A 144179-nucleotide genomic window follows, 5' to 3' on the forward strand; every position below is an offset into this window, starting at 1 on the left:
TCCGAGGCAGTGAGCAACAGTCCGGTGCCGCTGAAGGCCAGCCTTCCCATCATGGAATTCAGCGCTTGCAAAAGGCTGGTGACCGAGATGATCCCAGGGAAGCTGTGCGTCGGGGACGACATTGGGAGCAGCCCTTGCTTTGGGGACAGCGGTGGTCCCGTCATCCTGCGCACCATGATGGCGCCGTACGAGGGGGAGGAGACGAACGAAGTCGAGGAGCCCATCTACACCGGGTACACGAGGAGCGTGCTCCTCGGCGTCGTGTCCTCCGGTCCCGGGTTCTGCAACGTCATTCAGCCCACCCTGACCACGAACGTCCTCGACTACCTCCTCTGGATCATGCAGAACATCGATCCGTGAATCGTACGTGGCAGCGATTATCGGAGCTGCGTTACCGAGGAACGGTTCCGTTCACTTTTGCGATCGAGTGAGATCGAGAGTCCAGTGTTGCCAAAATCGCGGAGAACTCGGCCACGGACAGGGGTAGAGAGGTGAGAAATTTGGCGACCATGTTGAATGACCGTGGAACGATTGACTCTTTTCAAGTGGAGTGTATTGATTTCCTGTCGTGTTACTGCGGTGTACCCTATTGGATTTTAGATGCGAAAAATGAAATAGGAATTGAACAGCTGGTTTTTAAGCTTAACGTTATGGAACGAGGAGTTCTAAATAATTTTGGCGCCATCGATCAGTCTTTCTCAATTTCTCCACCTCTCATTGCTGACTTCTCTTCCAGAGGAATAGTTGGGAAAATGATAGAAAATAGGTTGATAGCCGTAGCAACACCTTGTCAACAGATTTTCGTCGAGTGACATTAATTCGTTTTTTCTTATATATACTGCGTAGTATATAAATTTGTATAAAAATTAAAAATCAACATTGTTGTTGAACTTTCATCTCGAAAACAGAGTCTGAAAATCTTTATGTTTCGTGCATTACGTTACGTAATCTGTGGAACAGGATGTGATTTTCTTTAAACATGTACCTTAAAGCCATAGCCTAGACGAAACTGTTAGCCTGTCATTTACAGCTCAAGTAGATGTTGTTTCAGTATGAGCCAATTGACTGAAAGTCATTCAACTTGAGGCTTCTCTGAAAAATTTCTAATAGTTAATTTTTTCCTCGCGAAACTGACAAAACGTTTTTCTTTGTTCCAAATGCCAATATCTAATCCATGCGAAGAGTAGGAAACGTTACGGTACCTATGTGTCTATTAGCGCAAAATACTACTTTAAAAGAGTTCCAAAGCGGTATGAACTTTGAAATAAGTTTTCAATCGTGGTACTAAAGTATGACTAATGAGCCATATATGTATTATTCCAGTGTTGGGACAGAGTTGTTAAACAATTCTACTTGAAGTCAGTGCGCTAGTTTCGGTTGTACTCTTTTCGAATGCGTGAATTTCGTCATTGATATGTTAGTTATTAGTGTTTCTACTCAATAGAATATAGTCTTTAAGTTACCTGGCATGTTTAATAGTGCCATGCATCCAAGATAATCATATCAGTTGATTCCAGAGGGCAAGGTATTAACAGATGCTTTCGCCGATTGTTTTTTCAGTGTATGTGTAACTGTTTGACTTGCACTATTTTCCAATTAATAATTTGGTAGAAAGTGTATTAAACTAAGAATATGATAAATCGTGAGATTGCCTTCCCTAGTTTACCTAGTCCCTGTGTGCATGATGAAGTATTTTTGATGTAGCATGAGCACCACAGCTAATTTGCGTGAGAGTGACAGTGTGATGCGTAATTTATTACTTGTAACTGTTAAATAAATTAATTTTCAGGGAACTAATCTCGAGCGATGATTTGCTGTTTTTATTTTCTCCGCTTAGCAACTTATCAACAACTAAATATCAACAGCAACCGTAACCGTAGTTAATATTACAAATGTTAGGTTTGCCAATGATTGCGTTCAGCAGACAGGTACTCACCTAGACCAAGAGATCACTCACTTGTGAGTGACCGGTTGTAGCGATCTTCTGAACGGTAGCTGACGTTGCTGAGCAGTGGTCAGTCACGTGACCAAATAGCAGGCACTTTAAATTGGGCGGTAATGTAATGCCTGTTTGAGCTCTGGTGATTGTAATCGTGGAAGACGATGAAATATGAATAATTTTTTAGGTTTATTTCAACGAGAGGCGGGATTTTTAAGAAGAAAGCCGAAATAAACATTTCTATCTTATTATCATGATATGAAGTGACTATAGTAAGAAGACTTCTCTCACAATCACAAGTAAGAGGTTAACTCACATCCCCCCCCCCCCCCCGCCTGCTTTTATTAATAGAGTCAAGAGAAATTTCTATGATTAAGAAAACCGAGGGAAACAGAGGGAAAGATTCTCAGAGTCGAAAACATTTCAAATACATTTCGTGACCTCGGCTGCATCTTATTGGATAGTATATTTTAAATGATCTACCTAATTTTCCAATTATTTTAATTAGCTGATGTCGAATTTGAAGCCAGTTTTACAAGTATAACAGCGTGTTCAAGTGTTCAAGCGTGTACAGGTATAATTGCGTGTTCATGATGCATGTCTTCAAAATCTTGTATTTCAAACGTCATTCCTTCATAAACATATCTGTTCGCGACCATAGCAGAAGACGTAATGGACGCAACCATATTGCTTTTACACTTGTTCTGGGGCGCAATCTGATATTTTCTCCGGTGGAAAAAATGGCGTCTGATTGGTAACGGCTGTGAGTTACCATAGGGCGCTCAGCAGAAAAGGTCTCACCGCAACTGTCGAGCCTGCTGAACGCGACCAATGTCAATAGAACTGGCCCACAAATATTAAGATTCTCTCGTTTTTGGCTCAGTCTGGGGTGAGCTCTATTCGATACTTGATATTGAAGTGGTCACCGTAATAGCAGTTCGTATTATCCTCTACTCCTGAGATAAATTTACGTATTATCCTCCGTCCCCGAGATGTGATCATGGAACTCCCGCATGGCGGGACAACGCGAGCGTTCCCTAAAGGTCGTTTTACACGGTACACGGAATTGCGCAATCTGACGTACGTGCGAAGGCGCAATCAAAATTGTGTCGTGTAAAGCGGTGAATTGCTAGAACACATGCGAGAATGCGTGGATGCGAGACGGTAAAATAGCCCCTGTTCTAATTTCGTTCATGCATTCGCGCAATTCCACGCCATTTTAGAAATTAATGCAGCTCTAACCTGCGCAATTCCGTGCCCGGTGTAAAACGGCCTTAAGGTCGACTTGAGACCGCCGAATGTGACCATTCGAAAGGGATCCAGCGAGGAGGGTCGAGGACCTATACGAGGAAAGACTGCGCGGCGCGGGAGAGATGCTCGCTGATTGGACAACGCGACCTGGATTTGCATATCTCGTCCTGCCCTCCGGCTGCCGTAGTTTCCCTCGCACAGAAACTCCATCAAATGAAATTTCGAAGTATGAAGAAAAATCCGAAGTTTTCATAGGGTATGATGGTGATAAATTGACGTTTTGCAGCCGAGTCAGGCTCTCCATTGGTGCCGACGTTTTGATGGACGACGGCCATCGAAATGTCGGCATTAATCTATCGTCGGAATCAGCTATTGGTACCCATTAGGGATCACGCCATCTAGTATATTGCCATTTCAATAATGTTTAGATGCGCTGAAGACGAAAATCGCTATTGTTCATATTTATTCTGAAGGTTTTCTTGCTGAAAGTGATGGAAATATGGGACTAAAAATCCTATGTTTATTCATATCATTATTTAGTTGATTATTTAGATGCATTTTGGTCGTTATCGCAGCAATAAGGTTAATATTAGACATGACAATGTTTTTCTTTGTTATTTATTGAAACGACTTTCGTCACAAATAACTTCATCTACATCATAATCGTCAATCAGAAATTCTTTCGTTTGACACTGCTCCCCACTCAATTCTGCTATCAGCTAATGCCTCTATGCACATTTTCTGCATGATCCAACGGAAAAAAACTGTTAAGGGAAAAATAGATAAAAAATAAATAAATAAGATGAAAAATAGAAAAATAGATTCAATGCTTGGTACTGAAAGCGGATGTGGGAAATAAATTTAACGGATAAAGTGGAAAACAAGTGGTAATAATGCATACGGATAAAGAAATTGTGCGGGATGCAAGATGGAGGAAAAAATTGTAGCCCGTGTCCGAAGTCCCCCGAGGTTGACCAAGAGAAAAAAACTCAAATCAAGAAGCGAACGAGGAACCAGAGACACAGGTAAGTAAGTAAATAAGTTGGCATGGGTTTGGAAAAAAATGAGAATAGCAGTCTAAAAATCTTCGCCATACAATGTATCCGTCGGATGATCACCAAATTCGTGCTCCTATTTCTTTCCGGAGTAGAGGGAAGTGGGCCATGAAATACTCACTTACCTCTACGCCGAACTGGTATAAACTGGAATAAAAAGATATAGTTGTTCAACAAAATAATGAAATAAATAAAACTTAAAATTGGGGAAAAATAAAGAGGCAAATAATTAGAATTTATGTAAAAAAAAGTCTGTTCTATATTACATAATTTAAACGCATCAGAAAAAGGCTGCTAAATTCCACATTATCCTAACTTATTCGGTCCTGGGGACTACTCACTTTTCTCACAGCTGAACTACTTCCCAAAGGGTCCACTGTTTTATTCTGGTGCAGCCTCACCTCTTCTTAGAAAAAGGAGTTCCCCCCCCTACCCTGACTGCGTGGAATTCACACGTCAATTGTTTGCACAGCGTGAGCTCGGGTAAAGGGTGAGAATTTTTAATTTTTGAAGCAATTGTAGCATTGGGATAAATAAAGTTATGTAAAGAAACATGTAATAAACCTACCCTAATCGGTAGAATACTTTAATAATAATTTGGTCAGTAGATTGATAATATTTATAAAGGATTGAATTTTGGATAACCTATTGAAAAGATTACGCTTGGATAAAAGTGTAAGCATTGCCTAAATTAATTTTGAATTTCATTGCTACTGAATTTTTTGCTAATCATGTCGTTTTCAATCATATATTGTAAACTTCAGGGGAAGAAACATCGTATCGCCTTCGACGATATTTTTCAATCACTCGCCCTTCAGTGAACTTTCCAATATTCTACGGGATGACTCCGTTTCCTTGTATGTCTGCCACGATAATTAATTTCTATAGTCGTGGACAATGTGGAGCCTCTTACCTGGCGATGTTTTCAGGTTTCATGAAGAGAAAGCCGGTGTTGGCGTTGACCTATTCTCAATAAGAGGTCTCTGAGAATGGTCCGCAGATTCGTTATGCCCGCCGAAAAGCAATGATTTGTTAACATGCATGTGCTGAAGCGCTCTTCTCATGATATCCATTTTGTGTTCCGTTGACGAATCTTCGATATAGCTGATACTACTGATTTTTGGTTTAAAGGGTCAGAATGAATGGTACCGAACGATGCAAATGGATGTACATGAATTTGATAAAAAATTTAAGGCAGTAAGGCATTGCTTCAGCCGCAGTCTAAAATTATTCTAACGCAGTTCTAATATTTTTATTTTTGATACTAAACCTAAAACGAAACTATTAAAATGTACATGTTTTTGATATAATACAATTAAACATATTGTTTAAAAGCGCTGAGAATATAATTTTTTTTCAAAAAAATATCAAATTTTAAGGCGATTGCGCAGTCTAAAGATATTGTTCCTAATTGATATAAAGGATATTTAAAGCCTGATATTTTATGCCGTTTATTGTACTGCTTGTACACAACTTTTAACACTATAAAAAATAATAGCACGAAGGTACAGTAGTTAATTGCAATACGGTTATAGAAATCCCAGTTTAGACGAATGGCAATGGTCAATTTTAACCTCATTTGAAAAAGGCCAGATTGGCGCCCATGCGATGCCACTCCACGAGACGTAACAGGGACCTAGTTTCTATACGAGTAGATAGGAGTTTTACATCGTCTGAGATTACCAATGCATGCATGAGGCACAGAGCTCCGGGAAACATCTCTTAATAATCACCTATTAAAACTGCCTAATGTCGGAAAGTTTCCTTCGCTTGATGGGGTAATAATAATCCTTATTTATGCCAAGCGCTACCTGCTAGCAGCCTGCGTCGTATCAGCGCTCAAAGCCTCGCCCCAAGGACACCTCACACGGCGACAGCTGGAACCAGAAATACGTCGCACAGACTTTTCCCAGCATTCCTACTTAGCCGTCGCGTTTTCGCGCGCTTGAAAATTTTCACTTTTCGTTTAATCGTGAAAAATAGATTTCGTCATTCAAAAATCTAAGAGCGTGAAATGCGTACTCCAGGAGTAATTATCTTTCGATTTAAACAATAAAAAATAATAGGAAACCATCTATTGCTAATTTGAATATTAATTTAACTTTGTTCGTAACTTCATCCGTCCATGCATAAATTGTCGATGGTAAGAATTTTTTCAGAAAAAGAGTTAATTACAAATCTGAGTTAGGTGCATTCCAAGCAGCTTAGCGAGTGTTTCGCGCATATGCGATAAGCATTACGACGGGTGTGACTTAATTTTTAATGTTTCTCATATTCTTAATTTCAACCTCTTGAAATATGCTACAGGGAGCAGAATAAAAATGATCAAAAATCATACATCGAGTTTTTAATATTTAGACGTGGCTCAATTTCACTAAAAATTAATGCCCTCAAATTGACCGAGTGTCACCAAACTTCTGATGAATTCAAAGTGAAATTGTATAAAAAAATAAAGAAAAATGTTTATGAATAGCCATACTCTTTTATAGTTTTCTATTCAAAATTTGCCGGCCTCGGTGGCGGCGGGGTAACGTTCTCGCCTGCCGAACAAGAGGTCGCGGGTTCGAGTCCCGCCTGGGTAGGTTTCCCCGGTCCAGGGCATGGTCGTTTGTGTACGTTTACTTGTTACATTTGTTGAACACCCCGGTGTAAAATGGCCAATAAGAGCTGTATCCGGTGGTTTGATAATAAAAAAAAAAAATAAAATAACATCATCATCATCACTGGTCAACAATCCTAGGATTGGTCTGACGCAGCTCTCGACTCAATTCTCCTATCAGCTAATCTTTTCACACCTACGTATTTCTTCTCTTTCACATCCTCCTTTACTTGTTCCATATATTTTGTTCGAGGCCTTCCCCTTTCCGTTCTTACCTTCCACTTGTCCCTCGACGATTGTCTTCATCAGGCCATCATGTCTCAAGATGTTTCCTATAAGGTTTTTCCGTCTTCTTGTTGAGGTTTTCATGAGGCTTCTCTTCTCTCCTACTTTTCTTAGGATTTCCTCGTTACTAACTCGGTCGATCCATTTGATCTTCACCATTCTTCTGTAGCACCACATTTCGAAGTCCTCTATCCTTGCTTTCTCCGCTACGGTCATTGTCCATGCCACACTTCCATATAGGAGCATACTCTTTGGAGAATGCTCTCTTTGCCTGGGCTTTTCTAGTATTAGCACAAAGAAAAGGGTAGCAAAGTCCCGGGAGCAGTGACATTTGAGTGGAAACGTGGGCTACTAGCGATCTACTACTTAAGTTTCCCGCTGTAAGCAGGTCTTTCTTTTGATGGAATGCTCTCTTCGCCTAGGCTATTCTGCTGATAATTTCTATCTTGCTTCTCCCGCCACTAGTCATCTCAAAATAACATAATTTGGAGAATTTATTCCGAATGAAAATTCATAAAAGCGCTTCACTTTATTACGTCTTCATCATTACTCAACAATCCTGAGATTGGTTTCACGCTGCTCTCCATTCTTCTCTCTTACGCCACGCCAGCCCCCTAATATAATGTACAGGAGTGTTAGAATCCCTGCGTAAGCTCTTACAGTTCACATGAAAGAGTGGTTATTGAATTTAAAATAATAAGATTTGACCTTATTTCTTTGGAATCCAACATATTCTCCTCAGATTTTTCCTTAATTTACACGGGTTTCAATGCCATAACCATAACGACGTCTGCCAGGGTTAAGTTCAGGTGCTGCCTCTTAGTTCCGACTTTCACCGCGGCCATTTGCAACTCATTCGTGGCCGTTTCTTCCCCTTTTTCCCTTACAACTGTCCTTCTACGATTGTTTTCACCAGGTTGTCATGTCTCATAACTAATTTATCCCGTCTTTTTTTTTGCGAATAATTCACTTGCTGCCATTTCTGGGTCCGAGAAATGACTTCCTTGGCTTTTTCTTGGAAGATTGTGAAGGGGACGTAGAGGGCCACAAGGGGCGCAGGACCTATCAGCTTATCGTGGGTGCCGGTCGCGAGCACCCAGGGCGGCATAGTAGGGGAAGAGAGCGGGGCCGCGTTCGGAAGATAAAATGTTTGATTCCTCGAAAACAATAGGGTGGTTTCCTTCATCAAAGAAAACGAAATGCAGATTGCGATTCGTTACCCACCATTAGTGTATTCATAATATACAAATTATGTATTTGGTGTTAGAAATACCAGTTTAAACGAATGGCAATCGATTTTAACCTCATTTGAAAAAGGCCAGATTGGCGCCCATGCGATGCCACTCCACGTGACGTAACAGGGACCTAGTTTCTATAAGAGTAGATAGGAGTTTTACATCGTCTGAGATTACCAATGCATGCATGAGGCACAGAGTTCAGGGAAACATCTCTTAATAATCACACATTAAAACTGGCTAAGGTCGGAAAGTTTTCTTCGTTTGATAATGCATTAAAAATACTTTTTTAAACCAAGCGCTACCTGCTAGAAGGGTACTCTGCTACCTGGTAGCAACCTGCGTCGTATCAGCGCTCAAAGCCTCGCCCCAAGGTCACCTCACTTGCGGCAGCGGGAACCAGAACGACGTCACACGGAGTTTTCCCGGCATTCATACTTAGGGGGCCTTCACAGTTCGGCGTTGCGTTGACGCCGCGGCTAGCGAGCCAATCAGAGCCCGTCTTTGAGAATTGATGACGTCACGTCTCCAGCTCGCTGCGTCGTCGCAGAAACTCTGAACCTGCCGTATTTTCTCTGCGTCAAGGTGGCAGTACGCCGACGATTTCGAATTGGTGTTTGTTTCTGGGTATACAAATATGCAAGATTAGCTCTAATTGGAGTGGCAAATGCTATTTATTTCATTATTTACTATTATTTTGAAGTGTTCAGCTTAGATATTTCGTATCTTTCCTAAACATTAGACGAATGTTAACCATAAATTAGATTACAATCACTGAGGAGCATAGATTAGCGTAACACATGCCCGTAAATGGTATCACAAGCTAACTGCAGCGTGAGAGGTGCTTGTTGGTGACTACGGTCGTTTAAAATCCAATTGATATCTAATAATTTTGCCCTCATAATCTACTCGTTTAGAGCTATTTAGATAACGTGACTAGGACAATCAGTTTGAACAACAGTTATCATTAATAAATATTCCTGATAACATTCCACGTTACTTATGTTCATTAGTGCATGTAATTAACTATTATTCGAATATTCCGAGTTAGGAAATAAAATTAAGAGGTCATAATAATGCATAGGCAAGGACCATCACTACATGCATGATTATCAACTTTATGGTCGCCATATTAACTTCAAATACTATTTATAGTTAAGAAGAACATTTTAAGAAATGAAATTGTGTAAACATGCAGAAAACAACATATGTATTGTGCGTTTGGTTCGAAATCATAAGATGATATGCTCACAGGCCGATTTTTAGGAGCCGACGCTTTTTGCCTTTCATTTGTTTTCGCAACGCAGAGCTGTGAAGGGCTCCAACTTGCTACGAGCTGTTAGCTCCGCCCCCACGTACGCAACGCCAGGCAATGAAGGCACCCGTCGCGTTTTCGCGCGCTTGAAAATTTTCACTTTTCGTTTAATCGCGAAAAATAGATATCGTCATTTAAAAATCTAAAAGCGTGAAATACGTACTCCAGGAGTAATAATCTTTCGATTAAGGAAATAAAAAATAATAGGAAACCACCCTATTGGTCACACGTGAAAACGATGAATTTTGCGTTACAAGATTTGTAATTCTTAATTTTAGCCTTGGAAGTAATGTCACTTGGTCTATTTGAGAAAATTAATTGTTTTTTCGCTTTTGTTAGTAGAATGCTATTGCAATAGATGCAAGAAGCAAGAATCGCGAAGGAAAAAGCGTCATTCTAGAAAAAAGAGTCAAATTTTAACATCTAGTAGTAACAGCCTTGAAATTAGGAAAAAAATCTCAAAGCCTACGTATTGAGTATGGCATATTGTATGGCTGTGAAGTATGGAATCTGGGTCAAGAGGATAAGAAGAGACTGAGTTTATTCGTACGATGGTGCGAATGCTAAAAATTAAATGGACAGACCGAATATTAAATGAAGAAGTATTGAATCAAATTAAAGAGAAAAGAAGAGTGTTGGAATCGGTCGTAAATAGAAGAGCCCAACATATTAGGCATATAGTAATGTATGGGGGGATCATCTTGACAATCCTGGAGGGACATGTTGATGGAAAAAGGCCCTGAGGAAGACCACGGTTCCAGTTGATGGACCAAATAATGAAAAATGTTGGGTGCAATTCTACGAGGAAATGAAGAGGATGGCGGAGAGACTAGAGGAATGGAGAGTGCTAAGCATTCAAGCTGCTGCCAAACCAATCTTAGGATACAATACCGGAGGATTGAGGATTGCACTTGGTGCTCTAGAGCGGCCGCTAAAAGTTGATTTACCGACCTGATTTTTTAGCACATTGGTTTTACACCCCATAGCATATCTAAACCCTTTCTAACCCAAAGCCGTTTTTTGGGAGAAATCAAATTTCAAGATTTTTCATTTCGAAAACTTGAAAATGACTCAATGATAATTATCCTGACAGCGAAATATTTCGTCAATAAAATTTACACTGAAAATAATATTTAGTTTAGATATCTCCTAAATAGAGCTGAAAGATTGAACATTTTTGATGTTGTTTAGAAGCAACATTGGGTTATAAAGGGTTAAGTGGTTGAAATCAGTTATCCGAGAAAAATAAAAAATAAGCCACGCGCTAATGAGCACTCACTTCATTTTCCGCAAAAGCTAAAAAAAAGTAATGGAAGGCCATCTTGAATGTTTTTAATTTAATTTTTAATAACAAATTAAGTGATAGAGGAGTTTTTTCATAAAGTTCCGATAAATCGTTAAATGAAGACCCTGGTGACACTGGAAACAAAGATTTTAAAATTATTTCTATGGGTCGGATACGATGTATTTAACTTCTCAAAATTGTCAGTACTTTATCATTGGGGAGTACGAGTTTATCGAGGTCCTACTCATACCATATTGCATTGGAATGGGATGACAATACCTTCAGCTCGAATTTATGGTACACCAATCGGCATTCCACTCCTTAGAGCAGCGTGAAAATTGGAGCTTTTTGGGTGGTTGAAAAATATTTCCCTCGTAAATCTCTCTTATGACCATGTTCGTTGCCGATAGTCATGGAATATTGTGCAATAGGGTTGGATCATACTCCAGGTTTTTAAAAGAAATTTATTGAAGATATCGATAGCCGGCGGGCGGCAACTTTCAATGTAAACGTATTTGAGTACTTTAGTGAAACAAAGATACCTACTACTAGTAGAATATGGTTGATCATTGGCAAGTTAGAAAGGACCTCTGGCTTAAGCCCAAAAACTACGCATTTTACATCCTCGGTAAGAGCACTGCCGACCGCTCAGAACTTCGTTTGAAGGGATGTTTACAAACGTGGTTCCGCGGAAGTGCGTCCCGATCAACTTCGGGCGTTCGCCCGGAAAGCTAAAGGTTTTATTTTACGGTTGTCTAGCTGAATCGCTGGCCTCTCTGTGGAGGTTTTGGGTTCGCAGTCTAATGGCTTGATCGGATGGGTGAATCTCCCCTCTCTATTTTAATGACAGTTACTCACAACATACTTTAGTTAGATGGAAGTGGGGCTTCTGTTCACTGCACGGTCTGCAGCTTGTATCTGACCTCACTACTCGGCAAGAAGGGCAAATTTTCCTTAATAGCTCGCATATTTATTTCTTTCCAGTAACCTCGAAATACCTTGGCCTCTTTTCTAATAGAACCACTACCAGTCTGACCGCTTTTTTATGGAGGTATATTCTTACGAATCAAATGAGGCACTTACTAAGGTATCGAACTTGCATTGATTCACATAGTTATGTCTCGTCGACGTCGAGAGCGGTTAGTACCGCGTGTTTTTGGATTGTGCGAAGTAGCTGGGGGAATTCGTGCATCCACACTGACATTTTAGGGAGCCCCAACCAACGGACATCATACATTTGCCGCGAAACTATAATAGTGAGTGAGAGAAAACTTACCCGAAGTGTAGTTGGATGAATCGGACCTGAAATGCTGCTGGGATGACCGGAAAAATCTTCACGTTACATTCCAAAGGTTGGTGCAAATCGTTGAGGATCGGCTTTCTAGACACTATCGTGGTAATTAATAATTGCTTATGAATTGGAATCATTGGATTAATCAGCAGGTTTAAAAAAATTCTTGAGAAATGTACTAAAATGAATATGGGGTATGCAAGCAAACCTTTCATGTCAATTTTCATTCAACAATTCAACTTTTTATCATGGGGAGAATGCTATGTGAAAAAAGTAATTTTCTTGTGTATCCTCGAAAAATTGTATATTTTTGATTCATAATTGCGTTGTCACATCAGAATTATGTATAGTAGTAGTTTTTTACTGGCAGGTCTCTGTGAGTTAAACACTGAAAAAATGTCCTCAAACATCATTTTTATTTTTAACAAATTTTAAATTTATTATATATGCGAGTTACAGAAAGCGAACACATTGCATTGAAGCCATTTCCAGATGTTTTCACGGCGTTTGTACTTAACACCACTCATCAATCCCGCTTAGCTAGTCTTTTTTTATCGCGAATACTAATTTGTTTTAAACTCACGCTGTAATCACGAAATTTTCAGAGCATATACAGAGTAAAATTATATCACCAAAATTTAACCCTGGATAACTGATTCTAATCGGAACCATGATTACTAATGATATTTCGGTCCAAAACATATTTAAAATACAGAAAATTTGAGCCAAGCGCTCCGATTGGCCGCGAGTTTGCCTTGTTGCCGGATGCCTAGGTTACTTCGCGTTTTTGCGGTAGTCAGAGTATTCGAAGTCATGAGTTGTCCAGAGCATTTAACAATAGGGCACTCGCGGCCAATCGGAGCGCTTGCCTCAAAGTTTCTGTAGTTTAAAAATTGTGCGTTTTCGACCTAATGCCTCATTCACATTACGATTGTTCCAGCGATTGTCGGAACTATCGTGCATTCACACGACGACGGTTAAAACCTGTGCTGCCCTCTAGTGCTGACATCTAAAGTGAACGGGAAATTGACGGTTAGCAAAGCTGTTGAGGAATGCAGGGACAAGATATTACTGTGTTCAACGTGTATTTACCGAATAATTTTTCTTCCGCCCATATTCTTCCTTCCTTGGAAAAATCCATGAAAAAAATAAAGCTTCACGAGCTTTTCGTATTTCTCTTGCCGCTTCCGTTTCCGGTCTCCCAGTGCCTAACCATCGTAAAGTGGCAACGTTCGTAACTACGTGAACTATTGTCAGGACATGCATTCACACGGCTAGTTCGGCCAACCATCGTTGGGACGATCGCTCGGACAATCGTAATGTGAACGAGGCATAAATGTCATTAGTAATTTTGGTTCGGATTCGCATCAGTTCTCCGGGGTTAAAATTTCGTCACTCAATTTTACTCCACCTGTACAGTAGACCGTTTCCAAAATTTGTTTGTGCCTCAAATTTGAAAATTTCACCCTGTATTTTCCTTCACGTATCATCGTAACAATATTGCCCTATGGATAACTATTTTCATCACTAAATTTACTCATATGAGAGTAAATGTTTAAAAGTAATATCTTATATTTAGAGTATTCTCTATAATACCGTACCAGTGAAATTTCTCTAAGTACCGGCAATCATTTTGAAGTATGTAGGTTTTTAATCGTAAATGAGGTAATATATGCTCTTTACATCTGGCGATTAAATGCCAACACTTGATATCTTTATTTTTGGGGTTGAAACTGCATAAATATTTGTTCGTAAAGTGGAGGAAATGCTAAAATGTCTAATAATGACGGCACAAATTCGTCCTTGCCTTGCAATGCACTGGACAATCAGAGCAGGACATGATCATGGCTTAATGCCTGTTTACAGGTGAAATGAGCAATGCCTTAAAAGTAGGCAGAACTTAATGTGAGACTCCAGTACCCATTCTTAAGTGAAAAATCGTTCATATAAGAAGATAGTGTGGGGTTTCATCCATTTTGAATTAACGGTGAAATCAGCATGAACTTTTTGGGGCGCGCAGTGTTGTAGTTATTTCTTTCATACGCTTTTTATCCTTGTTTTACAAACTCAAACTTTGAATCATGGAAGAATACATATCCAGTTGAAAAATAACAGGGATATAGTGATATGGATTTTAAACTCCGGAAAAAGACAACTAGACAGCTGAGAAACTGCTCAAATCCATTTCAATACAAATTGTGCGGCGTTTTGCCGTTAGGTTTAGAGAAGTATGATGGATGACGTCGGGTAAGTACGCACGTATGAAATCATTTCAGGCTTTACGTGTTTTAAATGCGAAATATTTGTGATAAAATATAAAAAATCAAAAGGTAATTCCCGCGTTTTTAATTTAAAACTCCATTACCGATCATGGTTTCGACATTCTATGTCATTAATTTCACCACCTTGAAAATGACGTAGTGTTGAAAGCATGGTCAGAAGTGGAGTAGTATATTTAAGTGTGGGAATCACAATTTTTTGTTTATATTTTATCATGTTTGTTTCATTTTATCATTTTAATTTGTTTATTTTTTTGTTTATAACTACGCGTTAATTTTTTTTATGAACGCCCCAGAGCCATTGAGCTATTCTGTTTAATTATTATTTCTCTAATTTAACAACTGCATTGAGTTGTATTTAAATTACTACTACAACGGGCGTCCCGAAAATTTCATGCCGATTTCCCCATTTATTCCCAATGGAACAAACCCCACGGTAATTTTTCAAATATTTCGGCCATGTTTCACGCTAACTTTTTCTATGAGCGAATTTTTCATTTAAGAATGGGCACTGGACTCTCACGCTAAATGATAAATTCAATTTTTGCTACTTTTTCTGATAAAAAGGTCTTAATTAACGAAGTGGGAAATCGTGACGGTCTTCAGGTACTCTTCTTGCCGATGTATTGAGCCCTCTTTAAGGCTCCATATTGTCTAGAATCCACTTCATGAAGTGCCCGACCCGCGTGTAAACCCCAGGTTTCTGCTCGGAATCGCAATCCAGGGGTCCATATGACAATATCCCGTGCAGAATGTTACGTCGTGCTTTTAGATCGTGGACTTTAAGCGGTCCCCCGGAGTCTACGGAGCAAGTTGCCCTTCCAGCGGCGTCTCCGGCGCATATCTGGCTCATCTCTGAAATGGGAACCACATCCTCGAACTGCTGGGCGCACCGCGAATGCGACACCACTGGCACGTTCCACTTCCGGAGCACCGCGGAAGGAGCCTCTGCAAGTGAAAACTCACACTGAGGAAATTACGTCACTTGTTTGTTCCTAAAATGACACTTGGAATCAGTGGCGTATACAGGGTGTTTCAGGAGGAATTTGAAAATACTTCAGGAGGTGATAGGGGAGACTGTTTTAATAATTTTTGTCCATAAGCATGGGGTCGCAACTCATAGTTACTGAGCTATGGCAGCAGAAAAAAAAGTTTTTGGATGCACTTTGCGATTACCATGAAAACAGTTTTTCTTGAATATCCATCGTTTTCGGTATAAATGCTCATGTTTTTTTTTACGTTATAATTAAGGTTGCACGAAAATGTGCGATTATAGTTGTCGGTAACTATTAATATTTGAGCTTTGAAGTGATAGTACAATGATAGTACTAAAGTAATAACAAATTAAATGAGAGCTTTGCGCGAGTATCAACATTACCATTGTGCAATCACACCCATTTTGAGATTGTTTCAGAAACTTGCTTATTTAATTGCGACTGATTTGAAGAATATATAAGATTCGACAACAATCAAGAACTAAAATATATGTTGAGAGGGAAGGAGGGCAGAAAGAAGGAGGGATTTAATTTTTCTATATTTATAATTCACGAAATCTTAATAAGAGAATGAAACAACTTGCACTATTTTCACACAAAAAATCTGTATAACGTGTCTATACGTTTCGATAGACTGTAGCATCATCATATTGGTCTTTCTGTATACTTATATAAAATTTTGACTTCCATTCCTCTGATAGCACAAATTAGAAGATAAGAAATGCATTCTCTGCACAAGAAATTTAAAATCCTTCCGGCTCTGACAACTTCGTGACATCATAATTGGGGTTCCTGGCAACGGTTTTTAATGAATTAGGAGGACATATAATTGAGTACTTTTCACTATGTTGATATTCCATGAAGTTTCGCATAGGTCAAATCAAATTCACCGATATAAAATCAAAAGGGCAACGAAATTCGGTAGTCTTGTTTTTCTATAACGGCTGCACCACGTGTACCTACAAATGACACCTCAACGAATCTTTTAGCTCAAATACATGACCTGCTCCGGGTTTTTCAACAAAGTGAAAAACTTGTTTCTTGGTGCCTAAATGCAGTGATATATACCGAAATAGTTCTTAATTGTTCTCGAATCCAATCGATTCATCACGCTAGCCACACATAATCATAAGGAAGAGAATAGGGCATAAACATAAAATAATATCAGGGTAATGAAGAAACAAGTTTCAAATGCAATGTGTAGTCAAGACAAACAAAATGGAGAAATGAGGATGATGTACTCTCGATAGAAATGGATCAATTACCGAAAGTAGAACGGAATATTCAGAGTAATTTCTCTTGTTTTTTTTTCAACAGAAATTTTCCTCAAAATATGTAGGTGGTAAGTTATGTTATTGCTAATTAACTTTTCCACGAAAATAGTTCAGTGCAATACGAAGACAATTTTTGGAAATAACCGGATGGGTGATAGTATAAACAATACAGTTTAAATAGGGAAATAGGACGTCTCTCTTAAACGTCAAACGGTACCGTGATACTTACTCGACCATAAACTTCCCCAGCCGGATACTTCAACATTTTTGCCGATCAGATCTTCCGTCTGCTGCGCCAATCCCACTGGCATACAAATAGGGCGAACAGCTTCTGAAATGCGAAGAGTGTATAAAAAATCTATCCTACAAAATTTCTGGTCAAAATTGAATACTTCTGTATTACCTTTAGCGTTGGCACGTTTTATTATGAAAAAATAAATAAAACAATCTACTTAACTAAAAGGTCATGGTTCGATTCCCGAGCAAAATTATTTTTACTCATGGCGATTAATTTTAATGCCATTGCCATAAAAATAAGTAGTGCCTATTAAATAGGATAATTTCCGACTTCACCTCTATGGTGGTGTTAGACTAATGTAGGAAAATAACATGAAGTAGGGAAAATATATCACGAAATTGTTTCGAATTAAGGATGTTAAATTAAGATAACTGTAATTTCACCCATATTTTCCACACATTATGTTGTTCACAACAGCTTTTTATTAAACTTCAATGCAGTAATTTGGAAACTCTGATGATAATGATATATCTAGTTACTTAAGTATACGCGCATATCTCAATTCTGTAGCGGCTGCTCACATAGCCCAATTACCCATTCACAACACTTGCATGCATTTGGACTGTATGAATAATTTTTATGATTGATGGCTTTCCATGTGAAGCTTTTTAGAAAGGGAAAATAAAAAAATAGTATTTATAAGCTTCACTTCCGAATTTAAATAGGGACTACCTAGGTTCCATCGCCTGAATGTATAACTCTGTTATTTAACCCGAGATGTGCCTATTGAAATCGGCTAATGCCTAGTGAACTATAGAAATTATTAAATTTATTTTCCATGAGTAATGCTTGCTAAAAAATCAATGAATTGTTGCGTGTTTCATCCATATTGTGGGTCATTTTTTTATGACACCACTCATATGGATTCATATATATCTTATGAGTCGTATCGCATGTACTTTTCACGCATGCGTACATCATGGACTTGAAATTTACCGTCAGTGAAGTTGATTGGTCTGGAAAGCCTGATCAGCCCGATGTCGTTATGTGAATCTGGCCATCCGATGAAATGCGGATGGACAACCACTTTCTCAACGGCTATATCTTGAGGGGCTGGTGAACAGTATTTTAATTCTCCCATGTAATCATCTTCACAGTCGATTGGAGATGTCAAATTGTATTCACCAATTCTTACAGATATTCTGAAATACAAAAAAATAATTTAGAAAGAATTAATGAATGCAGTGGGATATATACATCGATCACTAAAATTTTTTAGACCTTTTCACCAATTCTTCTACGGTCGAGTTTGATAGTTTGAAAACACAAATTTTAACCGCTCCTTTATCCGTTTTCTACATTTACATACAATCTAAATTCTGTGTCCTGTCACGTAACTAACTTTTGGGGATATGGCCACATCCAAGCGCAATGGGTTGATGGGAGGCCTTACCAGTCCATGAAGTTCTTCCCTGAAAGGGTTCACTAATAGGGTAGTTTCCTTCATCAAAGAAAGCGAAAGGCATTGATTACGATTCCTTACCCACCATTAGTGTATTCATAATATACAAATTATGTATTTGGTGTTAGAAATACCAGTTTAAACGAATGGCAATCGATTTTAACCTCATTTGAAAAAGGCCAGATTGGCGCCCATGCGATGCCACTCCACGAGACGTAACAGGGACCTAGTTTCTATAAGAGTAGATAGGATTTTTACATCGTCAGAGATTACCAATGCATGCATGAGGCACAGAGCTCAAAGGAACATCTCTTAATAATCACTTATTAAAACTGCCTGTGGTCGGAAAGTTTCCTTCGTATGATAGGGTATTAATAATCCTTATTTAAGCCAAGCGCTACGAGCTAGCATGGTACTCAGCTACCTGCTAGCATCCTGCGTCGTATCAGCGGTCAAAGCCTCGCCCCAAGGTCACCTCACTTGCTGCAGCGGGAACCAGAACGACGTCACACGGACTTTTCCCAACATTCATACTTAGCCGTCGCGTTTTCGCGCGCTTGAAAATTTTCACTTTTCATTTAATCGCGAAAAATAGGTATCGTCATTTAAAAATCTAAAAGCGTGAAATACGTACTCCAGGAGTAATAATCTTTTGATTTAGGAAATAAAAAAATAATAGGAAATCACCCTATTGTTCAGCACGATTCACGCTGTCATTTTTTATGCCCCTTCCGAATGATCGCTCCAATGATGGCGGAAAAATGATCGTTTCACGCAATAATTGTTCGAGATGTCTCAAGAGATGGGAATCCCATCCCTTTTCCCATCACCCGGCACTTCCTCTTTTCCGTCCCTGAAACCATCGCTGGTACCAAGGGGACTGCATTGACGAGGCCCAATTCCATACGACAGAAGTTTGATTTCTCTTACCACTGCGGTTTATTTCAGCTTTCAAAAATGTCCGCAGCGTGGTGATGAGTGCAATGCGATCCACTTTTTTTCAATGTTTAGCAGTATAATGTTTGTAAATGCGAGGAATAGCATTGAAGAGTTATGCATTTAATAAATAATATCATCATGAATGTAAATTTCGGTTTACACCCCAAATTTTAACAGTAGCGAATACAGAAAACATTCAAGGGGGGGGGGGCGCAAAATGTATTTTGAGCTACCTATACTTTAATCGTAATGAAAAATAATCAAGTTACACGTAATATTAAAGAAAGTATGATTTAAACTGATTATACACACGCACAACAATGCCCTCTTATGATATAAAAAAATTACAATTGCGGTTCGGCAATGTTCGGCTAAGCGGGCGGCCCCGTAAGTGTGGGGCGCCCCCCCCCCCCCCCCACATGTATCCGCCACTGGATTTTACCTTATTTCCCCGCGAAACTCGGAACTTATTGTCCGTCAGCGACGGGAGTGGCGAATTTCGCAAACTCATTCACATGCGCGGTGGGCGACTATACATTATGAGGAATACTTGACGATCTTCTATCGCAATATCCGTGGTTGGTACCGTCTTTGAGCCAATCAGAATGCGGCCGCTAAACAGCGATCGTGACGCTAAGCTTGGCTTTTAATTAAATGACAGTTGTATTATAAATACGAAAAGTGACGGAAATAAGCGATGAATAAAGGGATGGTGGGAATGACCGTATCGTTCAGAAAATGATGGGTCGAGCTATCACTCATTTGGTCCATGAAAACCTATCGATGGAGTTATCACTCAGAAGGACAGAAAAAATTATTATTCGATTCAGGCTTCATAATTAGAAGAGGCGCACCTCGAAGAAGAGGGAGGCCCCCCTTCATTGCTCCCTTCAAACCCTCTAGGATGGGGTCTCACCAAATAGGGTAGTTTCCTTCACCAAAGAAAGCGAAAAGCATTGATTGCGATTCGTTACCCACCATTAGTGTAATCATAATAAACAAATTATTTGGTTTTAGAAATGCCAGTTTAGACGAATGGCAATGATCAATTTTATCCTCATTTGAAAAAGGCCAGATTGGCGACCATGCGATGCCACTCCACGTGACGTCACAGGGACCTAGTTTCTTTATGAGTAGATAGGAGTTTTACGTCGTCTGAGATTACCAATGCATGCATGAGGCACAGAGCTTAAAGGAACATCTCTTAATAATCACTAATTAAAACTGCCTGTGGTCGGAAAGTTTCCTTCGTATGATAGGGTATTAATAATCCTTATTTAAGCCAAGCGCTACGAGCTAGTATGGTACTCTGCTACCTGCTAGCATCCTGCGTCGTATCAGCGGTCAAAGCCTCGCCCCAAGGTCACCTCACTGCTGCAGCGGGAACCAGAACGACGTCGCACGGACTTTTCCCAGCATTCATACTTAGCCGTCGCGTTTTCGCGCGCTTGAAAATTTTCACTTGTAATTTAATCGCGATAAATAGATATCGTCATTTAAAACCTAAAAGCGTGAAATACGTTCTCCAGGAGTAATAATCTTTCGATTTAGGCAATAAAAAAATAATAGGAAACCACCCTATTCTCTTTATCCCTAATACGTATTTCGTCCTTTCATAATAGGGCCCCCTATTGTTATGCTCTGAAGGATGGGCAACAAAAATAGGGAGGCTCCCCTCACTACCCCTCAATTCACTCCTCTACAATGCGGCCTCACCATAACCCTTTTCTCCACAATTCCTAATCTATGGAACTTTTAAAATGTTGGCAATTAAAACCGTTCATTGGCATCGATTCAGCATTTGAATCCGCTATAGAAATTAAGTAGTTACCTAATCAAGGTAATGAGGTAATGAGGAAGTGCTGAGAAGAATGGGATTATAGAGAAGTCTTCTAAAAACCACAAGGAAAATACAGGACAACTTAGTTGGCCTTATTACGAGGCATATTTGCCTGATGAAAACATTCATTCGAGGAATAGTGGAAGGGAAGAATAGCGAGGGACGGCTCCGAAGGAGTTACGTAGGACAGGTGATAAAGGATGTGAACGAGCAGAAATACGTGGCTATGAAAATAATAGCGGATAGGAGAGAGGAATGGAGAACTACGTCAAACCGATCTTATGATTGTTGAATAATAATGAATGACGATGACCTAATAAAGGAAATAAATGCTTAACACTTGCTCCTTTTTTGGGGCAAATACAAAATATACTTACACAGAGCTATTCCTCGGTAGGCCAATCACGCAATGCGCCGCCGTTATGACGTATCGGTCGCTGATTATGGCTCCTCCGCATCGGAAGGGCGATCCCGTCTCTGGAAAGAAGAAAATAATGGGTGGTGGAAAATCTGAACTATCAGGTAAAACCAAAATTGTTCATATCAAGAGTAGGATGTATTGATTTATCCCGATGCATACATTTTGTTTTTTTCGTACCCGCAATGACTAACAATATTATAAATACGAAAAGTGACAGAATAAGCGATGAATAAAGGGATCTAAACCAAACCAAATTAACCAATTAATAAACCAAATAAACCAAACCAAATAATTTCAGGTGCGTTCAACATTTCACTGCAACACATGTGAGAGTTTTCATCCGCATCCCATGTAGTCCGGGTTCAAATCCCGGCGGTGGTAGAGATTTTTTAGAGGCTGCCCGATCCCCTCTTGAATGCTTCGTGGAGGACATTTCAAACACTCCGTCCGTCGGATGGGAAGTTAAGCCGTGGTCTCTTTGGAGGCTTTCGTTAATAGCAGGCAAATACCGACGCCGGGTTTCTTCCCTCAATATCCTTCCCTTATGGTGGATGACCTTAGTAGTCGGTTGCTTCCTCAAAATACCAATTGGTAATAATAACTGGTTAAATAAGCTATTAAACGAAATACTGTTCTTCTTATCGTGGTGAATTCTTTTTTTTTTAACTACATTTAAACAATGGTGCTGTAGATGCTGATGAACTTTTGCTTATGGTCTTAATGATAAAGAAAACCCTCAACACCTCTTAATCTGGAAGTTGCCATGGAGAAAACAATAATGTGAGAAGTTGTCGATTTGGACAGGGGAAGAAATAGAACGCAGAATTCCACATATTTGTTCGGAAAATCTTCCAAAGAAAATAAATAAAGAAACATAATAAATTGTAAGTAGTGGTCTGGAAATTAATGCAATCGCTGCTTAATACGACAACTTACTGACGGAATATTCCAGCAGTGCCATCCACGGGAGTTCCGTCAAGTGGACGTTCCCGACCACTTGATTCCAGTACTCGGGTCCGCATATGTCCGTTCTCAAAAGTGCGAGATTTGGGTGATGAGTAACGTCGTGGGTTACCAGTGGTCTCAGGGCCGAAACGTTCGCCGTCTTGTTGCCCGATGGACAGCACACCAATGGATGGAAACCCCTGAAACCGCACCGTGATCTCCTCAGGAAATCCATCGCCTCTTGTGGTATTGGTTTGACCTTCAGCGTCCTGAGGATTGCTTCGCAGTCCGAAAGGTCAATGCAGGTCCCTTCATCTTCCACTGGGTTTATGCACCTGTCCCCCGGGTTCAGAGCGTAGCCTGCGGAAATAATAAATAATAAGAGGTGCTTTCAAGTTCTAAGGCCTCCGATTTTTATCTCCGGAATGAAAATGAATAGGAACATTTGTATTGTTTTAAAATGATTGAGCACTTTTTATATATGACCGAGATGGCTGACCTACGGGACAGATGGAACACTTTCTACAGCATCTAGAATGAGAACTGTTTTAGTACATGAAGTGAAGACGTTTTCCTTCCACGAACAGCGTGGAATCATTCGTTTTCTTCATTTCTGATTTCGCATTCTGCATTCCTGGTGAGACGCCAATTGAAATTCATCGACAGTTTAAGGGGACATGTGGTGATGACGCTATAGAAATTACGTCCATGGTACGACAGTTTAACGAAGGCAGAACATCGAGTGACAATTAACCAAAGCAATCTAGGTGATTTTCCAGTGGTCAAAACAGACCCCCAAAGAAGCCGCGGCCATTGAAGCAAGGCGTCGGCATCGTGAAAAATGTGTAATTCTGCAGGGATATTACAATGAGAAGTTACACCAGTTTCATAGTTTTCGGGTGAATAATCAGTTAAGAAAAAAATCGCAAGCCTTAGAACATGTATGCACCTTGTGTTTCTTTTTAGAAATTATTTATTTTCAAAATCACTTTTGAAGTTCACTCGCAATAGCCAGCGAGGTTGTGGAGAAAACGTACTTCCTGTGACGTAAAGATGTGGATAAAGATAAAGTGCTTTCGAAAATATATCGAAAATTTAGATATCATAAGATCAAAAAAATACGCATCCTAAAATTTATCGATAAAGTTAATGGTAACACCGTTATCTTATTTGTCACTTTCCTCACTGGTTTGTCAAAAAAATACAATTTTACAGTGTAAGTAAATTTTGTTTAATAAAAAACATGGCTCCAATGAAAGATATCAAGCCTCTCGAAAAAATGCGATGAATAAAGGAATAGAACAAAAATAGGTGAATGAAAAGTATGTCAACATTATAATAATTGATCCTAGAATATAGTTTTTTGACTTGGATTAAGGTACTGCTAGGAAACCTTGCAAAAAATTTGCATACAGAAATGAGTTGCATCAAACTTGAAAAATTCGATAACTCGGCGGTGCCTCAGTAAAATTAATAAAGCCATATAGAAATAATAAAAGCGTTATTTCTGTGACTCTTTAGTATATTTCTACATCCATATTACTCACATATTACTCTTCAAAGAACACGTCAAGGAAGAAAATTCTCATCATTATATAATCAGGCTAACTTTTGAATTAATTTGTTTGCTGAAGAAAAGGCGTGCACATTTTAGGTACTTTAGTATTAAGTTAATTACGACTATGCGTAGATTACTCTCATTGGCATCTCTAAGAGGAAAAATAGGAGCTCTATTCCATATCGTAATAACAACAAAAACTAAATTCTATACATACTTATTGAAAAAGTTTTCAATCGAGGTGTTCTATGAAGTGAAAAAATCTGATGCAGAAACATGTGACGCTTTTAACGTGTCGGGCTATCATACTTCATCCTAAATTATTTATCAATGAGAGTGACAATACACTTTTATCACATGGAGAAATGATTTGCCGTATTTATTCCATCAATCAATCGAGGTATGGCCAGTGAAATTAATGTTCACTATAAAGAAACCTTAGGTTTATTTTCCCGTAAAGGAACGAAAATAAATTATATTCCCTCTACAAATAAATGATTATTTAATATTTTATGAAGCCCATAAAATGTTAATTTCTTTAGAGAGCTTCCTTTCCCTCACGAAATATCTCGGTTATGCAATTACGAATCCTAACTCTATTGTTAGAATTGGATACCTTTCATTGTTATACGTATTCCGTAGCCCGAAGGAATTTCTACCGATGCCGGCTGTGAATGACCCATCTGTTCGATCGACGCCAAATGCAGCTTTTTTATAATCCACCAAGGCGCTATTCTTGAAGGGTTAATCTTCTCACAACCCATGAAATCTATGACAGTATACTTTTGTTTATATTGTTTCATTTTCGCGTATTATTCAGTTAAACGTTTGTAGCCTACCTCATCCTAAGAATTCCATTCATTTTGTCGTGTTTCCTCAATTACCAATTATAGTATTGATTCATGGGAAACATTCTCTTGAATATGCTCCGCGAATAATTTCCTCGTTTTCGTCCTGCATAATTATCGTACATTCCTTACTCCAGGTCAAGGCCTTCCCTCCCTATACTGAATTCATTGCCGGATAATATTGATCCGTTTTTTTGCTCTTAAACTCATTTATCAATCTCATCATGTCCCATTCTCTGGCGAATAAATAAACCTCTTTCTCTAATCTCCCATTGTGCGTGTCTTCCATTTTCGTTCTTTACTATTTTTAGCCTGTATTCTTCATTTTGAGTGCTTACGTTTATGTTCCGTGTTTGTGACTGCGTCACCGTCAATTGAAAGAACTGCTGGTTGTGAATTCTTACTTTAATAAATTAATTAGTTACATTAAAAAATAACTCACCATTTTGAAGCCGTAGAATTAGAAGCAGAATCGTGGCCAGGAAATCCATGAGGCGAAGATGGCTCCTGAAAGAAAAAGTGGACATAGAAACAATTGTCGATGGATTTCCTAAATTTAGTTCTCGTGAAACTTGGGCGTTACTGCACATTTTTAGAATTTTTTATGATAAAGCTAGTCAAAAATATGTCGGAAATTACCTCCAAGACGGTCCTCGAGTGAGGGACATCATCTGAAAGAGGAAATATTGCTTATAAAGTGGTCCTCGGTTGAAATATATCCAATAAGGAAGACGCTGAAATAATGAATTAATAATACTTTTGTGTATTATCTTAAAACTCGCGATTTTCTTTCGTGTGCCAGTGTTTCGAAGATGCGGCTTCTGAAGAGTCCGGTCAGCGTAATCTCCAACCCTCATCCTCATCCGTGGAGCTGAGACACTTCCCCACTCCCCTACAAACTCCCCCTTCCTACAGAACAACCCGCCTTACCCCCTCCACTCAACGTTCATTTACCGTAACCTTCGCAATACTGGTTTTCACCGTATCCGCTAGTTGACATTTTTTTAATATCGAATATGGGGGACTAAAAATCAGTCATATGGACTTGAATTTCAATGGTATATCTTTTTAAATTGGATTAAAGCGGTGATAATTCATAATTGAGGAAGTTCTAAAGGCCTGTTTACGCGATACATTAACACGCACGAGTTAATGTCTGTTTGCGTGAATGATTTTTGTGGACCGGAACGGAACATGTACGAATGCATGGACCAATTTAGAACAGGTTCTATTTTCTGTGCATGCATTCGCACAAGTTGGGTGGTTACACGGTGCATTTTCGCGTTCATTCCCGCGTTCATACATTTAGACATTAACCTGTACGTGTTAATGTACCGTGTAAAGAGGCCTTAAGAAGAGTGGTAGAAAAGTGAAGTCTTCTAAAAATCTTAAGCAAAAGACGGGACATTTTAGTTGGCCACATTATGAGACATGATGGCCTGATGAAAACAATCGTAGGAGGACAGGTGGAAGGGAGAAAGGGCATGGGAGGGCCCCGATTGAGTTACATAGGACGGGTTGTAAAGGATGCAAAAGAGAAGAAATACGTCGCTATGAAAATGATAGCGGATAGGAGAGAAGAATGGAGAGCTGCGTCAAACCAATCTTAGAAGGGATATGTGAGTACTCGAAAATTGGAGTCCAGTCGAGTAGTTGGTACTCGACTCGAGCGTTTCGATTAGCATTACGAATGTCGAGTCGAGTCGAATAGTTACGGTCACAGAGCTTCTGAGGCTAGTAGGCCCAGCAATCTGCCGACAGGAAGCACTATCATGAAACTCATGTAATAATACAATTTTCAAAGCCGATAAGTCATACTAATGCCTTGTCCTGGTAGTTTCAGCTTGCTGTATACACTATAGTTGTCGACGTGCGCGCCGAATACCTTTACGTCAGCCGCGGTGGCCGATCGTCTTCCGACCCGGCGCACAGTGGTCCGAAATCGGTAAAAGGTGGAATAAAGTCCAAAATTATGTGGGGATAGAGACTTGAAACTTAGCGCAAATAATCATAAATGATTACTAGATGTAGATTTATATGCCATTTTACATAAATACGACCCTATAGTGGGCAAAACATGACCAACTTTTCAATACCACGCGCGTTCTCGTTTGTCCTCGAAAATATTTGAATCTATCCAGGTGGTGTTGCGTTGGTATGATTTTTATGGAATAAAAAACGCAATATTTCTTTGACCTGGTGCTTTGCCTATACTTTCAATGACTTTTGAAGATTTTTGCTCGCATCTATCTGGTTTTACAACGCAAAATGGCCGACCCATTTTTCACGTGAAATTTGACGTAAAGTAGTAGTAGGAGATCTTTCGTTTACGAAAAATATAACTCGGAAAATTTAAACCACAATATAAAGTAGAGATTTATAAAGAGTACTAAGTAGAAATCTTGGAAAAAAACGTTTGCAACGAAGGAAGTGAGAGCGATTTTTCAATCGCGCGTCAAGGCTGAGCTACACGCGGCGGAACCCTGAGGCTCGGTAACTGAGGCCGATTTTACAAGATTTAAAAAAACTTTATTCTTGAAAATTGTCATTTAAAGCACGGAATATCGTCTTCATTGGCCTAAAATACTAAGCTGAGGATGTTAAAAAGGAGTATGTATAGATCGACTTGACCATTTATTCATTGCTCGAGTGAAAATGCTAAGGATTGGATATTTTTCGGAACCATACCACGCATAAGAAATATGGCTCGGTTATTGAAGTAGAGCGAAGAGATTAAGTTGGCATGCTTAAGAGAGAGAAAAATGAACTGTTTCTGCGAAAGGCAACAACCGATACCCTTTTTTCCCTTTTCACCTTCGCCGAGGTGAGTCGTGCGGAAAGGGGAGTTCACATCTCAAGGCAATTTTTAGCCTTTTTTATTACTGCGTCCGTCCGATGTGATATTCATTTGTTGCGTTTACTTTCTTTCTTTAACTTTCTGAAAAACAAGAGTTTTTAAGGTTGATTAAACGACGTGAGAAGTATAGAATTGTTTTTGGCTCTACAAAACTAAAGCTAAGTTCTATAGGTCGTTCGGTTCGTCCACTTGAATTCCATAAAGATTCAAGATCCATAAAAATCGTTGATATAATTTTAATAAAAATTCCAAAGGCTACGAAATCTTGAAATTTTGGTAGGAAAGTACTTGTTCAGTCATACAAGTGTGTAGCCAAAGGCAATTTTCTGCACGCAGTAATACTGTGACACGGAGACGTCAAAACCTGCTGGCTGAGCATGTAGAATAATTGGTTTTTCTACTTGAGAATTTGAAATGGGCCAAAAAATACATGATTCATATACGTATTATGTAATATTTTTTATATATGAGAAAAAGACTATACTCAGGGCTCCCCCTTGTAGTTTTGATACATATATGACTTAAATGGTCGACATATTACTTGGGGTTGAATAATTTCAATTGTGCCCATGGAACTATTGAAGACACATTAATTTTCATTCATCTCCTACTTCTGACATTAACCATCAACGATCCTCTTTATATTTTCCTTCTTTCGCTAGGCTAGACATTCGTCATAGAAAATTGGAGTAGAATATATTGTAGTATGCATTGCTGTATTGCCTGGTTAAGAAATTATCATACTCGACTCGATACTCACGAGTACTTTTCAACACGACTAGATACTCGACTCGAGATCAAAAATTGTTTCACGCACATCCCTAAATCTTAGTATTATTGACTAATCATGATGACTTACCTCAAGAGAAAGAAAAATGCGAATGCATTTGAATTCGTCGGCGTAAAAATTATTGTACGAGTGATTTTGGCTTGCTGTCTTTCTTCGAATAATAATATGCTGTATTTCTTTGACTATAATAATATTATTTATCGATTAATTTTAATTTTACTCTCACTGTTAAGGAATAATATACGATAGTAATTTCAGTCTTCATTTTTGTAGTTACCTACAAAAATTTGATCATGAATGCATGCGCGCAGAGTATTACCAGCCGTGGGAAATCAAGGTGATGTAAACTTCAAAATCAAGCGTCAAACCAATCTTGTTTACTGTTCTACATCTACTTACTACCCCGCAAGCCGCCTAAGGAGGCGTGGCAGCGGGTGCTAGGACTCCAGACGTCTACATATGCCGAAATGAGCAAATGCCGAAACAAAATTACGACTAGCATTTATTATTGCCTGTAATGATGATGATGAATTCGTAAATGTCGGTTGTTGAAGTAGTTGTCTTTTTTTTACGGTTGTCTCTAGTTCTTTATTGTATACTTCAAAAAATATTCACTCACATTCGAGTTTTCCATAATTTCTCATTTAAATTAATCTTTCAGCAATATATTCTCATTGTGATGCATCATTATGTCCATGTATAACTTTGCGGTATATAAGAGCCATTGGGGAAAATGCTTACAGTTTTTCTAGTATTTAATGATCTTACCAATTATTGAAAAAAATTAATTAGTTTAAAATTAATAACTGATGAAGGATAGGATAGGATAACCAAATTCACAGGCTAAATTTAGTCCCAGTAAACTTGCGTCGCATCTATACTTTTCTCTGGAACATACCGATTAACTTGTTTTGGTCCTATTTCCATTGCAAGAGTTTTCATAAGTGGTACCTAATTCTTCGTTTCAACTCGAAGTATTTTCGTAAACCATATATTTATGAATTTTCTGAAACTGAATTAATGAACTTACTGAAATTAATTTAAGTATAGAATATGTTCTCATTATGATTATAGTGTGATATGAAGGTGAATGAAAAAATGAAGCATAATGGAACATGAAATGCTAACATATTCCTTATTTTTCCAGTTTATCCTTCTTTCCCTCAACTCAACTTTTTTATGAGTTACAGAAATAACGGAAGCAAATATTTGCTTTGCCATTTCTTTCAGGTTAAGAGTCGCCTCTTTGAAATTTTAAATGAATTATTAATGAGGCTTCAAAGAAAATTGCAAGCAATTTTTTTGTGAGATTCATCAATTTATCAGAGGATTCAGTTTTTTTTATTAAATTTAAATACTTTTTATTTTCAAGTGACATGTACGCCACTCCCCTATTCATACAATCGAGTCCTTTAGAAATAGAACTTGTCATACACCTCCTAAACTATGGCAAAAGCATTTGACATTTGTATTGAAATATTATCATCATCACTGGCCGACAATCCTAAGATTGGTTTAACGCAGTTCTCCACTCAGTTCTCCTATCAGCTAATCTTTTCACACCTACGTATTTCTTCTCTTTCATATCCTTCTTTACGGGTTCCATTTTTTATGTTCGAGGTCCTCCTTTTCCGTTCTTGCCTTCCTCTTGTCCCTCGACGATTGTCTTCATCAGGCCAACATGTCTCAAGATGTGGCCTATAAGTTTTTTTCTTATCAATGTTTTCATGAGGTTTCCCTGCTCTCCTACTCTTCTTAGGACTTCCTCACTACTAACTCGATCGATCCATTTGATCCCCATCATTCTTCCATAGCACCACATTTCGAAGGCCTCCACTCTTAATTTTCCGCTGCTGTCATTGACCATGCCTCACTTCCGTAGAAAATAATACGTCAAATGGAAGTTCTGATAAATTGTTTCTTTACTTCTACATTTTAAACTTCCAGCTGTAAGTAGATATTTCTTTTGGTGGAACACTCTCTTCACCTGAGCTATCAGTGTCACACATCTGTTCAGTAATATAATACTATTAAAATGAAATTTTTGGTGATTTTTATGTCTGCTCCTAAATCTTGGGATAGTATGGGATTTAATCGGATTGCTTACAGGGAATTTGTGGCTTTTATCATGCACAAGAAAAGAATAGAAAATGCTCTCGAATAAATTAGGAAATTCATATTTATTTAAGTTAAGAGAAAAGTTTTCAAATACAGGGTGTTTAAAACGGAATGTCGGAGTTAGATCGATACACAGCATTTGAATAGATACTCAGCCACTACTTTCGTGACCACTTGGCATAAGATAGTTAGCCAACTGATAATTTACTCTCGGAGTGAACAACTAGATTTAACTTATATACTTTGAGCAATGCAAGATTTTCATCTAGACTAGGAAAACATGAACCTTACCTTGATTTTGCCATTAAAAACATACCTACCATATTTTCAACCTTGATGAGGCACCCATTTCGAGCTCGCTCCTAGCAGGCATTTAGCTCGAATAAAAGTACAAAGTAATAACGAGAAATGAGATGATATTGTGATATTTTGCCCTTCTATTTCATTTTTAGGGAAGCAATAATAATTATACACATAAATATACAAATGCGATGCCTGAGTAAATTTTAATGGATTAATTTACGAAAATATATTTCGTCATTTCTAATTCGGTTCTGAACTAAAATTTTTTCGCGGCTGAGAGTTTAAGGACTTTTAATTGGTCCACGTCAATACCAAGAAAATGACAGTAGCGTCTTCTTTAAAGCAAGTTTACTCATTCCCACATGCATTGCCATTCTTAAGATTGACTTTCTGAGAAACGGTAGCTATGGAAATATTTTGAGCATCATTAAAATGAAATATGGTGAAGCAGAGACGTGTTCACGATTACCTCAGAGATGACATCATCATTAGCACAAGGAACGTCATATGCAGAATTTCAAAATACGGTTGAGAGCGCCTCGTAAGAGGATATTTGTTTTTTTCCTTCCAAGTATTCATAATGATGAATTGGATCGAAACGAATACAGAAATTCTATAGGGATAAAACCTCACGCACGGACTAAACCCTATGTGATTATCAGTTCAAAATTGAATTATTATCACCAGAGCCACAGTAATAAAATGTAATTTAAATGCAGAAACCAAATTAAATTCGTACTCTGCCGTTTACTGTCGTGAATATAGCATTCAACGAACCATTGATCGCCTTGCTATCTACACGTTAATATAATGCCACTCGTTTCCATAGATACCGCGTCTCCTCACTTCGAGGGGCAATATGATAGGATTAAAATAACAGAGAATTTTGCATGAATATTCATTGAACCATAGTAGGTAAAATAAATTTCAAAAAATTTAAGAGGACTTCTTGAATGTCGATGGAATTTTCCAACCCAATATAAAGTCTTTTCGTTTTCAAAATCGATCCTTAATTCGCACAAGGCTTTTCACCAACATTTATTCCGAGGTAATGGGATCCAGTAACACAGTCATACTCCTTAAGTCTTTTGATGCTCTGGAGACGCACTTGTCCTTGAAATATTTATTGTTTCTTTCCTTTCATATCTGAGTAGTCACCCTTTCCAAAACAAAACACATGTTTCAAAAAAAAACGAGCGAAATTGTTTGTTTTTTTTTCTCTCCTCTCTAAGCCTTCATGTTGTCCAGGATCCACTTCATATAGTGACCGACTCGCGTGTACACTCCCGGCTGTCCCGGAGATCCGCAGTTCTTGGGTCCGTAGGAGACGATACCGTGCTGTATCGTGCGCGTGCTCGTCTGGATCTGGCCGAAGTAGGTGAGCGGGCCTCCGGAGTCGCCGGAGCAGGAGTCTCCGCCGTTGCGGACGCCGCCGGCGCAGAGCTGGGTGACGCGCGAGATGGGCACCACACCGCGGAAGGCATCGGAGCAATCCGGGTAGGACATCACGGGCACGGAAACCTTGAGCAGCACAGGAGACGGTTGAACTGCAAAGAGGAGTAGGAGTTGAAAGGACGATTAAATGGCGACATTTTAATACTTGATTTCATCTACAGGGCGATCTCTGACGAATATGCAACCGTGTGATAGGCGGATTACACAGGCCAACAAAAAAATTTTGTTTTTGAAAACTTTTTTTATTTTAATAGCTGATCTTTATAGATTTTGATGTGCCGAATCCAAACCTGGCCTTAGTTTTTTTATCACCCGTGGTTTCCAAGCAATATGTATTTAATATTTAGTCAAATACCCCTGTACGGTATACAGGGAAATCAATGAAACACTGTGTTACATCATAAAATTGTTGTATTTACTGTTCACTACATCGTGATAAAATGGTTTGTATTTACTACAGCGTGATAATTCAGGGTTCACCTGTCAACTGGAATTGGTCTACATTTTCTTTCCCTTTTTTCCTTGAAGCTTCTTGTGTAGTTTTTTCTGCGATGAATCGCTTGCTGAACTTCTCGGTGTAATACCAACAGTAATCCCCATTATCTTCGTTCATTACATCTACTTTTTCAATTTTATTGTGACTATATAAAAGCTGTTAAATTCTAAAAATATTGCTTGATTTCATAAATTTAACTGTAAAATGTGAATAAATGGTGGGTGATACAACTTTAAAACCATCATTTTTGGATTCATTAACTTTAAAAATATAAGTTTTTAAAAACAATTTTCAGTAAAAAAGTTTTTTCATTGTTGGCCTGTGATATTGGTCTAGTGCAGGAAACAAACAGAATGCACAAAAGCTTTTCTAAGTATAGTTTTTCAATTAAATACATGTGGTGGCGTCGACCCTTCCCGCTGTTTAGTGTGTGAGTCAATGCTTCCTCCGATTCTAGCTGCGGCTTTGAGGTGAGTACTCCTCATATGAATACTGAGTACTCCGATGATTACTATGAATACCCAGGCGAATACTATAGCAATTAGGAGATTCAGGAGAATTAGCAAAATCGTGGCGATAGAGAATCGAAGGCTACGGCGTTAGGCTTAGATTTCTTGAGCACTCAACAATAGAATACTGATATCATCATCTTAGAACCCCACTATGTCTAGGTTCAACAGAAACTATTAATGAAGAGAGATATTTTGCCAAGCGGATAGGTATATGATTTCTTTTTTCCCTTGAAAAATAAAGGAATTCCATAAATTCTAGGTGAGACTCAGTACTCGTATCTCCTTTTATTATTAATAGCTGGTGTCCAAGACAAAGCCACACACCTATGGCTACACCTATGTATTACCCTGCGAACTACATATAGGGTATTTGGCAGGGGGTGATCAATCGCCAACATACAGTAAGTATGGTAGAGGACCGCCATGAATGGAGATACAGATACGAATACTTCAAGGTCATAAAATATTACGCATAATTGCAAAAAATAGTTGCACTACAAATAATTGCTCACCTATTGAGGCGGATTGGAGGGTAGTATGCATATGTAGATGATGGTCGAGGTACAAGGGTACTCGCTGAAACATTTTTGTTAAGATTTTTCTATCAATAAAATCCACCGAATGGTACGAGACCTTGGTTGCTATGTCTGTCTGTGTTCATTAGAGTACCTGCTCATGTAATACACTGATTACCATATTAACTTTCGATTGATTGAGTAATTATTGGCTCACACTAATTCCTAGGATGAATACTTGCAACATTTTAATGCAAATTTTATCCATGATACGTGTTAATTGTAAGAAACTTTCATGCATAAGCTTCTTCAATTCATAAGGTCTGGCCTCATGCGTACATATCAAAGCACGTTCAAATGGATATAATTAAAAAAAGGTGACATAATTCGATACATTTTAGATAAAGGAAAAGAAATCGTCTTAATTTTACCAGAAATAGTAGACTGGTTTTGGCAGAAAATTTATGTTTAAATGTTGGAGCTATGTAATGCTGAAACTTTATTTCGCTATTGCCGAATGCACATTTTCTATAACAGTTTAATCCTACCCTTACTATCCATAATTTACTGTTTCCTTGTGGCATGACCTTACGCGTTAACACTAAATGTGGGTAACTTGTGATTTTACAATCAGCGATTGAGATGCGAAAAAACGCAAAATTTGCTACCTTCTGTATCTGTATTTGTTCTCTTAGCAACAGCATTTAACCGCAAAATTGTAGCCACTTCCTGTTTCTTTCAATTTCGCCGTGAATGGCAACGGAAGCACGGAACGAAAACCACGACTTCCCCCGCCGTTCAGAGGTTTCCGAATTCTGTTGGATTCCGAAGAGATGATAGTGCACACGAATGATTTTCCCTTCTCTGCGAACTCAAGCGTCATTCATAATTCCTTCTTCGTTCATTGAAAGTATTCCATCAATTTCAAAAGACTGATTTGCATTTTTCATGTTTTAGTATCTGTCCCAAAGTAATTCCTACGTCCCCAAGTGATTATTATGTGAATTCTAGAGCATTATCATGTGTATTTTCCGACGACATTAGCCTTACGAACACCAACATACTACGGTACATAAGATCACATAAATAAAATAAGAGAGATAGATTGTATTAGAACAGATAGATTCAGAATGCCGCTTTTTCCACTATCAATAACAGACTATAGCGGCAGCGTTAGAACTTACAAATAGGCTAGTTGACTTGTAGTTTAACCTATTAACTTATGTATTACTTAATGCATGTTTCTGAATATTCCTAGTATTTCTAATGTGTGTTACAGCTATATTAACGTATATAATATTTGTTTTTTTCCCGGCGAACAATTGCAGTAAGGTTTTCTCGGGTTTCTCACCGGGTCAGGTCTTCCATATCTCCTTCCGACGTTTCGTTGAGCAACTCGGCCATCGTCGTCAGGGATCCAGTAAAGCCTGAATCACTCGATCATTTTTTTTCGTCGCGAAAGTGATCACTATCGCGATCACTAGAGTGATCACTCGCAAAATGATCGTCGCCAGCAATTGCTTTTCGCGATCGCGATGAGGATTCCCATCGCTATTTTTCATCACTCGTCCGGTCGCTTTTTCCGTCGCTAAAACCGTCCCTAAAACCCCGTATCAGCCAATCAGAGCGCATGACCGTATGGTGTGGTTGCAGCGCAGCGTTTGACAATTGTGGGAACGACAGAGATAAACAAACACGCTATATATTTTCGTGATGCGGGTCCTACTACAACGAGCTGTGATATCGGAAATGATGCGAAAAGCGAAGGCGGGAGTGACTCAGAAAAATGATCACTCGAGCGATCGCTTTTCGCGACGGGAAAAGTGATCGCGATAGTGATCACTTTCGCGACGAAAAAAATGATCGTGTGATTCAGGCTTAATCATAATTTTGATTTATGGATCCCTGATGACGATGGGAGAATTGTTCATCGAAACGTTGGAAGGAGACATGGAGGACCTGACCCGGGGCGAAATCCGAGAAAACTTCACTGCAGCTATATTAAAAGATTGCTTTCATGAGTAATTGGGAAGTTTTTGCCTTTCAATGAATGTGGCAGTAAAATTTGACAGTATGCGTACGATTTTTATAACCGTTTGGTGTGCATGACGGAATCCTCTTGCATTTTGCATGCTGGTGATTAATCACCTCCTGCCAAACACCCTAGAGGGTATTTTTGAGATTTCATGTAGAATTCCTTTGATGTTTACTACAAAATTATTGGACTTCCAATTAAATACCTACCACCTGCTTTTCCTTCCAATCACTTTTGAAAACTCATAAAAAAGAGAGATTTTCATTTTTTTATAAAATTAACTTGAAAATCAAAGTCATAATGAAAAAAAGATACGTCCAGGTTCAGTTCACCGTGAAGGTTCAGGACGTCCCCACATACAAATTCTCGAAGTTATAGGAAAAGGAACTGACCCCATACTCTACATGAATAAAATTAAAAAACCTGTGGCTTAGTCAGGAGTAAGCTCTAGCCTCAAATATACTAACCAATTTAAGGGCTGAATCAAGTAGGGAGTGCGTGAATGAAAAATAGATATTAGAAGGCAGTCCAAAGTGACCGTCGTGTCTAATATTATTTAGTTTAACGTTAATTTCATTGAAAAAATCCCATAAGATTAACGTGTAAATTCACTTCACTTATAGCCATCCACTTCTAACATGAAGCTATACAAAATGGCTGAATAAAAAAAATTATTACCTGGATTTGCAGACAACTTATTCAGATGTCATTCAGTATGTCTTAAGTAAGACAAGATTGGTAGAAAGATATTTTGCAGAAGGGAAAATTGAACCATTGACATTGAGTAGAAAAAGGAGAAAAACTGAAGGAGAAAGAGTTAGATATTAAAACTTAGGGCGGATAAGGAAGGACGCGAGGAAAAAGAGCATCGTGGAATTGAAGGAGTTAGCTTAAGAAAGGGAGAAATGGAGTCTTATACCATCTAAATAATATTCTGCGAGCCATCTATAAGGTGTTGGGTCACCCAGCATGTAGCTGGCGACACCAGTTTCCTTATAATCTGCCATTTCCTCCTTAATATGATAGACAGAAGAGAAGACACAAGGAACATCTTCACATTTTATATAAAGTACTCATACTTTTAATATTCAATACTTATATGCTTAATTTTATCATTAACTTAAATAAACTGTGTCTGGCAAGCGGGCGCGTTTCTCATTAAGGCTAGGATGAGTGGTGCATGCCTGGTGTGGAAACAACCCGCGCCACACAACGTGATGTTGGCTTGCACGGCAGCTCGTATATGTAGAAGTACGTAAAGACTATCTGAGAACTACTCATCGCTCAAAAATCGTTAAGTACTTCAGGAAAAAGTAGCCGCACGTAGTTAAGTGCAATAAATTCATAAAAAATAAAATATACTAATTCTCTTGTCTCTCTACTGACAATAAGTGCTCAAGTCAAACTGTTGAACTTACGTTTCTCTGTAGCTCCCCAGCCGGACACGACCACCTTCTTTCCGACGAGGTTTTGCGTCTGCAATCCCAGCTCAACGGGTAAGCATATGGGCCTCACAGCATCTAAAAGAATACATTTAAAAGTTAGAACGAACTTAAATTTAACCATATATATTTACGATTAAGAATATTATGTCTCCCTGCAGCACACAATCATTGAATTTACATCAAGAGTAATCAAATCGAAATGACCACACTAACCGACTTGGCTATTAGATTGGAACAGTTTTGCCAAAGCCAAAAGTAAGCTTGCGTAAGCCAAAAGGTTGAAGCACGGGTTGAAAAAGTTTGAAAGGCTGAAATATTTATAGAGTACAGGTATTCATTTTGTTCACCAATTACTGAGCAAGAAAGAATACATTTGGGCACGGGTTCACTAAACTTAAAACATCGATTCATTAAAAAATTTAGCCAAGCTCGGTCGAATCGAAGCAATCCAACTATTTCAAAATATGTTCATGATGTCATAAGATTATGTGATGAAATATTTTAATATCCTTCGGTGTGAAATAATTTTATACAATGATTAAAATATGATGTATTATTTAGTTTACATAATATTAAAATTAAACAGTATTTCCTAGCTTTGGCATTGTTGGAAATAACTGAGTCCTTCACCAAGAACATATAAGTCCCCAGAAATATGCATTTTTAATCTCACACAATTTCACAGCAAATCAAATATGTCTCTGGTGTTATTTTGTGAGTCAAAACTCCCACTGGCTTAATTTTTTACTAACTTACTTTCTTGAAGAAATTGTAGCACATAAACTTAATTATAATTTCATGGTAAACTGGAAATATGTATTTCAACGATGCTTTGTAATTTGGTAGAGTTCATACAGATTTTATACCTCACTCGATCTCATTATATTTAATAGGATTTTATATTGACATTCTCTTTAGGTTATCCATTACTCATTTTTAAATCGAAAAATCTATTCTGACCTTATAGGTGCGGAAAGTACATATGATTATTTCATTTCATACACGAGAGAGAAATGAACACAGTTACCTCATCAAAAACGAGGAAATTAAATTTGACTGCAGTAGTAACGATGCACTTATGCAGAGTTTCCTTTTACGTTTATTAACTGATATTTTGTGGTTTTAAATAAATTATTTCAATACTATTACGTTATCAAAATGAAAACGCGAATGCAGTTTGGATATCAAATAGTTTAACTAAAAATTATCCCGAAAGTTACGCATTATTACGTAATTACTTCGCATTGTTATCCTTTCCAAAAGTGATAAAAAATGAACTGAATTAATTAAATTTTAAATTATTGTTTAATTACCACCCCTCTTTAGATTATGGATTTAATTGATCGCATTTTATTTAAATATTTATTGATCTTCCCATCAACCCTGTTTCTCTATAGGTATAATTTAATACTTTTTCCTAGGTTGAATCTTATCTCTAATTGCAGAATGCAAGCATAAAAATACAAATTATGTATAGCGGAAAGACGTATGCCCTACATATATTTACCATGGGTGAAATCTATTGGCCGGGAAACCCTGACAAGAGCAACGTCGTATTGCAGATTCGGCTTTCCAACGTATCTAGGATGAGGGATGACTTGCTCAACTTGAATGTTCTGAGGATTTGGAGTACAAATTTGAGTCTCGCTCTCTTCGTCCACTTGGCAGTCGATGGGAGACGACAGATTGTGTTCTCCAACTCGAATGGATACCCTGGAAAATAAAAATAAACAAACAGTTAAGCACGTCATTTCTCTGAATAAGTGTTGTTTGATTTACATTCGTTTTTTTTCAAGCATTCCTTTGCTAATGATTCAATTGACAAAGTCGGTGGTTTCCAGCGATATTTTTTTGAATTAGCAGAACATATGAAAAGAATAACTTAAAATTTGGTTCTTACACTGAGTTTTGTTTTATTAAAAAACGGCCACGGTATCAATAGAAGTCTCAGTGGAAAAATTAAAACTCGCTGTGCAACAAAGTTTTATTTCCAAGTTGAAATCTGCAAATGATAGATTTTTTATTCAACAACGTCAATTTCCTTCATTAAGTAGTAGTTTATGGATGCATGGCAACAAATATCTGCTAAAATGAAGAAAGGTTTATATTGAATGTTTTTATTGCATAATTTATATTTGTACTCTCTATGACAAGCCCATCAATACCAACGTTCCCCAATGAATATTTTCATTAGGAAACTCCTGGGTAGAGCTAAGTGAGAGATATTCGATACCACCGATTTTAAATTATTTGCTTATTATGTTTCCATCACTAAATGTGGCATAGAAAAAAGTATTTTTTAAACGACAAATAATGTAATTAATTCCGAAATGACAAAAGTAGTCTTGAGAGGAATTAGGGTTCAACAGTTTATTTTTATTTTTGGGAAGGATTTTATAAAAGAGCTGTTGCTTTGATTGAGATCCAATTAATGGATTTTAAATGAGGCACTTAGCACATAATAAATTATGGGAAAAAGTCGAAGCGAAGGCTTAACCCATTTCCGCCTATCGTAGCCATGTGGCTTCATCCTACCATTCTGAGGATATTGAAGAAAACCCGCACTCCTTTTTGCTATCGAATCATCACGAATATGTTGTTGAAGCTTGCATCAGCTTAATCCGCTTATTAGTTTATTTATGAAGCCAGTAGAAATAAACACAATGACGGAAAGAGACATATGCGAAACAGATATTAAATATGGACGTCTACTGTCTGGAATATTAAATTAAAGTACCATAAAAATAAATAGGAAATGGCATTGAACAGTTGATTTTAACTTTCCTTCGACCAAAAATGAGATTTTTCCAAAAGATTCATCCTTTCTATCGAGGTCAAAAGTAGAAATTGAACAACACTTGATTATGACCTCGTTACTACCCAGCGTAGCTATATGGATACGGGCCACTCTCAATAAACAAGTTGATATATCACTAAAATGTTTCATTGGGTTACTGAAGACGACCATAAATATCCTAAATAACCTAAATATCTTCACAATCCCGAGCAGAAAGTTTTCTGGGGGAAATGGATCGATTAATAATGGTTTACCGTCCCTCTCTTACGAAAAGGCAACAAATGAAAAAAACACAATAAATGAACTTAGCCGTTTAGCCCACGGGTTCGTCAAAAGGTACTCACAGCCGCAGGTTACTTTGGAGTCGAGTGACGCAATGAGCAGCAGTCAGGATGTATCGCTCGTTGATGATGCTGCCACCGCACTTGAACGGGGATCCAGATCCTGAAATGTCGGAAGAATTTTTTGTTTCCTCATCCAGTTGTAAATTTAAAAAAAAATCACCTGAATGCAATTTTTATTTCCGCCTAGATATTTAACGAAAAAGAGAGCTGGCAATTTTACAGAAATTTACTGAATAATGCACGACGCGTTTCGACCGTCAGGTCATTCTCAAGTACTATATTTAAAATTTTAATTTATTAAATGATGCACAATGTACATTTTTAAATAAGTTTGTGAAAAATTGTGTATGATCTTAGGTTTTCCCGGCGTCTCAGTTGCAGAAAAGTTTCTCGGGTTTTCCCCGGTTGATGTCGTCCATGTCTCCCGACGTTTCGATCCGCGACTTGCTGATCGTGTTCAGGGGATCTTCCGAATGACATGGACGACATCAACCGGTGGAAAACCCGAGAAACTTTTCTTGTGAAAAATTGCCATCTCTCTTTTTAGTTGAATCAGCGTGTCATTCCACTATAACTAGTCTGTCTCGGTTAATTTTATAAGGATGGGAAATTTGACCACAAGTTTGATAAGGTAGGATCAAGGTAGTCAGGTAATAAAAATATATGGCTGCCAAAATGATTGACATTACGGTGACAGTGACTGGAGCAGCCTAGCACACATTTACTTAAGTAAGCAAAAATGATATCTAGAATTAAATGTTAAACAACGTAGGCAGAGATATTATGCAACTCTCAGACATAGGTAAATATATAGTTGTGGAAGCCAAAAAAGGAGCAAAATACTTTATTACATAAATTTTGCACAGCCTAATACCGCCTGATTAAATGGCAGAATCATCTAAAATTGTTCAAACGGCATGTTCTGCTACACCCCTTAAGAAGTCTCTATGTTTTAATTCTCTGCTTGCAAGAAATGAAATCACTCTAAAATTAAAACAACATCAATCAATGCCGGCCTCGGCGGCGGTGGGGTAAAGTCCTCGCCTGCCAAACCGTAGGTCGTGGGTTCGAATCCCGCCTGGGTAGGTGATCCCCTATCCAGGGCATGGATGTTTGTGTTGTACTTTGTTCATATTGGAAACCCTCGTTGTAAAAGGCCGTTATGTGCTGTTTACGGGGGATGTGATAAATAAATAATTAAATAAATCCGTCTATGGTGGTCGATTGAATATATTTGATTTAGAAAATCAGCTGTGTTGTTACATTATGTGGTACAACCCGGGGTAAGTTAAGGTGGTAGGGTATTTTGAGGAAGCTACCGAGAGCTTATGCTATTTCCGCCTCTAAGTTGAAGGAAAGGCTAGTGGATTGTAAAAACGTAGAGGGAAGAATGTAGGCCAAGCGAGGGAGATGAAGGAGGAGAATATGATTTATGGACAGAAAATAAGAGAGTGGGTCTAATTTAAAATTGAAGTGGGAGTCCAATTTGGGAGGGAAGGCAGGCCGAAGTATTCTGCAAATTGCTCCATGTAAACAAACCTACCTTAACAGAAAGAATACTTAAGTAGATTACATTAAGGCCTTGTAAGGATCAAATACACCGACCGAGTACGTAATGAGGAAGTCCTAAGAAGAGTGGGGAAGAAGAGAAGCCTTTTGAAAACCTTTGTAAGATGACGATACGACCCGATCGGCCACATCTTGAGAAATCCTGGCCTCGTGAAGACTATCGTCTAAGGACGAGTGGATGGAAAGCACGGAAAAGGAAAACAAAATATATGGAACAGCATAAGAAGAATGCGGAAGGGAAGAAATACGTGGGTGTGAAAAGATTAGCTGACAGGGAATTGAAGGGAGAGCTGCGTCAAACCAATTTTAGGAACTAGTGACGGTGAGAGTCATTTTGAACTCTAATATTTATTGTTTATTCGCTCACTCCCCACGCGATTCGGCCCTCAAATTGGTTAAACACGTGATGATAGAGCTCACCTCGGACTAACTAAGCCACAGGTTTGTGAAATTCATTTATTCAGGGTGGGGGGGAAGGAGCGAAGCATGAGAGAGTGAAAAGATTAGCCGATAGGAGAATTGAGTGGAGAGCTGATTCCAAGCAGTCTTAGAATTGCTGACCAGTGCTGATAATAATGATAAGTCCTTGATAATGACTGGATGGACTCACGGACTGTGTATCCGAGTAGCGCCATCCACGGCAGCTCCATCAGGCTGGCCTCCTGTCCGTTGATGATGCGATCCTCGGACACGGGGCCGCAGATGTCGAGCCGCAGCAGACGCAGGTTGGGGTGCGAGCGCACGTCCTCCGTCACTTCGTTGTCACTGGCCGGCGGCGGCGTCGTCGAAGACCCGGGCGGAGGGTTTGTTGAGGGGCAGCAGACCAAGGGGTCCCGGCCCTGGAAGCCGCACTGCGAGCGGCGCAGGAAGTCCAGGGTGGACTGCGGCAGTGGCTTGGCCTGCAGGGCGCTCAGGAGCGGCGGGCAGCTCCGGATGCCGATGCAAGTTCCGCGCATCCTGTCCGGATTCGTGCAAGTCTCCCCGAGTTCCACTGGAAAATTAACTTTGGGTGATGAGCTAAGTTAGCCCATGGATAGACATCGATCCAGGATTGAGTCGAGAGCGAATTATAAAATATATCTTTCTCTTTTCATACATATCCTGGATCACAAACCCTTATCAAAAGGAAATATCTGAGGCTTACCTATATGAGGGACAGAAGGGGGTCCCTTGAAGGGGGACCCCTGAAGTGAGAGAAGACAAAAATTGAAGGAAACAAAAAGTACCTTATTGTGAAATGGTTAAGCGATTCATGGCATTGCCACGGCACATTCCGCCACATACTACATTCCGTCATTTTATATTTCATATATTTTAAAATATATTCTTAGCTTTGGAGATGGCTGATTTGTAAGAGGCTGGAGTATCTTACGCCGGTGGGTGGCGGGGTAAGATACACCAGCCTCTTACAAATGAAAAGGAAGTGCTCTAACGAAATTACGACTTGCATTGGTTAAAGTCCTGCAAGGTTCGGGGGAAAAACGAGTTCCCATGTATATCCGCTCAGCAAAATCTCTTAATTTATCGCTTTATTCGGACACAGAAATACATTGTGGTTCTAATATGACTCCGGAGACGTTTAAGGTCTATTTATAAGAAACATTAACAAGCACGGGTGTCTGTCTATCCTCAAAAATGTTCAAATTCTTTAATCAAATGTGTACTGTTCTATATTCTGTCCTTTCATGACAACATTGCCCACCAATTGTCTCTGGAGTGGAGACGTTGAAGGCCTATGTACACTTAACATTAACATGCACAGGTGTCTGATTGCATAAATTATTTTGGTGGACCGGATAGGAAAATGTACGAATGCATGAATAAAATGGGAACAGGTTCTATTTTCTGTCCTTGCAATCGCACAAGTTGGGTGGTCACACGGTGAATTTTGGCGTCCATTCTTGCGATCACAGTGGCGGATACATGGGGAGGTAGAGGGGGCAGGATTGAGTCGAGAGCGGATTATAAAATATATCTTTCTCTTTTTATACGTATCCTGGATCACAAACCCTTATCAAAAGGAAATATCTGGGGCTTACCTATATGAGGGACAGAAGGGGGGCCGCCCACTTAGGCCTTGCGGGGCCGCCCACTTAGCATAACATTGAGGAACCATAATTTAACTTTTTTACATCGTGGGATGGCGTTGTCTCATATATGCGTATTATCATTTTAAATAAGACTTTCTTAAACTTTGCATGTGACTTCATTATTTGTCATCACGACAAAAGTTAGGGTGACACCAAGGGCGTACCTAAGATCAAAACGAGGGGGAGGCAAGCCTTGGTCGTTCAAGTTGTAACTCAGTAAAGGTTAAGAAAACCAAAATAAATAAAAAAATAATAACAACAGCGCTTTATTAGTTTTTAAATTATTTGCTCGGAAAAATAAATTAATTGCAATTCCATATTTTATACTAATATCACTTTTCTTGTATATAGAAAAATACTAAATTTACTTTTGCTTCTAGGGGGTGGGGCAGCTGCCCCCTGCTGGGTACGCCCATGATATCAGCGTATCTTCTTGTAAAGGAGCATATAACGGTGAAGAATGTCCAGTTCACTTCGGAATGTTTACTATCGGTACGTGGGCGTACCCCCTAGAAGCAGAAATCGCAAGTCTTTAAGCAAAATCAGTACTGAATTGGAACGAAAGTATTCAAAAAAATTTCTTTAAACACACGAAAAATGATATGTATTAGTATAAGATATGCAGCTAAAATTAAACTATTTTTTCACGGAAATACTCTCAGAAACTAATAAAGCGCTGTTATAATTCTCTTAAAATGTCGGTTTCATTCACCTTTTCCATGCTAAAACGTCACAACTTTGCTTACCCCCCCGCCCTAGACCATGACTTGCCACCCCCCCCCTAGTTATGATCCTGAGTATGCCCTTGTATCGGTAGAATAGAAGGCACTCCATTATAGATGAAACCAGCCACTACGATACATCCAGTGCAAATCATAATTATGATAATGAATATAAAGATACCAAGGTCCATATACCCGGTCGAACTAAGATCCTACACTGGCAAGCTATGCGAATAAAATTGTGATAGCCTACCAATTCCGTTTGAGAGGGAAAAAGAAATACAGAAATCTTAAGTAATTACCGCGGAATTATAACAACTACAAGAAATTCCTTCCAGTGAGAACTTGTTTGAAATAAAGTTGATTAATGTAGGGGAATTATCTAGTAGAAATGAAACATCAACAAATGACTGACCTACCTATTGTTTCACCGTCAATATAATCGCAAACCTAACCCCGAAATAAAATTGACGATTACCTCCAGATTGACGATTAAACGTGTTGTACCTCGCTGATAGTTATACATTGTTTTTTATTACGCTAATGTTACCGTTTTCATTAAGTTATTTCCTTGATTAAACGGAATCTGATTTCCATTTGTCTCGACGGGGCAACCGCGCACCCAACAGTCAAGTGTTTACCTATTTTCTGTTTAACACTTCAAGCTTTCATTCCATCGGACACTATATTTCTCAGTATATGCATGGAAACCAATACTCACTTTAAACCATATATGTATGTATGAAGTGCAGTATCACCTCTTTGTTTTTTAAGTAGCCTTTTTTTTTGGTTGGCAAAATTGTCTCTCGCTAGACTAGCGCCACTGGCTTCATTTATAACTTGGTTCATTTGTGATCTGTTCTCTCGATCCGTGAGATGCGTCACGTTATCAAATTGAGTGATTTTGTTGTGCAAAGTATTTACTAAGTGTTGTGAGCAGTGTTGTGCAAAGTGTTCATGATCAATTTCTGAGCATAGTTTGAGAAAGGACGTGCGTTATCATAAATATAAACTCATGTATGTGATACTCATCGGCTGCTAAGCGTGGGATTCGTCGGATGAGGTAAGTTCCTCCTTTATGTTTGATTTGGTCTTGCATGCAATTTTTAAATCGAAAAAGAAGTGGTGAGGTTCTCCGTAATTTGATTGTCATTGGATACACGATGACATTTATATCTAATTTTGATAGACTAATTTGCCGCTCACACTTCTTAGTCACATGTCGTAACTTGCCTGACCAAGTTTGTTTTTCTTTAATAGGAGAGATTATGTTGTTCATAAAGTAGGAGCGATAATGCAATCAAATTGTGTGATTATGTTGATACATAAAATGCATACTAAGTGTGTAGGAGTGCCTGAAATATTGTAAAAAGTACCTTGAATATTAACGTCTTCAACTCAGCATGTGACGTAAGCATGGTTCTTGACGTAAGTTAGCACCTGCAGTATCTGTTAACTGCAGAGGAGCCAAAATAATTGAGCTCAAAATTTACAGGCAAACTCTAATCGACAATTTCGGCATGAATAAACGGTACTAGCAGGTCAAAATATTGCCTTCTAATATCTTTTCATTACCCTTCCTATCTGCTTTACGACTAGTATTGAGGTATTTCCACCGTGCACCAATAAGTTGAAGCTCTTTCGTGAATGCTGCCGTACGAGTATCATTTTGTTTTTTCCGTTTTTTACTCTAAATTTTCCCGGCATACTTTTTCCCGTACAACCACCAAATTAAAGTAAATAGTTGGGATAAAAAGCCAGGATGTACTTAAGGGTTGCAGATTTGAGATTACTGTTACCACGCCTAATAGAAACAGCAAATGGGAATGGAATGCTGCGCGGTGAATGATCATGCTGAATGACCACGTGATCATTCACAGGGTCATGCGAGCATGTTCTCATTTTCACTGAATGTTCATGCGCATGAAGGTTTATTCGTGAATTGTTCCGTCGTACACGGTGAATGATCATGCGCATTATCATGCGAATGAAATCATTCCCCGTGTATAGCGGCCTTTAAGAATAATTGAAAGCCACGTGAACGAAAAGGTCGGATTCATCGTAAATTGGATATAAAATATTGATGAAAGCTCACATCCTATAGCGAAATTGATTCAAGTTGAGGACTTAGTACTGTGCTAAAAAATCAGCAAATACATACATGTGAAGGTAGGTGTGAGCTTCCAAGTACGATGCAGTATTTTGCGGGGTTGAATTCGTTGGAAATAAATATTAATAAAATAACACTGTAACTAATATCGGCTAATGCGGACTGGAGGACCTTATCTTGAAATGTTTCTACAGTATTTTCTATTGCAAGTTTTGTTAACCATTGACCTTTATAGAGTTACCTTATTGTCCAGGAAAAAATTGTTTATTGCCCTAGCGGAATGCACTCACAATCAAGTAAAGTGGAGTGTGCACGGAAGTGTCTCATAATGTAAGGCTCGCTTTGAGTTAGGAGTTCCGCCTCTTGCCGCACGAACGTGGTTTATTTTTGTCCATGACCATAAATACTAGTAATATAAACTCTATATCCATGACTGTGCCTTTTCTCCTATTATACTCCTAGATAATAGAATACTCCTCTCACTTTTTTGCTTTACTTCCGTCTATTTAGGTAAATTTTTTTGTGGTGTGGAGAAGAAACGATGACTTAGAAATATCAATAAGTACCAATAGAATTTTACCTTCGTCAAAGCTTTATTTCAGTCGATTGCATAAATAACAGGCGTGGGGCTCGGAATTACATTTGATTCGTAGTCTGGTGCCAAAGATTCATTTACACCTCGCACACAGCCCGTTATTGTGAAATTACCCTAAACCACATTACTGCTAAGGGAATGGTTTGCAGCGTGCTTCTAATGGTTCGGCGTGTGTACGAGTGGTGGCGCGTTGGATCATCTTCCGATTGTATCATCCAGTCGCCTCCTCGCGTCCACGTTCGAAAGTGTAGGGGATCAAAATATGAGTTTTCACCTGCAAATGATTGTGGGTGAGACAATAGACAATGGGATTGCTACTCATTCCTTCGGTCCGTGTCCATGAAAGACGTAAACGAAATGATTTGCGGCAGTTACTAGTGTCTCAACACGTCGGAAAGCATGAATTATAATCCCATGATTTGAATTTAATAAACACCAGGGGTGCCGACTTATAAGAAATATTGGCGTGCCAATTCCAGGGGTCTTGCCCCGGGAAGCTGTATAAATAGTGAGTTTTAAAGTTTTTAAAAGTATTTTAGAAGAGTTATTTAAGAAGAGTTTTTAAGAGAAGTGCATTAAGGCATTTTAGAAGAGTTGTTAAGAGTCAACAATAGAACCCTGAAAACTCGACTCTCGATAACTGGACACTCCGGGGAAATACGAAAAGCCCGACACATTTTTTCCTCACCCCCATAACGAATTTTGGAGGGGGCTCGTGCCCCCTTATGCCCCATGGAGTCGGCGCCACTGATAAACACTGTAGAATAAAAAGTTTCTAGTTTAGTAAAAATCCGCAGAAAAATGTTATATCGGTACGAATGGTTAGCTCAGTTTCGGAAGCTTCCATTATCTCAAGGGTGGATTCTGCGGATCTTACTATGTTTTTGCTTTGTTTTCATTTGATCATAAAGTTGAAAAAAAACGATTAGTTAGATTGGTGCACGGAGAAAGATGAGTGCAATATTCGTCGTGTATACGCTCACAAGGCCGCAACCAGGAGAGGGATTCACTTAGGTTGTATACGCGCATAATTTCGGCGTGGGAGGGTTCGATACTTTTTACTCTGCCTCTCAGTTTGCACGACCTTGCGCACTTAGATTGATGACGTTCGAGGTAGCTCTTCCTTTAGGTATCTCGCAACTAAAATTTGGGTTCGTCTGTATTCTATGCATGACCTAACATTCAAACTCAACCATATTGATTGAGTCACGATTACTCATAATTGACCTAAATGTTAACTCCTGTTGACCAAATGAAAATTATCTTCAATTGAAAGACCTCTGTAATGAACTACGTATAGGTCCCTGTTTTACATACTGATCTTTCGCTTCTTGTTGATTTATTAAATGACTTGATACGATTTTTCCTATGGTCATGTTATATGAATTTGACACACCAATCACCCGGTCATTAATCCTTCCCTTTCAATTTCGAATATTTAGTTACCATTGAAAATAATGAAAAAATACTAATTAGAAGAAAAATTAACAGTAAGAGAAAGAAATTAATGAATTATGAGATTTACAGGACACCAAACTTGTTTTTTTTGTACTTTTGAGCATTTGTGTCTGCGTAATAACGTATAAAACTCTCTTTGTACTATTATTGCAGCCTTTAAACATGAACTTTGCCTTTTTTCTGCTGAGTTGACTTGGGTTGACCCCCAATTAGCTTTCGTGGTGGACGTCAAGGTGTCCCATGTTTTTTTTCAGTTATATTATAAGCGAGAAATGTTCATGAGCAACTGAAGTAGCGTATTTACATATTCCATTTTAGCAGGGGCATGCCCAGGATCAAAAATAGAGGGGGAAGCCGAGGTCGTTCAGGTTGTAAAACAGAAAAGGTTGTGAAATCAAAATTTCAAAAAATTGTAACAGCGCTGTATTAGTTTCAAAAATAATTTACTCGGAAAAAATGTTTTTATTTTAATTACATGTTTTCTACTAATATCACTTTTCATGTATTTGAAGAAAATTTTTCAAAACTTCCTTTGAACTAAATTTAATTTTGCTTCTAGGGGGGTCAGCAACCCCCTCCTGCCCCCCGCTGGGCACGCCCATGCATTTTAGTAAGGAAAATTGAAAGCTATGCTGGCTAACATATAATTGGAATAACCCCATGCCCGCCTGACAACCTTGGAGGTGACAGGGTTTTTTCCTTAAACATTGTGAGACTAGCTGCAAATGAAGCTACTGAGTGAGTTTTTGTAGCAAGCTATAGTAAAGCAAAATTACCTATTATTGTCGCATCTCTTCGCGGAAGATGGATATTAGAGCACAGATACTGTGGTGGCAATAGGAGGATAATATCCGCAATTTAGAAACAGAGAAATTTATTTAACTATCAATAATTTATGATTTATTGGTTATTGACCAGCATGAGTCAAATCCCTTGGGTATTTAAAAAGAGGGAGATATTTAGGATTGACCTCATTTCCCTGCTACATCTCTCGTTTGTTTGGCATCGTACGCGATTTCAGGTCAAGGGCCAACAAAGGTCACCACTAGAGTCCGCGAGACATGAAATCATCGCCTTACGATAAGGGAGTCCAGCTTCTTTTACTGCTTTGCGGTCGGTATACGATTGGAAAATTTGAGAACCTTCTGCGTCGTCATTTCCACGAATCTAAGAGTGTAAAATGAGTCCGGAACTGAATCAGAGTTAAAGGGACGAGATACTGTCATATAAGACCAACAAAGGTCACCACAAGAGGCTGTGATATATGTAAAATAATTGCCGTAAGATATGGGAATCCAGCTGCCATTATTGCCTTGCACTTGGCTTGAAAGTGGAAAATTTTGAGTCTTCTACCTTGCCATTTTCCCCGAATCAAAGTAAGTGAAGTGATTTTGATATTGAATCCAAATTAAAATGACCTCATGAGACACCCAATCCAATTCCGTCGTAGTTTCTTCAGCGCTTAATAGACCTAGTTCATAACCTCAGCAATTGGCGATAAAACTTCAAAGAAAATATTTCTACCTCTACGATATTCTATAACTAAACCAGCTACGTTAAGTATTAATGTATGCTCTGTAATAGAAATTTTGTTCAACCAGATACGAGAAATATGGGCGAGCTTGTTAATGAATAAAATACACGGCAGTAAAACGTGGATGATATGAGCATTATCCTTATCCTTAGAGGATGCCAAAAGGTATTATAAAATATCCAAGGACACACCTACAAGACGTAGTGCTGATGGTACTAAATGTTTCTCATTGTTATATAGGGATGAATATATATCCCACTAGGTAACTTTATGCCAAATTTTACGTGGGAAAATAATACCTTTTTGGCATCAAGGTTGAAGCTGTGAGAACGTTTACCAGCCATTGAAATGCAGTATTGGAAAAGTTGATCTATTTTTGCTCAATATTATTTATTGATATTTCACTCCTTTTCGCCCGAATCTTCGGACTTCTAACTTATTACTGCTTTGATTTTTTTAATGAATGGTACTATTCTCTAAAATGTTGCGGTCAAGTTTCAACGGTACATCCGCTCTGCAGGCCCTATCTTAATGTTGATGACGAGTCTTTGGATTTCCTATTTGAACTCAGTGTTGATATGTGGACGGGGTGCAATGTTGTGAATCTACACTTCGATCATCTACACGTTTTTCTACGCCCATGCATAATTTGTAGTAGGTTTCTTCATGCATAAATAGAATTATCAAATACGAGATCAATTTTTTTGAAGAGTTATCCACTATTATATGCTAATAATTTCACGAAACATACCATTTCGAGTTGCACGGGAACGTATTTGCGTGTTTAAAAGCAAGGCGTGCGTGTGTAAACTTCAGTATGCCGCTGGGAAATGTCAGAAGTATGGAAATGAAGCACTAATACGTTTACTTTATCAAAACTTTTATATTTATCCTTCTTTGTGGGTGCTAAATTTAATGTATATTAAATTTCAAATCGAGACTAGTGAAGAAAAAAACGCTACTTTCAGTGTCAGCCAATGAGATTCATCAGAGTCATCACGTGATTTCAATTTTTCTCCTTTCAGTCTTACCGATAGTACCATTCTCGGGAGCCAATAATCGCTATCACGTATCATTCTATTAACTCCCTATTTGCCCTGTGAAATGAATTAAACCATGGATTGCGTTACTGATTATAATTATTAAATAACCAAGGCGATTTGTAAGAATGCGCGCCATCGAGGCACTTGTTCAGAAATTTATAAGGAAGAGAGCGTATTTTCAGACATTTGCTAACTATAAATGCTGGTATTGAACAAATTCCATTGGTAAATAAAGTATTTTGTTGGGAGATAAACTGAATAATGTAAAAATATGAATTCATAAACAAAATATCAAATGCTAGTTACAACTTATTGTTTAGTCGGTTTTGTGTTCGGGAGAGTTGAAAAAAATTCGGGTGATGCTCAATCCTATGCAGCACCAGCAGCGTTCCAACGTTCTTGGTGACACGAGTGAATGGAGAAATATGAAAGTAGTTATGAAATTCTGGATCTCGGTCTCGCATAGAACCTTATTTTTAATATGTTAAACGTCTCTTTTAGGCTTAGTAATACCTCGGAATAATACGCATTAAATCGTTTCTGGCTTAATTTTGTGGAAGTTCGATGTACTGATGATAAAAGAAAGCAAATGTAATTTCCACACTATTAATTAAAAACTCAACCGACCATGGTTTCAACACAATGTGCCATTTTCAAGGATAAATAATTTTAATACGGATATACTGACATATTTCCATTTCCTTCTGCGTATTCTTCTGAATCGGCTTGGTAAATTCAAATGGTTTGACGATATGTGCGGTGAAGACAGGTTTCGGTATTATATACGGGGGTTAATGGGAAACACTTCTTACTCATCCAAAGAAAAAAAAACTCCCTCCCGATCCATTGTTTTCCACATCGTCCGCTGCGAGTTTATATTCCATGGGAAAAACCGTGTATTCTCATTGTATGGAGACATCCTCTCAGACAACTCCGTCACGGCTCAGATCATAGTGCCTTAGCGTTTCGCTTGGCTGGGGGAACGGTTTAAGTGTTGTGAATCCCTACGCCAAAATCCTGGTTGCTGGGCCAGTTCACCATCCAAGTGAGTCAGCATATGATTTTGCATACGATACTCGTAAGAGGAACATGCGAAGATTGCAACAGGCAGCAGTCATGTAGCCAGAAATTTGCTTCGCGGGTGGGTGGTAGATATACTAGTTTCCCATATGATTTTAGTCGTCAATCTGTTCGAATCGAGAAGCCACGCATTTAGGGAAAACATACATTATAGGAAATATTTCTGAAGCAAAGTTTGGTGAAGTTACAAATAATGTCACAGTTTCGCAGAAATGATAATATTTGGGCATAGAAGTCTTTTAAGAATAAGTTTAGATTCTTTATTTAAGAAGAAGTTTAGATTGTGGAACATACAGATTCAGAATGTCTTTTTTCCACGATCAATAAGAGATTATAACGGCAGCGATAGATCTCATAAATAGATTGCATGACTTGTGTTGTAGCCTTTTAACTTATGTAAAACTTAATGCATGTATCTTAATTTTATTTTTATTTATAACAGCATATGGTAGTATAATTTGTTAGTATACGTGACGTTTTTTGGACCGTGTGGTGTGCATGTGGGAGTCCAATTGCATGCTGCATGCTGGTGATTGATTACCCCCTGCCAAAAACCCTAGAGGTGGCTCGCAGGGTATTATGTAGATGTAGATGAGGTCCGCAGTAAGTCAAATTGGCTCCTGAATGATTCCGTGAGGAAAGGTACGTGCTTTCGATTCCTAATGAGTCACTATTTCAAGTGAATACGTGTCTTTATTTGCTCATTTTCTATTTCAGCTCGCAACCTTATTTGTTAGAGTTAAAATCTGCTAACAAAATATTCGGGTGTTTATTAAGGCATTTATGTACTCCACCAAAACGAAACTCGTCCTGCGGTGCAATTGTGAAAAACGTTACTAAAATGTTCTCGTACAAGCGGCCAGTGTTAGCTTTCGCCGTATATAACCGAACAGCTTTATAATAATGTAAACCAAACCGAAATTGTACGAAATTGATAAATTGTACTCCAGATTAGTAATTAAAACAGTGAAAACTAATTTGTTCAACTTTAAAATTACAAGACATATCAATTATTTATCTGTAAAAGCTCCAGTAATTATTAAGTGACATTTACTGTTTATCCAAATTGTTATTCAATAATGCACTCCAGTTAGACTGGGCAGTTACTATCGGTTTTGCCGATAATTGAAATCTGATGGTTACGTAAGAGTAATATAGAAAAAATAGGACTGAAAAATCTTTTTATGCTTTGTGAACATGAAAATTACTAAAATGGAGAATTTATTTAAATGCATTTGGGGAAAAATCACTATATCCACGTTGATGCTGCTGGAAAAACATTAGTTGGTTAGCAAGCTTCCTTAAATCTTCGTCTTTTAGTCTGCATTTATGTTGTGCCATGTGTGATATCAACGTTTTTTGTTTATTATAGCATAACTGTTTCCTTAGTAAAATAATTCACTAAATATATATTAGGCTGACGTTTCATGTACAATTTGATGCTACATACGTGACATGAAGTGCGGGATAGATGGAAATTATTATTTATTGAAGGAATTCTGTTATTGCCTATGCTAGGAATGCAGCAATATTACCATGTTGCAGCGATGAATAGAAAAGATCTACACATTTTAAAGCATAAACGAATTCATGGATGGCCATGATCACACGAATCGAGATTGATAATTTCTCTTGGAGCCGGAGGAAAATGAGGCCATTTTAAATACTTCTGTTTTTAACGCAGTTCTTAGAGTTTTGTGTATCATAAGATTTTATTGCAATCCACGGAACCCGCTAAATGCCCTTATGACCTTAAGATATAAAAAATGATCCAAATTGACTGATTGAGTTTATTTATTATTTTGAGACGGAGAGACTGTATTTTTCCCTTCGGCCTCGAAGGGCATCCCTTCCTAATTCACATTGTAAATCGAAATCGTAAATCTGGAATGATATTTATCGGAAATGATCCGTAACACGCGTTTAATAACAGCATCTGTTCTTGCAACCTCCTTTTTTGATGCCATGGTTAATGTTAATTATTACCATAATGGCCTCCGAACTTCTTGGAGCTACCAAAACTTTCTCCTCGTCTTCGCGTACCCACTCTAATCCGGAACTCACCGAGTTCATCGGTTATGTGTAGTAGCCTTCCCATTAATTCCTCCGGCAGATAGTTCCCCATCATCATCATCCTACGCAGCATTGACTGACCTTCACCCCCTCCCGTTCACTTCTCTCTCTCCTACCTCACCTATTAGCAACCTATCAGCCGCCTGCCTCAAATTTGATCCAACCTCAACCCTGGCCTTGAACTATATTTCAAATCACTTTCTCTTGAATCAATCTGCCGACTCTTCCACTCAGGAGGTAGTATAAGAATAAATCATGAAAGGTCACCTTAAATACGGTATAATGATTGTGTTTCCCCCTAAGCCTTGACTTCTGAGCTTCTAAGAAATTGAGCTGCATAGGAGAGTTTGGTGAAAAATGCGATCGTATTTTCCGGATTTCTAGTGTGTTGTATGATGCTTGACGCGGTGAATGTACCACTCCCCGCAGAAGCCTTTGCAAGAAAGCTGGGCGATAACAGATCGGTAATAGATATCGGCAGTGACACCCAGGGCCGGAACTAGGCGTTTTGTCAGGGGGCAAAGATCAGTATGCCGTCCCCCCTAACCTGTTCCCCCTATCTCCCCTTCCAGTAAAATAGCTATCCGTCAACTATTTTTTTGAGATGCGGTAATTTTTAATTACACAGAAGCAAGAAAGAAATCATCAGCAGAATAGCCGTGGCGAAGAGATCATTCCACCAAAAGAAAGGCCTGCTAACAGCGGGAAACTTAAATATGTAAGTAAAGAAACAATTTATAAGAACCTACATTTGTAGTATGCTCCTATATGGAAGTGAGGCATGGAGAATGACCGAAGCGGAGAAAGCAAGGATAGAGGCCTTCGAAATGTGGTGCTATAGAAGAATGATGAAGATCAAATGGATCGACCGAGTTAGTAACGAAGTCCTAAGAAGAGTAGGAGAGAAGAGAAGCCCAATGAAAACCTTAACAAGAAGACGGAACAACCTTATAGGCCACATCTTGAGACACTTTTCAATTTTTGCCGCCCCCTGTAATCTGTTGCCTGGGGCACGTGCCCCCTCTGCCCCGCCCTTGTTCCAGGCCTGGTGACACATGAGCGTAAAAGGATGTGAAAGAAAAGGAACATTGCATGTAAATGTCGAGGAGAATGATCTGTTCATTTGAGGGTTAATCTACCGCGAGTATCTTATATTCCAATTTTCACATTTTTATCTGTATTGTAATCACTAACTTCAGGAAAAAAAATCCCCTTATGTATTCACATTAAAAGATAACAGTTTTAATCACTTCATATCCACGGTTTTAAATCATAACCCGAACCATGTTTCAACAATGTATGATCTGTCTGCGGTGACCATGAGCGAAGTATAGAATTTACCTTACGTGGACCACAAATCCTGCCTGGGGCTTAGGGGCTACGGAAGACCCTTCAACAGTTCCTAAAAATAAAAAAAAATTAACCAGTGATAACAGCATTTTAATTATTATCTAAGGCTAAAATGTATTTAAAATCATGATGTTTTTGTTTTTATTGTGCTTGAGTGTAGAGGTCTCGTACTTTTTTCGGATAAATTACCTTTTAAGTTGGAGAGGCCAGGCTCCCCTTGTCCCCCCCCAAAACTCCACCCATGCCTGTGATCCAATTGAGGACACTTCTGTAGTTTTGAAACCGAGGTCGGTTACCAAAGTTCATGTGTAGATTTAAAACAGGCTATTTTCATTATGAATGCAACATAGTTTAGCCTGAAAAGATAGCCCTTAGGTATGTTGAACAAGCAAAAATAATCGTCCTATTTTTCATTTTCCCGAAAAATGATTATTGGAGCGGCAAATAAATAACATTTTTGGGTAGGGGCGGACGCTTGACTGGTAAAATAAACTGGGGCACAGTTGGTTGGGATTGCAAAAGATTGCCAAAGCCTCACGCTTGTTTTTTTTTAGTCCGTATGTTCAAACTTTGCATGTGTTTTCCAGAAAATTCTTACATGTGATGCAAGTTATTTGCCCTATTTTTTAGTTATGCGAACATACGTGGGCTCACAGTTGAACTAATATATTGGGAAAGTCAATTGTTTCATTTTTTAGGAAATTGCTTAATACCAAACCTTTTGCAGCAAATAGTTGGAATAAAAACTGATTATTTGATGAAATAGATCCTATTATTGAATGAACACGTTCTTAAGGATGAATTTTGTCATCCGAATGAGATATAATGACGGATACTATGTATTTCATTTCATTCTACTTATGTAAATAAAGGGCATCCTTCTATTGAGGCACTTGAATTATGGAAGAATCGACGCAAATTAGGCCTTAAAACTGTTATACTTAGTGTGAATCCTATGGAATTTCGTGCGAATGTTGGCATCGCCGAAAATTAAATATATTCGTCAGTCGTACGGCATAGGCAGGGTTTGCTTTCTGGCAACTAAGACCCGGCGGATGTCGCTACCTATAATAGCTTGAAATATGCTTGACCTATAATAGGAGATTAATAGAATTATAGCTGTAATTTTAACGTATTATGCTGCATTTTTTTATTTAAAATTTTTTGTAATGTCTATTATTCAATATTTATCATAAGTGGCTATCGAACCATTTTTTCCCTTCATTTTTTGCCTTTGAGTGTTGAAAACCTCTACATCCGTACGCAATTACACCAGAGATACTGCATATCCTTCTGGGTGTCATTATTAAGAACACATCTACTATGGTGCGGTCCAATCCGTCTATACCGCTGGCGATGGAGAATGGTGTAACTCAGCGGGTGTTTGAAGGCACAATTCCTCCTTAACTTATATGGTTATTTTCTGTTCACGTCAATTCAAAATGTCTCCATTGTATCCTCCGGTGTAAAATATTATTTGAAAATTTATCTCGTTGTGCAACTTCTATCGGCATGGCCAAGTTGCTCTTTAGTCAGCTGTCCTCAATTCTGGCTACACCACTGGCAATTTCACGTGCATATGAGTGCCCTATCAAGAATTTTTGGCGCTCTTTGATGAATGCCTACCATGATCGATTCTAACTAGTATTTTGAACCAAGTAGCTGGTGAAAATTGCCCTTTCGCAATCACTGCTTTGGTCCTCGTGAAAATAATATGCTTGTCACTCAGCCGACAATTAACCAATATGAGCGTTCTTCCGAGGGAAGAATAGTTTCAGAAAATCATTATTCTGCTCTCTTTAATTATATTTATAAATTTTATGTACATATTACGCACAAACTGGAAGTGCGACATGAATTATATCGCCGAAAAAACCCGAAGAACATGAAAATAGTAAAACGTGAAAAAATTTGGTGCCGTACTTCTGTGTCGTTGTACCTCTACCGAAAATGGAGTTGTTTTTGTTTAAATGAAGGCGGTGAGAGATATCCATAATGTTTTTATAATGGAATGTGTGGGATTGACGATAATGGAAAGGATGGAACCCGATTCAAGAGTTTCTATTGAAATGATTGCTGAACATTTATCAAGTATAATTCATTGTACTTCGTGCTTTAGTTTGAAATAATTCTGCAGTCGTTAATTGTATTATTGTTATATACTGTGATATATTGTAAATGCAGGGATGCATTACATGTTTAGGTCCGTAAAATTCAGGTAATTTTTCGCCAACGTTTTGGAATGTAATTTATTCCTTCTTGAGGGCCTTGAATACAGAAATTGCATTCATTGGGTCATTTAGCGTTAAAAATATTTATTCCAATTATGGATTCGAGAGGAAATTAATTAAAAATCATACCAAGTAGCACCATTATTTTGCGAATGGTAGTCTAGCGCTGTGGACATCCCCTGATAATATTTCCCCATTTGCTTTTGTATATCTCTATTAATATGATTTGGAGGTGGATGTGGTGAACAAGCAACTCATGTTTTCACGAGTGAATATATAAAACTACCGATATATTATCTCTTATACACAAGGCTGATGATTTTAAATTGATTGAAATTTATTATTTTGACGAAAACAAAACTTATTGGACAATTCCAATAAAGCCACGCTTGAGATTTCAGTCCGAGACGCTGAAGAATATCGAGTCCCTAAGGAGCAGCCTGGAAGGAGTCAAGACTCTTACGAGTGGACATGATAGGCAACAACTGCGCTGGGTCAGAGCCGAGCCAAGAGATGCTCTTTGTTTTATAATGTGAAGGTCGGTTTCCTCATCTCTGCGGTGTTGGTTTCTCCGTAACCTTGCGCTGAATAATCATGACTCTGACCCTACAGTGGAAATTACGTCTGACCCAAAGTTTACCATCAAAAATTGAAGTTGTAAGACTGGGTTAAAAACACGGCTGTGATAGAATAAATAAATTGTTAAAATCTGTATTTTTAATTTAATTTTACATAAGTGCCTTTCATTTGGGACAAAAAATGAAATCGTAGTTCATTTTTTAACTAAACGTTTTCTTATGTATTTGAAGTAAGCTATATTATTGTCCTTAACATGAAATGGCAGTTATTTAGGCAGCTGTTTCCATTTAAAAGTTATTACGTTTCTCTCCTATTTTACTTATCCCTTCAATCGCCAATATTCCGTCATTTCAGCGTAAAAAAATATTTTATCAAAAGATTACGGTATTAAGATCTGTACAAAAGATTGTATCTTCTGGGGTGTCTAATTTCTCTGATTACCTGTGTATCTAGGTGTTTGGGAAATATTTTGCATTTTTGGGTTGTGAAATAAATATCTTTATTATTATAAAATTCAATAATTGACAGTAGATTGTAGTGTGCAAACACTTATTCACCGTAGGGTAGGATACGGGTTTTAAATCAATGTCTGGCCTTAATTCAGATGATCCCCAGTGAAGTTTTATTTTCAACGTAATTGGGGCAGGTTCTTCTTTTTAATCAATTGTCTTTCACTGCGCCCATGTTAGTATCAACTATTTCGACGCTTTGAATATAGTTTTTACGTTAGCTGAAGTTGATGAAAATATCTCTGCTCTCTAAAAGCTTGTGCAAAACTATGCATGATCCCTGAACCTCGTTCTGGTCGACGGAAAACCTAAAGTGATGAACATGAGCGACGAGTTAGAGAGGACGTTTGCTAGTATGATTTTACAATAAGCAAGGTTTCCAGGAAGGAATACTGGACAGGATGTCGGGGATCTTTTTTTTTGTGTGTGTGGAGTCGGACTATGGGGGAAAATGACAAAATGATCGGGTAAAATCACCTTTCCTGTAAAGGTCAATTGGTGACTTCATCCATTTCCTCACGAGTGTCTTCTATATTTGAACATCCTATTCCCATAATGTGGTTCAGAAGGCGCTCCATCGGGATTAAAATTCATTTTCGTATCGTAAATTACTCAATTTGAATGACCCCCTCCCCTTCAATTTATTTTCTGAATTTCCTATTCTCTATCTATTTTTTCTGTGGTTCTTTCCAAATCCAATAGTAGATGATGAAATTATGTTTTGCTACTTGTAGAACAGTGAAATGCAAAGTGATCATTAAACATCGAGACCAGAGCATTCGCTACGCGTATAAAATCATTTTATTCCTTCCAATGTGTCATATTTTATAAAATATGAGTTCTTTATGTAAATTATGGATGTTTAACATTGTTAAACTGTCAAAAAATTATACAGTCCCCTTTAATCGGGCTTTAATTATGAAAATCTTATTACGTGCTACATTCGCCATGGCGCGATATGGAATCGCAAGTTCATAACGATTTAGACTGGTCATTTCAGGGCAAGGGGTTCACTGGTTAATTTGCAAGTGCGCACGATCTAATTTTTATTTCCCGCAAAGATGAATAATTTGTGAAATATAAATCATCAAAAAGTGTACAAGTTTGAAAATAATCGAGGGGCCACCCTCTAGATGCCTTCATCTACTGATTAAGCTTGCGCTGAATAAGATCACCAAACTTCGGTAGCATGTCAACTCTGCACCCCGAGGATGACCGACGAGCTGACTTTCAAAATCTCGGCCATTAAAGATTTGACCCATTGTGAAACGGGAGAAACTTTCATAATCATCAGCATTCCCCAAAGAAACACGAGATTCTATTTCACTTGCCTTCATGTTATAAATCAAGCAGACTGGTCATCAATGTTATTTCTTAAACATATTTATTTCTTGACCGATTTTATGTTGTCCTAGTGGGCTGTAGGTCACCTGAGGTAGTAAGAGTTGTCTATCTATGTTTATAGCCCTTATCGGCTCAGAGATAAAGAAGCTCGAAATTTGCAGCTCCAGAATCCTGCAGTCCCTTAGCATGCAGGGAAGATTTATTGACTTTTTCAAGATCAAAGAGGGTAAGAAAGGAGGTCATAATTGGAGAAAGGTCGTCTAATTGAGATCTTAATTATTAAAATACCGTCATATAATGATGAATCATACATAGACGTAGAATTATTTGTGAAATGCAAAATTTGACCCATAGAGTAGAGCTGGGTGCACTGTGCAATTCTTATTTGCAGTAAACCTGCTACAGATGTGAAACTCATTCTAATGTCGGCCTCATTCTCTACTTTAAAGATGGAGTGATATTGTTTATTTTGAAATAGGAAAAGAGCTGGCAGCAAATATTACTGTGCTGGTAATTACTCGAATTTCAACCATTATGTTTGGTTTTAGGCACGGTTAAGGGGATGATGATAAGTCCTATAACCCGCGGTAATTGTTATTAAATAAGATGAAGGATTCTACGTCTAATTACTTTCATGTGATGATAATATCAGAATGTTATGTCAATTCAAAATTATCTGTATAATGACACAGTGCATACTATTTCTCATGAATCAAAAACATTGTGCCACAAACTCGATATTTATGAACTGTAAGCACGAGTGATTCGGCCAAATTACGAAATGAAAAGTTATTTGTCGCAGTCCGCCATATTTTCAAAAAATCTTATGTGAGAAAATGCGGTCAAAATGTCAAATTAATAATGAAGTAAGCCCTATGAAAGTGAAAAAAAAACACGTGATCGGTGACTGTTTATTAATATTCCGCGGAAGTTAACTTATTATATCTTGGTCTTTATATATAATGAATTTAGAATAATTTTACAGTGATATGTAGGCGAAGGCGACACCATCTGTAGCTGCAGAACACAAAAGGGAGCTCTACAAATTTTAGTCTCACTGTTGTTGAGTCAAGTTTATTGAGTACCGAGATGAAGTCACTATAAATTAAATCAGTTTTATAACTTAGTACGTACTCAAATGGTTGTGAGAATTCATTGCGTCGGCCGTTTATCCTGGTAAATATTAAAGACGCCTTGGTTTCTAATGTTTTTAAAATACTCAGTGGATAATCTTTTCCTTTCATCGATCAATACGATTTCATAATCTGTAAAAAAATTATTTCCATCGTAAAGGCAGTATCTAATGCCAGTTAGATGCAATAGTTTAATTTTTGTGCGTGCCATGTCAGATATCAGCGGTTTTATTCTGAGTAATTTCTCGCTTTTCACGTCACATGTGAAGCTTTTATTCTGTCTCGTATCGTTGCTAGCATTAAATTAATGTATGCTGTCAGTTATTTGCTATTTTTCTGAGTATTTTCTCGCCTTTCTCGTCGCATGTTCTATTTTTATTTTGTCTCACACCATTGCGAATATCGAAGGAATGAATTTAGTGATAGGGTATCCCATAAAAAAAGAAACATATGCTGTTTCCGCTGATGATCGTTACCTAAATTGGATCATATTAACACCCTTGGGGAACTTCAGTCGCTTTAGTTGCAGCATCAGGTCTGGAAATCAACGTGGCTGCGTGACTTTAGACAGTGTCAAAGAGTCATTCTTGTGGGTCGCCGATAATATGACTGTAAATGTTTGTGTAGTTATTATTCAATAGCACAAAAATAGATGCTCCGTAAATAATAGTAAACGAATCTCTCTTTTTATCTAAACTATTTCAAACCGAATTTCTTTAGTTTCAATCCATATTCTATAACATAAATCTAAGTGTGAATGTTAGAATGTTTTCGAAGCATATTTAATTTACTAACAGGGACTTCCCGAACTGAGCAACTGCTTATGCCCATCATTGGACCGATCCATTTAAAAAGAATTAGGGGGACATGATGTACCATGTATTTGAGTGACAAATTTGGGAAATGGATGAAATTTTCAACCAAGTAGAAACTTTGCTTTGATTAATAACTGTGAAGCTTACCACGCTGGAAAAATTGTCAGTGTAGATAAGGTACTGAATGATGGCTGAGGCATTTTTGGTCATTTGGTGACAAAAAAATGGAAGAGAACCGTTGGAATATGTGTGGCCTGCTTAAAAATGTATTCTTTGTACTACACCGAAACAGGAATATCACGAAATATCAAAGAACTACGAAGAAATGTGCACAGGTTGACTTTCCAAATGAAAAAATTGCGTCGTTCAATTTATTCCTGAAACTTAAATAATAAAGCCAATTATCCTGCCTCTAACATAAGTTATTCTTTAGGTCACTAGTGGTTGCTAGGTTACCTAAAACCCAATTTTTGAAAACGGATCGATAGAAAGTCGATATTTTCTGGGTATAACGAGACTTCACTTTACAATGCTGCGAATAAATATTGGCAATAAAAGATTATTTGCGCAATCGTATTGTTGATACTCGCTTAAAGCTCTAGTTAACTTGGTTGGTTAGTTGCTACATGGAAAGTTGTTCCTTAGAGCAAATCCGCGAAAATCGTTAGTTTGAGTGTGCATGTTTAATTTTATTTCAGCAAAGAGTACTGCCTCGGATAATTTATTTCTTTCAACTGTTAAGCGGCCGTGGAATGTTAATATTATGAGTAACAAATATATGGTTTATTTAATGAAATGTGTGGTTTTTCGATGCGTGCGAATTGACAAAAAATATCAGTGAAATTAGCCCACACCACCATTGCCCACCGGAGCTAATTTCTGGCCGGAGCTAACTTAATGCCTAGACAAATATTTGGTTTGTGTTTCCAGTTTCATAAATAAATCCCCAGTCCTGTGGATGACAGTACAACTGTCGAAACGTAGCCGAAGATTTTTTGTGCAATTATACTGACCAAACCTCATGTGAAATGAATTTTTATTTCAACAATCAACGTAGATATCTTTTGAATGATGCTGAAAGTTAAATTTATCGTTGTTTATTGGCAGACGTTATGAAATGAAACTACTGGTATAAAACAACAGATATGCCCCTTGGCTAGTGGTCTCCTGAGCAGATGGCAAATTTATCGCAGGTAGCCGCTAGAAAGCAATACATTTCAAGGGACTGCCTAAGCCTACAAAGACCTATCCTGCCTACGTGCCTCAGGCGTTTGGCATTCGGGAGTGAATTCTGATCTCATACTGAACAGATAATTTTTGTTTTCTAGTTTCATAAATACATTGAAATATATACTTGCAATTTTCCACGATAATAAAATTTATTACCTCCTAGATTTCAATATCACTACATCATGATTTAATTAAAAAGAGAATTGACAATTCCACAAATTTAATAATGTATTTTTAAGTACATTGTACTTGAAAATGACCTGACGGTTTAAACGCATCGTATGATATTAAATAAATTTATGGAAAATTGCCATATCTCTTTTTCGTTAAATAAGTATGTCTTTCCATTACATCTCGCGTGCCTTATTTACTTTTACTACACCATCGTGTAAGTATATCAAACTTGAGGATGATGCAAGTGCTTTGAAACTTAGGTCGCATTAAGTTTTATAATAGTGAATAATTGCAAGTAAGTATTTATTTCAATAAGAAGAAATTCCACTCGACCACGATTGAATCTTCGGATTTTGTTCATAAATAAGTAACTCCCCAGCCCTAAATATGACATTGTTTTCGTCAAAGCTTAGGCGCGGAAAGAGAAAAAACACGCCTACTAAACATATTGACTGAAGAAGTTCAACCGATTCAGTCGTTATACGTATAGTGGAAGTTCGACATACTGAAATGAAAGGCGGTTGCACTTTTCCTCAATTTTATTCGTACGACGCGTTTCGGCATCTGGTATAAGAAATTGCTGGTCATTGCTTTTGATTACGGATGGAAATATTAAAGTTTTTTGAAAGAATATGTTATCCGGTCTCGCAGATTTAAATGGCACTCATCCTTACGAGAGAGCATAATTACAAAACTTATATACTTTAATATGTGATAATATGACCTCAATTCGTTCACTTTATTTAGGATTCCATTGGTTGGTCCAGTTGAGGTCTTTTCCGTTTTCCGTTTCGCTATCTTACAATTAGAAATTTAAGACTACTAACGCTTATGTCGTATTTTGACCACGGATTTAATTCATGAATAACTCCCCAGCCCTGAATATGGCAGTTTGATCGTCGAAACTTAGTAGTGAAAAGAGAAATAAAAACATTCTATTTTTTTATTATTAATTTCTTTTGCCAGATGATGGATCTTTGAGCCGAAACGCGTCGTACGAACTTAATTATTGTTGAAAAGTGCAATTACCTTTCCATCCAATACGTTGACCGAAGGTTAAACCCAAGAGTTTATTCTCAATTAAACATTTAGGGAGAGGGAAAAGCGAAGGTATTTCAAGTGAGGTATGTTTTAACGAGCTCGGCTAATCTCAAAAAAGGAAATATAAGAAACTTTTTCGCCTCGAAGACTAGTCGCAGCCGTGGCCACAATGCCCTTCGCGAGGCCTGGGGATAAACGAGGAAAATGTAGATTTGGTCGTCCCGACGTAGGTTCAAGGAAAGGAAAGGCCGTGCTAATGACGGCAAAAACACGCTCTTCGTATTCGCCCCGAGGAAACCGAGGAAATGCATGCGAGCACATGAACTCTATCCATTCGTTTTAAGATAAAAACTAGTAGGGTAAATATTTCACAAAAGATTTAGAGTCCAATACACCCCCGAAGAATTTACCTTTTCGGCTTGTGGAAAACGCGCAAACGTTTTTTAGCTCACTATACCTCCTAGCGGCTCTCGACTGGTACTTTGTTATGTATTTCCTCTCGGCAAGAAGGCAAGCACTATTCGATCTCTGTGAGGATACTTCCTGGAGATTTCTACCCAGTTAAGACACCAGCGCTGAGGCATTCAGTCTATTTCGTCTTGAGATCGTTAAGCTCAGCAAACAGCTAAATTGCCATATTCGACTATCGGCTTACTTAAATTCGAATTATGTTCAAGACGCCCGACGAAAAACTGGAGAGATCGAGGTCGTGACCTAGTTGAAGGAAACATAACCCATAAATACACACAGTATTAAAAACCGGATGCTTTACCCGTGTATTTGACACAGTGAAACATCTTGTGGTCATATTGCTAAAATATTGTCTACGTTGCACAGGATTTAGAGCCTTGGATCTTTGAAGACGAATCTAACATTTTACCTGAGCCACGAATTTTGTGGGGATGACTGTCACAATTCGTAAAACACTCGTAGTACATTTATTAGATAAATTGATAGCAGTTTCTGGCTGAGCCAATTGAGTTTGTAGGAAGGAAATTGGGTCGCGTACGTAATCAGCCACAGTTGCACACTTTCTCGGTGTCAACATTCAGGTAGTATTTCCGTTTGGTCCGTGAAAATATAAACTAGCGGAATATGATGAGGCACCGTCATTGCTTTTGATGACAGATGGAAATGCTGATGTTTTTAGGAAGAGCATTTTATCTGGGCTCGCAGTTTTGCTAGGCGCTCGTCCTTACAAGGGAACATAATTGTAAAATTTACATAATTTTATTTGTGATAATTTGACCTTCAGTTTGTTCATTTGATCTAGGATTCCATTAGCGGCGGTTGAACAGTATTTTCCTTGTTTCCATATTGCTATGTTTCAATTATACACTTAAAACTACTGACGTGTATGTCGTATTTTGACCTGCATCACTGCATCGTGGATCGCAGTCGTATTTATACCCCGTAACCTCGCAGAAAAAAATAGATTGAAGTGGACAGTAGGAGGGATGAGGAACCGGAACTACTTCGAAAGCGGTTCTCTCTTCCATTTGGCTTATTGAAAAAGCAATAAAATTGAGCAGTCGAATATAACGGTCTCTTAGTCAACTTTTAGTCCACTATTCGCACTTGAATTTCTTATTTGAATGGTCCCATGCTCCGAACAAAATCCGCATATATTCTGGGGCTTCCGCGGTGATTAAGGTTGCTAAAATATCACCTTTTTCCACCAATCAATCATATGAATGCAACTAGATGTATCTTACAACGTCAGCGAAGCCATTATTAAATGAGTAGAATCGACGAAACATATTAAGTAGGCGTAAACATTCTAATTTTTATTCTAACAATAACTTTTAATAATTCTTTTAATTCTCTGAGGGTGTGTTTTGGGGGGGGGGGCATCTATCCCCTCATTACCCCCATAGTTACGTCACGGGTGCTGTATACAGATAAGTGAACAGCATGTAGCAGCGTGCATTATTGGGAGATGCTAAGTCATATCACCTGAAAACCTACGCTCCCTTACCACAAACTCCTTCAGACGTTGTGTAGAGATGGCTCGACAAACATCACAGCACATCCCTATGTTGACGTCTTCGCTTTGGCCTGAGAACCGTTTAAACCATGATAATAGCAGCGTAAATTGAGTGGACAAAGAAAAGACGGAGCGTTTGAAACAGGTTTTTTGCATGACGAAACGAAGTGGAGGTAACAACATTCATCCTCACTGTTATCACGGTATCGAGAGACCATTTAGCAGCAGAAAGTGTGTGTTTTGGGGGTATTTGTTTGCTTCTGGCGTTATTGTATCACTTATGACCAGCTCACGTGACAGAGAACGGTTAGAGTTGCTGTTTTACCCAGAGAGAGATAAACTCCTAACTCCCAGATGGAATAACTCGTACCCTAGAATACTTAACCAGTTGTATATGAATGTCAGGGAGCGGATCGAGAATTTTTTTCTGGGGGGGGGGGGAACACAAGGGTCTGACAGGTCTTCTCATACATGAGATTGTAAACAACATATTACAATTACTGTAGAAAATATTCTAATATTCTCTTGATTTTGATGTGAAAGTTATTGATATTAGAGTAAATGATTGAGGCTACGTAAAATACAAAAGTAAACGAACTTAATGACAACCGTATTAAATATCTTGTCTATTCTTTAAGCGCACGTGCCGCCGTGCCCCCCTTAATCCACATATGTGAATGTCGTACATTTAAATAATTAATTTCTCTTGTGATTACAGTGTCATTTAGGGAATAGGTTCGACTTTATCTCATCCCCCCGAGTAACAGTGGTTCGAATCATCTACATCAACGTACTACCACACAAACCGCCCCAATAATCGTGTGGCTGGTGGTGCAGGGACACCAGCAGCTAAATTAAAATAGGAAACAACAAAATTAGGCCCTTGTCGTGAGGGATTTGACTGCCAGGGTTTGACTTAGAATTTATTGAAGTCCTTTATTTTTGTTTTGCGGGTAAACGAATTCCTCTACCTATCCCTTCGGCAAAATATATCTAACACTCTCATCTGTAAACAGCTGTGAAACGAACCGGTACTGTTTCGGCCGTACAGCTCACCACATTCTATATTTATTAAGTGTGTAGCATTTCAGTCTGTTTGATTTTTGCGCAGTCACACTTAGGGGTCTATCTCGGTCGGACCAAGTGGTGCAGGGCTGGAGTATAGTTTGTCCGACACAGAATCTCTTCACGTACATTTTAAACGTAATCCCAGCGCTGTAGCTCGACATTGCGTAACGTTGAGGGCAACAATGTGCAAAAAATGGACCAAAAATAGCCTTTCCATAAAAAGGGGGCAACTGTGGCAAGCCATAATTATTTCCTTTCTCCCCTCTGCAGTGGTCGTCCTATGAAAAACTCCAACAACGAGTGCACACTATGACAGGAAACATCGCCACAACGTTAGGCGACATGGCAACGACCGGTAGCGCAGCGGAGTCAACCTGGCTGTGGTACAAGAAGGTTGGCAATGCTAGTCCATCACCTAATTGGGGAAATTGGTGTAGATCTTTCCACTTACGGGCGTCCGAGTAATCCCAGAGCGTTGAGGCGATTATGACGACCGCAGCCGCCAGGTAGGCGCCTCCCAACGTCTTGCCCGCCATCTTACGACGGGAACCTCGAGTCACCTGGGTCAGCACACAATTTCCTCGTCTCACCGTCTGCCTTCGTCTGGAAGGGGAGTCTTCGGCTCCCGGCGCACACCTCACGCAGGTCCCTCTCTTGGTGGACGACTACACCGACGCACACGACAATGCAGGGAAACTATTTGGTGACCCTGGAGTTCTTTTCGGAGATTTCAACGCCCTTCCTCGTTGAGTATGTATTGCGCGAATGAGAGAAGTTTTTAAAGAAGTGCGTCGACTCACGACCGCTTGTATTGTCGATCTGTCTTTTCCGCGCGCGGTTCCGAACTGAGCCAGAGTTTAACCTCAGGGAGGGAGGTGAGGAGAGACGAGGAGTTGGGTTGGGGGGAGGGGGAGAGTGAGGAGGAGTGGGGGTAGGCTGTGCGTGGACGGCGGAGAGGGGGAGGGGTGGAAGGAATGCGCTCTGATGAGCGGGGGAGGGGGCGGTTGGGGAACGGGAAGGAGGGATGATGGCGGTGCGGGTCGCGAACCAAACACTCAATGAAGTGACAACGTCTTGTTTGTGTCTCTTTGCCGTTTGTCATCACCATTTCCCATGTTTTAGGCTGATAAGGCGGTTGATCCGAGAAATTAAATGACCCGAGCAGCATTAAGAATTACGAACCGTTGACGTGGTGATGGGTAGATCATCTCCCACAGCAATCTAAAGGCCTGGATAAAATGCGATAACACTTCAAGTGATGTCAAAAAGTAATCCTGTGTATCAAAACTTAAAATCACCGCTATTAAAGAAGGAGTGGTTTAAATAAAATATAATCTGCTAATGTGATGGCTGGATAATATTTTTCACATCAGCGTACAAAAGTTGTTTACAGATATAAATGAAAAGATGATTTCTTCTGTATGACTTTTAAGTCTATTATCTTAGCATGCTCCCTTTTAAATACACCGCAACTTTCAATCTAAGAAGTGAATCGATGTAGAAACTAGGTGTAGTAGTTCGGTAATAGTTCAACGTAGTAGTTCGACATTAATTGTAGTATTACTGCATCTTTAGTATTTAGATATATATAATTGCTCGGGCTGTAAACTCAGGAAACGATTTGAACTATGCACGAATAATGACGGTGATTTTCTTTCTTTCAGGTAAGTATGTGTCAATCGACATCCGCCTTTCATAAGTTAAACATGTGCTAACCAATATTCTCTTCTAATAGTTACGCCTGTGTTGATTAATATTTGCCTCTTCTTTAGCTGAGTTTTAATTTGCGAATTTATAAGACTATTAGTTAAAAATGCTAACGAGAAATTTTGAGGATATCATTTAAATCAAAGATTGATGAAACATTTCAAACCCATGTCACTTCAGCATAAAATGTGATTGGTCATAAAAATTGAACTATCGCAAAATAAGATATGCCGTCATTATTTCAGTAATTAATCGCACATGATAAAAGAAGAGCAATTACGATCTCTAATTTAATTTATTCCGCCAAACATTGGAATAACTTCACTTTAAATATCCGAATATTATTCAGCCGTATTATTTCATGATTTCTAAGAAATCGCTTACACTATACAAGCGCAAAAAAAACACAACTCAAGTAAAAATTGATTATAAACGTTTTCTTCAAAAGGAAATATGATTGAATAAAATCCGAAGATAGAGATCCGTGATAGAGTGGATTTTTTCCATATTGAAAAACGACCTGCAATTTTCCACGAATATAGCATGGAATAAAAGCAATGGTAGAAAATTGAAAGTGTTTATTTCAATATGAAAAAATAGTACCAGCGAAGCTAAATATTCGTGGAATATTGCAAGTATTGATTTCAAAATATGATTGTGTAGTTGTATAATAATGGGAGTAAAGTAGTCGCATTTATACTAAGGAGGTACTCTTAAGGAGCTATTCATAAATAACTCTGACATAACCATAGATGTTATATTTTATTTTTCATCCAGAATGCGAATGTAAGAAGAATTAATGAAATAATCTCAACCAAACCGCTGTCACTAAGAGGCATCTGAGAATTAAGTGAGGTACAGTTGTTTCCCGTCTTATGGTTAAAATATGTGATGAATTATCATTCGAATCATATGATACATAATCCTTTGTTTTCTGTCTTCAAAGTGGTATTTTGGTTCTTTCGCAAATTACATTAGATTTGGGGGTCGGGGATTTTAACGCCCGTCTTATTTCAGGGTCCATATGTAATAGACTCGCCAAGATAGGGTTACTAAACTGAATCACTCATATCTCCTTTTTTAATTTATATTTTTGGAAGTATGTAGATGCGAAATACTTTCCATGCACTATCAATAGAGTAGTTTCCTTCATCAAAGAAAACGAAAGGCATTGATTGCGATTCGTTACCCACCATTTGTGAATTCATAATATACAAATTATTTGGTTTTATAATTCCCAGTTTAGACGAAAGGCAACGGTCAATTTTAACCTCATTTGAAAACGGCCAGATTGGCGGGCATGCGATGCCACTCCACGTGACGTCACAGGGACCTAGATGCTATACGAGTAGTCAGCAGTTTTACATCCTCTGAGATTAACAATGCATGCATGAGGCACAGAGCTCAGGGAAACATCTCTTAACAACCACCCATTAAAATTGACTGAGGTAGGAAAGTTTCCTCCGTTTGATAGGGTGTTAATAATCCTAATTTAAGCCAAGCGCTACCTGTTAGCAGGGTACTCTGCTACCTGCTAGCAGCCTGCATCGTGGCGGCGCTAATAGCCTCGCGTCAAGGTGGCCTCACACGGCGGCAGCCGGAACCTGAATGACGTCACACGGGCTTTTCCCAGCGTTCATACTTAGCCGTTGCGTTTTCTCGCGCTTGAAAATTTTCACTTTTCATTTAATCGCGAAAAATAGAGATCGTCATTTAAAAATATAAAAGCCTTAAATGCGTACTCCAGGAGTAATAATCTTTCGATATAGGCGATAAAAAACAATAGGAAACCACCCTATTTATGAATGTTGCTTCATTATGTTATACATGTTATTGCATTATTCATCAAGGCCAGTTTTATCGCTGCTAATCGCAATCAATTGCGTTGAAAACAGATGCTCTCAATTTTCTGTGAGAAAATTAGACAGAATCTATTTCGAAACCATTTATTTTAATCAAATGTCCTGATTAAGTCGATTTAAGTAGATTTTTAACTCGTAATAAGAGATACACACGTAATTTGTTAACACGTCACAAGAGATACGTTCTCAATCACTTTAGCCATGTCATGCAAAATGCCACGTCCCTTGTTATACCCGCAGTATATCCTTCAAGTAGTTTCAACTCAAACATTCATTGATGTAAAAATGATTTTTTCGGAAAAGATTCAATGCTGTATCAGCTGAATAGTAGTCAAAGTACAGGTAACCTGTAATGTACCTGTAAGTACCAAAGTACCTGTAATACTCTCTTGCCGTCGAGTGATTGATAGGCGGAGGAAATAGGCGGTGGAATCGAACTATATTGCTGAGGAAAGTAAAATTTTTCGGCATTACTCGAAAATCTTTTAGATGAACTGGTCCTATTGCTCAACAGCTGAGCAATGATTCTAAAAGCCATAAACCTGCGTCAACTACGGCTACTGAGAATGGGTAGCGAGTCGGTACCCGAAACGTCGCACAGTGGTCTGAAATCGGAAAAAGCTGGACAAAAGTCCAAAATTGCGTTTATTGAGGTAGAGACTTGAAACTTGGCGTATATACTCACAAATAGTTGGTGATCACGGTATAATAAGTTATTTCTCCTATATCTAATCCGTTACTGAGATACAGGGGATCAAACATGACCAAATTTCCAAAAACACGCCCGATCTCGTTTTTCTCCGAAAAACCTCGGAGTTAAACTGCTGGTAGAGTTTTTGAAGGATTTTAATGCAGTAAAAAACGTTATATTCCAAAAATATGGTACTTTATCTACATTTTCCATTATTTTTTAACTTTTTGGTTAGTATTGGTGCAGTATAATGTCGCAAAATGGCGGACCCTTTTTTATGGCCAAATTTGACATAAAGTAGACAATATCTTTAGTTTAAGAAAAAACATATCTCCAAATTTTCCTCAGAGTATTTAATAGACATCATTTAAGAGAATGGAGCAAAAATCTTTGAAAAAAGTTTGCCCCTTCATTAATGAACGCGATTTTTCGATCGCGCTGCACGTCCCGGCTCCGCGACACGGGGGCCTAGAGACTCGGGGACACCGTTGGATATTTCACTTTGTTTGGAACTTAATTATTTAAAATCGTAATTTTAAGCACACTATACAGTCTCTATTGACCCAAAATACTTAACTGAAGACATTACTAGAATATTGGATCGATATACTTGGTTACTGAACGCCGTAACTCTGGTAAACATGCTTTGGTTTCGAAACCTAACTGAATCATTACACTTTTTCTTTCACTACGGAAGCACATTAGGAACACCCTTTGGGTAGGATTTAAGTTTTCTCGCGAAGCTTGCCATGCACAGTTACCAGGAAAGGCTGCAGCCCGGATTCTTTCACTAATTCTTTCCCTTTTCACCCACGCCGAGGAGGAGCGTGCGAAAAGGGACATTTTATGATACCGCGCGGCCGTTGAGGGAATTTCCGAAGGGGTTTTTCCAAAGGGTTTTTTCCGCTCCCTTTCCTTTTTAACCATGCAATATTACCACGAGGAAGTTTTAGTAATGATGGGATAATGAAATGGTTAAATAGATTTTTTTACCTTATTTTTTAATAAAATGGCGTATTATATATAAAGATGGAAATTATGAAATAGCATTTTTATTCTTCCATTGCATGTTTAACTATTGAACATCCCATCCAATGTAAATTATCTAGAGAATATACCTCAATTAATACTAAATCAAAAGACAGACCAATAAAAATATTTTTCAAATTTGATGAAGAAAAAGCAGGATATACACTCCTGAAGGGAATAATTTGAAATCATAATAAACATGTGTACAATGAAATAAGCAAAACATGCTAACTATAAATCTTACGAATGAAATAAAATTAATTTTAAACACCTAGGAATAAGAAAATGTACAATTTTGATGTTGCCTAATACCACTCTGGGTGTTAGTAATTATGATTATTGTTTGAAACTTCAATCAATTCAATACTTCAGTCCTCCGAAGAATCTTGGTCATCACCACTATCTGACTCTTCTCCTTCACTTTCATCTAAATCTAGTAGTTCCCTCAATTCTTTAGGCATTTTCCTTGATATTTTCTGTTTTACTGTTAGGGTTGATGAAATAACTGGATCCGACGTAATCAACAGTCTTTGAATGAGATCCTGATTAGTGGCCACTCTTGAGTGGTTTCTAGTGAACCTTTGACGAAATTTTCGGGAGTCCTTATTTCTAGCTTCCAATGCCTCTTCGGATAGTTGCCCTAGTGGGAGAATTGCCTCCTTCGCAATTTCTCCTCCATGCATCAGCACTTTATGGACCGTGGTTGGCATATAATACCATGGGTACAGGTCCACGTACAGTTCCGCTGTTCTCCGGCAGTAATCCGAGAATACTGCATGATTGAGACTTATTCCACTAGATACTGCCCTTAGAATTATTGAAAAAAATTTTATAAGGTCAATATTAACTCCTGTAATGAAAATATGAATAAATTCGCATTAACCACAATAGAATATTCGAAAAACATAAGAAATTGATATTTTTATCACAGTTCGTGCGTATAAACAAACGTAACTTCTCCTATGCGTGGCTATTACTCTGAAGTGATGTTCACTTAATACAATTACCTGTTATATCAGCGGCCAGCTCTGGAGAATCGAAAAAACGTCTTGCCGTATTGTCATCGTTGGTGTTTCCTGTGCCAGGCCTTGGCACATCCACAATTAGCCCCATCCTTTCTCTAAACGCCTTCTGAAGACTATTTTGTAAGATGCATTTCTGAAGGGGAAAGAAAAATACCCCTTTGGAAAAACCCCTTCGGAAATTCCCTCAACGGCCGCGCGGTATCATAAAATGTCCCTTTTCGCACGCTCCTCCTCGGCGTGGGTGAAAAGGGAAAGAATTAGTGAAAGAATCCGGGCTGCAGCCTTTCCTGGTAACTGTGCATGGCAAGCTTCGCGAGAAAACTTAAATCCTACCCAAAGGGTGTTCCTAATGTGCTTCCGTAGTGAAAGAAAAAGTGTAATGATTCAGTTAGGTTTCGAAACCAAAGCATGTTTACCAGAGTTACGGCGTTCAGTAACCAAGTATATCGATCCAATATTCTAGTAATGTCTTCAGTTAAGTATTTTGGGTCAATAGAGACTGTATAGTGTGCTTAAAATTACGATTTTAAATAATTAAGTTCCAAACAAAGTGAAATATCCAACGGTGTCCCCGAGTCTCTAGGCCCCCGTGTCGCGGAGCCGGGACGTGCAGCGCGATCGAAAAATCGCGTTCATTAATGAAGGGGCAAACTTTTTTCAAAGATTTTTGCTCCATTCTCTTAAATGATGTCTATTAAATACTCTGAGGAAAATTTGGAGATATGTTTTTTCTTAAACTAAAGATATTGTCTACTTTATGTCAAATTTGGCCATAAAAAAGGGTCCGCCATTTTGCGACATTATACTGCACCAATACTAACCAAAAAGTTAAAAAATAATGGAAAATGTAGATAAAGTACCATATTTTTGGAATATAACGTTTTTTACTGCATTAAAATCCTTCAAAAACTCTACCAGCAGTTTAACTCCGAGGTTTTTCGGAGAAAAACGAGATCGGGCGTGTTTTTGGAAATTTGGTCATGTTTGATCCCCTGTATCTCTGTAACGGATTAGATATAGGAGAAATAACTTATTATACCGTGATCACCAACTATTTGTGAGTATATACGCCAAGTTTCAAGTCTCTACCTCAATAAACGCAATTTTGGACTTTTGTCCAGCTTTTTCCGATTTCAGACCACTGTGCGTCGGCGCTCTCTTATAATCTTACCCGCGCGGTTTCCCGAGAAAAGTTTTTACATGTTGTTCGCCGGGAGAGTGTTAAATCATACTGCGTCAACTAATTGCAAATTTTCGGTGAAATTCTGCAAAGTTTTCATTTTCTAGGTTATTTTTGGTACAATTCTCCTCTGCACGGATGTATACAGGCATATTTAGCTTTATACTTAGGAAATGCGTGTTATGTAATATGGTATGTACATACCTTCTGATTGGTCGTCCTCATGGTAAACAACGCAGACTTGCCATCAGTTGGTCGATCTTCCGCTGACGGAATCAAAGATAGGCATGAGTCAGGTGCTCAATGAATTCCACACTTGAGCACCATACTTCAGAGTCGCTGCTCCTGACCTTCACGCCGAGGACAGAGGTAATGGACAGTGGAAGTCATATAAGTCACTCGGGAAAATTTGTGTTGGTCAAAAATCACTGGAGGAAAGCAGTCTTGAGATCCAAGCTTAAATTTGTATGTCCATGTCGAATTTCAACCAGGGAATACAATGAACACACAATCGTACAAATGAACACACAAGGACAAAAACACACGCATTCCTACTTTATATATTCAGAAATCATTGCTGCTTTCCACACGCACAAAAAGTAATATATGATTATAAAATTTCGGATTTTGGTCTAGCACTTCTTTTCGGACGGGTAAAAAATTTTGTCCCTCCCTTTAGGGTAAACTAAGGAGGCATCGAAGAGAAGAAATTTTCACTTGCCGCTACACAATGTGATGTATCCAATTCTCCGCACCGCATTTCCCGGTGGAGTCTCTTTAACGGACACATAATCCGGCTCAAACTCAAGCGATGGTTGCCCGGAGTCGCACCTATGAAGTGCATACCTAAACTGAATGAGACGCCAGAGGGATACTCTTCGTATTCTCTGACCGCAGAGAGCTTTTCCTTCCCTTTCCTGAAAATGAACTTCCTCTCTTTGCCCATTATCCCTAGGTGTCAACGTCACTAACCCGAGCTCTCGAAATGCATTCAGCCGGCTACTATGTGCGCACTTTCACTAAGGGCTTTAACCTTGAATACAATAGAAAACCGCGCGCAGATTCTGTGGTCGTTTACGGTCTTGTCATTTCAACTTCTGGGCGTCTACCTGCAATGATTGCCTATTTTCAAGTCATAATAAAGGGTGTATTTGTTGTGTCTCCACCCTACTTCTCTTCAAAAGTTGGAAAAATACTTGATGATCTACCCCTACATATTACCTGCAAGGTATCTACAGAGGTGTTTGGCGGGGGTGAACCATTACCTACGTGCACCATCATCTTGTGGTGTTCTGCCCGTCGGCAGGTCCCCCGCGCCAATGCTGTCTCCATTCCCTCCTGTCTCCGGCTATCTCCTGAAGTCCCCATATCTTCCAATTTTTATGTTGTAAATAAACTTCAGCCTTCTCCTTCCCCTTCTCCTGACCCCTTCCATCGTTCCCTCCAAAGCTACTTTCAAAATTCTCTTCCCTCTCATCAAATGTCCCAGCCAGTTACCCTTCCTTTGATTTATTTTGTCCATCAACGTTCTTTTCTCATCTATCCTATTTAACACTCGCTCATTCTTAACTCTATCCGTCCACCGTATTCCCTGCATCTTCCTCCAAACCCACATCTCAAACGCCCCAATCCTGTCCCTGTCTCTCTTCCCCATCGTCCAAGTCTCACATCCATACATAAACACACTCCACGCATTGCTCATTCAGCCGGCTACTATGTGCGCACTTTCACTCAGGACTTTAACCTTGAATACAATAGAAAACCGCGTGCAGATTCTGTGGTCGTTTAAGGTCTGGTCATTTCAACTTCTGGGCGTCTACCTGCGCTAATTGCCTATTTTCAAGTCATAATAAAGGGTGTATTTGTTTTATGGCATTTCACCAATCTCTGCCTCAATTTTAATTCCAGTGCCTTGGTACACAAGGCTCTTTTCGTTTTCTTGAAAACTTCTTTCGCCATTCCTATGCTTCTTTTTATTTCTCCTATACTTTTCCAGTACACTTATCCTATACTTTTCCAGTATACTTATTTCTTTTTACGTGCACCAGTGGATTAAAATTTACGTCCACGAACATGCGCTACGCAAGGTGTACGTTACACGTGATACATACGCTATGGCATTAATATATATACTACTTATGAAGGCATTCTACCTGTGACGCTGAAATATTAAAAACATGCTGTTAGAAGTACTATTAAAATTCAGAAACATGCATTAAGGAATGCATGAGTCAGTAAGATACTCTATTAGTCAACTGACCTATTTCTATGTTCTAACGCTTCCGTAGAAGTATCTTATCGATCGCAAAAAATATGACGGTCTGTATCTATGTTTGTGGCTAAAATTACTGAGCAACGCAGCATCTTTAAATAGACCTGAGCAACGAGAGAGGAGGAATTGACTTTGTTTAGTGAGGAAGCGGTTATTTTTAATATCAATTTTAAAGATTAAAAATGAATCTTGGAAAGTAATTGCTTCTTTCCCGTTGCCCTCTTCACAATTTGAACCGATTGGAAGTATTTCAATTCACGCGTGGTAAACAAATCCTACCAGAAAGTGTGCGTAAGATATTTTTTTAAATCCACAGTATAATATGGTTATCAAAAATGGATGCGGTATGGGTATATATGCTTGCAGTATCCTGTGACTAACAACGATAAAAAAATACATATTTCTCCTATTAATTAGTGATGGTCTGACACATCTATCTACATCTATATAATACTCTGCGAGCCACCTCTGGGGTGTTTGGCAAGGGGTGATTAATCGCCAGCGTTCAGCATGCAATAGGATTCCCATATGCACTCAACACGGAACAAAAAACGTCACGCATACTAACAAATTATGCTACCGCATTCGTTCAGAGGCAAAACTTGCTAACTACTCATTAATGTTTTCAGCCAATAAAGCTAGAGCACACAAAAAATGCTGTTAGAAATAATAAGAAAACTCAGAAACATGCATTAAGGTATACATAAGTTAGTAAGCTAAAATACAAGTCATCTAATGGATTTGCGAGTTCCAATGCTGCCGTTATAGTCTCTTATTGGTCGTTCTTGAGCTTCAGATCTTTCCTTCTAGCTCCCGCCAAGGTCAATAACAATCGATTTTAATTTAATTCGCCAGCGATTATATCCAAGAGTTGAATGTATGCGTTACCAGTGGAAAGTTTTGAAAAAGTAGTCCATCTTCAACATCCTCCTCCCCTCCAATTTGCTGATTTCTCCGGCCTGACCCGAATACAGTTGTTATATCATATGCACATAGCTCCGGATGGCCTTATTTCCTCTAAAAACTAGCCTAATTTGAACTATTGGTATTGAAGGCTAATTTATGTATTAGATCAATAAATATGAATGGTTTCGAATTCCTTTGTGACGGCCAATGGACGATAAATCATTCAGATACCTCAGCATTCGACTCCTAATGGTTTTTAGACGAATGGCTGATTCCTTAAATGTGCATGATAAAAAAAGTAAGGTCAAGTGCTATATTGCGAGTGATAAAAATGGATTTTTTTCTTTAATCTATTTGATTGAATTTGAATGGCCCATGTACACCAAATCAGACTTTTCTTTACACTTTTTTTTAATGTTCCGGCACAATTCTCCTCTCTTTAACTCTTTGATACTTAAATTAACACCTCCTATGTTGGCGCTATTACTTTCTTAACATTAATGATGACGCATATTTTTTCCTCTTCCGTGCAACCCAAATATCGTGAACGCTTTTTTGCCTATCTACAAATGTATAAACCGTGCATTCTCTGTTTTCTAATTAATGCCAAAACGTGTGGAATACCTTTTGATAATAATGGGCATATCTTAACGGAGATAATTATCAAATTATATTTTTCACTCCATCGCCTCTGTAAATGTTAGTCCTCACTAAGTGATTTTTCGAAAGAAACCATGTGCAACGTCTGTTTTCGGAAATACCCCGTGTTTTGGTTAGAAAGGGTGCCCACTGCCACGGCAAGTTTGTGATATGTAATGGTACACATCAAGCAAACATTTATGATGAAAAAACGTAGTGTTTTCCAGGCTAACATATATATTCCACCAAATGCGATTTTTTTATATCTTCTCATGGCAACGGACAATAGCTCACATGTTTCCCCATGTTTGCTGTTGGTGATGACTTTGAATTTTACTTCCTCATTGCACTGCAAACCCTTTGTAGTATTATTAGAGGTCAATTTAAAGCTGCGGTCGTCGACTAAATGGCAGAGAAGAATCGATTCCTCTGTAGGTTGTACCACAGAGTGTGTTTTACTGCTTGTTAGTATGCGTAGATACTCCTCGGCAATGCGTAGGATTGATATGGTGGCAGCGACGTTGACGGAGCGTTGGAAAATGAGCAATTTCAACAGGAGCGGTGAATTCCGGACATGAACTTTAAGTACATAATGATAATTGAAAATAATACTTGCGGGGTTTTTTTATATGCAACATGGCGTAATTAGAAAACTCAGGAAGGAATACAACGGAAGCAAGAAATTGGGAAAGAATGAACACTAACATGGGTGTGCTGTATTGCATTAGAAACCAAACTTTACCGAGGTATTTCATTGGTTCCGAGGCATTATGGTTGAAATGATTACTTGAAATAAATTAGGGACACTTTATCCACGAAAGTGTGAGGAAAAAATTACTTCTCACAAATCTCCATTCTCTATAAAGCATATTTTTATTTAAAGCATAATTAAAATAAATTACTGATTGTTAGTTATGATTATTATTGAAAGATTTATTGTACTGTCGTATTTAGGGAAGCAACCACTATTCTGTTTATACGTATATGCATTTTTAATACCTTTCTTGTGCAGGTAGTTAATTATTTCCTTTTCAGCTTGCATTCGAAATAAAGTCTATGCAATATGTGTTGGTAATGTTGATTTGAAGCCCACCTAGGCCATAAATTCTTAAAGGTGCTTTAAGGGTATTATATAGATATAGATTACCTTCAACAATAATAATTGTGCAATACTCAACCCAGTTAGATTTTTTACACATCGTAATCGGATGCCACCGTTAATAATCAACATTAGTACAGCTAAGTGAAGCAGGATTATAGGAAAACTCAATCAGAAGTTCACCTCATATTTTCATTTGCCATTTACATCCTGGTTGATAAGACAAAGTGATGGAAGATCACAAGGTTAACTGCTTTTTGTTTCCTCCGTATTGTTTACTCACCGCACTCTAATATTGCTATGAATTCCAGAAAAATATTAGTTTTCTCGAACAGAAGTTAACCGTTATAATAGATGGTCTACTAGTCTTGTTTGTATATTTTCTCCTTTCATTCAGTCATAGGTGACTGGACGGTGCCAATGACATTTTCTCGTCTCTGTCGTACTTTCAAAAAGTCGAATTCCATTTGAGTTTGAATGAAAAGGAAGTAAATTGCTGATAATAGTATGGGAATCATGATCACTTTATTTATCGAAAATGATAGAATTAACTTGTGAGGTTCACTAATATATTTGAAAAATCTGGACACGGGTCTCATAACATAGTCAGATGGTAAGGGACATCTATTATGCATGCATCTCCAACAGGTCTGGTGCGATGGAAAGGACATCTAACTGTGGGGAAAACATCTATCTATCTCATTGTCGCACCGGAATCGATATAAAAAGGGATGCATGCGTGATAGATGTACCTGACGATGTAATTATGCTATGAAACCCGGGTCTTGCATTTTCATATATATTAGTGAACCGAACAAAGTTTATTCTTTCGTTTTCCATGATGTAAGACTTTCACACAGTTAAGTCCGAAAAAATCAATTACGTTATTTACGGGTTTACGAGTGCGCTTACTTTTAGCAGTTGTGAATCCACCCAGCCCGCCTTCCATCCCAAATTGTGTTTCTCCTTTTCATTTCACAATAAGGCATATTCCATTTCATTCTGTCTATATGTCCTATTTCCTTCTTCTCCCTTCTCCGTTTACCTAACAAACTTACCTCCAACACGGTTGTGAGCAACCCCTCTCCGATTCGTACTTGCTCCATCCAGATATTCATGCTCCGACGTATCTCCTGTAGGAGTTTTCTCTCCTCGTTTATCCACTTCGTCATTCTTCTTCTTCGCCATTCATTATATCTTCCCAACGTAAAAACAAACTAAATCGCAAAAAAATAAAAACACGCATTTATCAGAAAACTGCTGATTATATTTATCAGAAATGAGTGCAGGAGAGCCTGATAGGCGAGTAAGGATTGAAAGCCTTGTTCTTGCTCTCCGAATTATGAAAAGCTTTTTTTTTTACTATTTAGTATACTTTTTTGGGAAAAGGGTGTTTTTTTATCTTTTTATTTTCTTCTTATGTGTTGTGTTCTGCTCCAATGGTATGCCCAGTGCATAAATAAATATATATTTTATCCTTTTCAGTAAGAATATAAATGTGAGCATTAAATTAATTTTCAAGTCCATTTTAATATTATATTCATAATTTTATAAAAATGAGGCTTATAAGGCCACAAAAAAACTTCGGATAAAAAGCGAAATTACAAAGCCTAAAACGATGCAAGCCATGTAAAGCCATCGAGTAAACATTTGATAATTTAAGGAAAACAAACCCCTGTTCCAGGATTCAAAACTGTAATCTTCTTTCCGCTAGGCAGACGTGTTAACCGTTGCGCCAGATGACACCTGTTGAACTGACAAAGAATGAAGTAACTAATAGTTACCATGAAGCTGAAAATGAGCGATATTTTCAAAAATAGCTGCTCATACTGCCCCTAGGCCGTTTTACACGTTCTTGCACAGTCTGACGTGTGTACCAAGGCGCAGTGAAAATTGCGTCGTGTAAAGCGATGAATTGCTAGAACACATGCGAGAATGCGAGGACGCGAGATGGCAAAATAGCCCCTGTTCTAATTTCGTACATGCATTCGAGCAATTCCCGCCATTTCAGAAATTAATGCAATTCTATCCTGCGCAATTCCGTCCCCATGTAAAACGGCCTTCTGAAGAACTACATCTACATAATACCTAGCAAGCCGCCTAAAAGTCGTGTGGCAGGGGGTGTTAGGACACCAGCCGTTTATAGCAAAAAAAAAGTGCTCTAACGAAGTTGGGAATAGCGTTTACTAAAGTTCTTCATGGCTCGGGGGAAAAACGAATTCCCATATCTATGTCGGCAAAACATCTCTCTTAATTTATCGCTTCTATCGGACCTGGAAATATAGTGTGGCTCTAATATTATGTTCTCTTTGTCGCTCTTAAAGATATCCATTCTCCTGATTTGTGAATGAAAAACTTTGCTGTAATCACAAATCAGTAAGATGGATTTCTACAACGTGAAGGCCTCTACTATTCAGTGCATCAATATCCATTCTCAATTGTTCAAGCAATCTAAGCCTAGCGCGCAGCCTCCGAGTCTCCAGCGGCTCCCAGCTTAATTCGCTTAACATCTGGATAATTCTGTCTTTACGCCAGTAGCAGTTTTTGACGAAACGCGCAGCCTTCCTTTGTATTTTATTCAGTTCACGGATTAAGTCTTTCTGCACCGGATACCATATGCTCGCTGCATATTCAAGGTGCGGTCGGACGAGAGCGAGAATTGTGATCAATTTCTGATTTGTACTGAAAATTTCAAGCCGATCCGACAATGGGTATTGGGTTAAAATCTATTACAATATCCCGTCGATGAAACAAACAAACAGTCGAAGCAAGTTAAGGAAAAGCATGCCTTATTAGCTATCACTTTATCGGTGTTCTGGAGTGCTATCTGAGAAAAACAGTGGAGTCGACCTTAATGTTTAACCTCGACGATTCCCAATCTCATTTATTTCTCTCTTTAGCTGAAAAGAAGACCTACCACCCCTCACCATGTCTGTAAACCACTATTCACGGTGTTTTGAAGGGAATGAATTTTGTTTACTCCCAGGAGGCTGCAGTTTACGCCTATTTTTATAATAGGGTAGTTTCCTCCATCAAAGAAAACGAAAGGCATTGATTGCGATTCATTACCCACCATTAGTGTATTCATAATATACAAATTATTTGGTTTTAGAAATACCGGTTTAGACGAATGGCAATGGCCAATTTTTATCCTCATTTGAAAAAGGCCACATTGGCGCCCATGCGATGCCACTCCGCGTGACGTCACTGGGACCTAGTTTCTACACGAGTGGATAGGAGTTTTACATCGTCTGAGATTAACAATGCATGCATGAGGCACTGAGCTCAGGGAAACATCTCTTAATAATCACTTATTAAAACTGGCTAAGGTCGGAAAGTTTTCTTCATTTGATAAGGTATTAACAATCCTTATTTAAGCCAAGCGCTACCAGCTAGCAGGGTACTCTGCTACCTGCTAGCATCCAGCGTCGTATCAGCGCTCTAAGCCTCGCCCCAAGGTCACCTCACTTGCGGGAGCGGGAACCAGAACGACGTCACACCGGGTTTTTCCCGGCATTCATACTTAGCCGTCGCGTTTTCGCGCGCTTGAAAATTTTCAGTTTTCATTTAATCGCGAAAAATTAGTATCGTCATTTAAAAATGTAATAGCGTGAAATACGTACTTCAGGAGTAATAATCTTTCGATTTAGGTAATAAAAAAATAATAGGAAACCACCCTATTGTTATCTATCCTATGAAAGCAAAAAGTTCTGCCTTTCCTCAAAATATCAGGGATTATTAGAGCTCATTTAAAGGATCTTATTCGTTTTAAAAGGGATTTTATTTTCATTTCCATTGGAATGATTTTTTCAATTGTTCATTTATGCAACTTTGCGAACACTATTTTTGCAAAGTAAAGACAATTTCTGTTACGAACTTTACATGTCTTTCAGATTTTTTATAGCTGACAACATTCCCTCTTTCATCGTGTATGTGGTCGTCCATGCACCGGGTGTTTATAAATGAATATCGGGGTTTTAACGCTTTATAATTAAAATTTATTATATTATACTTACAGTTATAAATTATACAGCAACTCAAACAATTTTTTTAGCAGCAATGCGCATGTGCGTGTAATGTTTCCGCCGCGATCCGCTCGAAAGCGGTAGTAGAAAAGACGTCGACTGGTGAAAAGAAAGCGTTTTGTGATTTACAATTTGCAAAGACTGAATCTGTGCAACGTGCGTTCCGTATCAAATTAGGTTGTGATCCTCCAAGTGACAGTAAAATCCGTAGATGGTATCATCAGTTTGAAGATACAGGCTGCCTTTGTTTAGGGAAGAGGACGGAACGACCAAGAGTTGGCGAAGAGACTGTTGAGCGAGTGAGAGAGTCGTTCACTCGTAGCCCAAAGAAATCAGTCCGGATGGGTAGTCGTGAATTAGAAATTCCTGTGTCAACTGCTTCGTAAGTTTTAAGAAACGCTTACAGCTACGTCCTTACCGTTTACAGCTATTGCAGGCTCTAAAGCCTACAGACCACGGATTAGCTACCAACCTCACGATGGAAATGCTGTTTCATTATGATGATTTTCTGGATCATGTTGTCTTCAGTGATGAATCGACATTTCACCTCGGTGGACATGTTAACACTCATAATGTGCGAATCTGGATTTACTGTGCAACAAACGTTGCATAGTAACTACAGATTCAGTCTTTGCAAACTGTAAAACACAAGACGCTCTCTGTTCACTTGTTGCCATGTTTGCTACATCTACATCTACTTCTACATAATACCCTGCGAGCCACCTCTAGGGTGTTTGGCAGGGGGTGATCAATCACCAGCATGCAGCATGCATTTGGACTCCCACATGCACAACACACCGTCCAAAAAACGTCCCGTATAATAACGAACTATACTACTATATGCTGTTAGAAATAATAATAAAATTAAGAAACATGCACTAAGTTTTACATAGGTTAGTAGGTTACACTACAAGTCATGCAATCTATTTACGAGTTCTATTGCTGCCGTTATAATCTCTTATTGATCGTGGAAAAAATGACATTCGGAATCTGTCTGTTCTGCAATCTATCTCTCTTATTTTATTTATATGATCTGATCTTCCGTAGTACGTTGGCGTCCGCAAGATATGGATAACTTCGTCAGAAAAGACACTGCTCTTGAATTTATCTAAAAGGTTTCGTCTATTTTTCTATCTACGGTCCGACAGAGATTCCCATCCGAGTTTAAAACTACCGCTACTACCGCTTTCTAGCGGATCGCGGCGAAACATTTCACGTACATGTGCATTACTGCTAAAAAACAAAACTGTTTGAGCTGCTCTTTCATTTGGCTTATAATTTATAACTTAAGTATAATGTAATGAATATTATAAAGCGATAAAACCCCGATATTCATTTATAAACGCCCGGTATTTCCAGACCCGACTTTCCGTACCATATTTCCGTGTCCGACGGAAGCGATAAATTAAGAGAGATATTTTACCGAACGGATAGATATGGGAATTCGTTTTCTCCCAACCATAAAGGACTTAAATTAATGCTAGCCGTAATATTGTTTGAGCATTTGCTTTTTATATGTAAATGGCTGGCGTCCTAACGCCTCCTGCCACACGCCTTTTAGGCGGCGCGGCGTGCGGGGTAGTATGTAGATTCAGAGGTATTGTTTTGCTGTTTCTGCTTTTCATTACGTTTTAACTGACTTTAAGGTATGTCTTGGGCACTGAAAGGTTATGGTTACAGTCTCTCTTTCATGAAAAGAGCGATGAAAGAAAGGCACCCGCCTCAAGATGACGAACACAAGGGGAAGAAGCCATTGACATACGCTAAACTTCCATATTCTTCCATCTCCGGGGTCACCGATAGAATATCTAGAATCCTTCATAAAGGCAACATCAAAACTCGTTTCTGCTCGGTGAAGAAAATTCAAAATATCCTACCTTCACCGAAGGATAGCCATCCTCCCCTTCAATCCATGGGAGTGTATGAGGTTCCCTGCTGCTGCGGCAGAAGCTACGTGGGACAGAGCAAGCGTTCTATCTCCCAAAGGCTTAAAGAGCATGAAAGAGCGTTAAAACTACATCAGTGGGACGCATCAGCGGTCGCTGAATATTTTGCCTCCAGCCCTGGGCATAGAATAATGTTTGACGCTACACGGGTATTGGCGAAGACGGAAGAATACCATCCGCGTCTTATTCGTGAATCCGTCGAGATAGCGAAAAGGCCAAATAATTTCAATAGGGAGGATGGATATAACCTCAGCCGCATATGGAGAGGGTTCCTGGCCCAATATAATGACCAACGGCCATCGCCTTCCGTGTAAATTCAAAATCTGGTCAACAATGGGTTAAGGAAACCTATATAAGCTCGGGACGAGAACGGTTCCCCTCCCATTCTCTTGATAAAGCTCCCAGTAGGAGGAGTGAAACGTCGAGTGAGAAAATGTTACCTACGCAGGCAATTCCCGAAAACAACCGCAAACATTGATAAAAGAAGCTGTGAAAATCTTCATGCGAAAATTAATTGTCGAATGTCAGTTATCGTGACTTTTAAAGTTTTTTCCCAGGGTAGTTTTTAGGGAAACAACTACTATTTTTTCTAGTCGTATAATCATACGTTTTACTTTCGTTAAGCAAGTAGCTTACACTATCATTCTGCTATTAACATTTAAAAGTACACCTTGCAAATATGTGCAGTGACAAATGGTTTATATCACATTTCCAGATTCACGCGGATAGTGTAATCGCTCAAAAAGATTCCATCGCTCCATGAAACGCAGGTCTACAGTTCAGTAGCGCTTATGTGGACAGTTAAAATATTTTTCATACATTAAAATATGTTCCCCTTCCAGTCCCTCCTTTTTCGCCCGATAAAGAGTACGGCCTTGGGGAATTTTCTTTCAATGGCTTTCCCATTACACTGTATTTTTGTGGCCTTCAGCCGATAAAGAACGGAATTTCTGGGATGCGAGTATATTTTTTGGAAATTGCGTTTGAAAATATGCAAAATCATGCAGGTTCTAATGGCAGTAAGTACCTGTATACTGTAATACATACAAGCATGAGGAAAATATTGATTGTTGCTTTTATGCCATAAATCTTATATAGTGCGCGTTATACCGTAGAAATTATTTTAAAAGGAAAATAGAGGTGCACCACCGCATTGCTTATTGTATCATTAATGAATATCGATACGTCCACTGCATAAACGCTCAACAATCGCCCACCGAATCCAATCCGCTCATCTAGATAGCCCATATAGTACTAGATGAGCGGATTCTATTCGGTAGGTGGTGAAGCGGAAATCTGTAATGGAAGTCAAATGACACTATTGACAATATAATAACCCTTCGCTGTCCCTAAGTGTCTGGAACAGATATTAACTTAAATATATAAATATTGATTTGCCCACATTTTAAGTACGATAATTTTGCCTTAAAACCTCGATGGATGTCTTCCACTATATCAATTTCTTTTTTTTGCGAACATTCGCGAGACTTATTTGTTTTGAGTTTCGCCGGCGGAACATCCACGATAAAATCCGTGGGGATGGTGGTGGGGCAGCGAGGGAGGAGGATCAAGGGGGTGGGGATTTTAGGGGAGTGGAGGGGTCAAGTGGTGGGGGAGGGAAGGAGTTGACCTGCCTTCCCCCCTCCACTTTTACTCGATAAACCTGACGTCCTCGGGAAAGATCGCTTGGGGCGAGATGAGGAGTTAAAAGAGGGGAAAGGGGGCGGGATGGGTGGGGGAGAGTGGGGAAAGCTGACGTCATCCTCGGGAAGGAAGGAGGAAAAACCGCCGCGCGGCTCCTCGCGAGAGAGGAGGAAGCAGACGCGAGGAAAGAAAGAGGAGAAACTGCGCATTGATCGCGTGAGGATCGAGTTAATCGTGCGTCTGTGCATCGCACTAGATGACCAGTGCTTTAGCTTGTATTTGAAAATTATATCACGTGAAATACTCTGGATTTCTTAGCTTCTGCACTTCGTAATGATACACTACTGCTAGCTCCACACTTACTTTGATGTTGAACAAATGCTTTACGACTACGTTTACATAATACCCTTCGAGCCACCTCTAGGGTGTTTGGCAGGAATGATAAAGCACCAACATGCAGCCTGCAAGGGGACTTCCACAAGCACACAGCACGGTCATAGAAATATTACGCATAATAGCAAAATGTACGTGCATATTCATGCGAAGACGAAACTTGCCAACGGTTATTAATCCTATGCAAACCCATGAAAGGTTAGAACAATGGAAAAAATTTAAACTTGCAATGAGCCGTCCTAGCGAGTGACTCCAATGATTCTATTATTTGAGACACCGTTGATATCCTTAATAGTACGAGGAAAGAATTAAATTTTAAATCTCTGTTTTCAGTCAAGTTTCTTTCATTTTCTTCCCGTGGTCATTTATACCTTAGCACAACGGGTTTTAATTTAGCTTAAGACTTAAGCTTGGGTCGTGAATTGTAATATGCAATCAATTGAAACATTTTGCGTTTCGTTAGCTTCTGAATTTAGTAATGAAACGATATTGTAAACTCCACACTTACTTTGATGTTGTCCGACCCGGATTCCGGCAGCTCGGTGCAATTTTCTTAGAAATAAACCCAAATTTCACTTTGAAAGCCATCCAAAATTTCACTTTTTTGTCAATTACTTACCTCAATTCCAACAACCTGGAATAACTTAGTTGGCCATCTTATGAGGCATTTTGGTCTGATGACAATCGTAGAAGGACTTGTGGATGGGAAGAAGGACAAGGAATGGCCCCGAAGGAGTTACATAGGGCAGGTTACAAAGGATGTAAAAGAGAATAAAAACGTAGATTTGGAAAGGCTAGCGGATGGGAGAGAGGAATGAGGAGCGGCGTCAAACCAATCTTAGGATTGTTGACTAATCATGATGACACCTCAAGAGAAAGAAAAATGCGAATACATTTGCATTCGTCGGAGTAAATATTATTGTACGAGCGATTTTGGTTTGCTGTTTTTTTCTAAGAGAATTGTAATAATATTCTTTATCGATTAATTCTGAGGAAGGACAGGCTTGCTACAAGAGAATAAGGAACGAGATTTGCCGCCAAGCGAGGAAAGCCAGAGAAGCGTGGATGAGGAACATATGTGAGGACGTACAAAATAACCTCGTAAAAGGGAAAGTGGAAGCGGCCTATAGAATAGTGAGGAACCATTTCAAGGAACGAAACACAAAATGTAATAGCATAAGGGATAGGAATGGAAACATTCTAATTGAAAACGAAGACAAAGCCGAGAGATGGAAGGAATACCTGGAGAAATTATACAACGGGAGCAAACTTAGCTCAAAAGTTCTCGAAGAGGAAAGTGAAGTTGAAAAGGATGACATTGGAGCAAGCATCTCAAGATCGGAATTTGACGCTGCAGTAAGAGACCTGCGAAAGAATAAGGCCCCAGGAATAGATGACATTCCAGCAGAGTTAATAAAAAATGCAGGAGAAAAGGTCTTAACTCAACTGTATAAAACTATCTGCGATATGTACTCAACAGGAGATTTACCTAGTGACTTCGAGAAGAACATCATCATTCCCATACCCAAAAAGAAGAGAGCTGAGAAGTGCGAAGAATTTAGGACCATAAGCCTGACGACACATGCGTCGAAGATTCTGACAAGAATCATTTACAGGAGAATTGAACGAAGAGCAGAAGAATTCCTGGATGAGGACCAATTCGGATTTAGGAAAAGCAGGGGCACAAGGGAAGCAATTTTGGCTCTTAGGATGATCATAGAGAAGAGAATGGAGAAAAACAAACCAACCTTCATAGCATTTGTCGATTTGGAGAAGGCCTTTGATAACGTGGAATGGAATTCAATGCTTAGAATTTTGAAAGAAATCGGCGTACTCTACAATGATCGTAGAATTATTCATAGTTTGTATAAAAACCAAGTAGCTGTGATCAAATGTGGACCAAACGGTGCAGAAGCGAGAATAAGAAAAGGGGTGAGACAAGGTTGTGCGCTTTCCCCCTTAATTTTTAATGTTTACATAGAGAAAGCCATCAACGAAATCAAGCAGAAAGCTTCGGGTGTCAATATCCACGGAGAAAAAATTAGTATGCTGCGATTTGCTGACGACATAGCAGTCATAGCCGAGACAGAGAAGAATTTGAAGAAGACGTTGACAAACATGGAAAGGACAATGGCCAGATAGCAGCTGAAAATCAACAAAAAGAAGACTGAGATATTAGTTTGCAGTTTAAGAGAGGAGGCTAAAACAAACATCAACCTAGGAAAGCATAAGCTTGAAGAGGTGAACGAGTTCTCTTACCTGGGAAGCCGAATTACCAGCGATGGACGGAGCAAGAAAGAAATACACAGTAGAATAGCGCAGGCGAAGAGGGCTTTCTACAAAAAGAAGAATCTTCTTACAGCTGAAAATACCAGCATAGAAGTAAGGAAACAATTCATCAGATGCTACATATGGAGTATGTTTCTCTATGGAAGCGAGGCTTGGACGTTGACAGCAGCAGAGAAGTCAAGAGTGGAAGCATTCGAAATGTGGTGCTACCGAAGAATGATGAAGATAAAATGGATTGACCGTGTGAGTAACCATGAAGTGCTAAGGAGAGTAGGAGAAAAGAGAAGCCTCCTAAAAAAATAAGCAGAAGAAGGGGCAACTTAGTTGGCCACATTCTGAGGCACGATGGTCTGATGAAGACAATCGTTGAAGGACAAGTGGAAGGGGATAAGGGCAAGGGACGGCCCCGAATGAGTTATATAAGACAGGTTATAAAGGATGTAAAAGAGAATAAATATGTAGCTATGAAGAGATTAGCGGATAGGAGAGAGAAATGGAGAGCTGCGTCAAACCAATCTTAGGATTGTTGACTAATGATGATGATCGATTAATCATAATTTTACTCTCACTGTTACGGAGTAATATATGACAATAATTTCAGTCTTAATTTTTGTAGTTACCTATAAACATTTGATCATGTATACATGCGCGCTCAGTATTACCAGCCGTGGGAAATAAAGGAGATGAAAACTTCAAAATCATTAAAGTTTATTGGCACGAAATCAGATGTTTAAAAACAAATCACCAGACTGGTCTGGTGCAAGACATTAATAATGAATTAATCAGATATCTCATGTATGGTATTACATGGAATGATAACTTTGCATACTGAAGGTGAAGTCCTGGTGCTGAAAAAAATAAAATTCGTATTATATGCAAAGGAAAGCTCCCATATTTATTTATTTCCTTTTGCCCCGTATACGAAATAAAATCTTAATAAAAATTAGCTAGAATAGAATAAAAATGTGAGTAATTTTCTTCCAACATGGGCAAAAATATCACTTTAAAAATATTTTTTTGATTTAGCGTGAATTCTCGCCAGTGTGCTGAATACCAGGAATCAAAAATGTTTTTTCACTATCGCTATCAAACTAATGAACACTTCTGTGCCTGTAACTTCTTTCGTTAACCTCAAAACTTAATAAAAGAAGATCAGTATCTCCCCGACCGTTCGACTCCTTCCCAATAGACGAGCTGCACCCGAGAGGTTTCCAACTTTTCCGATTACGAGTGATGGCAAAACTTATGGATGTGTATGCAAACGTTCAGTACCACTGTCTCAGGGAATGGTTCTTGTATTCTCTAAGGCCTCAGGTTGTCCAGGATCCATGACATGTGAGGAGGGACTCGGGTGTAGATACCAGGTTTGCCACCCAACGCGCAGGCGACTGGCCCGGCTGAAACAATGCCGATGACCACCCACTGTCCCCCCCGTCTGCCCGGCACCACGTCGTCGATGACCATCAGGGGTCCTCCGCTGTCGCCCATGCAGGTGTCTTTGCCCGCCTGACCCCCAGCGCACATCTGCTCTTCCGTCACTCTGGTCAGGCTGGCGTACACTAGGGAACAGTCCTCGTTGGTCACCACCGGGACGCTGACCCACAGTTTGACCTTACTGTGCGAGCCTGTTGGCAAAATGAAGGAAACTCTAATTTCAAGTCGGTTGGTTGACATTTCTCTGCATTTGTTTGACAAGGTCCGATCTGACATTTTGGTCGATGACGTCGCCAAATTATTAAAATCATGAATAATGATAATATATATCCTTCCTTACATATGCACATGCAGTAAATTATCCCCATTCAGGGAAGTAAAATAGCCTGTAATGGAATAAGCCTTCAATTGGGCTTACTGTAAAATTCTTAAATGCGGAAAGGAAGAACGTAAAACCAAAAATACTCAAACTCGTGTAATAAAAATACGTAAACAATAAAATACTCAATACACGTAAAGCTAAAAAAAGTTGAAGTAATTCTGTGCGTAAAACTCAGAACTGAAGTTATATCTAAATGAAAAACCTATATTCCCTGTATTTTGAAAAAAAACAACTATTTTGGAAATAAAAAAAACTAGTTATCTAGTGACACCAAATTTAACTTTATTTCATGATAAAAATCAGCTCAAGTTCAGCAATAATAGAATACGTGGAAGTGAATTCCACACATGAAACATGAACATTTAAAAATTTTTCTTGTTTCACGATTTTTAATCATATCCACCTCATCATCAGGCACTCGAAACATGTAGTATCAACAAAATAAATCAGTGGGTTGAAGCCCTGTTGTGTTTCATGTGTGTCAACAGCGAAAGGTCAACATTATTTTTATCGACATTGACGTGGTTGCATTTATAACCCTGTCAGATCGACACAGCGATTTTGGTGGAGGCGAGGCAGCTTACACCTAGGATTATTTGCTTATTTAGCGGAGGATAATGTGGAGGTAACAAGCCGTTGGCGTTAGCTCTTAGTTTAGAATCAAATCTTGGCATGCTTTTGTGTGTGGAATACTGTAATAGCATCATTAATACTGTAAAATTGTATCTTCACTTTTGTTTTGTTGTTCACTGCTGAGACTTATTTTTAGAATGTGATATGTGCCATAGGACAAGGTCCTAGAACAATAAACTTATTATTATCATTATTATTATGGAGCATGCGGCTTACAGGCAGATATGGACTCACAACGAAATAAACGCAGCTGCGCTTGACTGGAAAGTTTTTCAGAGAGATAAACGTAGCAATTAAAATCGGAGAGAAAATACGTCGAGTTACTACAACAGTAAAATTTACCTTTTTTGAAACATTTTCAGGATGCCAGCCAACCTATTGAATGGTGCCTTTTGAGCTACAATTGAAAAAATGTGTTTTTCATTATCAACAAAAAATGAATGTAAATAAGACATTGTTGAAGAAAAAGTATTTTGGATGACCTTAAGTGTTTTCTCATGACAGTTTTAACCTTGGAGAGTTGGCACAAGTTGTTAAAATTGCTTTATGTAACTTAACTACTAAAAACTTCAATGTAAACTGACTGATCATGACTGCACCTGCCCTTGTTCTCGAATGTTCTTGCCATCACTAAATCATTCCACAATTCATCCCTAAACATGGATACAGAAAATCTTTACTCAGGACAAAAATAAGAATCCTCAGTCGCAGCTCCGAACTTTTGAACTCATAATTCATTCTAATGGATGCATTTTGGTCATTTGCACGTCGGCAAGTATTTGGTATCAGGCAAAATTTCGCACTTACTGTTTTCAGTCCTTCCCCATCCGGCCACGAACAGCGGTTGCTTCAAATACTCCTTCACCAAAGCATCACCATTCGGGAGGCAGATAGGAACTATGAAATCTGCGAATAGAATTAGCTTACGTTAGGCTGTATACATTAATTAATTACAAATGCATTAAATTGGGAAAATTCCTACTAAGATTGGTAGGACAATATAAATTGAATGAGAACTCGTTGCACCAAAAATTGATAAAACATTACCCCCTTATTTGGAAAATAGAAGGGAATTCTCAGCCATTCAGAAACATGATGAAATTCGGTTGTAAGCCTTATATAAATTAGGTTCGGTGGATTAAAATACCTTCTCTCGTCAACAAATAAAAAAAATGTTTTTCTATATTACATTGCCGATAGTAGGTGCCAGCGAATATCGGAATAGTTATTTCCATCGTCAGAGAAGAGTCTACATTTACATAATACCCTGCAAGCCACCTATAGGGTGTTTGGCAGGGGGTGACCAATCACCAACAAGCAGCATGCCAGAGGACCGCCACATGCACACCGCACGGTCATAGAAATATTACGCACACTAGAAAAATATGCATGCTAATTCATAAAAAAATTGCTAATGGTTAGTAATTCCTAGTGCAAATATATGCAAGGTTAGAACTATGAAAAAACATGCAATGAGTGATCCTAGCGAGCGACGCCATTAATCCTATCAATTGAGACAACGTTGCTATCCTTAATAGTACGAGGGAAGAATGACATTTTAAATCTCTCTGTTTTGCAGTCTATTTATTTTATTTTATTTTCATGATCAGAGTGAGAGTCGGAGTGTTATTATAAAATTTCGTACGTAAATTATCATTGAGAAACCTACCTATCCCTAAAATTATTAATGAGCAACAAACGAAGGTGTAACCATAAAATTTGTCTTCATTTCAGCAGCCAGTTGTCTAGACTACGGTAGAAGGCTACTTTTAAAAAATCCTGCCTTAAAGATTAATTTTCAAGTATCCAAATAGTTTTCTCTTCTTTAATTCTCGTGCCTCTGGGATTAGATTGAACTTAATTCTATATATTCGATACGATAAAACAATTGGAAATGCCTACATGCCGTGTGATTATGTAAAACATACTCCAATCTAAAAAAATATTGATGGTGAAATTCAGGGACAAGCGGAAAAAACCAGTTTGAGAAGGAGGACGATTTCTTTCCCGTGCCAAGGATGTCAGTGTCAAGGCCAGCATAGTTTGGGGCCGAGGGCATCGTTTTCGCTCAAATTTAAGTTTTAATATAATTTCATTTCATCGTTTACTGCAAAATTGCATGTCTGCGGATTAGACTACCGGACTTTTATTTCTTCCCGGGCTTTCTATCCGGTTCTTTAGTTGCTAATGGTTAGCTGCAGCTAAATGTTATTGCCATATAAATATTGAATTACAATCGTAATGAAAGCAGCTAATTTCTTCCCTTATTAGCTTATTAGCTTTCCCTTATTAGCTTAGGGAGCTTCGTATTATTAGCGAAGAAATTAGCGTTTTTTCTTTCAAAGACTTATATTTATCAATATAAAGAGACATTGATATTAACTTCGTGCGAAAAATATCTTGCTCATAAAATTAGTAGTAGGATTTCTTGCCTTCTGATAGAAGGCTTGTGGTACAAAATAAAGGTTCTGACACATCAAACAGAAGTGTTTGTGATAAAGGGTGGCCCAGAGAAAGAAACTACCCCCATCCCCTGTGTTTAATGACCGCAAACCAACCGTACGTCGTTTATTCCAAGGTGAGCTCTATCTTAACCTATCAAAACCAACCTTTCGGGTTTAATTGATTTGAAAGCTTTAATGACTGTACTAAGAAAGCAAATGACTATAGAATGTAGTATACATGGATTTCCATGAGAAAAAAATCCCCTGGGAGTTAAATTTGGAGAATCTGAGCTTTTCCCGGTGAATAGCATGGATGAAAGCTTTTCGGGTTTTCAACCGGGTCAGGATCTGCATGGGCCGACGCACAGTGGGGCCAAACCCCACTTTAGTCGGACAAAAGTCTAAAACTTTTACTAACAACCCTAAAATATTCATATATATGTTTTAGAGACCGCTTTAATGAAATCAAATATTAAGTTTTCAATATTTTCGATCTTTCGATATTTTTTCAATTTCATTACTTTTAGAATTTTAAAAGTAACTTGATTAGTTGTAAAAATAGATTTATAAAAATTTTAAATAATAAAAATAATAAAGTTCAAGTCAATAATCCTAGTGACCAGAAAAAAATCTGATATAAAATTTGCAAAATTATTTTATCAATATCTTTGAAAAAACCTTCATGCTTAATAGAAAAATAAAGATTTGCTCATAAGTTTGCATGTACCACTTCCCAATACACAAAGAAAGAAAATACTGCTTTGAAGAGGTATTTTAACTTTCAAAAATAAAATACAATAGAATATGGTTTATTGCACGTAGAGAGTGAAAGAGTACTAAATTGGCATTCCGGAATCGAATAAGTACACCTCAGTTGAACGGAAATAACCTTTTCGAGCACTTCATTCAAGACAGGGTGGGAGCCTCGGGAATGGCCACTCTACATTTCAAAAATCTCAGCTCTTGTGTAGAAAACTTCACCGCTTGTATCTATGAATAGACAAAATATGTAATGCATGCAAATTTGATTTATTACAAAATAATAATATCTTAATGGACACTGTTTATATTATAGTTTACCCGTTGCTGTGCGGCCATAGCGGCCGGATGGATTCCCTTTCAGCTTGTCATGCATAGCTAATCTTTTATCATAAAACCCTTTTTGCAACTCGATGGCAGTTGATTTCTTTTACATTATTTAGCGCATTCTTCGATTAATAACATATCTAAAAATCACGTTACGATTCCGTCCGATTATATAACTTTTCTCTAATTGAATAAAACTTTTCACCGTGAAAAATGAACGACGTTCCACTCATGATAATTAATTTCTCCACGGCTATTTTTTTCCAAATTATAAATAGTAAAAGCAAATTTATATTTTCCATATTTATTCCAATTGATTGCAAGTTAAAAAATATAAAATCAAAAGGGCCAGTGTACTGTAATCATAGTTTAAAATCGACCGTCCATTTAGGCGTCTGCGACTCCGGAACTAGTGCCTCGCTTTTCTCTCACTTTGACACTTATTTCAACGTGAAGGTGCGCACATACCAACCCGTGAAATACACTGTTACGCAGTTCAAACATCCTATTACCCAACCTAATATTTAAAAAACCCCATTACAAAATTTCATCAACCCTGAAGATGCTGAGGAAGTCTCTCAACGAAACGTCGGCTTACACCATGGAGACCCTGACCCGGTTGGGAACCCGAGAGGGTTTCATCCAAGGACCTTTGGCTTTCCGGACCACTGCACAAACCACTACTCTATCCAGGTCAAGAGCCTACCACGAACACAATTATTATTATGCTGATTAATGTCTTGGAGTGTAGGTCTTGAAGACTTTCAATAAAAAATTTTTCCTACTTTTCGGTATACAGTATGTATATACCTTAATTAGAACTATGAATGAATGTGAATACAGAAAGTTTTATTCGTGAGGTCATTAAAGGTTATTAATTTTTTACAATAATAAAGTATAAAATATAAAAATAAATTTAGCGATAAATTAATTAAGAAGGATGGACAAGAATTTTTATTACTGCAAATAATAATGATATAATAATAATAATAAAATAAATAACATTGCAGTAACCTTTTATGCCTTTATGCATCAGATTTATGCACTCTTATTCATTCGTCGCCCTTATGAAGGTGTAGAAATTTACTGGAACTTCGGCAAAAATAAAAAAAAATGCTTCAAGATCTACCCTCCAAGACAGTGGCGCAGCGAGGGGGGTTTTGGAGGTTATAAACCCCCCTTCCCAAATCTCAGCGTTAATCCATTTCACCTAATTGGATTAATACTACTTACAGAGTACTGTGAGGATTAATAAAATATCCCTCAGAAACCTGTTAAACTCACCATTTTGAGCCATTAATCTGAAAAATTTTCTAGGGAAGGGACCTCGCAACTGCCGCTTACCCTGGTGGGTATTCCACACCCTCAGACCCCCCAGTGTTTTGCGCCTAAAATTCCTAACTGCGCCCCTGGATAGCCCGAGTTCAACTACGAGACATCACGTCGGGAAACGACGAGATCATACATCTAGAATCCCCTATTGTAATACTTGTGTCTTGGACACGCAGCTCACTCACCTGAGAATGTGACCGGGGAGTGCATTCGGATGAGAGCGATGTCATTTTCGAGGTAGCTCCTCTGGTGCTTGTATTTGGGATGACAGACTGCCTCGCTGACCCGGCGCCTCTGCACAGGATCTGCGCACTCACTGTCTTCGCCGTACTCCTGGCAATCTGGGTCCGTTTCCACGTTGTGCTCACCCAGTCTCACACCTAAACTGAGCTCGTGGAAAGGGAGAAATATTTCCTCATGGAAAACATTGCAACATATCTGTGCGCAGTGGACTCACCTCAGAAATAAGTTATTGATGCGACAGAATTTATTCGAGAGTTTCTTAGATGAATAACTATTACTTGTACCACTTCTTTTTTTAAATAAGGTGACCCGGATTTCGATGAATAATAATTTTCATCAGGCGTATTTAATTATATTATATTATTATAACACATAATAATAATAATAATAATATGCGCCTGATGACGATTATTCATCGAATCCTCGGTCGCTTAATTTAAAGAAGTGGTATAAGTAATAGTTATTCATGTAAGAAACCCTTTAATGTAATACAGCGTTGTTAAAAATGTTGAGAATTTATTTGTTCATTCGACGTTATCGAGATTTAAGGATAGGTAGGAGATAAATGCAATTCAAGGTTTTAACCTTTCAGATTAATTGGGCCCCGTAGATTTTCAGGGCAGCCGTATACTTGGGACAAATCTACGAAAGAATCCAGTTGAAAAGTTCCGCGAGTTTTTTCCGGTTAATTGGTACAAGAATATAATTAATAGTAGCGGGCGTAACTTGGTGGAAATCCATAATCGCAGGAATAGAAGGATCAACAACTTTGCTATTTCCACATGGTAATTTATTGAGACCGACCATGGTTTCGTTACAAAGTAACATTATCAAGGTCCTTCTATTTGTTCCTTCTATTCCTGTTGATCCTTTTATTCCTGATGAAGTTGTTGATCCTTCTATTCCTGTGGTACAAGAGTGTCTTCAAAGAAGCCACGCACCGTTGATATACGCCTAATGCTTAAGTGATGATATGCAATTTCTATTTGTGCAGTCAAGGTATGATATAATACAATTAAATGTACGGAATATGTGATTATAGCATAGCATTCTAAGGAAAATTGAGGAATCATGACGTTCAAATGCACCGAATGAATTTAATTTTGTAATTATTGCTGACGTCACGTGCCAGTAGCCAGTCGAATCGTTTACAAAGGTTACAAAATTTTAGGATAAAGTTCTAACATGGCTCCTGCTGCTCTGCTCCGAGACCAATTAGTACAAAATTCTACGTATTTATCCCCAGTAACCTCGATATAATATTTTATGGATTAGTTATCAGTACGGACTCTAGAAAATCGGCGATCATCGTTTCAATCACTATTTGATTATGGTTTAGGTGGCATGATACTCCAATTGAAAATATATTTCCGATTATTTATTTGTGATTTAGATTTAAAGAGCCGCTCTCTCTCTCTCTCTCTCTCTGTCAAGAAAGGATCAAAAGCACAAAATAGACGCTCCGAAAGGGATTTCCGATTCTGTGAAATATTCTTTCTTGCATCGGGGGAAAAGGGATTGGAACGATGTGTCCAAAGGTAGTTTTTTTAAACTCTTCCCGCGTTACCGAAAGACCTTCCATGAGAAGTTAAGATACTATTGTATTGTTAGGATATTTTTCATTTTGTATTTTTACCATGTTTAGAGTAAAGTTTATATTGTATTGCTGTTTAGATGTTTCTCCTTGTATATATTTTTTTCAAGGAAGCGTCTTGCATTAACTTGGGTAAAATCTATTTATGTTACCACCCGACCGAATGTTCAACTTGTAGTTTTATTTTTGATAATAATAATAACAACTGATTCCCGAAACATGTAGCGGCATAAGTTTATACTTACAGTTTGACGCCTGGAAATTCCTGCACGCAATGCGCTGCTGTTAGTACGTAGAGATCGTTGAGAAGAGATCCGCCGCAGAGGGGTTTTATTCCCTCTTCTGGAAAGCAGAGAAAAGCCATGTGAGTCGAGAAGTCACCTCATGCCTCTCACTTATCATTGCATTATAGATGTCGGGAACTTAAACAATTCTTCATAGCAATACTGAGTCAGCAAAGTGTTATGCAAATTCGTTAATTTAACTACGCCTTCTTGATAACCTGAGAGCCACCTCTAGGGTGCGCGACAGGGGGAGCCTAATCACCAGCATGCAGCACGATACATGCAACATGGGCACCACGTGCTTATAGAAAGATAATAATGAAAGTAACTCTTACACATTTGTGCTGCTGGTATGAGCTCACCACGCATAAATTACTCCATGCAAAAGGCACAGGAAACTAAAATTTGCTAACGGTTGGTAATTAAAATAAGTATATCCATTCAACATGCAAGTACAGCATTCCGGCAGATATGTGAGGGGTTGACAACCTAAGGGGGACAAATAAATTTTTTCTCAACAGAGTTAGGTAAAGTTAATTGTTAGGATGCGATGAAACACTCTGTTCTGCGCTGACATCGAGTGGAAAATCTAATGCACTACTAAATATGTAGTTGATCTCGTTTATTTTCTATACCTAATTTCTGTTCCTAACTCTGTTCAGAAAAAGAAATCCCTTGTGCCCAATGGCTTCTCACCCACTCATATAACATAATTATCCACAAAGACACTCCCTGGACTCTCAGAATGAAAGTGGTGCAGTACTCGTCTTATTGTATGGAGTGGACAATTGGACGGTTAAGAAAACATCATAGTAAAGACAGGAAGCGATTAAAATGGTGGTTCTTAAGACCAGTGGCGCAGCGAGGGGGGGTTTTGGGGGTTAAACCCCCCCCAGAGCTCAGAGAAATTTTTAAGTTTAATGCATTTTATTAATTGGATTGATATTACTAATAGAATAGTGTAAGGATTACTAAAATATTCCTCAGAAAGCCGTAGAACTCACCATTTTGAACCATTTATCTTGAAACTCCGCAATTTATTAATCTCGCACCTACCGCTTTTCCTGGTGGATATTCCATACCTCCACACACCCCTGCATTAGTTGCACCTAAACCTCCCCCAGCCTTAATTCCAAGCTGCGCCCCTGCTTAAGACAGCTTCTCAAAATTTCATGGATCAAGAGAGTTTCGCACACTGTGGTTCTGCGAAGATCAGGCCTTCATCGCTCTCGAAGGAAGTTTATTAAGTAGAGGAAAATCTCATATTTTGGCCACATGCTGAGAGAAAATAAGTACGAAATCCTCAGCTATGTCTTGGAAGGGTTCTACATCTACATCTACATAATACCCCGCAAGCCGCCTAAAAGGCGTGTGGCAGGGGGTGTCAGGACACCAGCCGTTTACAGCTATTAAAAAAAAAAGAAGTGCTCTAACGAGGCTGGGACAAGCGTTTATTAAAGTCCTTTATTGTTCGGGGGAAAAACGAATTCTTATATCTATCCGTTCGGCAAAAAATCTCTCTTAATTTATCGCTTCTGTCGGACCTGGAAATATAGTGTGGCTCTAAGATTATGTTCTCTGTGTCGCTTTTAAAGATATCCATTCTTAATTGTTCAAGCAATCTAAGCCTAGCGCGTAGCCTCCGAGTCTCCAACGGCTCCCAGCCTAATTCGCTTAACATCTGGGTAACACTGTCTGTACGCCCGTAGCGGTTTTTGACGAAACGCGCAGCCTTCCTTTGTATTTTATTCAGTTCGCGGATTAAGTCTTTCTGCACCGGATCCCATACACTCGCTGCATATTCAAGGTGCGGTCGGACGAGAGCGAAATAGCACCTTTCTTTTACTTTCTCATCCGAAAATCTTCCCACAATACGCTTGACGAATCCTAATTTCTTCAGGGCTATGCCGAAAATATTCTTTATATGTGTTCCCCACGTGAGGTTCGAGGTTATCGTAACTCCCAGGTACTTCACTTCGTCTGTTGCCTTTATGTTAATGCCATCCACTGCATAAACATTGTTAGTGTTGGACGAATTCCGCAAAAAATGTACCGCCATGCGTTTGCTCAGATTAAGTTCGAGTCCCCACTCTTGACTCCACAAATGAACGTTGTTTAAGTCCGATGATAGATTTCCATAGTCAGAGTGATCACTAATTTCGCGATAGATGACAGCGTCGTCAGCAAATAAACGTATTTTACTGCTAATGCGGGAGCAGAGATCGTTAATGTATATAATGAACAACAGGGGGCCGATTACGCTTCCTTGTGGAACACCTGATGTAACTTTTACAACATCAGAGCTAATTCCGTCAAGAACTACTTTTTGTTTACGATCTCTGAGGAAGTCGCGTATCCAGTTTACAACTGTTTCGTTTAATCCGCATGACTGTAATTTGTATAAAAGTTTGTTGTGAGGTACAGTGTCGAAAGCTTTCTTAAAATCTAGAAATAGTGCGTCAACTTGTCTTTTCGATTCACCAGATTTTATAACGTCGTGAAGAAAGAGCGCGAGCTGTGTTTCGCAGGATCTATTTTTTCGGAATCCGTGCTGACAGTCATGGAGGAAGTTACGTCTGTCCAAGAAAGTCATGATATTACTAACAACGATATGTTCAAGTATGTTGCCTATAATTGATGTTAGGGAAATTGGACGGTAGTTGCCTGGGTCATTTCTGTTTCCCTTTTTGAAAATGGGTGTAACACTTGCAATTTTCCAGTCGGGCGGTAACTTCCCTTCGGAGAGTGACTTCTTGAATATGATCTCTAAGTAAGGTGCGATCTGTGGAGCTATCTCTTTGAGGACACGCGCGGGTATTCCCTCCGGACCCGGAGATTTACTATTCTTAATCGATTGTAGTTGTTTAGTTATCCCATCACGTTTTATAGATATTTCTTCCATCAAATCCTCAGTATATGGGATGTCTAAATTGAATTGAGTATCGTCAGTAGTGTATACACTTTCGAAGTGGGCATTTAAAGTGTTAGCTTTGTCAATATTTTCGGTGACAAGTTTACCATCTTTATCAAATAACGAATCTACGGTTGAATGTTTTCCCTGAAGCTCTCTCGCGTACGACCAAAAGGATTTCGGATTTTCTTCGAGTAATTCACCAAGTACTTTTTTCTTAAACTTTCGCATTGCAGTTCGCATTGATTTCTTGGTTATTGAGCGTTGAGCAGCGTAACTTTCTTTAGCTTCAAGTTCCTTCGATTTATTACGAGACGTGATGGACTTTCTGTACAAGTTGTATAGTTTTCTCTGTTTCCTAAGTTCTCTTCTGACATCGTTGTTGTACCAGCGAGGTTCCTTATTATCACATTTCAGTTTTTGCGGAATATGTTCGTTGATTCCTTGGCGCAGAATTTCTAAGAAACGTGTCCATATTACATCTGTGCTTTGGTCCTTTGATGTAACAACGAATTTTTTGTAGGAGTCATTAAGCATCTCGCCAAATTTAGTGAAGTTACATTTATCGAATAGGTAAATATTGCGTTTTGGTTTTACGGCTGACACCACATCAACTTTTAACGTTGCAAAGATTACTCTGTGGTCGCTTATACCGTCAATAATATCGACTTGTTTTATCAACTTAGGATCGCTTACTGCTAAAAGGTCTAATAGCTTGTTTCCTCTCGTAGGTTTGTCAACTACTTGGGCGAGAGAGTGATTTGCAAGTATGTTGAGTAATACCTCGCTGATTTCTTTATTCCTTGAATTCGGTTTTACAGTGTAAGTATCCCAGTTTATGGATGGAAGATTAAAATCTTCCCCGATTACTATCACACCTTTACTGTCTCTCTGAGTAAATGCGGATATTTGATTTTCTAGAAGGTACATAATATCGACTTCGGAGTTCGGCGGTCTATAAAAAGAGCAAACATGAATACTCCTTTTGTTTCGTTGTTTAATTGTACACCATACGCTTTCAATTTCGTTGTCAATTATTTCGTGGGCGGCGCTTTGTAAATGGGATTTAACTGCAATAAAAACTCCACCACCTATTCTATTGCGTCGATCGCATCTGTAAATTTTATATTCTGGAGGAAAAACTTCGCTGTCGCTTATATCTTCCGTAAGCCAGCTCTCTGTCCCCATGACCACGTCTGCGTCCTGAAAAATATGCTCGATTTCGGCGCGCTTGTTTTTTACGCTACGGCAATTAACTACAACAAGGTTAATGTCATATTTTGTAGTTAGAGTTTCGGTTGGTTCTTTTCTAGGCTTTTGTATACTCAGCGGGAGAATTTTATTGGTAGTACTAATAATATTTGATATTTTTTCTTTCTCTGGAGCACGCGTTTTGGGAATAATGACGCTATTGTACGGCGTTAACGCGAACAGGGTTGAACAGGGTTGAAATAAATCTTCCAAGAGGGAGAAGAAAATGTTGATGGACACAAAACATCAAAGATTGGACAGAGAGAGATGCCCGAGCAGCCAACGCATTAAGTAGTGTGAGGCATCAAGGAGAAGATATCCTTGCAATGATAGAATCAAAATAAGCGTTTACTGCGAATTAATAAAGGCAAAAAAACACTAACAAAGATAATACCGGGTGTTTATTAATGAATATTGGAATTTCAGCGCTTGATAAATATTTATTACTTTATACTTACAGTTATAAATTAATGTCAATTGAAAGAGCAACTCAAACAGTTTTGTTTTTTTTTTTAGCAACAACGCGCATATGCGTGAAATGTTTCTGCCGCGATCCGCTAGAAAGCGGTAGTAGCATAACTGATGATACCATCTGCGATGTTACTGTCGCTTAGAGGATCACAACCGAATTTAATTCGGAACGCACGTTGCACAGATTCAGTCTTTGCAAACTGTAAAACACAAAGCGCTCTCTGTTCACTAGTCGTCATCTTTGCTACTACCGCTTTCTGGCGGATCGCGGCGGAAACATTTCACGCACATGTGCATTGCTGCTACAAAAAAACAAAACTGCTTAAGTTGCTCTTTCGTTTGACGTATAATTTATAACTGTAAGTATAATTTAATAAATATTATAAGGCGTTAAATCCCCGATATTCATTTGTAAACATCCGCGGTTGCCTATGCTAGCCGACTTTCATATTAATACACTTGCAGTACAAGCACTAGGTCGTTGAATTAAAACTTTGTAATTTCATATGGGATAAAAAGTTAAGTGCCCTATTAAAAAAAAAGAATAATTTGCGACATCTTGAGGAGAGGACCTAAAGATGACGGGCAGCAACAAACTGGTCGTGCATAACATTTTAATGTTTTCTGAAAAAATTATTGCATTTAATTTCGGATGTTATTTGAAATCACGACTTAATTTCTACTTCAAGTTCATGAAGCAATTTCACGAAGTCATGCTGCTAAGTATTCGTTTCCGGTAGTATTTGTATAAGGTAATGAGACGTGAGTCTCCTTGAAAGGACTAAACACATACATTAGAGAAAATTGTTTTTCCCGTAATTGCATTTGACGCTTGGAAAGTTTTATAATTTGTATTACTACACCATGCAGAAATATCAGTAGAACGCGAGGCTAAGGGGATTCCATCTCTGCCAAACAGATTAAAATAATTTTCGCATAATTTATTTGATAAATTTTGCTTTCAGTCATGAAGTCCAACTTTTTTATTTCAAAATAAGGATAGAAAGAATATGGAAAACTAATTTCTTATATTTTTAAACTTTGCTTCCGTATTATGCCCATCGTAGACCAGGAATGAACCTAAGGATCTTCGCAATGCTCATTGACCAAAGTTACGTGTCCACTGATGACCAAATCTCGATATTTATCTCAGAACTGTGTCCATGGAGACAAATCTCAACCTCCGGGAGGTCTCTGACAGAATAGTCCCAGATATTTTTCTCAAAAATGTGTTCATTGAAGGAAAATAACTCATAATTACGCCCCTATTTGTATTCTGAGACCAGGATACTAGTCTCAGATGAACGAAATTGTTCCTAATTCCGACAATGAGAATTTTTCTAGTGATTTGGGAAGTATGCGTTTCTATGACAACTATTGACGTCTCCGAGGCTATTTGCTCCTTATCTCCGAGAGGGTCCTCTAGCAATATTTTTGTTTGTGTTGGTCGATTGTTATTTTGCGAGACCTAATAGAGAATTATCTTTTAGAGGTCTGTCAGAAATAAAGGGTTATTCTGCACCATTGACCCATTTTCAAAAACTGGTATGTATTAATTACGACAAGTTATTAAATTATAAAATTCAATTGATATCACACATTATGAAAAAACTTAGAAGCATACTTTTTTTATTGGTATGAAGCTCTGTTTAACCCTCTTATAATATCAATCAACTCACTAAAATAAATAATGCTGGAAGACCTTAGCTCTCGGAGACAAGTACCTACCTTAGGTGCAATAAGTCTCAGGGGCTTCAATTGTTGTTATTCCCATTTCCACTTGTGACTCGAGACTCAATCTCAAGACTTACAGTCACCAGTGGACACGATGCTTTATGCACCTGAACATGACAAGTAATACCTATATTCTGAAAACCTTATGACTATACCTGTCAGCATATTTTCGGCTCTGCGTTGTAAAGTATAAAAAATCAGTGAGTACGTCAGGACACCTTACTTTTTATTTGAGATTATCAAATGCAAAGACAATGGCTACCTTTACGTACTTGATAATTGTAAATGATGAACCTATTTTTTAAAGCCTATTATTCATTCAACTACAAATTCAAAATGAAAACAAATGAACAATACCAACATAAAGAGGAAGTTTCAAAGTTTTTTTTCGTGTGTGATATCAATTGCATTCAATAAATTTCCAATAATGAATACATACGAATTTTTGAAAATGGTTCCACCATTTAAGATAATCATGTATTTATGAGAGACTTTTATTAGATAATTCTCTATTTCGGATTTTATAATAAGAGTTAACGCGCCCCTTTCTGAAGAAAATAATTATGGGAGAGCATTATTTAACTTTCAGTCATAATTGTTTAGCTCCGTGTATATTTATTTTATTTTTTTACCATTTTACCTTAGTTATAATATCATGAACAATTACTCCAAATGTTTGGCTATTTTTTGCGTAGTATATCGCGTAAGTATGTCTCCGTAATTGTGGACTGGCATATACATTGAAAGGTTAAAATACCCTAAAATCCATGTCCATTTTAACGGACAGCTCTATACTGTATAATATTTTTATGATCTTAAGGTGTAACTTTGGTAAACCTCTTGCATGCTGCATTCTGGTGATTGATCACCACCTGCCAAACACCCTAGAGGTGGCTCGAAGGGTAATATGTACATATACTTACTTGTACGATATTCCAGTAGTGCCAACCACGGATACTCTCCGATCTGTGCCTCCTCTCCGCCAAAAATGCGATACGTAACCTCTGCCCCGCACTTTGACGAGTCCAACAGTTTCCAGTTGGGATGGCGGGAGATTTCGTTCTGGTCGACTCTAATGGTGCCTTGTCCTTTTCCGCCATTTCCGTCTGCCGGCCTTTCCGTCTGATTCTTCGGCCCGTTGGGCTGCTTGCCGGAATCTTCTGCTTCATACGGACAACACACCTTTGGGCGATTACCCTGTGAGATTAACAAACTAGAATGAGATCCTTCATTCATACCCGAAATCTAAATTTAATAAAAGTCTTTGGTATACCGTCTGTTTCAGGAGGAATCTGCGATACTTCAGGAGGTGTTTAAGGGAGACAATTTTAAGAATTTTTTTAATCCATGAACATGGGGTCGCATCTTCTTAGTTACTGAATAATGGCAACGCAAACATTTTTAATGCAATTTGCAGTTTCCATGAAAACGGCTTATCTTGGCAATCCAGCCTTTTTGGCACTTTATTTCATACTCTGCATTTTTAAGAACATTAAATAATTAAGGCTGGACAAAAACGTGCGAATATAATTGTATGAAATAATTAATTTTCGAGATCAATTAAACGAGAGCTGTGCGAATATCAGCAATAAGATTGCGCAATCATTTTGAGATTGTTTCAGGCATAATATCACATTATTCCCCAACCTTATTTATTTAGTGTCCTTAAAAAATCCAGAGTACTAAATAAAATGTCGAAAAGGCTGGATACCTAAGAAAAACCGCTTTTATGGTAATTACAAAGTCCATCCAAATAAATGTTTGCGTTGCCATAGCTCAGTAACTAAGGAGTTGCGACCCCATGTTAATGCAAATGCAAAGGTTTCCTCTCCCTTTTCTTGAGTTGATCATTCGAGTTTTGGATCATTTACTCGTCCATTGTGCTCATTAGATGAGAAGCGGTGTCACTTACATTATAGGAAGGAATCCGTTACGAAAAAGTTAATGGCTAATAATCACGCGAGGCCGATTCATGAGACCTAGGAGTCGGTGACGTAACCAACTCGCCTGAAGAAGGGTTATGGCCGTTGATTCTCCTACGAAAATAGCTGGAAAGAACGACCGTTCGAGAATTGGAAAAAATATTGTCCTGTTTATTTGTGAAATTATACCACAATTGACAGTAAGAAAAAAATGCTCAAAGAGCCCATGGGAAGTTCATATTTTCAAATTTTCATAAAAGTTACTTTTCGAATCAACCTCCTTGACAATGAAAAAAAAGAATACTTGCCTGAAATCCACACTGGACCATCCTTAGCAGCGACACTGTGTTCGGGAGCAAAGGTCTTTGCAGCAACATATTCTTGTATGGTTGGCATAAGGATAACGACTTGCAAGTAAGATGTCTGCCGTCGCCGCTGAAGCATTGGCCGGTTGAGTTTTCCACGCATCCTTTTTGAAAAATGAGACGAGAGTCAGTCAAGTGATCTGAAAAATTAAGTTAGGCCCAGCGCACACGGTGCGACTATTCTTCAGCTACAGTAGGGTGGTTTTCTATTATTTTTTTATTGCCTAAATCGAAAGATTATTACTCCTGCAGTGCGCATTTTCGAATGACGATATCTATTTTTCGCGATTAAACGAAATGTGAAAAATTACAAGCGCGCGAAAACGCGACGGCTGAGTAGGAATGATGGGAAAAGTCCGTGTGACGTATTTCTTGTTCTAGCTGTCGGCGTATGAGGTGACCTTGGGGAGAGGCTTGAGCGCTAGCTAGCAGGTAGCGCTTGGCTTAAATGAGGATTATTATTCCCCTATCAAACGAAGGTAAGTTTCCGAACTTAGGTAATTTATTTTAATGGGTGATTATTAAGAGATGTTTCCCTGACCTCTGTGCCTCATTGCATGCATTGGTAATCTCAGACAATGTAAAACTCCTATCTACTCGTATAGAAACTGGATCCCTGTGACGTCATGTCGAGTGGAATCGCATGGACGCCAATCTGGACTTTTTCAAATGAGGTTAAAATTGACCGTTGCCATTCGTTTAAACTGGGATTTCTAAAACCAAATAATTTGTATGGTATGAATACTCTAATGGTGGGTAACGAATCGCAATCAATGCATTTCGTTTTCTTTGATGAAGGAAACTACCCTGTTGCAAACCATCCTACCGCGCAACTGTTTTGTGTGAAAGTTGGGAGGCGCACACGAGGCGACTGATTTTTGGCGGTCCCAAACCAATTTGCAATCAGTCACATACAACCGTGAGCCCGCGGTTACAGTTGCGTTGCAGACTTCAGTTGCACGACACCACTAGTGTTTTGCCGGCCTTATAGTGTGATCAAGAACTCGACATGAAGCTCTTTGGAGCAGTGGAGAACCATGAAGTTCTGTACAAATACAAGCTATCTATAGCTTTCGGTATTGATAATAATTAACAACGTTTTTATTTATTGAAATGAACTTCCAAAAAGTTGAGCCTGTTGCTATAGAGCTTATCAACAACGTTTTCTTCGTCTGAGTTTGACATACAGGGTTTGTCCGGAAAGTAATAGGACTGAGTCGATTTAAAAAAAATTATTGAGCCAATCGTTACAATTCTTTAAAAATTTTCAAAATAGGCTCCTTCTGCGTCGATGCATCGCTGCCAGTGCGATTTCCAAGCATTCAAGGCGTCACAGAAGACATTCTCCGAAATAGCCTCGAGAGCAGAGGTGCATGCTGATTGGATTCCCTATGTCGTCTCAAAATTCTTGCCTTTCATCGGCCATTTCACACAAGGAAACAAAAAAAAAGTCTGGGGGGCACATCTGGGCTGTAGGACGACTGCGGAAGCGTTGGGATGCCGGCATTGGTTAATTAACTGTTCACATGAAAGGCGATGTGAGCCGCAATTTCTAGTCGTCGGTGAGCACTTTTGGGACCATCTTCGCGCACACATCTTGCGCATGTTCAAATGCTCCGTCACAATGTCATGAACCACAGATTTTGATAAATGTAACATCTGGGCAATTAAACGAATGCTTAGTCGACGGTCTGAGTTCAAAACTTTGTGCACACGAGTCAAAATGTCGGTGTTTGCCGAAGTCACAGGTCTTCCAGCACCGTCTTCATCAGCAACCTCTTCCCGGCCCTCCAAAAAGGCCCAGTGCTACCGAAACGCACCACTTCTTGCTAAAGCAACATCTGGGTAAGCCTACTTGATCATAACAAACGTCTCTGTCGCATATTTACCGAGTTTCACTCAGAATTCAATCGCGTACCTCTGCTGTAACGAACGCTGCATTTTCGGCTTGCACCACTCACAGAAACACGTCGTGCAAAAACGTCTGTCCTGACTCTCCAGGTGCTCGCAGACAACTGACCAGCCGCTCGTTCGTTAGCTAGGAACACCCTCTACCAAATTCAGTCGGCGCAAACACGCTCCGAAGAACAGTCACGGTGGAAGAAAATCAGTCCTATTACTTTCCGGACAAACCCTGTAGTAAGCGCACAAGTCCGAGAAAGGGCCTGGAAAACAATGCTAGTTACCGCAATAAATAAATACTCCACTGATTGCACAATAGATGCAACTGATTCACAACCCCCTCTTCCAGTACACTAGTGTGCAGACAATAGTTTTGTTTCAGTTTGAAACTGGTTGCAGACAAAACTGGTTTCCAACTGTAGTCTCAAAATAGTCGCTTCATGAGCGCGGGGGCATTGTTTACACCATGGATGAAATTTGGATAAGATTTTTTATCAGACGACGTTAAATATATCCTTTGTTTACCGTCGTATTGTGTCAGATGTGATCACGAGAAGAAAATACAGAAAATAGACCGAAAAACAGAGATTTTAAACGTCATTCTTTCCTCGTACTATCAAGGATGGCAACGGTGTCTCGATTAATAATTAATGGCGTCACTCGTTTGGTCGACTCATTGCATGATTTTTTTATTTTTCCCATTCTTCTCATCTTTCCAGAATTTGCTATAGGAATTACTCTAAAAGGAAAAAAAAGTTAAATTTACCCTTTTCATGAATGTGCACGTATATGTATTTATTATGCGTTATATTTTATGACCTTGAGGCGTGCAAGTGGCGGTCCTCTTGCATGCTGCATGTTGGTGATTGATCACCCCTTGCCAAACACCTTAGAGATTTGGATTGGAGTGTATTATGTATATGTTGAATAGAATTTCACTTGTTTTATGTAGCTCTTTGGGAAACTTGGTTAATTTGGCCCGTTACGCGAGTCTCCCAATTACAGTTTTTTAATTTACGAACTGAATATAATAGTTTCAGGTACATAAATTACAAAGAGGGCAAGAGTCCTCATAGAAATACAATTGCATCTATATATTACCCTGTAAGCCGCTTTGATAGCCACAGGAGGTGTTGGGATACCAGTGGTTATTCTGTATTATAAAAAAATTATGCTAACGATAAAAATTTATGAGGGAGAGTGAACTTTTATTAACATTGAGTATTTTCAATCAAAACTAATGAAGCCCTTTTCGTGTAGGGCAAAAATAAATTCTTATGCCTACCCGTTGTAAAAAAAATTCTTTTAATTTATCCTTTCCTTCAGATTTCAAATTGTATGGCGTTCAGCTTCAAAAAGATATCTCTTTCCGTGCCTATGTAATAGCTATTTTTTAATTGCTCAAGTAATATAAGCATATATGTAAGCCCTCCGTGTCTGTAGCGACCCCCAAACTTATTCCTATCTATGTATATATAAAAGAAAGTCGAAAATCGTTTTACGTAAAACACTCTGGAACGGCTGCGCCGATTTTAATGATATTAAGTTATTTGTATTCGTCTCAGCCCCGGATAACATATAGGACATTAAAGAAATAGGATAATTTCACAAAAAAATTCATCTTTCTCTTGGGGACGTGTTTTTAGGAGTTAGTAACACAACAAAAATTGATAAGTCGGTCAAAACCACAAATTAAATTATTATTATTTTTTTGGTTTTTTTTTGTGGTTGAAATACTAGGGGTGCACTATAGCCTTACGGTTGACGGCGGGCCCAAGGCGACTTAACTCGAAAACGGACACCAAATGATATATTTGAGTGACGGCCACAGTAATTATTCAAAAGCACGACTCAACCCTTTCTCGGTGAAAGATGCTTCAAATTATCACGGACTCGCCCTTAGTTAAGAAAACTGAAGGCGCCATTTTCACCTAACGTTCACAAAAAATAAAAATAAGTAATGATATACTTGGCAGGGTAATGCTCAAACTCATGTATTTACGAGTGCGAATGAAAAAATGAGATAACTGCTCGTGTTTCTTGCTCATCTTCCTCTACCGCCATCGACTACAGCCCAAAAAGGACGTAATAACTCACCAGTGTTGTGAATCACCTCAGGCGCGGGGCTGTTCCTTTATGAACGACGTCCCTCACTAGGAAAACATTTCAGTCAAGCGATTGAAATGGGCGTCCTTGCTCTGTGGCGATGGCAGCCCATTGCGATGCATATGAAGAAAACAGGAGCGTTCGCTTCTCGGCGTGATATAAGTTTGAACAACCGTGTCTTTTGTTCCCATTCGTTTTAAACAAAGAAAATGTTGCACCTAGCTCTCGTTCTACCTATTTTTTGGAATTACACCTACTCTACTTACCACAGTTTTCCTTAATTCGATTCGAAAATTGCCAAATATGTCTAATTATTAAATATGGTGCGTGTAATTGGGACATCTGCGGTGTGACAGGGATGCGTGGCTTAAAAAAAATCCCATGTTCATTTACTCTACCTAGTCCTTTGCAGCTGGCAGTTGATAGTAAGCATGTTACTACAATTTTGATTACCAGCTTTGCATGGAAAAAAATCAACTACTTGTCGAGTTACGAAGGCTACTTGGTGAACGTATTATGCAACATTCCCTCATCATATAGTGTGTTTCGAAACACGATCGTAGGGGAATGAGCAGCAAACGGCAAGAAAATGCGAAGAATTTAACCCAATCCAAGCATTAACAAGTTGTAAATTATTGTAATATGGGTGCCGATGGTAATTAATTCTCTTATTTAATTTCGCCAGGTAATAAAATACCCATTATTTAAAATATATGTGGAAGACGACAAGGGGGTCACGGCACAACGTCCTATCTGACGTACGGAGCTTTGTACTCTGTAAACAGCCCTCCACTCAGCACTAAATTATTAATCTCACAGTATCCTGGGTATTACCACTGGCGCTATCGCTTAACATTCTTGATGCCATTGTCTCGGAACACTATCTCTCACTAATGATCCTTTAAATTTCATCAGATTTTTTTCACTTCATCCGTTAGCCATCCACCTACCATGCTATGGCGAAAAATCACAGTGTACGCAATGTTTGTAACGAAAAATTTCATCAGATGCTACATATGTTTCCGAATTTTATTACTATTTCTAACAGCATGTGGTAGTATAATTTCTAAGTATGCATACCGTTTTTGGGCCGTGTGGTGTGCATGTGGGAATCCAATTGCATGCTGTTGATTGATCACCCCCTGCCAAACACCCTAGAGGTCGCTCGCAGGGTACTATGTAGATGTAGATATGGAGCATGTTTATCTATGGAAGCGAGGCTTGGACGTTGGCAGCAGCAGTTAAGTATGGATGCATTCGAAATGTGGTGCTACCGAGGAATGATGAAGTTAAGATGGATCGACCCAAGGGCCTAGTCAGGAATTTCGTTCTGGGCGGTCCAAAATCAGAGTGGAAAAATTTGGAAAAACGGGGTTCTAAGTAAAGAGTTTTAATCTATTTATCCATTTTCCTACAAAATGACTAAACGCGGAAGAATAACCAAAAAGATCACCAAATATCATCATAATCTCCGCGGAAGCCTACTTGGAAAGTTTTTTAATTAATTTTAACACTTTTAACTATCGAAAAATCTTCATTCGTCAAAGAAATTTTCGTAAATTCATGGTTTTTCAAAACTTATTTCCTGGAATTACACCTACTCCAATTACCATTGTTCTTCTTAATTTGATGCAAAAATTACCAAATATATCTCTAACAATTAAATATAAAGCGTTTAATTGGGACATTTGAGGTGTGATAGGGATGGGAGGTTTAAAAATTATTCCATTCCCGTTTTCTTTTATGAATGAAAGAAATTTTGTTTTTATATTTCCGGACCCCCTCCCTCGCTACGCCACTAGATCGACCGAGTAAGTAATGAGGAAGCGCTAAGAAGGTTGGGAGAAAAGAAAACTTTTCTGAAAAAAATCATAAGGAGAAGACGTGACGACTTAGTTGGCTCAGAGGCATTACGGCCTGATGAAAACAATCGTGGAGAGACAGGTGGAAGGTAAGAAGGGCAAGGGAGGGCCCCGAATGAGTTACATAGGACAGATTATAAAGGATGAAAAAGAGAAGAAATACGTCGATATGAAAAGGCTATCGGATAGGAGAGAGGAATGGAGAGCTGCGTCAAACCAATCTTAGGATTGAGTGAAGATTTCTCGGGATCGCCACCGGGTCATGAACTGCATAACTGCCGACGTTTGGATGGCCGAGTCGGTCGTCTACATCAACATAATACCCTGCGAGCCACCTCTAGGGTGTTTGGCAGGAGGTGATCAATAACCAGCATGCAATAGGATTCCAACATGGACACCACTCGGTACAAAAACGTTACGCATACTAACAAATTATACTACTGCATTCATTCACGGGCAAAACTTACTAACTTCACTTTCAGGTTCTCTGCCAATAAAGCTAGAACGCACGAAACATGCTGTTAGAAATAATCATAAAATTAAGAAATATGCGTTAAGTTTTTACATAGGTTAGTAGGCTACACTACGAGTCATCTGATCTATTTGTGAGTTCTAACGCTGACGTTATAATCTCTTATTGTTTCTTGAAAAAAAAGTCATTCTGAATCTGTCTGTTCTACAGTCTATCTCTCTTATTTTATTTACCTGATCTGATCTACCGTAGTATGTTGGCGTCCGTAATGGTTGACTTCGTTAGAAAAGACACTGCTCTTGAATTTATATAAAAGGTTTAGTCTATTTTTCAATCTACGGTCCGACAGAGATTCCCATTCGAGTTTATCTAAGAGATCAGTCACACTAACGAGACTATCATAACGACTTTTTATCTCTTCTTTGCTCGCGTTCTCTGTTTTTAAGCCTATTGCATCGAAACTTCGGCACTAAAGCAGCTCCTGATCAGGTGGCGGCGATCGCGATAACACTTCACCCAGTCTATTCGCCGGTAAAGCACTAAATGTATCTTAATCTTAGGATTGTTGACTAATGATGATGATGATGAGACGATGATATATGAAACATTAAAAAACACAGTAACTCACCTAAAATCACCGCGGTCGTAATGGTAAGTCCGAGGAGAAATGTTGATGGGATGTGTCGTGTCATCCTAACTTGTCCGGAGACTTCCACTGAGCACCTCCGCGAAGTATTCTGGTAGAACTGAATTCTTCCGTTGCAAACCACAGCACACCACTAGGGCAAGCAGTTACGCACAACCCATACGTATTTGCCGGAATTGCTGCGAACGACTGCTGCCTGGAAGATGTTGTGAGTGGAAATTGGGATGGGAGTTTTAGCTAGATGAAAAAAATCTGGACACGTGTGGAGAGGAGTAGAATCAAATGGTAGGAGTTGACTCACGGTCCTCATTTTCCTGCCTTTCTATGTTCCCAGTAGGAAACGACCCTATTCCTTTTGCTGAATACCTTGCTTATCGCAGAGTTAGGGGTGTTGATTTCAAAAACGACACTTGAGTTCCCGAGTGGATAATGGGGCTAACCATAAATCACGTTCTTTACCAAAGAAAACGTGTCACTCCTATTCTATCGGCTGAAATATATCATTTTTGTAAACCCATTGTTTGTTTTAAACAGAAGTTGTCATATTGTAATGTTCACGGCATATACCAGCCTCGACATTTACCTGTACGAGTATTACAAATCGATACCTCCACTGCATAAACGCTCAACAATCGCCCGCCGAATCCAATCCGCTCGTCTAGGGGTGCGTTCAGTAATTCACTGGCAGTACTGCTACTGCTGCTGCAAAACGGAACGGAAAACAGTACTGCACTGTAAGCAAGTCAGTGATTTCGGAACGGTCAACAGTTGCTGCCGTTGATAATTTCGCGGGAAATAATGAATCGTACAAATACCATTTTCAAAGTAAATTGAACATATACGTTGTAAGCATGAAAGTTCGAAATTGATGGATTGCAGCCTAAAGAAATATTTTAAAAATATCCATTGCAATTGAGGAGAGTCACGTAAGACCTTTAAAATTAAAATTATTTCAATCTCAGGTTGAAAAATGCCTTCAAGCATTGCGTGAACATAATCAAGAACAATTTACAAGGCACCGATACAGGAATTAATTAGAGGTCTCTCAATATTCATGTTTGAAGCAAAGTTTAACGCAATACACGCCAGACACTTCACATTATATTATGAATTATGTCCGTTATGGTTTTGAAATTCAATCATCTGACTTAAACAACGTTCATTTGTGGAGCCAAGAGTGGGGACTCAAACTTAATCTGAGCAAATGCACGGCGGTACATTTTTGCGAAGCAAAGTTTTACGCGAGTTAGTACTACGCGATTAAAGGAAACGAAATAATACTGGTCGAGTAGTGGTAATGCGCGATAGTTAAAGTTTTTATTTTAAGTTTCCACGTAATGCGTCAGCCTCCGTGGCGCAATCGGCTAGCGCATTCGGCTGTAAACCGAAACATTCGTGGTTCGAGCCCACCCGGGTGCCATTTTTTTTCACCCGAAATAAATGCAATTCTAAGACGGCGGCACTCAAATTAGCATAGACGCTGCAAGCAGTTCATATGGTACGAGGATGCAAGGAACATCACTCTCTCCAAAGGCCGTGTCCACTAACCATTTTTCAATCAAGAGATGAAATTACGTCGAGGTGCTTCCCGACGAAGTGACCAGAACCGAAGATACATAGAAATTTATGTGAATAAGTAAAAAAAAATAATTCATCTGCGCTACGCCAAATATCACTTGAAGGTTTCTTGGATCGATGAAAATTACTCATTCCACGTCTTTTTTTAAATAAAGTGACCCGGATTTCGATGAATAATCATCATCATTATTGGGTGTAAATTATTATATGTTTATCTTATTATCGTAACCGTAGTTACGTAACGGAAGAAGGCATGAATTCTGAACTAAGGTTAAAACAATAAGATAAATAGATAATAATTTAGACCCAATAATGATGATGATTATTCATCGAAATCCGGGTCACTTTATTTAAAAAAGACGTGGAATGGGTAATAGCTATCCATCCAAGAAACAATCAAATGACATTTGGCGTATTGCTGGTAAATATTTATTTTTTTAACCTTTTCACATGTATTTCTATGTATTTTATTTCGGTTGTGGTGACTTCATCGGGAAGCACGTCCACGTAAATTCATGTTTGATTGAAAAATGTTTGGTGGACTCGAGGTACCATATGAACTACTTGCTGCGTCTATGCTAATTTGAGTGCCGCCATCTTAGAATTGAAAAAAAAACGCCCCCGGGTGGGCTTGAACCACCAACCTTTCGGTTAACAGCCGAACGCGCTAGCCGATTGCGCCACGGAGGCTGACGCATTACGTGGAAACTTAAAATAAAAGCTTTAGCAATCGCCCATTACTACGGCTTGACCGGTATTATTTCGTTTTCTTTAATCGCGCCGTACTAACTCGCGTAAAACTTTAGCTTTCATATCGAAATTTCCCGGGCGTATGGAGGTAATCCCGTTCAACCTTACATAAGATACGGAAGCATTATTTTTGAGAAGATTTTGTTATAAAATTTTTTGTGAATTTATGGATACTGACAGATGTGAAATACAGTTTACTTCACATGCTTGGCGAATTTTGGAATGATAGCACGAGGTGTTGAACTGGCGATCTATCACGAAGGAAGACCATTCGAGCGAGATAAATGCATTTCCTTGATTGCATATTTCGACTTTAAGCGTTGACTTTTTTTAAATTGTTCGTTAGCATACTACTTCCATAAATTTAATGAAATATCACAAAAGGGTAAATTTAAAATAAATGAGTAAAGTTATCTAACTAAAACTATCGTTACTTCCCTGCATTACTGCTCCTAAATTTACTTCATGTGAATTGAGGATTTTCGCAATGTGGATTACCTCGGAGGCTACATGTAGTTAAATAAATTTACTCCGTTAAAAAATTCAGTATTAAATTTTTCTTAGTCACCTGCATTGATTATGTTGATATTAAGGTTACATCTTTTCAAAAATAAAAAAAGCATGAGCACTTCGGACTCGATCCCTTGCAGGACTCGCACGAAATTACACCACGCAGGATAGACCCACTCGGCCACGGAGCCACATATTACTAAAAAGGTCAACGGTGAGCCCAAATATGAATCCAAAGAGAGGAAAAACCTCGCCACGGAGACCAAAAGAAAACACTCCGACGGCCCATCGTCTGCGGGGACGTGAATTATCTCAATGCATTCCATCCGCTAATCTTTATTTCGATTGGGCACTTGCTCCTGGAGTTTGACTCCAGGTTCGGTTGCTCAGTCGCGTAAGTGTCCGTCCTCGTCGGATCGCCGCGAAGGCAAAGGATGCAAGTTGCTTCATGCGCCAACCTTCCAAGTTTACTCCGGCCCGGCCCCATCAATTAAGCGGGTCTCGTGAGTGTCTACATATTATTGAAAACGATAGAACATTCGGGTAATACGAAAAAGGACTTGATGGAGCAGTTTACCTGACGGAAATATTTTTTTATATATTTTATATATTATGTATATTTTGAAATATTATTGGTGCATTGATATTTCGGTAAGAACGAATAATGATATCCGCGGAAAGCAAAAAGAGAATTTTTTCCTTTCAAAATTTTATAACGACAGTAGTGTTTAATTAAGTTAATTTTTGTTTAAGTGGGTTTAAAAATTGTTACTGCCATACTATGTGACTGAAAAAAATTAGTCCGGAGATGTTCGAATCACCGACTTCGGAGTGCTGCCGTTGTAAGTCTTCTCCTTAACCATTAGTCCATGTCACTCGTTTTATCCAATGGGGAATGAACCAGTCTTCTAAAGTCACTAAATCAAACTGAATTTTAACCCTCAGGGGCATTTTTTCTGTGATATTGCGGAGGATATTTTATATGAATGTTATGTTCGCTATCGCTGATCGAAAAGCTTCAGCGTTAATTGTAAGACAATATACTTCGACGGATCGGCCAACTTACGATAGAAAGTAAATTGACGTTCTGGACGTAGATTTATTATGTAGCATGAGCTGCACAATTTATGTGGCATTAAACATAGCACATATCCCGATATATTTCCCTTTAATGATGTTGTTATAAAAATATTGCGGGAGGTGGGAATGTTGTTCAAATTTCCCTCCCACTGACACAATAGAAAATACCGAAACTCGAATTCCAAACTGAGGCGAAAGTGGCGCCGCTCCATTTGTTGCAATACTTTTGAATCCGACTGTACGTAACAAGCAGAGTGCCGTTATTGCATTTCTCACTTCAGAGAAAGAAACTGAGGGAGATATTCGTAAACGCGTTTGCAAAGTCTATGGAGCATCTGCTGTCACTGGAGTACAGTAAGTGTCTGGGCTCAGGGGACAAGTACATCTGAGGGCAGTTTCGCGGTGCTCCAAGATTTTAAGCGGTCACGGAGACCATCCACGGCTGTCACACCGGACATGACACAGCGAGCTGATGTTGCCATTTGCGAATAAAGACGGATTGCAGCACGGCAGTTGGTGCTCAGTCGGTTAGTCAGCAGAGTAAATTGATGCTTACAGCGACCCCGGCGCCATATCATCCCAGAAAATGTTTTGATTCAACACGATGTCGGTCGGTCCCACACAAGTTTGATGACTGCTAAACACATGGCGAAACAGGGTTGGACAGTGTTACTCCTTCCACTCTACAGCCCTGACCTGGCTCCCTTATGCCTCATTCACATTACGATTGTTCCAGCGATTGTCGGAACTATCGTGCATTCACACGACGATTGTTAAAACCTGCGCTGCCCTCTAGTGCTGACATCTAAAGCGAACGGGAAATTGACTGTAAGCAAAGCTGTTGAGGTATGCAGGGACAAGATATTACTGTGTTCAACGTGTATTTACCGAATAATTTTTCTTTCGCCCATATTATTCCTTCTTAGGACAAATCCATGAAAAAAATAAAGAGCTTCACGAGCTTTTCGTCTTTCTCTTGTCGCTTCCGTTTCCGGTCTCCCGGCGCCTAACCATCGTAAAGTGGCAACGATCGGAACTACGTCAACTATTGTCAGGACATGCATTCACACGGCTAGTTCGGCCAACTATCGTTGGGACGATCGCTCGGACAATCGTAATGTGAACGAGGCATCACACTCCCACTTGTTTGGCCCATTAAAGGATGTCATTCGTGGAAGACATTTTGAGGACGAGGAGGAGGTGATTCTCTCACTGAAGAAATGGCTCAGTGGCCAGAACAAGGATGAATCATTATCTTACGCGCCGCTAGGCGCGTTCAAAGCCGTACCGGTAAACCATGTTCACCACAACCAGCCAGATTACAATAGAATAATTTTTTGCGCATTCGTTTGTGTTGTTTGAGTTCGTGAGTGTTTGCGTTAACAGAAGCTTATACTAAACAGTTGGATTAATTAAAAATAAAAGAATTTTTACACACAGATAAAGTGCACATTTATTTATTTTATTTATTATTATTTTTTTTGGACTTTGTTTTATTTATCTATTTTTTAATATTTTAAACATTTTATTATTATTTTTTTAAGTTCTTTTCTTTTTAACTTATTATCTTTTTTTATTTTTTTTCTGGTTTTGTCTCTTTTGATTAAATAGTTATTAGTTAATATATATTTTCTTTTTGTTTGTAGTCCAGTAACATATCATTTGACACAAGTTTATTTGAATAATAACCAATACATTAAATCTAGAAGAAAGAAAGACATAGGATAGACTCATAGAAGAGTAATTTGTAAAGGCAGTATGTATGTGGTGGGAACGTTTGGATCATAGTTCCAGATGTCTGTAAGCAGTGTATTATTAGTTTCCCCGAGCCTGGATTTAAAATGTTTTACCAAATAATTTATAAAATCATTGATAGATGGAATACGCAAAGCACAGCGAACGTCATTCATGGTAGTAAGTTTGGAAAGATTCAGGAGAAGGCGAAGCGATTTATTTTGAAAAAATTCGAGTTTTCTACGGATGGTTTTATTTCTAGCGAAAATTTCGCGACCGCATAGAAGGGTGGGACGCACAATTGATACATATAATCTGGCCCTTGATTTATGTGGTAACGGCGATGAGGTTGAACAAAGAGAAAATATTGCCTGTCTTGCAATAGTAGCTTTTTGTAAGCAGTATTGCAAGTGCGTGGTGAAAGTTAATTTTTTGTCTAGAATCACGCCGAGAAATTTATGCGAGGTTGCTCTTGGTATTCGTGATTTGTTTATGTGTGAATGTTTGTGGTAGGAATTTTTGTCTTCTTGAAAAGTGTATGTGTGTACTTTTGGAAGCGTTGATGTTAATTTTCCATGTTTGTGTCCGGTGGTGAACCAGTTTTAGGTGAGTGTTTAGTTTAGTTATGTTTGTGTCTCCCTTACGAGATGTAGCTGAAATTGCAGTGTCGTCTGCGTACATGTGTAATGTTGTGTGTTTTGTAGACGGCATATCATTTACGTATATTATGAATAGTAGTGGGCTTAGTATTGAGCCCTGTGGAACGCCTGCTTCCATTGGTCTTAAGGAGGATAATGTTTTTCCTTCGGCGACGCAGAATTGTCGATGGCTGAGATATTCCTTGATAAATTGGATGTCGGAAGGAGGGAATTGGAGGAGTTGGAGTTTGTAAAGTAAGCCGTGATGCCATACTCTATCAAATGCTCTGGCAACGTCTAAAAATACTGCATCTGTGAAGAGAGTGCGGTTGAAACCATGGCTAATTTTCTCCACAAGGCGGAGAATTTGATTTGGAGCAGACATTTTACGGCGAAAGCCAAGCTGATCTGGTCGGATAATATTATGTTTTGAAGCAAAAGCTTCGAGGCGGCGAAGAATAATAATTTCTAGAATTTTTGATAAGTTAGAAAGTAGAGAGATTGGGGGACAGTTACCTGGAATTTTGGGGTCTTTGCCTGGTTTAGGGAGGAGAATAACCTTGGCTTGTTTCCAGGCAGCGGGAATAAATGGGAGGGAATAGCAGTGATTGAAGAGATCAGTAATTAGGAAGAGAAAATTTTGAGAACGGCTAGCGAATTTTAGTTGGGAGTTTGAAATTTTGTCTAGTCCGGGGGCTTTTTTGATTGACAGAGAATTTAGTAAGAGTCGGACTTCAGAAGGGTGGCCAGAACAAGGATTGGTACCAACACCTTTATATATACGCCCTTGATTAACGCGGGATGACGGCCTTTGGAAGGGACGGAAATTAACTGGAAAAATAGGGTGTGTAGCTGAAACATCATTCTTTCGTGTGTGTTATTCTCATTGTGTGCGATAAATAAATGTCGAATAAAAATAAATATGGTGCATTACTTTCTGGGCAACCCTTGTAGTTGCTGTTCTAAAATCTTTAATTTGAACCCTGTTTCCACCTTCAGTTCAACGACTTTTTTTTCATCTTCCCGATGTCTTATGATCGTTGACCATTTCTTATTCGATCTTTTTAGAGCTTGAAAAATAAAGAGACCCATGCAGTTTCGTCCTCTCCTTCGCTTACCCAAAATTCTACCCTCTAACACTGTTTTCAATATCCCCTCCCCACAAGGCCGTAGCCAGGGGGATTAATTCCCCCCCCCACGAAATGAAAAAAATTAGATATTACCTACTTTATGCTCGCTTACTGCTCCCACGACGATCTTATATAGCGGCGCAGTGACATCTAGTAGTGAGTGGTGATAGTACGTAGTATCACTACTTACTACTAAATGTCACTAGATAGCACGTACCACGCCAACTACGCAAGCAACGAAACTTAGGGGTCGTGTTCGAATTGAATTAAGGAATAGTCGATACGCTTAGAGATTCCAAATATTCACAAACTTTTAAAGATCTTCGCAACACTGCCGCATGTACTCCTGAGAGGACTTTCTCTCCTCTAAAACGCCTCAAAACTTATTTAAGAAACTTTACAGCCCAAGAAAGACTAAGCGGTTTGGCTTTGATGTCAACCCACCGCAGAATTGACATCGACACCGAGGAGTTAATTAATTTGTTCACTACAAAGAAAGCTAGAAGGCTAAAGTTAATTTTGTAATAATATATTTGTATTTTCCTTGGTTTATAATAAATGTGTATATCCAACTGTATACGCTATTATATTTATCTCATAAAAATAATTTTATGTTTGTCTACTATTCCATAAAATCCCTCCCCGAAAATATTGTCTGGCTACGGCCTTGCCTCCCCTCAATGTACGTGCACCATCCTTACCTTTTGTCTCCTCTTTTATCTCATCTAGAAGCTTCTTCTACTCACCCACCAGTGCAGCACTTCGTCGTTCCTCCTCCATTCTATCCACGTTACTTTCTCCATTTTCTCCTCAAAGAGCGCGTGAAATGTAGAATACACTGAACTTATCTTCTCACAAATAAATCAGCATGTACCAGCGGACTATATTTCACAGAGGAATGGCTAATAACTACAAAATCATGATACAATAGCAACATAATTTCTTCATTTTCACGCCCCCAATTAATAATTAACTCTTCCACTTGTTCAATAATATGGTAGAACATATTCAGAGATTATACTCAAATGTTAGGAGCCCTCATGTTGAAAATTGAACGTTACGGAAGAAATTTTTCGGAATGAAAAAAGGGATACTTGTTGGCTAAAATCTGATATTTATTTGGTGGTCCCATAGGAATTCAAGTTATTTAACTCTGCCGAGGAATACATTAATACGTGTATGCGATTGGCGTATGCAATCCAATGAGAAATAGAGAAACATGCAATCCAGAGAGAAATAATTTTTTAAATGATTTTTTTCCAATCTCTTACATGAGAATTATAGAACTCCGGTTAGGACGTCACTTTGCCTATATATCCTAGATCGTTTCAATATTTTTAATGAAAGATCGTCTGACTAGAGCACTTGGCTCACATAACTGGAAAGTTGTGAGGTAGAAATACGAGTTTTTAGAAAGGATATGTTTAATGAACTCATATTATGTATCCAAGACGTTCACACCGATAAAAAACAAATGAAATATGAAACAACACAATCGCCATTGTGTCCATAGGCGAGTCCAATGCCGGACCCCCGCACGATCAGGAATCGTTTTTTTTTAGCATTTTTTTATTCCGTTGTGTATGAAATGTTAAGCTTTTAAGCTGTCCAGTATCCACTGTACATAAGGTCCGACCCTCGTGTAGATTCCAGGTCTGCCCGCCGTGGCACACTGCTGTGGTCCAATGGAGACCACACCCGCAATAACCCACTGTCCGCCTCTCCTGCTGGGCACCACCGTGTCCACGGCCATCAGGGGTCCGCCGCTGTCTCCCCGACAGGAATCCTTGCCCTGCTGACCGCCCGCGCACATCTGATTGGCGTTGAGGGTCAGCTGACGTTGGTAGATGGGCTGGCATGCAGAGTTACTCATCACGGGGACTCGGACCCAAAGTTTCACGTTGCTGGCGGTCTCTGCAAGGAATTAGTTCAATGTGTTATTCGCTTTTAAGCATGATAAAGTAGAGATGGGCCCAAAAGAATGTAGCGGCCTTATTGGAGGTAGTTCGCGAGCGAAATAGTTCCGCTCTTGGACAATTTGCTAGAAATAGCTGTTCCGACTCTTAATGGGGCGGCCGGCAAGCTGAGCCATAAGGAGCCCAACAACTCCAGCGATTCCGACTTCAACGGCTGTTCATGATTAGGATTCGCATAATCTAAGGTACAAATAGCTTTTTTGTACTCTCATATTTTGGGATAATTGCATAAAGACTAATATTTTTGCTGGTTTGACTGCTCTGTTTTCATTTAAATTTTTAATCAAAGTTTGATTACATTGTGACTTTTATCATTTTATATAGTAAGTCTTGTATTGTGTGGTATTATTTCCAATCATTAATAAAAAAACACATTTCTCAAACTGCCGGTATTTGTATTTGTCATATCTGCGAGGTAAAAAATAATGTGAGGTAATTTATTGGATTGCACAACTGCAATCCTTATACGAATGAAGTACCATGGGAAGATTAGCAGTGTATTGGACTCAGTTCAATCTATATCCCTAAACGATTCTGTTGAGTGGTCAGAACAACTGTTCCGACGGAAGTTTCCTGACACAGTTTACCTGGCGGAACAGTTCCGGTCGGAACTTTGCCGCCAAACCCCCTATTCCGGCACATTTCTATGATAAAGGGCCATTCTAGGGTCAGATAAAGCCAGGAAGATCTTGGTAGGTTAGTGCGAACTCAGCCTTGCGAGGTAATGGAATAATGAGTACATTTCCGAACCATGCTCTATACTAGAGGGATTTCGACGCTTAAATGAAACTTTAATGTAGCATAAACATGCCGAGTGGAGAAAAATTGTCAAGAAATTTTAACGCTGGATAGGAACCAAAATTAGTAATGGCAACAAAATTCACCATTTTAAAACTGCAGAAACTCTGAGCGGAGCGCTCAATACAAAATCATCAGATGAGAGCACTCGGCTCACGTAACTGAAAATGCGCGAGGTTCAAATAATAGTTTTTTATATAAAGGATATTTTTAATTTCCTCCAGATTTAATATTATCCCACATTTGCTTTACAGTCCGTATTTTCAACATCCCATATAGGTACTATTTTCCACTACTTCCTGATATTCTCTCCTCATAGTCCTCTTCAGAGCTTCTACATTCCATTTCCCTGGCTTCCTAATTTTCGTAAGTGTTTTGAATATTTCGATGCCACTTGAGCAGGTTGAGCAGTTCAACTATTTAGGCAGTACGTTGGAGGAAAACGGATAAAGTAGTAAGGATATTAGGAAGAGACTTGTATTAGCAAATGAGGCGTTCATGAACAGGGAGGAGCTTCCGAGAGGTTCGCTATGTAAGAATTTAAAGAAAAGGTTAGTGATGAGTCTGATCTGGAGTGTAGCGCTTTACGGTGCAGAAACGTGGACACTAAGGAAGGAGGACGAGAGAAGACTCGAGGCATTGGATGTGGGTGTGGCGAAGAATGGAGAAGGTGAAGTGGAGCGAGTACTTAGCAAGGAGGGGATGTTGAAAACAGTGTTAGAGGGAAGAATGTTTGGTAAACGAGGGATAGGAAGGAAAAGAATAGCATTTTTAGATAGAATGAAAGGGAAAAGGTCTTATTGTGCATTGTGTGTGCATCTTAAAGTGGGAAGTGCTCCCGGAATTCTTAAGCACTCCATGGAAACCTACCTTAATCGGTAGAATACTTTGATAATAATGATATTGCGTTATGCTCTGGACAACGTCCAATGCTTTGCCTGCCGGAGATCTCGTAATATCCAAGGCATTCGGCAACATGCCTTGGATATTACGAGAGCACAACTCGGGGAAAATGGGAGCGCTTAGATTAAAGTTTATGTTGTTTCAATGAGACGTTTTCAACCTACAAATAATTAGTAATTTTGGTTCCTACTTGCATTAGCTACTCAGGGTTAAAATTTCGTGGTACAATTTTTATCCACCCTATATAATATGGATGTGTGGTCACCATAGTTGCGTCGCGTTGCTACGTTACCAAGGCACCTGGTCGAAAGGACCCTAGTTTATATCCTGGGGGCAGCCAAAGGACACCCTGGAAAAAATCCTCATGAGAAATGCGATGGTGGGTGGTGTAACACGATGGAACTCCATGATGCACAAAGGGTAAGAAAAAAAGACTTTGCTGTTCCACTAAATAAAATATAATTTTCGACCGGTTTCGATACGGCGTATCATAGCATCACAGGCTAGATGATGATACGCCGTATCGAAACCTGTCGCAAATATATATTCTATTTCGTGGAACAGCATAGTCTTTTTTTACCCTTTGTGCAATCCTCATGAGTATTAGATGGAACGGGGGAAAGAATTGCCCATTCCGCCCTGAGTGTGAAATTCACTCTCCTCTGGTTCAGTCGAAGGCGACACTGTCCCAACGAACCCAAACCAACTTTCGGATTTAGCCACGGAGTGCGTGATAAAGGACAAAAGGATATGAGTGTGAATAGCAGTATGATTGAACAAAGATAAGATTCACTGTAGTTACCAATGTGAAATAGAGGAAGATGGAAAATAATCAGGTATTAGATCGGGTTCAAACGTTTAGTGACACAGGGAAAGGGATTGTCCCTTCCTACCCCGAGTGTGAGAAATTAAGTCCCATGTGGGTTATTCTGGGGTGAGCTCTGTCTTAACCTTATCTAAAAAAGAACCTTTAGGTTGACCGAAAAAGTGAAGCGAAAAAAGTTGTTATCTTGTTATAACTTCCATCGCAAATACAAGGCTGTGGGCAGAATACATTAAGGAGTAACGTGTAGAGGGAATGAAATTTAAAGGTGGGATTATTTTGAGAGGATTACACTTGATGCCGTATCTATCAATCTTTCGATGGAGGTTTGAACCCATTGAAATCTCGCTCGGTCTTGCAAGTTAATGAAAACAGAAAATTTCCGAACTATTTTTATCATCCTAGCAGCGGCTTCTACTTTAAAATGCAATTTTCATGCGGTATAAAAACGTAATATTTATGTGTGTTAAGTATACTTGCGTCACGTCGCTACGTTATCAAGCCTAAAGACTTCATAATTTCAGGTAGGATACCAGTTTTTGTTTATTTAGTCATCCTCCACAATATGAGAGGACAACGCTGCGGTGTTGCCTAATCAATGATTTGGAAAAAATGGATTGGAATTAATAATTCTGTTATTTTAATAGGGTCTGTTGAGATCTCCCATTTCAAGCAACTGTCGTGTGAAGTACAACATCCATTCCTGGAGCAGCTGGGTTTCCCCATGGTGTAGTGAAAATTGGATGGTGAAAAATATTCAGGATTTGGTTTCCTAAAGCCTCACCTGGATGCGGAATTTGGTTCTTTCTTATCTGTTTACTCACTAGACTGCTTTGACTCATCCCTGTATCTTTATGTTGACTTCAATTCATTTCTAGCAACTCAGGTGAGGTTCGATCCTGCCTGGGCCGCGGTATTTACTAAATATTTGCACAAGAATAATCATACTTAATTAAATGGCTTTACTCAACAGTAATATTTTGCATATTTAAAATTTACTTATTCAGTTGTGATTTCTTAGTAATAGTACTCTATGTCGTAGTGAAGAATAGTTCATGTGATATTTTTAGACAAATTTTAAATGTCTTAGCTTCATATTTATAGACTCCCTATGCTTCTCCGTAAACCCGAAATAAGCTCATAATGTTTTAAAGAGAAACTTATTTCTTCTTGCAAATTCTTTCGCATCCTTCTATCATTTTCATAGCTTAGAAGGAGGTGTTTATTTTTGTTAGAAATTCACGCAAGGTACTCACTGTTTTCAGTCCTTCCCCATCCAGCCACGATCATAGTGTCCGACTCGTAGCGCTTGGTGACTGCACTACCATTGGGTATGCAAATCGGTACTATGTAACCTGCAAAAAATATAAAGGTAACCGTTAGGGAAGAAAAAAGTTGGTGACCATAAGCAACAAAATGTTAAGAAGCCTCTCCTTCTTCATTATACTCAGTGAAAATGCTAAATGCAATTAAATTTACGAAATGCCAAGAGATAATCTAACTACCAAGGATCAATAACTGATCTTTTCGTGAAATTGATTAAATGGGTGTTTAACCAGTATTTGGCATAGTGAAGTACGGAATATCTAAAATTTGTCATCATTATCAGTGTGCATGAGAAGATCAAACCATTTAAAACTTTAAAGGCTGATTGTTGCATTTGACTATCTACGCATATGGTTTGATATCTCCAACACAGAATTTACATATAAACACTCCTCTTACTTTGCAGGTTATAAGGAATTTTCAGACGAGACTTCTGAGGAGTGTACATCTTCTACCGTCCACCACTTCGTCCTGGAATTCATCTTAAGGTAAAACATTTACATTAGAATTTTTTCTCACTCTGACAGCTTTTCAACATTTTCTGTAGCGTTTGATTCGTTCGTATACGGAAAATAAGGTCATGTAATTATCGCCGATGTGTTGCATCATTTACTACCTTCTTTTCATCAACTATTTTTCTTGTTTCGATATAATTTCCGTCGGCGGCTACTACGTATTGTTATCATATATATCCATAATGTCAATAACATTTTGATATACTGCCAAAATATCAATCGTTGTGAACTATTTGTACTGGCCTTAATTCGCCAGAAATATGTGGCACTCCGAAAATATGTATATTTTCATTGAATGTTTTCTCGAGTGTTGAAGTACAGCATTAATGAGCAATTGTATAGCTATCGGTACTTTCAAGTTATCGGGTCTCTCTTCTTGATATGTGAGGGAACGTAAATGAAGGTTGAATTGACCACTAGCTAGCATAGGATATTAAGAACATTTGAAGGAACAAGGCTTCCCGCATATTGCTTGGTAGTTTTGTTTAGACAAGTTATTTTGGAAAATTTCTGTAGCATTTTTTATTATATTATTTTTATATATTTAAGTTAAAAAAAATATTGTCTGCCATACATACCGTTGGTATCCCCAACCATATTCTGACGTTTCTACATTTTGGAGAATTTTAATTTTTGCTACTTATGGTAAATATTACACCAAGGTGGAGAAAAAATATACCATGAAATTTTTACCCCGGATAGATGATGCCAGTAGCAACCAAAATTACCGATGATGCTTAGGTCAAAAACGCATCATTTTTAAACTATAGAAACTGTGAGCCAAGCGCTTCGATTGGCCTCAAGTTTGCCGTGTTGCTGGAAGCTCTGAAAACTCATGACTTCGAATGCTTTATAAGCCGGAGGTCGCGATGTATTTAAGGCATCCGGCAACAGAGCAAACTCGCGGCCAATCGGAGCGCGTGGCTCTAAGTTTCTGTAACTTAAAAATGGTGTTTTTTCACTTGCTATGCGAGAAAATGCCAAAAAGGACATATACTACATCCTTTACGTGTTTCGTTTTTCATATAAATAGTTTTGGAAATCGAAATGACAGCCGAATAACAGATATTTTTACAGTGGTGGTTTTCACGTACACGATATTCTCAATGCCACATTCCTCGGAGCAATACCCCCAAGCATTAATTGAAATTTTCATCTAAGTATCGAGAGGTCAAAAACAGTGGCGAAGTCAGGAGCGGGAAAAGGGTGCACATGGTCCCCCAAACCAATTAATTTTAGCAGAAAAATATTAACCAATAAAACAAATTTATTCTACCCCACCATTATTAGGAAGCGCAACTAATACGAAGGGGGAGGGGACTCAAAAATAAGTGGACGGAAATCGCTGCCCACGTAACTCTTACAGTTTGGGATTCTCCCACCACATGAATGTTAATTCATCCTCCCTGATATATATTCACCAACGGATGAAGTTTGCCATGACTGAGTCAATATGCGTAACGGAGTGGGTATAGATGGTTGTAGAGAGCCCCTGTGACAGTTTTGATCGGCATTGGAAAGAACGAGTACCAAAGGTGCTTCGCGCAGTGGAAAGGAACGTTTGAACCAATATAACAGTGTGAATGGAGAGTACTTCTAAGGTGAATAACGTTTGTAATACAAAAAATAAAATAAATTCTGATTTTTTAAAATTCCGTCCGGTTATTTTTGGCTCATAGTGCCAAAATACCATAAAATGTGATTTCTAAAATAATTTTTTTTTTCACATTTCCTGAGAAGTGAGTTCCACCCCCTTGGCCTCCCGGGTTGTGCCCCTCCTCCGCCTCAACACATCATCTTGGCTACGCTCATGGGTCAATGGTTGACCAGACGGAGTTGGAATGACCCATTATTGCTATCTTTGAATAATGCAAAATGAATCACGTAGTAATGTTACACAAAACTTTATTGTTCCGACCGCGGGCTGCAACCTTTATGTAGTCATTTAGAAGATAATAATGCGAAAAATTTTGTGAATAGAAGTATCATTTTTTGCTCTTTTATCGCTCTGTATTAGTTTTGCTTCCTAGTATTGTAGAAGTAGAATAAATTTGATTTGTAGGTCATTATTTTTCTGCCAAAAAGTTATTGGTTTGTGGCTCCTGTGTCCGCTCCTGACTTCGCCACTTCTTTGACCTCTCAACACTTTGATGAAAATTTGAAATAACGTTTGGAGGCTTTGAAAATTGCATCTTAGTGAAAACCACCAATGTAAAAATATCCGTTATCCGGCAGTTATTTCGATTTCCGAAACACTTATAATGTAAAACGAAGTACTGAAAGGGTGAAGTATACGTGCCCCCTCTAGGCTACGCCACTTCCTCAATATTGACTATAAAGGGTGTCCCATTTATCTTGACCACCCGAAATAACTTTTTTGTCCAGATGCAAATTCAAAAATATGACAAGCAAATGTTCATTAGCCGTCAGGGGGACATTAATAAGGATGATTGCCTTCCTTGTAGCTTTGTTATTTACAAAGATATGAATAGCGGTATGTCTTTTTTAAAGGGCAGCCTATATTTTTTATTTTTTATACCCCACTTACTGTGGACGAGTTTCTTATGACTGGTGTGCATTTTACTATGTTTTCATTTGTTCACCGTCAACGTCAGCAAGTGGAGTAGTTCCAATACCCGCGTACCTGCACTAAGCGCTAGAGAGTCAGTCATTTTTAATAACACTGTGTTTATGCTAATAGTCCAGTGTTCAACATTTTTGAATAAGTCTGTAGGAGAGGAAATGAATTGCCGAATAAAATATATAGGATGCCATTTAAAGAGGACATACCCCTATGCATATCTTTGTAAATAACAAAGCTACAAGGAAGGCAATCATGCTGATTAATGTCCCCCTGACGGCTAATGAACATTTCCTTGTCATATTTTTGAATTTGCATGTGGACAAAAAAGTTATTTCGGGCGGTCAAGATGAATGGGAAACCCGGTATAGAAGTTGAAACCCAGGGTCGGAACGATGAAGTTCAGTGGAACATTACCAAGAGATTTATGTCGTACTATAGATATGTAGTTTCACTTAGTGAAGCCTGCTGAACACTTGATATGTATATCTTGGGATAACTCACTGGTGATGGGAGCTGCCCTGTCCAGTCGGATGAGCGCGATGTCATGATGCTTGTCCCTGCTCTCGGAACGGTACTGCGGGTGAGAGATGACCTCGGCTACATTGAAGTCCTGGACGCGGTCCCCGCACACTCTGCCGTCATCGTAGTTAACGCAGTCGGGGTCGGTGTCCGTGTTGTGTTCTCCGAGACGCACCGCCACTCTGAGGAGGAAGAAATAAAACAAAAATATGTAGTAACATCCGCAGGAACACTTCTTCGTGTAAAAGTAGATGCAGCATCAGAAGTTAACTTTTTTTGGAATTAGAGTTGTCAATTTTAAGGATGAAATGTGTAAATTATTGGCTTTATTTTTATTGGTGCACTATTATTTTAACCCCCTGATTATTTTACTATTGTTTCATACGATTGTTACATATGTATGAGCTATTTATAGCTTGAGTTAAGATTTTGTATTTGTCGTCGTTCTTCGTAAAGTTAATGGATATATTTTGCAGTTATATTATGTTTGTTATATTAGTATGCTACTTTGTGGATGGTGGATCCATTGACAACTGATAAATAATACCCTGCGAGCCACCTCAAGGGTACTTAGGAGGGGATGATCGACCACTGTCATGCAGCATGGAAGAGCATTCCCACATGTACACCATACGGTCATAAAAATGTGCCACATTCATGCAAAGGCAAAACTTGCCAGCTACTCATGGACGCAATCTGACTTTGAGGCTAGAGCATGCGAAATATATTGTTAAAATTGCTAGGAAAAGTCAGAAACATGCATTAAGCAATGCTGAAGTTAGTAAGCTACACTATGAGTCAGCTTACCTATTAGTAAGTCTAACGCTAGGTCGTTGTAGTCTCTTATGGATCGTGGAAAAAACGTTCTACAGTACAATCTGTTCCACAGTCCAAGCCTCTTCTTTTATTTTTTATGATTTGATACCACTGCAGGATGGATTTCTAGAAGAGGGGGATTTGAAGGCCCCAGCCCCCTCGAATCTTTTTCTCTTGTAGTACCCGCCATACATCCCCTTGGGAGACTACTAACCGAGGGGCGATTTTTCTCTCGACATTCTCTTAAAAATTTAAAGTTGTGATTAGAGATCAATTTTCGGTAAAAATCGGAGACTATGGTCGGTAAAAACTGACGTTGACGCTGATTTTCAGTAAAAACTGACGTAGATTATTAATTTAAGCATTATTCTAACGAAATGAGTGGCTGATTACTCATTATTTATCTATCACTGGGAATTGAAAAAAGTACTAATACAGATAACTCCGATACCTGTAAGTTTTCTCAAGATCTGATATTATTAATTACTACCGCCAGTGTCCTTAAGTTTTTTTGGAAAAATCAAGCAGATACCTACGGAGACCAATCTATATTAACTACATGTAAAAACTGACAATAAATTAATCATTATTAAAACGAAAGTAGCGGGTATTTAATAAAATACGTGAAGAGGGAATGGACAAATAAATACCGTATTGGTGACTCGTACACCATCTAAGCCCCCCCTGAGAACTTCACTGATTGTTAGACATTGCCAGCCTCGGTAGCGGCGGGGTGAAGTCCTCGCCTGCCAAACAGGAGGTCGTGGGTTCCAGTCCCACCTGGGTAAGTTACCCCTATCCGGGGCATGGTTTTTTGTGTACGTTAAACTGTTTAGCATGTTATTAACCCCCATGTAAAAGGCCGTATAGAGCTGTATGCGGTGGTATGGAAATAAATATGAAATAAATAAATAAGTTTTAAAGAGGATTTTCATCATCGTGCCCTCTCAGGTTATTTGAAATACCCAGGTCGCAGAAAGGTTTTGCTATAAATTATTATTAAAGTATTCTACCGATTAAGGTAGGTTTCCATGGAGTGCTTAAGAAGAATTCCGGGAGCCTCCCCGTACCTCATGCACTTCCCTCTTCAGTGCACAATAAGGCCTACTACCTTTCATTATATCTAAAAATCCTATTCTTTTCCTTTCCCTCCCTCGTTTACCTAACATTCTTCCCTCTAGCACTGTTTTCAACATCCCACCCCCGCTAAGTACTCCATTCAAACCTTCTGTCTCCTCCGTACGTGAAAAAACAAATATATTCATTTCATTGCAAAATGATTGGTTAATTCCTCGAAATTGTGCCCTACACAAGAGGATACTTGAAGCTTTGACAATTACGTTGTAAAAGAATTTCCGGGAAGGTTCTCCGGACTGATACACCGAAGATCAATTTCATAAATGAATATAACTTAGCTTATTAACTGACTGCCAATAATCATTTCTCTATTATAAAGTATCCTTGACGTGGTCGATTATCTGCTTTCCCTGTTACACTCGTTGCATCAATCGCCTTTCACCCAGTTTCTCTTTCAAATTTAGAACATCATTGTCATTAACCAGTAATTATAAAATTAAAAAGAAGAACTTTGTGCTATCACATTCATCATCAGTAGAGATACGTGAAAATCGCAAATGCGATAGATGCGATGACTGGATTTTTATGATATTTCTACGCAAATTTGCCTTTTCGACGGAAAAATTCGTACATATAGTGCCGAGCGCAGTTTAAATGCCCCGCCGACACTCACCGCTTAAAGCATGTGAGCGACTGGCCAGCTACACCTCCGCCACTGTCTGTGCTGCTGTGTCTCATTCCTTAATTTATTTTTGTTCTACAACATAATTATTTAAGATATTCTGCATTTTGTCATATAACTGTGTTTCACTACATTTTATCGTCATCTACCGCATTATGAAAAAATATTATAGACGCTACAAAATGCGATAAACTGTTATTGAAAGTGCGATAAAATAAAAATGAAAGTGCGATTTTCACGTATCTCTAATCATCAGGTCACCACCTGATGAAGACGTCTAACGTTGAAACCATGGTCGTAAATCTGTGAATAAATGTTAATGTGAAAGCACAAAGTTATTCTTTTTAATTTTAATAATGAATCGCTTTCGCCAATTTACGCCGCTAGCAATGAATTTTATCAGTAATTATAAAATGGTATCGGGAAGTTATGTTCGTACTTACAATCTCACGTTGCCGATGCCCGTGACGCAGTGAGCCGCAGTCAGCACGTATCTGGTGCTAATGAGTGATCCACCACAGAGGAACTGGCGACCCTTTGCTAAAAGCCAAAACATGTGTATTAAATACTAAATATCTAAAAAAAAGACGTTAAATTTACACTAACAATAAGCAATATTGACAAAACTTTTTTCTTTAAAGTAAGCGTTCTTCGATTATTTCCTCCTCCTGTTACGAAAATGATACTCAAAGATCTAGATAAAAACATTGCATAAGAAAGGATTATTTTTCACTTAAAAATTAAAATTTCAGTATTTTATTTAATTCCATTACTTTTGGCATCTTTAAAAAGTAGTTCCAAGCTTTTGTCTTAAAAAACTCGTGCGTTGCCATCATTTTTTTATCTAGGAATTTCAACCCCGTGTTCATGTGAGAAAAATGCTAAAAATCAACGTCGTTATAACATTTTAAAGGGTAACATTACAAAATTTTATTCATTAATTTATTTTTTGAAGCATTTACGCGATTCGTGATTACACGAAATGAAATATCAAAACACTAGGTACGGCCCAAGAAAGCAATCTAGCACCTATCTTCGTTGTCCGTGTAATACAGTCTCTGTGTGGTCGTAGAAACTGAAGACTAAACATAAAAAAATATGAATTATTTGAAAATGCATTGGATCTCGAATTCGGCATTTATTGTTACCGTCAAAATTGAATGACGCTTATACGGGATGGAGAAAAATTTTGTTATGAAGTTTTAAACATGGATAGCTAACCAGTAAGAATTAGAATTACTACTGATATCTCGGTCGAAAACGCACCATTTTCAAACAACATAAACTTCGAGCAAAGCGCTCAGATTGTACGCGAGCTTGCCCTGATGTATAATTCCTTGTTCCCTGTTCCTTGGATACATCGCGATCTTCGGCAAATGAAGCATTAAAAGTCATGAGTTGTCCAGAACATCCGAAAACAGGGCAAACTCGCGGCCAATCATGGGAGCGCTTGGCTCAAAGTTTCTGAACTTTAAAAATGGTTCGTTTACGACCAAAACATCATCAGTTATGTTGGTTCTTTTGGAAGTTTTTTTTGTGGTTCACTCATGAATTTGAATGCTTTGCTAGCTGTAGATCGTGATGTATCCAAGGCATCCGGCAACAGGAAAAGGGCGCGACCCATTTCCTGTTGTTTTCGTGACACAATTTTTCTCCATCCCGTATAAGTGTCATTCAATCCGACGGCAATAAAAAATGCCCAATTTGAGAACCAATGTATTTTCAATCGATTCATATGTTTTAAATGTTCAGTCTTCAGTTTCCATGGTAACACAGATACTGTATTACACGGACAACGAAGATAGCTGCTAGATTACTTTCTCGGGCCTTACTTAGGGATTTTACAAGAAGCCCGACGTATCGTGACCCTTGCCCGCCGCAAGTTCTCATGGAATGCTTAGATCTTCACAGTGGCTAGCAAGAGCAAACTCGCGCCCAATTGGAGCCCTCGGGTCAAAGTTTCCGATAAACGATTTTAATTTCTCCTGGTGAATACTATTGATGAATTTTACTCGGGTTCTCAACCAGGTTAATGCTTTTATATAAGCCGACGTTTCGAGAGACGACTTGTCACCCATCTTAACCCTTTATAACCCAGAACCGATTCAGGCAGAAATCATACTTCAAGATTTTTCATTTTAAAAACTTGAAAATTTTACACTCAATGATAATTATCGTGACAGGTAACTATTTCATCATTAAAATTTACACTACAAAATAATGGGTAGTTCAGATATTTCCTGAATAGAGCTGAAAGATTAAACATTTTTAATGTTGTTTAGAAGCAACATAGGGTTATAAAGGGTTAAAGGCCTACGGAACGTCAGCTTATTCGAAAGAATTAACCTGGCTGAGAACCCGAGAAGAATTCACCAAAGTTTCCGATGCTTAAAAATGTTGCGTTTTCGCCCTAAACATCATTAGTAATTCTGGTTCCTATAAACATCAGCTATCTAGGGTTAAAATTTCGTGACACAATTTACGTGGAGTGGATATGCTCCAACCCGCGTTTGCTTACACGTCTGGTACTGCAGGAGTGCCAGCCAGGGGTACTCCTTGAGGTTGGCCTCCTCTCCGCCGAATATCCTGTCGCTCACGTCGGCCCCGCAGGTGTCCGTGCGGAGGAGTCTCCAGTTGGGGTGGTTGGATACGCTCGCCCCTGTGGTCACGGTCGCTCCGCCACCGCCCGAAGAACCTCCGCCGCCCAAGCCGAAGAGTTCGTTGGCGTTGGGCCTGGTTCCGCCGCCGCCCTGCCCTCCCGTCTGGGTCGTCACGGGTCGCACTCCGCCGGATGATTGCGTGGACGAGGGACAGCAAACGAGTGGGCGGTTGCGCTAGGAAGAAACAGCGTTACAAGTCGATACCGCCACTGCACAAGCGCTGAGCAGTGAGCAATCGCCCACCGAATCAAATCCCCTCATCCAGTATTACTAGGGCTTATTTAAGTATACCGGGACTAGCCACGTTGATAACTTTTACGGAGTCACCCGCAATGCAATTATTTATTTTCAATTTTTTGTAGTTATATTCTTGTATTGTTCGCCCTATAATTATGTATATGTTGGAAAAACATTAAACATAATAAATAAATAAATGCACAGATTGTGCGAAAAATCACAGAGGAAAAATCTTTCGCCTTGACCGGGATTCGAACCCGGATCCCTCTAATTCCGGCCGAGTGCTTTAGCCAGTTAAGCTACCGAGGCATCATTCTTCCCTGTGGATATTTGTGGACTTTACCGGACAAGGTGGTATGGACTGCCGAGCATATTATGCGACTAGCAGTCCAGGTCGTGCGCATGGCGCCACAGCCGGGTTCGAATCCCGGTCAAGGTGAATGATTTTTCCTCTGTGGATTTTTTGCGCAATTACTAGGGCTACTAGATGAGCGGATTTGATTCGGTGGGCGATTGTTGAGCGTTTTTGCAGTGGAGGTATCGAGGTCTTAGAGCAAGGGTCTTCAACTCGCGGCCCCCGGGCTGTATTTGGCTCGCAGGCTAATCACTTTCACCTCCTATAAGCTAAAGAAAATATTTTATCGCGCCGCACAATGTGAAATATACATCGACACACTCGTCCAAAATAAACAATGCCAAAAATTGCCGTGATCAATTGTTCTTTTTAAACAATGAAGACTATTGCAGTTTGAATATTTTTTGTTTGAATTTATTGTTGTAGTGGTAAAGTGACGTGAAGCGTTGTGGACTTGTATGTAAAGTTTCGTGGTGCCTTCCGGACGATATGAAATCGATTTTTTGCCCTTGCACTAAAAAGATTGAAGTCCCTTTTCTTTGAGGTTGTCTACTAGCCATTAAATCCAAGCATAATATCTACGTAACATAACTGCGCCCATAGCCAAATGCATGAAACTATCAGTAGATGTTGTTAGTAAATGCACTCATTTAATAGCCTTCTATTTCTATCTATGTTGAGCAAAAGTCCTCTTTACGTCCCACCTAAAAATCGACACGACGGTATGTGGTTGAATAAATCAAATGCTCCATGTATTTATAGGCCCGATGGGAACGATAAATTAAGAGGGATATTTCATTGAAGGAATGTGTGTAGTGAACCGCTTTCCCACGAACAATCTAGGGCTGTAATAAATGCTAAGAAAAACTCAACTCCGGGCATTTAGTATTTTGTTTCTTTTTTTTGTTGCTTTGTTGTCTTAATATGTCCCCCCCCCCCCCCCCCCCCCCCCGCCAAACGCCTATTGGTGCGGCTTTCAGGGTAGTATGTAGGTGTAATATACCCCTTTGTTTTCTATTCACCATTCATAAAACTACTCTATTTACATATTTAAGTTCCCTGCATCGATTATGGGACCTCGGACCTTTCGGAGCTTTCCGGGACACTGTGCAGATCACTACGCTATTCGGGTTTCTTGGTTGCCATGGAAATTTACTGCGGGACCGGAAACCCATCGGTCCGTGGTTGGATACCCTATCTAGGGGAATTTTTTGCCTGGGTAATTATAGTGAATTTCACTGCCATTAACTCGACAGGTTATGAATATGTCGCATTCTATCACCTAGTTGGTCCAAAGATCTAGACTAGACCGCTAGAGGAGACTTGCCCTCTTCGCTTCTATAGCGTTGAGGTGTTTTCCCCGTCCTGTTCCTTCCGCTCCTATCCTTATCCCAGAGGCGTCGTCGGGCTCCTATCGCGGCGGCGCCTCTTTCCTCTTTCCTTCCTCTCCAGCCCCTCCCCGGGTGATCGGGCGTATAAGCCACTGGCTTGGTTCCCGGCCTCGGTGCGTTGTATCCCTGAAGGGTTCGCCCTGAACCCTCATAACCTCTGTTGTAGCCGCGGACGAACTAAAGACATAGTTAGGCATGCATGTCGATAATAATGCTTACCTGGAATCCGCACTGCGCCCGCCTTAGGAGGCTCACCGTCTCCGGAGACAGCGGCCTCTGGCTGAGCAGGGATCGGTAGGCATCGCAGCTGTCGATGGATATACACTGACCGGCCGCACGATCTGGAGTCCGGCAACTGTTTTCTGTGTCCAGGAGAAAACAAATAAAGCTGTATAAATTTTAGTTCCTACTACGCGGAGCAGTTTTTATTTCGCACTTTAGCATCTATAGCGATCTGTGCGGGTTGTTATCGAACCCTATGGAATAAAACTAGTATCGTTTTATTTTGTGTTATCCTGGGGTAAAAGCGGAAAAAATATGCTTCGAAGAGTTCGTTTTATAGCTACACAATGCAGTTTTGATAAGAAAACGTGTGGTTCATGTTAAAAGTTACTTTTTGAATCAATTAAGAACTCACAAGGTAACATATTATTACGAAAGATGCCAAGAAAAATTAATGAATTTGATAGATTAAATGAATAGGAAAAAATTTTTTCAGCATATTTCTGATATCCCGGTCCGTTATTATTTTAATCATAATTTAAAGAAGACAGATGCTTAATAAAATTCTCTCGTTTCTTCCTATGCAACGAGATCACTGAACCCCATATTCCACTTATCTCTCCGGGATGTAATATGGACCTAGTGTTCTACGGACGTAGCCATAGTCTCCTCAAGGGACCAATGATTTCCGCTTTAACCACCTTAAGAAGAAATTCTTAGATTTATTGACATAGATTTCCGTAATATCCTTACAGACACCTCTTGGGTGTTGTGGAAAGGGTGAACAATATTCTGAAGTGATATAGCTTAGTGCGTGAAATTGTGAATGCACACTGACCATTCATATACCCTAAGCTTCCGTGCTAAATATTTTGCATTATTCAAGTGCTTTTCGTGCTTACAAGTTATTTGATAATATACCTCAGAATAGAAATCCATTAATTGTGCGTGCTTAAATTTCATTTCCCCGAATGGGAAAGCACAACATTTGGAATCGTTGAAATAATAGGCTCGTTTATAAAATTCTTTCGCTGTCGATTGTGAGTGAGTCTCTTAGGGATTGCAATTGTGGACTGTATAATTAAAACTGGCAGAAAAGGAAAGTAGGAAGGTTTTCAAAAGATAGGTTGGTGGAAACTGAAAGAGAAGGGTATAGCAGATGCCATTTACGAAGCTGTACATGGTAGAACAGCAGCGATGAGAATCCTCAATATACAAGACCGGTGGAAAGGAAAAGATGAGAGAATTGTGGAAGCTGTAGAGGAGGTTTTAGAAAAAAACGCATGGTTAAGCTGATGAACTCTTCTCGGGAAATCAGCAGAAATCAGTATGGACATTGCTGCCAACGTTTCGCCCTGGTGACGATGGCAGAGAAGGCCATCGAAACGTTGGCAGCAATGTCCAACCTGACGCGGATGATTTCCCGAGAAGAGTTCATCAGCAAGATTCGCACGGGAAAGCGCCAAATCCTTCACGTCTGGTTAAGGTCCACCAGAGAAGAAGGAAGCATGGTGTTGGAATGAGGAAATGGAGAAAATAGCCAATGATAAGAAGACAGCAATGAAGAAAAGGGATAAACGGGAGAGGCAGGAGGAAACGAAAGCAAACAAACAAGCAAAGAGGGAAGAAGATGAAGAATTGTAAGAGAGTTTCAGAAATAGAGCGATCTTTATTTTTCCGTGCTACATTTTTGAATAAGTCTTAAGGAGAGGAAATGAATTGCCGATTAAAAAATATAGGGTGCCCTTTAAAAAAGACATTCCGCTATTCATATCTTTGTAAATAACAAAGCTACAAGGAAGGCAATCATGCTGATTAATGTCCCCCTGACGGCTAATGGACATTTGCTTGACACATTTTTGAATTTACATCTGGACAAAAAGGTTATTTCGGGCGGTCAAGATGAATGGGGCACCCTGTATAACTATTTCCTTTAGACAAAAATCCTCATTTTAAGTATATAATTGGAATTAAAGTCCCAGTTTCATTTGCATGTCCTTACTTGTTTTATTACTGCCCCCTTTTGCTCATTCACTCGATGTCTATATTGGAAGACATCCAAAATCTGCATTATTTTATTTCTGAATTACGAGCTAAGTATTCTATAGAGAATAAGTCCAAAACGAGGATTATTTCTAGTATTTCACATTCAGGAAGCGGAACATATTGAGATGAGGATGGGAAATAAAGAATTCTTGAAAAAAATTAGGGAAATATTTCCGAGAAACAGGACAGCGATGCACGAAGTAGTTCGTAACATCATTTCTCGGTTAAAGGTTATCTCAAAAGTTGTTCGGCAAATGTTTAGCTTTAGAGCGAAAAAAGCTGGTGTTATCAGTCTCGTCCCCAAAACTAGGTCACCAGAATTATACGCATAATGAACCAAGAAGATTACTCTTCTCCTTGTTGCTACTGCTAGAGAGAATAGACATTTGGCACGACTATCGGTCGTATTTTGACCCTATTCATTGTAAACTGCGCTATCCTGGATTTATTTATTTTGCATCAAATCCAAAAACAGTCAAGAAAACCTTAAATATTGAATTTAGAAACAAAGGGTTAGACAAAGTGCGAAAAAATATACCGAGATCAGTGGCGCAGCGAGGGGGGGTTTTTGGGGGCTAAACCCCTCCCCCCAGAGCTCCGAGAAATATTTCAGTTTAATCCATTTTACTTACTTGGATTAGGATTATTTATGGAATAATGTTAGGATTAATCAAATGTCCCTCAGAAAGCCGTAAAACTCGCCATTTCGAACCCTTAATCTTAAAATTTTTCTGGAGGAGGACCCCCCCGTAACTCCGGCTTACCTTGGCGGGTATGCAATACCCCCACTCCCCGAAGTAGGAGGTCATCAATAGTGAGATTACGAAGTGGGGGTATCGATATTTCTCAATGCTAAGGAATAAATGAAGAGGCCTATACAGCGCTTTGAGAATCGTGGAACAAGCTGAGGACATGTAAAAATAATGAGGCTGTTATGTTTAAACCATTGCCTTTGGACCAAATTTATGATTTTTTTGGGGTTCTCACCATTGGGAATAGACTTGATAATGCCCATTTTTGGGACTAAGCTTGCCACCGTATTGAGGTCACGAAGCAAAATTTAGGACCAGGGTAAAATTTTCAATTCCTAAGTGATACGTTACGCACACATGACACTAAAATTGATAAACTTTTCAGATTTGATGTATATAATAAATGGTAATAACTAGTATATGATGATATGATTAACTTTAAACAGAGTTGTCTATACGGGGTAAAGAAAAATTTTGTGACGAAATTTTAACTCGGAATATCTAATGCCAGTTGGAATCAAAATTTCTTATGACGTTTAGGTCGAAAACGCATCATTTTTAAACTTCAGAAATTATGAGTTAAGCAGTTCGATTCCGTTTCTTGGATCTATGGGTCAAAATAGAACAAATCGCAACTTAATTTTCTGTTAATTACTCAGATTGACTTGTAATCGCATACATCATGTGATAAATTCCAAAAATATTGCAGTTTTTACCCTCAAGTTAACTCCTCAAATCATGAATATGCGTAGTAAATGTCTATTTCGGTAATTATTAAGTGAAATAAAGACAAGATAAAGACACGTAAAAACGATCTCATTTCCTTAGCCTTCTTGTTAC

The 144179-nt window shown here is 38.8% G+C and overlaps 4 protein-coding genes and 1 non-coding gene across 6 annotated transcripts in view; 1 reads left to right on the forward strand and 4 right to left on the reverse strand.

Annotated features, from left to right (window-relative positions):
- Window positions 1-1797, forward strand: part of LOC124168109 (phenoloxidase-activating factor 3-like) — a 17548-nt gene extending 15751 nt beyond the window's left edge. The window contains exon 7 of the mRNA XM_046546222.1: window positions 11-1797. Within this exon, the coding sequence (XP_046402178.1) occupies window positions 11-360 (350 nt within the window). The 3' untranslated portion in view covers window positions 361-1797. The remainder of the gene's footprint in view (window positions 1-10) is intronic.
- Window positions 1798-13669: 11872 nt separating this feature from the next.
- On the reverse strand, window positions 13670-25885 carry LOC124168525 (CLIP domain-containing serine protease 2-like). The gene is made up of 8 exons (XM_046546853.1): window positions 25812-25885; window positions 25694-25725; window positions 25497-25561; window positions 22640-23008; window positions 21660-21759; window positions 18038-18243; window positions 17033-17134; window positions 13670-15482 (listed from the first exon to the last, which is right to left on the reverse strand). The coding sequence occupies exons 2-8, from the start codon at window positions 25723-25725 to the stop codon at window positions 15172-15174; spliced, it is 1185 nt and encodes a 394-aa protein (XP_046402809.1). The 5' UTR covers window positions 25812-25885; the 3' UTR covers window positions 13670-15171.
- A 4977-nt stretch (window positions 25886-30862) lies between these two features.
- On the reverse strand, window positions 30863-69311 carry LOC124168524 (CLIP domain-containing serine protease 14D-like). 2 transcript variants are annotated; one of them, XM_046546852.1, is made up of 6 exons: window positions 68908-69311; window positions 42901-43281; window positions 40722-40821; window positions 39088-39293; window positions 37554-37655; window positions 30863-32669 (listed from the first exon to the last, which is right to left on the reverse strand). In XM_046546852.1, the coding sequence occupies exons 1-6, from the start codon at window positions 68990-68992 to the stop codon at window positions 32350-32352; spliced, it is 1194 nt and encodes a 397-aa protein (XP_046402808.1). In that variant the 5' UTR covers window positions 68993-69311; the 3' UTR covers window positions 30863-32349. The 2 variants fall into 2 exon arrangements, with proteins under 2 accessions (XP_046402808.1, XP_046402807.1); XM_046546851.1 differs by having other exon boundaries at window positions 42901-43293.
- A 22543-nt stretch (window positions 69312-91854) lies between these two features.
- LOC124167662 overlaps window positions 91855-144179 on the reverse strand; it is a 59734-nt gene continuing 7409 nt past the window's right edge. Inside the window, exons 2-14 of the mRNA XM_046545646.1 lie at window positions 140539-140681; window positions 138195-138510; window positions 136120-136216; window positions 133084-133283; window positions 129414-129512; window positions 125255-125571; window positions 116220-116370; window positions 109193-109353; window positions 107886-108159; window positions 100557-100653; window positions 98660-98859; window positions 94420-94518; window positions 91855-92788 (exon numbers count right to left, since the gene is read on the reverse strand). Of these exons, the coding sequence (XP_046401602.1) occupies window positions 92466-92788; window positions 94420-94518; window positions 98660-98859; window positions 100557-100653; window positions 107886-108159; window positions 109193-109353; window positions 116220-116370; window positions 125255-125571; window positions 129414-129512; window positions 133084-133283; window positions 136120-136216; window positions 138195-138510; window positions 140539-140681 (2477 nt within the window). The 3' untranslated portion in view covers window positions 91855-92465. The remainder of the gene's footprint in view (window positions 92789-94419; window positions 94519-98659; window positions 98860-100556; window positions 100654-107885; window positions 108160-109192; window positions 109354-116219; window positions 116371-125254; window positions 125572-129413; window positions 129513-133083; window positions 133284-136119; window positions 136217-138194; window positions 138511-140538; window positions 140682-144179) is intronic.
- On the reverse strand, window positions 118432-118505 carry Trnan-guu. The gene has a single exon. It is a non-coding gene; the product is annotated as a tRNA-Asn (tRNA).

This window comes from Ischnura elegans, chromosome 11, assembly GCF_921293095.1.
Source record: "Ischnura elegans chromosome 11, ioIscEleg1.1, whole genome shotgun sequence".
Lineage (NCBI taxonomy): Eukaryota > Metazoa > Arthropoda > Insecta > Odonata > Coenagrionidae > Ischnura > Ischnura elegans.

Excerpts from the sequence above, each read along its gene's own strand:
- LOC124168525 (XM_046546853.1), bottom strand. The coding sequence starts at position 25,725 with ATGATGTCCCTCACTCGAGGACCGTCTTGGAG. Across the intron at positions 23,009-25,496 it reads AATTCTACGGCTTCAAAATG|GCTACGCTCTGAACCCGGGG; the intron begins GTGAGTTATTTT and ends TTATTTCCGCAG. Across the intron at positions 15,483-17,032 it reads CTGGGGAAGTTTATGGTCGA|AGGCTCCTTCCGCGGTGCTC; the intron begins GTAAGTATCACG and ends TTTCACTTGCAG.
- LOC124168524 (XM_046546851.1), bottom strand. The coding sequence starts at position 68,992 with ATGGCGGGCAAGACGTTGGGAGGCGCCTACCTGGCGGCTGCGGTCGTC. Across the intron at positions 43,294-68,907 it reads CTGGGATTACTCGGACGCCC|TTAATTTTCCAGTGGAACTC; the intron begins GTAAGTGGAAAG and ends CATCACCCAAAG. Across the intron at positions 37,656-39,087 it reads GCCAATAGATTTCACCCATG|ATGCTGTGAGGCCCATATGC; the intron begins GTAAATATATGT and ends GTATTCTTTTAG.